The sequence below is a fragment of the Epinephelus lanceolatus genome, chromosome 4 (assembly GCF_041903045.1).
Source record: "Epinephelus lanceolatus isolate andai-2023 chromosome 4, ASM4190304v1, whole genome shotgun sequence".
NCBI classification, from domain to species: domain Eukaryota; kingdom Metazoa; phylum Chordata; class Actinopteri; order Perciformes; family Serranidae; genus Epinephelus; species Epinephelus lanceolatus.
The window spans coordinates 16,201,164-16,308,667 of NC_135737.1; the positions used below are offsets into that span (position 1 = coordinate 16,201,164).

Below are 107,504 nucleotides of genomic sequence, written 5' to 3' on the forward strand. Positions count from 1 at the left end.
ACTAACATCAAATGTTGCAAAAGTAAAAGTAAATAAAACACATTTTAGAGTCTTCTAACACTAAAAGAAAAACACCAAAACTTAAGAGAAATTAAGAAAATTCTCCCGAGATTTTTTCCTCTCCAATTAAGGCCTCTGAAACAACTGGTACATACTTTTTTCTTTCTTTTTTTTTTTCCTTTTTTTTTTTTGCTGAGATAGATCAGCTGTTTCAGTGACACATTATGTGGTACTACAACTTTTAAAACAGCCAAAACACAAGTAGGGTTGCACAATCTCAAAGTGTGTTCTATAAAATGCATCACAAGACCAAGACGCAATCAGTCAAGGTTTTCTTTCACTAAGGTGCAAAATCAATTACTGGGGAAAAACAAAAACAAAATAAAACAGAACTTACAGGTAAGCATACATTTTTTGTGCTGAACAACAATATCTTGGAGTAAAGCAGCAGTATAACTATATGATAGTAAAAATAATTAGAATTCACTGTTAGTTTGGTTTTTGTTTGTTTTCTAACTTTATACTGAGCATTTTTTTTTCTCAAACTTACAGGTCCTTGTGTCTTCACTGTACAAAAATATACTAACATTTCTCCAGTCATTTTTGCATCCTTAAACATTCTGAACATCAAAAAGATTGGAAAGTGCTAAATGAACGCTCTAAAGTGTGAACAAGATTTTTCATTTCCGTTTCTTCTCTCAAAAGACCCCTTAAACTCCAGCAGGGGGTTAAGTCCCTTCATCTGGCCCTGAAGCCCTCCCAGCCGTGTACCTCTGTGGCACTAACTACATACAGTATACACATCTGGACACACACCCCACTGTGCAAACACTGGCCCACCAGGTCCCAGGATCAAATAGCACATAGGCTAATGACACACCTACATACTATTTTTGGAACACATCTATCAAAAAACAGTTTCATACTGGACACATAAATGGAAATATAAATAATGACTATTTCTATACACATATATATATCTATATATACTGTAATCAACAAGTACATGAGTCAAAGCGCCCCTCCCCCCTACTTACCCCCTTCCAAAATAAACCATATCCCTGCTCTTTCTGAGTTCCCTTTGCGCAGGAAGCTGATCATGATGAAAAAGAAATCTGAACTGAACAACAGATACCAAAAAGTTGGGACTGGGTGACGAAGGCAGGAGAGTCAGGAGGGTATCACAGGTGCCAAATAAGGTGTTACATCCTCAATTTTAATCGCTATTCAGCTGTCACTCACCAGCCTTCACTCCCGCTGCAACCCATGCGGCTAATGTGATTACTCTGTTGACAGCGAAAAACAATAAGTACAAAACGAAGAATACAAAACAACAGAGAGAGGGTGAAAGAATAAAGCTATAACCCTGCAGCTGGGTGGCGCAAACTGCTTATTTAATGACAAAGTACTGGATGACAAAAGCGATGAGGATGGCAATGACGGCAAAAACCATGAGGAGGAGGAAAGCGCACTGCTCGTCCGTCAAGCTTCGTCTGGTGCGGCTGGACTCTGTGCCGGCCCTGGACCCCGAGCCGGTCGCACCGCCGCCCACCGCCACATCGTTCCGCTGGGGGGAGAGGGTTACTGTGGGGCTGTAGGGGCCGCTGAGTTCAGGGGCATCCTGGCACTGCCTGATAGCACACACCCGGAAACGGTAGTCGCTGTTGGTTTGCAGATTCTGGACGTGGAAGGATGTGGCAGAGCCTTTGTAGGCCTGTGAATAGGAGGGAGGAGGAGAAAAACTGTGATTAAAAGCTGAAAATAAGACAGTGAGAGAGTGAAATATATGTTTGTTTTTTTATTTGTTTAGAAGTGAGATACTGAGGATTTTTTTTCAAATGGATGGGACAGAAAAGTGGCAGCAGGTTCCTGGGGAGGACTTTATCCCAATGCTTCACATATAAAGTGCTCCCAGAACTACACATAGGTTTCTGTTTCTTTGACAAGAATATCTTTAGCTAAGTGGCTAACACTTACAGTAATAACACCACAACACTCACCAGCAGCATTCAGCCAACATTCGGCTGACCTGCTCCCACAAATAAGCTTTTCTGTCTTTGTTGCGATAGCTTCTGACTGACATATCATACAGCTTGGGACAGACAGTAAAGCTGCAGTGATGACACCAGTGCCTTTGTGTAAGTACCTTCAACTAGAAGCACTCAGAGCAGCTGCAAAAAAAGCTTGAGTGCTCTGAAAATAAGAGGCTGGGTGCAAAGCCACATATGCTCTGTCCTCATTGGGACCAACTTTAAAAAGACACTGGTGCTAAGAAAAAAACGCTATGTGAACACAGGCCCTAACTTTTCCTTTATATTGTGACAGTGAGTCTAAAATTCTATTCAACAAAATCACAGTTTGCACTGGCTATAAACTGGGAATGCAATAAAAAAAATATTGAAGACAAAACAGAGGAGCAGTTTTTATACTGGGTTTCACATATACTGGCCAGAAGAAGTATAAAAAAATATTAAACCGTCCATTATACACCAGACAAACTAAACTAGCCTGGTTGGTGCAAAGATTGAAGCAAACTGCCTCAATCAACTCAGCAAATGAATAATTCCTCTTTCTTTAAACATGGGCTTTCAAATCTAGGCCACTGTGACCGACAATAAGGATGGAAATGAAATCATGCAGGATGGCAAACACATAATTCAACTCCCTGATTCAATTGCCATGTACGATGTGGTGAGATTAGCATAAGTCTGCAGTGGCCATTACTCCACGTTAACATGGCTGGAGGCCACTGAGAAGGATGAATGTACTGGCAGGTGCTAGACACCCAGGATACCCTCATGGATCAATGACCTTTGCATAATGGGCAATTTAAAGCCAGCAGTGTCTAATACGTCACAGTGAGAATATTATGGGCCTGGATCCATCTGTATCCTGATCTGAATAGAAAGGCCACTGTGATGAATGGCAGGTCAGCCGCAGGTAAGGACACAAAACACGAAAAGGAATAACAAAACCTTCACACTACAACATCAGTACCTGTTTAAACTCGGAGTTCCCCATCATGCACTGCAAGGTGTAGATAATCGGGTCCCCCTTCATGGGAGGCAAGGCCTCCCATGTGACTTCACAGGAGTTGTCATCCAGACGCTCCACTTTAGGGACTGGAGAGTGGAGGAAGAAAGTGCAGATGTAATGAAAAGTACACTGAAGGTGGGCGACAGAAAGTGCTGTACCACATTACTGCCACTGAAAGACTACCTTGGGAAAAAATACCCACAACACTATATGGTTTGAACTCATACAGTATGATCAACAAAACCTCAGGGTTAGAACTGAGAACCAGCCACATTTGCAAAAGCTGGCAGCAGCTTTTAATTCTTTAATACTAAAAAGGAAAAAACATAAGACAAAATAAGGCACCAAGCTGTGAACTTTTTGTTTAAATCAGAGCTCTGGGGGATATTTCAAAGTGGGGTTGCTACATAAATTATCTGCTTTAATACAAGAGAACTTGCTTTAATATGTGTGGTGGCTCAGCTGATAAACTAAGAGCAAATTCTAGACAGCTACATGTAACTTTTCCCCATTAGCAAAGTGCCATAACTATGAGTCATGCTCTTCTTTAGGTAGGTGGCATTTTGAGCAAAAACAACAAAAACAAGTGGTTGTTTTGAACTGGTTAAGTGCCCTGGTAATCATGACAAAACAGTAGCAGGGAGGATTTGAATCCTTTTTGGCAGTGTGATAACATGCTTTAGACTTAACACTGAAACGGTTAGTCTGAATTCAAACAGTTAATGGTTGAGAGTCCACTTCACTGTGTGGGGAGACAAACATTGTTGAGTAACACTGACAAACTGGCACATGACCGCTTGAATCAAAAGCGGTGCCACATTGAGAATAAAACCCACGTCCTCATTACTGACTTCAACGTGTGGGATCAAAAGAGGCTTTGCAGGGGCTGGCTGAGACCAGACCACTGTGCTGAACAACCCGACTCATGATGACAGCCGACAAGTGAATCTCAGGCTGCTAGGTCTTAATCAAATGCAAGTCAAACTTGGGTCAACTGAGGTTGAAAGCTGAGCACACTAGCTGTCTGTATGTCAGCAGTGAGTGTTTATAAAGATAATAAGAGCTGATCTGCATTGGGTAGCTAGAGATAAAAAAAGAGATAGAGCCAGGGAGAGAGATTGAAAGAGACATATTAAAAGAGCCTTTTATATAGAGAGACAGAAACTAAGAAAGAAAGGTAGGACGAAAGAAAAGGCTTTCACTGTACCTTTCACAGGGGCTGGAGGGGAGCGTGGGGTGGTGAATGTGTAAACATTGGAGAAGGGCCCTTCGCCCGCCTCATTAAAGGCCTGGATGCGGAACGTATAAGAGGTAGACTCATTAAGCCTCTGGACTTTGTGTGTGTGGCATGGTCCTTTATACAAGGATATAAATCTGCAATGACAGGAACATGAAAAAGAGAAAGAAAGAGAAAGGATTTAATGAGCAAAAGATGACAAAAAGCAACCGAGACAATTGACTCATCTGTCAGGAAATATACAGTGGCATAAAGCACATCTTCAGTTCCTGTCTCCTTACACTGTGAAGACACTCCATCTGATGCATTACTTCCCATGTACCCCGCCTGCCTCGATACAGTTATCTGCAGCTTTTGCTCACCAGTCTCCTCTCTTATCAGTTTCTCTCTCGCCAGGTCACTTCCCCTCATCTGACTAATGGGCCACTGACCTGCCGCTCTTGTCCCCCATCTGCAGCTGATATTGGAGGGCGTCTGAGGTGGTGGCTTTGGCTGGGCCATCGCCCCACTTGAGCCTGAGGGTCTGGTGGCTGAAGGCGGTGCACTCCAGACGGGGTGGTTGTGGAGGCAGGGGCTTCGTCTTCAGCTTAAAGGTGTGACTAAAGGGGCCTGCTCCCAGGCTGTTCAGGGCTTGGATGCGGATCCTGAGGAAGAAAAAGAAGAGAGATGTTGACAGAGTCCTCAAACACGCTTTTATTATAGACAATACAACAAAATGAAAGATCAGAATTAAGGTTTTGGTGATGTGGCTGACATGGAGCAGAAGGGAGATGGTATGGACAAACAACTCTGAAGTTGTGGACTTGGGTGGAGGGGGTAATGATGGAGCTGTCAATATTGTGTTAGATATCCTGGGTGGGACGGGTAAGGGAGTTTGGGCCAATGATTTAGATTTCCGATTTATTGCAGTTGAGTTCTACAGAGATGCTTTGCATTCATGTTTTAATGTCTGTGGTGAGTGTCAGCAGTGATGGTCTTGGAGGAGAGGTAGAGTTGAGTGTCATCTGCATAACAGTGAAACTGAAGCTGAGGTGGCAGAGGATCTGTCCAAGTGGGAGCATGTTGAGGACGAAAAAGGGGCACCAAGCTCCAAACCCTGGGTGACACTGTGGGTGACAGGGACTATGGACGATGTGCATCATTGATAGCGATGAATTGATGTCTGACGGTGAGACAGGACTGGAACCAGGAGAGGGCAGTGCCAGTAATATCGCCTGAGGCAGGTGACGAGTGTGGAATGGTTAATGGTGTCAAAAGCAGCGCTGAGGTCGAGGAGGATGAGGATGTTGATGGAACCAGAGCCCGAGGAAGACAGTAGGTCGTTAGTGACTTTAATCAGGGCAGTCTCAGTGCTGTGTTTTGAGCGGAAGCCAGACTGAAAAGGCTCATAGAGGTCACTGAAGTCAAAGTGGTATTTGAGTTGAGTGGTAACGACTCTCTCTAGAACTTTGGACAGTAAGGGAAGATTGGAAATGGGCCAGTAGTTCTTGGGGGAGAGAGGGTCAAGTCCAGGTTTTTTTGAGTATTGGGGTGACTACTGCAAGTTTTAAGGTGGAAGGGGTGAAGCCATAAGACAGGGAGGAGTTTCCTGTTTTGGTCATAAGTGGGCAGAGTGTGGGGAGACAGGCCTTCACAAGGGTGAATGGAAATGGGTCCAAGGTACTAGCAGCTACCACATAGGATAAGTCAGATGGAGAGATTTCAGTAAACGATGAGAGGGTGTGTTCTGTCCACAGTGGGGGTTCATGTACGGGTCCATAGGGTGTGGATGAGGCCAGCTGGTTGTGAATAGTGACAATTTTATTTTCAAGGAAACTAAAGGAAGTTTCATCTGTCAATGGTGAAGGATTGAGAGGTTGTCCATGGGTTAAAGGAGTTTATTGATGGTGGAGAATAGTGTCCAATGGTCTTGACAGGGGATCGTGATAAAATTTAAAACAGCTGATCATGCAGCAGAAATAAACGCAACAACCGCCAGTAAGTGTGCTGCCTCTGCTGTCTGTGTTGCTGCCTTTATGCAGGGGGGTGGGTCTATGCTCCACACACAGAGTAGACAGCAGTGTAACTTTAGAGCAGAGCCCACAGCAGAAGGGGTGAAACAGACTTCAGGATATATATTAGTAAGGTCACCGATGATAATGCTCATTATCCATCAGTGCGACAAAAGGGAGACAGTATGATCAAGTTATCAAACACATGTTGGACAAGCAGAACACGAACTGGCAGAAATGTGACGACTTTGGCCATTCTGCCTGCTATAATTGGTTGCCTCCTCTTAAGCTGATCTGATTTGTTTTATACATGGAGCTCGTTATGTTAAAGTGCTGAAAGTAAACTTGTGTTATCATCCAAAGCTGAGGAAATTGTTGACAAAAAATTAACACAACATAAATGATATGGCGATGGTTTTGATATCTCAAAAGCAACAAAGCCCAGATTAAGATGGTTCGCAAAATATGGTGTCAGTCGTTGCCAACCAAGACATAAAACAACCAATATTTTACATCACCTGAAAAGGTACTATCCTAGCGACCACACTATTATTTCAATGAGTTACAACGCAAGCTGACTAGTATTGTTTTGTTAAGGCAGATGAAGCATGTTCCCAAAGTTATACCTTTATATTTAGATGTTATTCAATATATTATTTTATCTCAAACTACATTCAGAACCAAGCCATGTTTACACACTACTGCTTATGCTAGTCTATTTTGTATGTAATAAATTATACTAATGAACCTTGGTTTATTCAGACTTCAGTCATTATCAGAATACTCTTCTAACTAGCAGCATTGTCAAATTATATCTCATAATACATATCAATATTGATCAATATGGAAAAAATTATCATGATCATAGTTTTTGCCACATTGCCCAGCCCTAACACGGACTGTCAAGTGACATTAACAGTACTTTCTTTTCATCTCATCAGAAGATGTTGATATTCAGCCTTGGTAAGCAGCAGAACAGTGACTTATTTAGTGTTGTTCTGAATAGGGCTGCACAATTATGTGAAATATTATGGAAATCGCAACGCAATGCCCAAATAGCAGGAGCTAGAATTTTTTATACAACATACCGTTATAAATGAAGCACTGTGGTGCTACAAAATGCCCTGGCAAACCACATTTCAGACATAAGGCAACATATTTATTTGGTACAGAGCCCCGCAAAAATCCAATTATTATTATTATTTATTTATTTATTTATTTATTTTTTCAGTTAAAGCAAAATGCAAAAATTACCATTCTCACTAAAACCATGCCTCATATTACCATAACAATATCTGTCAAAATAATCACAATATGTTTATTGTTGCACATGGTGCAGCCCCTGATTCTGAACACAATCACATTGGCTACAAGCTGAAAGTCAGTACTTTAATCTAACCTCAGTCTTTGTTCGATTACAGGTACAATGTGTAAAGCCAAACAATGAAAAAAATATATCACTGTCCTACAGCTTCCTGACTGAACTGTGTGACTGCCACAGTTCTGTGTGGGCTTAAAATATAAACCACATCTAATTAAAGTTGTATAAAACACATCCCTATGTGGATAATCATAGGACTCTTAAAATGATAATCCACAAGGGACTTTTTATTCAATTTAACTCTGCATAACTTAAACTCAAGAACTAATACTTATACTTGTCGAGCAAGTATCCGAGTGTGCAATGAGATCCAACGGTTTCACAACTGTTAGCTCTTGTTGACATGTGAAAGATACAAAATTGTGTAATACAACATTATAATGCAACATTTTTGAGTTCACGAGGAGGAAGCACGAACCTGTAGCTGGTGTCAGGCTGCAGATGCTGGATGATGTGTTTGGTGACGGGACCAACAACAATGGGCTGGCGCTCTCCGAGGTCAATCAGGTAGGACGTGATCTCAGAGCCATGATCACATGGGGAGTCCCAGCTAATGCCCAGGCAGGTGGACGGAGAGTAGAGTGGTTGCGGTCGCAAAGCGTCATCCTCATCTTCCTCGTCTTCATCTGCGTCTGCTGGAGTCTCGTACCTTTGAAGCTCAGACTCCTTCAGTGCGTAGATGTTGCTGACGGCTGCAGGCACAGAACAGGGTGTATGGCACAACACCGCCTCGCTGAAGGGCCCCACGCCAGCCACATTCACAGCCTGCACAATAGCAAGACAAAAAGAGTCAGCTCATCAAGTCAACGTCAACTCTCACTTGTGACGTGAAAAGATACGTGTAGTATCCATGTTTGACCACAAGGTGGCATTCCAATGTAAACATAACTGGTGAGTGTTTCAACAAGTCCTAACAAGTGCATTGTTTTCATTTTCTAGCAAAGTCATTAAGTGAAAAAAAGACATATTTGAAAAACTAGGACCATATGGGTTTGGTTTTTTATCAACTACTATGATGACATTCTCGTTTTATAGCCTGACCAGAGTGTAATATTTTGGGGATGGTTTGGGTATGAATACTGTGGACCAATAGAGGCAATGAGGAAAATAATCACACTGCATGTGTGATAACCCATGAGCAACCAGTGTCCCTCCATTCTTCCTTTGCTGGATCACAAAAGAGGCTGAAAGAGAACAGCGCGGCCTGAGAATTCAGCCTGAACCAGACCCAAAGGACAGGGCCAATGTTTTAATGCCAGAATCCATCTCTTCTTTTCCTGGCTTAATTGGTCACAGTCTCAAAATGCATTCAGTGAAACAGCACAAGACGTAGTCTACATGGACAGCATGAGACATGATCTAACTTGCTGCCCATTCATCATGATGAAGTAAGTTGTCAACCAACTGTGGTTGAGACATAAACATGGTAATGTAGCTCTTAGCACACAGTAATTAGCAAATTATAACAGTCAAGTGCACAAAATCAAACCCACCAGCAAATCCTAAAACATAACCATCTTCTGCTTTGCAGGTGCTTCATGAAGTGAAACTGACACCACTTTGCACTGATGTAAAAAGAACATCACATCAAAAATCAAGTCCAAAAATACTGTCTACATCATCGACAACCAACTAGGCTCACAAGGAAGGAATCTTCAAAACCTGACAATCTGGGGACCCACTGTAGTTATTTTCTTATATTCTGCATAATTATCATCCAAAGCACAGTTCCAACCTATTGGGATGATGCCATTTACATCTGCAATCACAATTATAAGTGGTGAGGTGTTTCATATAGATTTAAGTAGTTATAGTAGATGTAATTTCCTTTCCAGCTGAGGCATGACTCCTACACATTTTATCTTTCCTACTCAGCATAGGACTAGAGACAATCCATATAGATTAAATGAGGGTTTCTAACACCTCAATGCCTTAATGGAATTAGACCTAACATGAAACCCTGACAGTGTTATTATCACGTTTTACCTATTGAGCCACAGACAAAGAAAGAAATGGTGGGACTTCTCTCTTTGTTCCCAAAAAACAAAAAGGGATTTTTTTAAAAGAAAAATACAGTTATGCATTCATCTTCATCAAATGATGGTGAGAAGAGGCTGGGACAGATTTGCTGACTTACCACAAACCCCTTCATTTGACCAGATTTATTCTTATAGATCTGCACTGAAAATGTGATGTTGTTTCACTGATCTTCGCTGCTCTTAGCCTGCACAATCTAGTTGCGATAACTTGTCCTAATCAAATTATCACGAAATTTAACTATTCTTTATGTTACTGGGAGCCCCCTAAACTCTAGTCTTCACAAATGTACTCATGATGAAATTATTCACGCAGGGTTAGTATGGTGAGATGTGATTCTATTTTGAAGATGTCTTTTTAAAAGTCTGAAAAAATGAAAAATAGCCTTCAGAAATAAAGTGTTTTTTGGTGCTCACCTGTACCCGGCAGAAATAGTTGGTTGCAGGCAGCAGCCCCTTCATTTCATGGCTGAGTGCTGGTCCGCTGTAACACACCTGCATGCTGCCCTCAGCAGCTCCCCACTCGAGACGAAACTCTGTCACCTGAGCTCCATTGCAGGGAGGGGCCTGGAAGACAAACACCAATGAGCATGCCCACCAGCACTTAGTTTAATCGTAATGCAGCTGCACATCCCCAGAACGATGCATGTGATGTAATGGTCCGTGTATGTCAGTGGAGGAATGGAAGTGGAGTGACTCTTACCTCCCAGCTCACAACAACACAGCTGGGGGATTTGCAGGTGGTGGATGGAGCCTTGCACTGCTCAGGAGCCCCGGGGCCAGTTGTAACCTCACAGCGCTCTGAAAGAGGTCCAAACTATCCACACAAAAGAACAACAACAATTTTAACAAAAAAAAAAAAAAAAAAAAAAAATCATATTAAAGCTGGGTGTAGTGAGAGAGGATTCAAAGCATGCAGCGAAAAAACACAAACAATCCCCTTCTGTTATTGATAGATCAGACTTGACATTCTTTCTCACCCCAGCCTTGTTCGCTGCCTTGAGCCGGAAGCTGTAGGTTTTGCCAGGCATTAAGCCTCCCACAGAGCAGTCCAGCTCTGGACCCTGGTAAACCTCCCTGCTCTCCTCAGACTGCGGCCCACTCACTTCTACACTGTAGCAGGACACTGGGCTGCCTCCGTCCACCTGAGGGGGACCTAGGAAATGTGTGCAGCCAGTGTTTATAAATCAATATACTTAAAAAGGGTTTTCCGAGAAAAAGTAATATAGTACATACACAAAGACAAATGTACAAACAGCAAAATAATACAGACTGCATCATCAAAGCTTTGAGGTAGTTTGCTAGACAAACAAATGCATCAACAGAAGCTAGAATACATCCCACACAGATCTGAGTTGGAGAGGAATGACTCACCCCAACGCAGTTGCACCTCCCTGGCTTTAGGCTTGCCCACCAGCCGAGGGGGCTGGCAGGGCCCTGGGGGCACTGCGGGAGTCTGGACCTGCAGGGTCTCCGACAGCTTGCAAGGGAAGACAACACACCAATTAAGACCCAGAGAAAATAAAAAATTGACTATCTCATCCCCCTGCTCTCTTTTTCTTTAACACAACACAAACACAGTGGATACAAACTGTCATTTTCATCAGGTTATCAGACTGATTCAGGCTACAAAGGCTAAAAAGGACATAAATGTAAATGCATCATTCAACCAGCACACAGAGAAATATGCTGTAGTCCTAACAAAGCTGTGGATTGAGTTAGACAGATTGTCTGGTGAGAGAAAAAATAGGTTTCCATTTTTCAGACTCTCAACTTCTGTGACAAAAGGCAAACATGTGAGTGTTATGTCACATTGTGCTGCACCAAAAGCAGGATCTCGCCACCGTGAGTCAAGTTTCTTTACAAGCCCCATCATGAATGAATGCATGCACTAACAGCTGATGAAGAAATTAATGAAGAGTGTCTGTGAACTGAACTAATTAAGAAAAACATCCACTGACACATGCAGGGAGGGTTAATCGATTAGTGGGCTTTGTCTTGTTCTTACACACCAGGAAGCGTAGTCTAATCTCCCAACATAGGACACTGGCTGAATGACAATTTCCTATTAAAACTCACCATAAATAGAGTGCACATCTAGAATTATTCATGTAAAATTTATCAGATCAAACCATGGGATGTAGTGAGATTCATGACTGCCTGCCCTAACAATTACAATATATGTAACAGCCAAGAAATGAAATAATAATACCACAGCCAACAGAAAAACACTGCACTCAATGACAGTAATTTTAAGTTAAGTTAGAATACACATGTATGTAATTTCAACAGGAATCTTGGAACCTGCCTTTGTAGACTATATCTATTAAAAGGCAAGAGCAGGTGCATAAAATTGTAACTGATCAGCAAACTGTTAGAATTCCTGTGGCAAAACACAAGGCCGTGTGCGCGACAGCGTGTGCATGTGTGCTGATGCTGAATGACTCACCGGGCTCTGCCCCCCTTCGCTAATGCAGTACACTCGCGTTTGGTAGGAGCAGCCGGGCTTCAAGCCTTCACACACGTGCTCCGTCGCAGGCCCAGAGTACACCTGCTCCCATGACAAGCCTAAATACAAACATGTTGCAAATAATTAAAATTATTTCAATAAATGAATGTGTTCTATGTCCAAAACATTTGTTTTCACTTGAACCTAAACAATTAAACATTTGCAACGTACCGCTTAAGCCCTCGGACAGCTCCACAACATACTTTGTGACTTCTGCACCACCATTATCTTTTGGAGGCTCTAAATTGCAAAACAAACACACCCAAGAAAAATCATTATCAAACTGCACTAACCAAATTTTTAAATTAGGCAGCCTGACAATGCCAGCAAGCAGTTTTCACTAATGCTATGTCTGGAAATCTACTTGAGAATTAATTCACTGCAGTAAGATGTGTACTGAAGCAAATCAGCAAACTGTGAAATTTGGGGAAATAATACAGGAACCTGCTGCCTCTCAAATCTCTAAAAACTCATTAATCAGTATTATAACTAAGAAATGTAAAATGCAGATGAAGCATAACTTGCCAACACCATGGCCTTTTTCACCTCTGAAATTTCTTCAGTAATTCATTTTGGTGGAAACAGAGAAATCTGACAATATTTTTAGAGCTGCTGACATGTTTGTTTTTTTCTTTATGAAAACTGGAAGCAGAGACTAAGTACAGCTGTGAGTGATGTGTTTGTCCAGTGAGGTATAGGAAGGATTCATGCTGATGTCTGAATGAAGGAGAGAACTGCCAGTCATCTACTGTACAGACTACTTGGAATTGGAATGCCATCTGTCTCACGCAGATGTATATATGTGGTCAGGCAGAGCTCAGTGAGACAAGGGAAATTGTAAACTGGCCTTGCCAGGCTATTAACTACACGTAAGACTGAGGAGGGACTGATAGACAAGGCTGATATGGCAAAGGGTAATCGGTATGAAATGCTCACCCCAGGCCATCTTGAAGCTGTTGGGCAGCACTCTACCTCTGACGACAGGCCTGCAGGGACTGCCGGGCCTGTCAGGGTTCGTGATGAACTCTACCACCTGGCTGGGGTTACTCTTCCCCTCTGAGTTGTATGCTGCCACCTGGAGGAAATGCATGAATACAGGCAGTGAGGAGTCATATTATTCCTTAGCAAGAATAGTGGCCACTGTTTGCACAAAAGGTCAATGAGGGCCTGTGTATAAAGGTCAGTATGTTTCCTGATGCCGAGCACTAACTAGACTTGGAGGTAATGGAGGGATCTGTGAGCGTGAGTACAACACTCTCTACTTGCAACTAGCATGGCCACAAGATAAATACCATAATATGAAAGGATCCCTAAGTCTACAAATACACTTCAACAAAACTTTTTAGACGCCACAAGCATTGCAATCAGAAAACGAGACAATGAGCTTTAGTTCCATTTGCATTTCAGTATCGCCAATCTGCGATAATATGAAAATCTCAGTGAGCCTGCAGAGTACAGCGCACCCACATACTGTACCAGCCTCCCCTCACACTGCACAGCTAGATAATTGGAAATGAGGGAGGGAGCAAGCCTTGAGTGACTAATGAACATTTCTATGAATTCGCCATTTGGTGGTTTGTTTGGGTAATACAATACCTTTCTGTCAGTATTATGCTTATGACTGCTGCGGTGCTGCTTTTTACAACAACAGAGATCTAAGGCACAGAGGCAACACATTGCCAGAATACAACCAGCCTTATTCTTTAAAAGCCAATAATGTCTAATCTTTATTTTCTCATTTGCAACACATAATAAGTATATTACAGGCCCAAGCTCTAGTATGAACAAATATTAAACTCAGTCTGAATATGTCAATGCCCTCCAGGAGTTTCAATCAGCACGGTACTTTTATCTTAAGTGTAAAGTATTAAGACTGCATATGTATTTAGCATAAATGGCCGCAATTAGAACTAAACTGCTAAGCCCAGCGGTGTTAAAATCAAAATTCTGAGAGTACAGTATGTATTTATGTGGGTACGGTCTTCTTCATTTGCAAGCTTTGAAAAACTGATCCTTGGGAAGAAATTTTGTGCTTTTTTCTCCCCTTAATTCAAACTGAGTCGAGCTCAATTTGCACACATAACACAAAGGCTATCTGCAGCCTTCACAAAGCCAATTTTAAGACATTCAACACCTTTACAAATCTACCTGGAGCGGATCCCATGACTGATTTAAAAACCAAATTAAGGAGTGAAGCTGTCAGAACCAGTTGATTTTTGTTTGAGCATTGCTAATCAAAGCCCTGCAGCAGAACAAAATAAAATAAAAGATCATTTTTTTTAAGAAAATGAAGAACAAATATATTGAATTAATCTATCTCCAAAAAAAGGGATAGTAATGACCTCTGTCTATAACAGGTGAAGGATGGTCACCTGTCATTTATTAGACCTATTTAGTGCATAGTAAAACTGCCAGGAGAGCAACAATTTAGAAGAAACCATTAGAATGAGAGATGGGGAAATGAAGGAGAGGGTGAGAGACAAAGAGAGAAAGACACTTGTCAGTCCATGAACTCAGTCACATTACTGGGCTGGCCAAAAAGCCACTATGGCTCCAATGCTTTACTTGACTAGTTTCTCACTAGGGTCCCACATGTGACGAGCAGTGGAGTCCTCCTGTTTATGCTGTCAGTTGCCCTCCGCCCTGCTGGCAGAATTCTGCAAATGGATGAGTCATAGGGCCACTGTGGGCCTCAACACCCTCCCTGCCTGAAGCCTGTCCCCTCCACACATTCACACTCCACTGCAACCTAAATTAAACCTGTGGATCACTAGCTATGACTGCAAACATTACAGGACTCCCTTACCCTAAACTTGTACTTCGTACTCCTGTGGAGATTCCTGGCTGTGCAGGAGAGCTCATCGCCGTCGTAGCTTGGCTGAAAGCCATATCCCTGAGACAAAGACAAATGACAAAGGGAGAAAGAAAACAACCAGGTGAGCAATGACTTACAAGACAACCATTGTAGCACAGAAAATAAAGTGGTCTGCAGGAGACAAACAGCTACAGGGGAAAGGGGAACTTTTTTGTGTTTTCCCTGGCAGGCACTATGTCTGCAGGTAGCTGCTTGAGGCAGTGCAGGCAGAGGTGACAGGAGCTATAAATGTCACATAACTTTTGGAGCAAACTGTTGAAGTGTAGCAAAACAAAGATGTGAATTTGATTTTTCCTTTTGGCTAGGTTAATATGAAGAGTACCTGAATGCACTAAGTAGCTGCAGTGTACTTTGTTAATAGCAAACATATTTCATGCGGCCTGAAGATGAACGCAAATCAAAATGATGCACTTGGCCATACTGCCCTCTAAGAAGTATCTGCAGCACCTCAGAAGGGAAACTAAGGTCTAATAGTTTACAGAAAACCTTCTGTCTCATTTATGTGATTTGATCTCAAATGACCAGCTGATTTTTAAAATAAGACTCTGAGAGACATACCGAGCCTTCCTCCTCCATCTCCAAAACATAGTAGATGTCATCCTCCTTTGGAGAGCTAGTGGGCCTCTGCCACTTCATACACAGCCAGGTCACCCCCGCCATCTCCAGCTCTGGAGGGAAGGGTGGCAATGGCACACTGCATGAGGTGAGCAGGTCCACCACTTCACTGAACTCGCTGGGGAGGGCAGAGAGATACAGAGGATGGGAGAGAATGGGAGAAAGAGACAGGAGAGACAGAGTGAGAGACACACATGCACACACAGATGGAGACAGTAAATGGAAGAAACAGTAACATAAAAATGGACAAAAGGGAGGGTACTATCCAGGAAATAATCGAGCAAAATCTTGCCAGCCTACCTTACACCCATGTCATTTTTGGCTGCAAGGCGAAAGGAGTATCTTGAAGCTGGTGAGAGCTTGGTCACTCTGTACTGCTTCTGAGGTCCATAGTAGCACTGTTCAAAAATCCCAGTGCCCTTCCCCTTCAGAGAACAACATTTTTAGTTTTAAAAACAAGAGATCTCAGTTCCACATAAAACATGTGAGTGTGGTGCAGTGTTCAACATCTCTTTATGTTAGATGTTAGATTACCTCATCCCACTGAAGAATGTAGTTTTGGATTTTGGAACCATTGTCACATGGAGCCTATAAATAACCATAATGTTTTTGTTATATCTCAATCAGATAAATACATAAAACACACATGGCTTGAAGGAGCAGAGTGTAGGATTTAGTGGCATCTAGTAGTGAGGACTGCAGATTGCACCCAGCTATAACTTCGCTCATGAACCATGAATAAACTCCTGGTTAGGATTCCTTCAGTGTTCATTGTTCAGGAGGTTTTTACCGGGAGCTGAATTATCCACAAAGGTCTCTTCCTCTCCTAAACAAACAGACACACTGAATAAAGTAGTTTCACTATTTGGCTTATCTTGAAGGGGCTGCTAATTCTGGCGGCCAATGTGCAAACATAGATAACCTTTATCTAGAGCCAAATTTGGTTTGTCTGTTCTAGGCTACTGTAGAAACATGGAGGTGCAACAAGGCAGACTGTACACAAGGACTAGCTCCCTAAGTAGATACGAACTGCTCATTCTGAGGCAACAAAAACACAACAATTCTTATTTTGAGGTGACTATACACTCACGAAAACATATATATTATATTATATTCTGCTAATATATCCCCCTTAATCCTACACACTGGACCTTTAAGCCCCACCACCCTTCATTCAAAATCTTGTGCTAAACATTTCTTATTACTGCCACTAATTACAAAGAGGCAATCTCAAGCCTTACTAATGACAAATAAGGTGCAACCAGGTGTGCACACTCTTCTATGGTTTAATTAATTCTGTGAAGTTTGCTGAGCATGCAGGGTTGTTATAAAAGTGCCTTGCTACACTCTAACACATTTACACTCGCACCTGGGAGGTGATGTGTGCTACCACTACCTTTTACTGCTAGCAACTGAGCAACTTTAATGAAGCCACAGAAAGTAAAGTACCACACTGAAGGGGATCTTAGCAACGATTGTGGAGGAAGGGGAGACTGTTTCTGAATAACTTTTTGCTTTTTCTCCTTGCCAGGTTGGGTATTTTGTCATTAACCCATATCACCCACCATATAGCTACTTAAGAGGACAAGTATGTGTGCGATAGGTATCACGCACAAAGCCTGTAATGAAAGGTGTTATGGCTACCAATTAAACAAAATGTCTTGTAACATCCAGAAATGATTACTCTAAACAAAAGAGATAATGGTCTAAATGTTTCTTGCTTTCTGTCACATAGATGCAGTTGCCTATTTTCCTCCACCCCTTAAACTGTCTATTTAAAACCTAACTCCATCAATCATCCAACTGCTTTTACCTTCCACTGGAGTACAAGTGTGTTCTTGGTCCCACTGGCCTTCCTGGGAGCATTGGGAGGATCTGGCTCACAGCTTAAAGTGGTGAAGCTCACAGCCTCCGATGGGCTTCCCTGTAAACAGTTACACATGGCCTGGACCCTGAGGAATGAAGAACAAAGTGGTTACCAAATGTTTCTCCAAGAATTAACACTGTTTCCCAAACAAAAGCAGGCAGGGAGTTACGCCAACCTGACGTGATAGTCTGTTGCTGGTCGAAGGTCTTCTAAAGTAGCACTTAGTTCTTCCCCGCTGCAACAAAAAAAAAACAAAACAAAACAAAAAAAAACATTCATTAATGTTGTTTCAAATTACTGTCTATGTAAAATCTCTAACAACAGTTGGTGTTCAATCTTGTAGTGTCTTGTTGATAGTGCTCACCAATACATGCTCTTGTACTTCCCGTCTTTGCCGCTAAATGAGACCGAGACTTCATAGCTAAAGGGTTCCAGGGGGCTGCTGTCGTCCTCCACATTGCCATTCTCACTCTCTGGCCTGGTGGGCGCAACCCAGCTCACTACTGCTCCTCTGGCCTGGATGTCAGATACCTGTCAGATCAAAGTTTCATGGGTCACAATCAAGTCTACATAAAACCATCAGACATGGAAAAAAAAAGCTTTTACTACTCTGACCATGGCACTGGCCACATTTCAAAATACACTCACTTTTCTAAATTTAAAACCAAAAAAGTATCTGGTAATCAGTCCTGCATCAATTTTAAATTTCCGACACAAAAATCACACTGCTTGAGAGAGGAAAAACAGACAGGGATCAAAACATTCAAGCTGATGCCACTTGGGAAAAGGTTTTCAGTGCTTGGCAGGGATGTGCTGTGCAACCTTAAGATTTTTCATTCTGTTTTGAGGAGGCTTAAAAATAGCCTCAGCTACACTGCAGGGGGGATTCATATGTGGAAGAACTCAATCAGGTCAAGTCTGTGCCTCCTCCTCCCCTCTGCCCTGGGGGCCCACCTTACTCCTTCACTTCCCACAGTTCGATTCTCAGTCCTTTAACAAAACCGTGTGGCAGCAAAGATGGAAAAAAATCGCTTTCCATTGAAGCTGAGCCTTCCCTGTATTAGACATCCTCCCTTAACTTTATCCATCATCTTTTCAGTGGACGTGTTTTGCTATTTTAACAAGATCAGACCTTAGCGACAGTATACGACAAAGTATATTTATAAGGGGTCAAGGAAAATCTATATCTAATTCTACTGATTCTCATTCAGCTGGTATTAAAACAGCTATTTTTTTAATTTACCCACATTGCTGCTGTGAGCCCGGCACCACTGAACTAAGGCCTTTATCAAAGAATAAACATGACTTTTGCATACATGTATATTTCTAGCACATTACTTTTCCAAGTCTAATATGTAGTTTAAAGCGTCGTCTATGAGCCACTTAGCTCCACAATGATGTGAAAGCTTGGTAACTGTTTAGTTAAAAATCAGCACTTCTTTCAAAACAACGCTCAAACCTTTCAGTTGCTGCTAGCGTAGTTATTTGGTGGCACATTTGGGAATAGCAATCCCCACATGGATGCCAGTCAGCAGGTTTGACTCCATTAGCGGGATGTCAGCAATAATTTATCATGGATGTTTATAGAATGTTTAATGACGCAACGCATTTGGATCATTACTGGTTTTCATGAACTCAGTGCTAATAGAGTCACATAACATCGTGCAAACTGTATTAATAAGATAAAGAAAAAAGTACGACAGCAGAAGTGAATACTAACCTCTGGTGTACTGATGGTGCTCAGGAGTGCTTGCAGGGCCTGAGCTTCCGCATCCAGCTCTGAGGAGAGAGATACAGGTAAATGTTTATAGAGAACTGATACTCACTGTCTTTATGCTATAAAGATTCATTTGAGAAGAAATAACTAAGGCAGGTGATATATAATAGAGTAATAATAATTTCTGCAAGTCTGTGTGCTTCTTGGACAGTGTAGTGATAGGTGTAACTTTGTACCATCTACCCAGTATGTTATCTGGTGGTATAACTACCTCATGCATGCTAAACACAGAATGTTTCAATGCCTCTACAATAACTTGTTGCTAAAATTAAAGTAAAAATTACCTATCAAAAAGAATTTCTTTACAGATTCAACATTGCAGATCAACATTTAGAATCAGCAGGTAAACAGAGGGTTTTAATTGTGGAAAAAGTAAAGGCAAGAATTTCATGACAGAAGCTTCACGAGATCTAAAAAAAAAAAAAAAAGATGCAGTCATAAGAGGGTTGCTGCCAGAGTCAATGTAATTTTCAAGTTCACAAAGTAGTTTGCTAATTGCGTATATTTGTATGCCCATGTCTAAAAACAGAATGCAAACACTTATTCACCCTCTCTAGGACTTTTCAAAGGTAAAATAAAAAATTAAAATTCAAACATTCCATGACATTTTAGCAGTATCGCTCAAATTAGTGTTCCTACATTTCAGCAACCTTCATGAGGCCATGAGGTGAAATCATTTTTTTTCTCCACTTTCAAAATTGACAGTAATTCCTTAATTATGCACTGTTGTCGCCAAGTAGCAATGTTAAACTCCATGATTAATGAGCAGTCAGAGTTCATGTAATCAAGAATAATGTTGGCCATGCTGCTGATCCCTCACTGCCACCAGCTGCAGCCGCTAATGAGGCACTATTCTAAGCGCCAAACACAGCACACTCCTAACATCCGGAAAAGGCTGTGAATGCTGTGTGTCAGCCCTGACTGTAAACCTTTGACGAACCTCTACCCTTCAACCTCCTTACCTCCTGTCTCTCCATTTTTCCCCCTGCCTGTCTGCTTGTCAGGGCCGGCCACTGCATGGCTGAGCTGCCCCTGCTCCGCCTCAAGCCCTTTCCCTCCTACGCCGTTGTGAATGTCCACTGTTGGGGGGCTGCTGCATGTCTTCTGTGGCGACGGGGGAGGGCTGTCCTTCACCTGCCCTCCCCCTCCACCTCCCTGTCGCTCCTTCAGTTTCTTCTGCAGACGCTCATACGTTTTGCTAGTTCTGTCGTCTCTGTGAACAAACGGTGGGCGTCCATGTTGGGAGTGAGAATCTGCAGAGACTGAAGGAAAAAGACAATACCTGTGAGGTTGTACAGACACAGACAGAAGTACAAAAAACAGACCTGCCTGGCAGCCAGAGAAGCAGGTCAAAAAATGGCTAACTCACAGGTTATTATAAGAAGGCATACAAATAAACAGGGCGGTAGTGAGGTAAGCCCCCTAAGATTAAGAAAATGAAAGACTTAACAGTGTAACTCAGGCCTTGATTGTATAACTCGACTGTGCAAATGAAGTGCTTGGGACAAATAAATAACATCTTAATATAACAATACAGCCCAGAGACTGCTGGCTCCAACTCACCCTGCTCTGAGTAGATATGAGCTGGATGGTACTGGGAGATGTACTGAGAGCTCATGTCGCCCACGCCCCCTGCCATGCCCGTGTACAGGTGGGGTGGCGGGGGCATCATGGCAGGGTGTGGGATGAAGGCAGGCAGGTGGGCATGGGGTGGAGGGTGGTGGAGAGGGGAGTGCCCCCCTGGGTGGAACTCTGGTTGCTGAGGTAAAACCAGAACCCGCCGCACTCCGTTCTCCTCTATGATCTACGAGGAAACACACAAGAGCGCAGAAAGCAGATATCAAAGCTGCTCCGAGTTTGACCAGATGCCAACCAGAAACATTGCACTGGAAATCGTATAGACTGGGTACCTGTGAAACGTATCCAGGAGGCACATAGATTGGAGGCACTGAACCATTTGGAGACATCATGGGAACCTGAGCAGGACCTGTGAAGAAGGCAGGAGCAAGATCAAACACTTTCCCTCGGGGCAAACAGCTGTTTCATCTGTGGTAAATGCCTTGAGAGGAATAGAGTAGTACACAGGGTTGAAATTTCAGCCAGAGTCTGACCTGATTCATTCAAGCTTTAGCCTTTTCCAAACAGCTAACAAATGTTTTCATACCAAACCCAATGTTTTTGTTTTTTCCAGAAAATGTCTCTCTCTCACACACACACGCTCGAATGCATAAACATTGCTGAATTTGAAGCTCAAACCAAGTTTTGTTTGAATGATAACCACGATGTGGCTCAACATAATAGCTGCCTGAGTAATAACTTTTACTCTATTTCAAATATTTAATTTTTCTTCTCTTATCAAATTAGTACAGCAGTTGACTCTAATTACTTCAGTACCCAGGAGTCTCAGTGGCCGTTGCTATGAAGATGCCAGCTTCCAGAAGCACAAAACAGTGGTAGTCAACGCAGCACACAACAAAACACCTCACAATAGTTGATGAGATGACAATATTTTTGACTTTGTAATCAAAGAGATTTATTTCATTGCAGTTGGTCATCTTTTGTATCGTTGTATTGTCCATCAAAGCCTTGAAGTGATCCAGCTGCCAGTCACTCTAAACCTTCAGCGGACATAAGAATTTGACATATTTCCATAACCCTGGACAACCATAATAACTCCTTCCATCTTGCCACCTATGGCATACGACACTTAGCAGTCAACCTCAAATGTTACCTCTGTAGGGGGACAATCCCTACAGTCAATTCACTCCTCTGAACCAGCTGCATTTTCAATGACTATTTCATTTTTCAAAAACCTATGAGAAAGAAAAGGCAGAGGAATGCATTTTTTTAAATACTGGCAAATGCAAGAAGACCACTTTATAAAAGTGCTGAGAAACAACAAAGTTTCCTGCGTGGCTTTGTTGTAGGGGCCAGTGCAGCGGCTTAGCTCAGCTCAGAGAAGTGACAGCTCAGCAGAAAGCCTGGGAGAGAGAAAGAGAGAAGGACCTCTGTGCCAAGTTTGCACATTCGCACATTTCTCTTCTTACAAACCTAAGACATAAACACTACGGTCCCAACGCCAGATGTCATGCAGAAGAGCAAAAAGATCCTCAACACACACTGACCTCCCAGCAGCCTGCTTGAGGAGGAGTTCTCCGTCATTTCTTCAAAGCTAGCGTAAGCAGAGAAGGCACTTCTAAATGAGCGGCCATAATGGGCCCTAACTACAGAGGCTGGCTCTGTGCTGATACATTGAACCCTCCCATTTCTAGCCTCTAGTGCTACGTCCCCAGGTGCTGAAGTCCAGGCTCCACCTCTCAGGAGAGAGTAACACAGCTAGCGAGTGTTGATATATGGACAGCTACCAGTTTGTTAGGTAAACCTAATTAAAGCTAATACAGTCTAACCCAACAGCTCTGCAATAAATCCTACCTTTATGAAGATTATAAAGTTCAGTCATTGTTGAAACTGTTTTAAACAGGCGTTGAATCAACTTTATGGTCTTTGTTGAGGTTGAAGTTTGTGGTGCTGTTTGATAATATTGAGTTATACTGAGAAGTGTGTCTAATATTTCGTCCACCCCATTTATATCAAGGGTAGATCAACAATTAAAAGACCTCTCAGTATAACATAGTGCTGTTCAGTAGCTCTATAAACTACAACCTTCAAATGATCATGTTGATCTGTTGCATCAGCTAATAAACTGGGTATGCACTATAACTCAGAATGAGTCAGGTCAAGAGTTCACTGTTACACTTAACAGCTCAATACAAAGACAGGTTATGGTTGCAAGGCAAGCTAGTTGGTTTTGTATCACAGCTGCTCACCTTGTGGCTAAACACAATTATACCAACCATACGATCAATGCCTGCCATCAATGCACATAATTTGTTTAATAACTACAAGATTCATGTTACTGTGGTCGGCACTGGTCAAGTGTGAATAAGGCTGGCAGAGCTGAGCTGAAGTAAACAGAGATGAAATGCTCAACCTGAGGTTGTGCCGATAACTGTACTGTCTTTGTAAGCAGCAGTTTTATTATATCCACTATTTTAGTTCTTATAAAGATATCATTAATCTAATAACATGACATAACTCAAAAAGACAAAAAAATAGCAGGGTTCAAGTTGGCGCAGGCCTGCTTTAGATTCTTGGACTGATTAAAACTGGATTTCATTTTAAAATAAATTAGCCAATAGACACTTCCCAAAACTGTCATTGGAGCGCTCGAGTGACTTTGGACTGTGGGCTGAAAGATGCTCTCTTCTTACTTCACTGTTACCATTTAATGCCAGACAATTTCACAGATTATTCCTTTCTGTTCTGTACAAAATCATTAGAATTATACTTCATTTGTCTACCTGTTATAATCTTCACTAGACAAGACAGATAGCAGTAGGCCTCTTATACCGGTATCAAAAGGGCAAAGAGCTTTGAAGCCCCTCTCAGTACACTGAGCCAGCAGACTGATAGGCAGTGAGTCACTTCCCTACCTAAGAACACAAGGTGTGCGAGGACAAAAATCTCAATTCAGGGAGCCTGGGAGAGCTCAGCCTGAATGAAGGCAGTCACACAGGCTCAGCCCTCATTGATTTCAGATTACAATATCATTTGAGTGGGAGTTGAAAGTGTTTACTGTTAACTCCACTCACTTTTAAGACTAATAAATTATGTTGTGCTTATGCCAGGTGCCATGGTGCACCTGTGTGATGACTGATTAAGGCAACTCCAGTTAGCGCTGCCAATGCTGACTAACAGGAAATCTGATGAATCACATCAGCATTCAATATGCCACTGTTTGTCCGTTTAGAATGAAAGACTCTGTGTGCACCAACTTGGAGAGTGAAGGAAGAGGAGGACCAGCAGAAAGCATACGGTGAGGGAGGTAAAATGAGGGAGCCACACACATCTGACATAGAGAGAAAGAGAAAGAAGAGAGGTAGGGTGGAGAATGGGGGGGGTGGGGGGGAACACCCACTCTTTTACATCAGACTGACGCACGAGTGCTGACAGAGATCAGATAGAAAAGGCCACATCCCCCTCCCCCTCCCCTCTCCTCCCCTTGAGTCAACTGGAGCACTGGTTGTGCTGACGTGGCCATGGAGTGCCAGCCTTCCAGAGGAAGCAGCCACGGGAAAAACATCAGCCCTCCTCCACAAAACGGCAGGCTGCCACTGAGCCAAGAATAGCCACAAACAAGCCGCCCGTTCTGGTAGTGTAAACAGAGGCTAGGCAACACTTTGGGAGGACCATCATCTCCCATCCACATCACATAACCCGTCATCACCTCTCCGCCTCCTGGAAGAGGCCAACAGGATCAACTGGAGCAGCGTGTCTGAGTCGAGAGGGGGCTGGAGGTTAGGGCAGGGAGATGGGGATAATTGTTCAGGTTGGGCGAAAAAGCCAAGGGAAAGACTTATCAAAGGCTAGACATATGTCCACTAGGGTTGGGTACCGTTCATAATTGAACCGATACGGTACCGGTACCGGTATCTGGAATTCGGTACCAGTACCAACCGGTACCTTATTTCGGTACTTTTTAACCCTATGGGCTATTGGCCTTTTTGGGGTATTTTTACTGCCTTTACGTTTAAGCTCATATCACAGTCATTATAAAGGCTACACACACGCTATATCTTGTTTTTTCAGGACAATCTGGGCTATCCAGATTTGCCATCATTCCATATCCTTCTATGTGCCTGTATTTTATATTAATTTTTATATCAATGAAAAAAACAAATCTGTGTGCCTAAATTCTTACATTTTTACATATATCTCATTGTAGCAAGTTGGAAAATGACATATTCTGCCATATATGAAGAGGGGAGACTCTCTGGAATCTGGCAATATAAGAACCATGATGGTGGGACATTCACAGTTGTCCAAAACATGTGGTTTGTGCCAGGCGGACATAATTCCCAGTATTTTTTCATTATTGCAAGAAATTCCATTGACTCATTCACAAGTCAAAAATGTGTTTTATCTGAAAGAAACATGCAATATTTACATCTAAGATCATAAAAAAATAGTCAACCAAGTGCAATGATGTCCTCCAAGATAATATTTGCCACTTTGCTTGCAGTAAACAAAGTCTGTTGTTGTTTTTCAGTTTCAGTTATATACTGGGGAGACATTTTGGGCATTGGTGGGGGGGCATGTGTTTCCCTCAATGTATATGGTGACTACGGCCCTGTCAGCATGCATAATTAGGCTGCAGTTGTCTGGGTGCGCAAAGGTGAAGTGCGCTTGTCTTGTCATACAAAGTTTGATGGAGTGTCAACTGGACAATATGGAGATATTTGCATCTTGAGAGCCTACAAATGTGGATAGACAGGGAGAAACACACGCAAGCCTAAGACATGGTAAGATACGATATTCCTCACTATATGAAGTGACTGATAACAAGATCTGTATAATGGATTGTAAAGAAATTAGTTAGGTTTTTATTTTGTAGACAATTGATCTGTATTTACAGCGTGATGGGATGACAGCACAATGATGTGTGTGGTCCTGCGCTTTCATGTGATATGCGTGGCATTTCTGTGCGAGCCTGCATTCGCGAGTAATCCATCCAACAGTCATGTGTGTGCAAAGCTGTATGAAAGCTCTGTTATACATCATTTTATTGTAACTTCATCAATTTCTTTCGCTGTGAAAACATTGGATTACTGACAAGTGCTACAGTTCTGCTGTTTCACGTGATATGCGTGGCTTCTCGCTATGACGCACGGTCGCGGAGAAAATCCACAGAGAAGAACGGGTGTGAATTTGGACGCACTATGCGTCATTCGGGCCCATAGTCTAAAGTTCTCAGTTTCAGCATTTTATTGAGAACATTTAGGAACAGTGCTGCACATTAACTTTTGTCTGCACATTTTTTTGTCGCCATTGTTGCTGAGTCTGAGGTGCGAGTCATGCGCTCTCGCTCCGCCTCCACCTCAGGTACCGAAATTTGGCACCGACTCATTTTAAGTGAATCGGTACTCGGTAGTACCGATGTGAATTGGTACCAAGTACAAAAAGTACCGAGTTTCGGTACCCAACCCTAATGTCCACACACATACACAGATGCGCAAGTAGTGGTAAGGCTACTTTAAGCACCCACCTGCTTCCTCTTGTCTGAAAATGAATATACAGATCCTAACAAACAAACTCAAGTGGAACTTAACGCAGGTCTTTTAAGGCATATTGCAAACCGAAGAAACTTGGCAGATGTGGCTCTGAAATAACGGGAACAATCGAAGCAAACTGTCAGGAATCGGATGTACAAATGAATCCTCAATTAGATATGGAGAATAAAAAGAAGAGGAGAAAACAAGCTAGACAGAAGCTGGCTGGGTTAACAGAAGGGTGTAAAAATCGGCAAAGGCACACAGACGGAGAATACAAGAGACAGGTAGAGAGACAGAGCAGAGAGACAGAATGGTTTCATATGGGATTTCTCAATAATCTCTCAATGGTAACATGATGAACTGTGAGCCTATAAAGATGGAGCGGGCTTGATTATTAATTAGAGCTAATAAATTGTCTCCATCCATAAATAAAGAGGAGAGAGAGGACAGGCAAGGGAAGGCGAGCAGACTAACTGACAGAGGTTAATAATTACAGCCAAGCAGGAGAGAGAGGCTAAGTACTGAACTGTCAATAAAACAAAAAAGTACTAATTGCAAGTTAAAACCCTAACCGTGATTTTTTTTGGGTGATGACACTGTGGCAAATGGTTCTCTTTTTGCATGGCACTTTTTTCTTGCAGGCAGGAAAGATCTTCCATCAATTAAGAGGGTAGTAATTTGCAATAAGCGGAACATTCTATTAGCAGATTACGAAGCCATGAATGTGTGTGCTCATCCTCGGCCAGGCTTTTTCTCCACAACATGCCCTTTAGCATCAAACCACCACCAATCCAGGCTCATAGAGGAGGGGAGATATTGGAAAAAAAGGAAAAGGGCATTCTGTGTTGATCTGTGTGCAAACCAGAGCCTGTGGGAGGAAGCTGTACAGTAAACAATAGAACAATTTAATAAGAATAGCATGTCTTCTCAGGTGTTAGTAAACACTGTCTGAATTCCTGATATTTTAAGCATCCGCATGGCTCTTTCATCCCCACCGGCATGAATGACGTTTACAGGAGGGGAGGGAATCAGTAACCTTCATGCTTGCGCTTATTACAGAACATCACAGTGCGGCTGCTGCTCTCAGCCAGAAAAACCCAGAACAAGAGAAGGGCCGTGACTACAGGGGCCAGATTTTTTTTAAATAATGAATTATTTGGTCTGGTTCCGATATGAAGAGTCCACCCTAAAACCACTGTCTCCTCCTGTAACCAGAAGTGAACCTCACAAACCCAGTGAAACCAAAACAGCTAAGTGGACACTGAATCGCATTGTTCCTCAAGACATCCCGTTCCTGACGAAACTTAGAAAAAAAAAAAATTTTTTTAAACACCCCTCCCTCTCACCATCTTCTATCATTCTATCATCCTCTTTACCTTTTGTCCCTCCCCCTTGGTATCAATGCAGCAATGGGAGAATGAGTCACAAGCCCAGTCATTTTTAGAGCTACTCACTGCAGAAGCTGTGAATGAACCTCGTCTGTGTGTGCGGCCGCACGCACGTTTGTGTACATGTACTTGGAATTAGATGGGGGAGGTGGTGAGTATAAAAATAATGTACTAATGTGGCAGATGTGGCTGATGTTTGTGGTCCAATTATATGAACCATATGTGACGAGTTTTGTTTGGGAGAGGGTGCTGAGGGTGAGGAAACATGCAACCACCCCAAAAGTGTGCGCATGAGTTTAACCTTAATGGATACAATCATGCAAGCCTGTGTAATTTCATATGGTGTGTATTCCCAGTTAAAATAAGCATAACAACTGTGCCACTAGCCGCCCAGAGCAAGTCCACTGTTTCATGACGTATACGCGTCCTTGCTGCCCACTCAACGACCACAATGTAAACTCAGTGGAAGGCTTTGAATAAATAAGGGTGGAAAATGACAAGAGAGAGGAGGGGAGACAGTGTGTCAAAGCACAAAATGAGAGATAGGATGAATAGAGAAGGGCCATGATTTATAAAGTTGAAACAGATTTTTTTCTTGTGAAGCTGCAAATTTTTCTGCTGATATTCACCAACTTTAAATCTGACTATTCAGTTAAACATAAGATGGAAATAATAATTCCTGCCCAGATTTTTGTTCCTGTAGCAAAATACCATCTTTTTTTAGGATTCAATTTACAGAAACATTTTTAAAGGCCTTTTTTTTGCTTCAGTCATGTGTAATAACCTGTAAACCCTGAAATGTAAGGCTCTTTATATGAAGCACTTACAGATCAAATTAATGATCCTAAAGACAATGTGATAAATACATTCTGGTACGGCATGTCAAGATGATGATTTTGCGTCTTTAAGTCCCAGTTGAGTCCCAGATTTAGTGGCATTAGCGGTAAGGTTAATGTAACTGAATCTGTGTGCAGAGCGTGTAAGAGAACTACAATAGCTGACGTGAAAATGCCAGTGTTTGACATGATTGTACTGGGCTGCTGTGGAAACAACATGGCAGACTCCATGGAAGAGGATCTGCTCTGTATGTAGATACAAAGAGGTCACTCTAAGGTAACGAAAACACAATAATTTCCGCTTTCAGGTGATTTTAAACTACTGAAAACATAATTAGAAATCTTATATACAGTTTTTGCCAACAGATGCCCCTTAATCCTACACACTAGACCTTTAAATGCATTGTTGAATCTTTGTCATTAGTAAAAATTAGGACTCCTCATACAACAGTCTGTTCCGACCCAGCAATTTGATTGGACAAGTGGGATTTTATGAGTGCTGATATATAGTATACAGCAATGGAACTTTCCCTTTATTATGTTAATCATTAATTAGCCACAAAATGAAACATATTACCATAACTAACATTTGAGTTCAATAAAGAATTGTCAAAAAAGGAAGAAGGGACAGAAAGAAGCCTGAATACTTCACTGCAAATCTTAAAGTATGCGCATATGACAACAGAAGACGATGCAATGAATGGATTAAACTGTAAACTCATCGGTATCTCCAGATTTCCACCTAAGCGACTGTCAACAGACTTCTTTCACTGGTTGCAAAAGAAATGGAAACAGTACAGTCCCGGTCCAGTTGCTGAACTACTGGTGTTGGCAAAACCAAATAAATCATTATTTAAAACAAACAAATCATAACCTGTTGCCACCTTTTGCGGTTGATAAACGGCGCTTGTAGAACTGTTGTATACAAGCAAAATCAAATACAGATCGAGCTGTTGTACTGAATATCTGCACGGCTGTGATTATCTTCAGCACTCGGCCTTCTGCCTCGAGCCTGTGACACAGCAGTGCGGATATAGAGTAAAACAACACTCCCTCTTGTGTGATATTGCTCAATTCATTTCCACTAATTACAAACACTGTCATCCAGATTTTAGTCACTTGACTATGCCTATTGAGAATTGTGAAGAAAATGTTTCTACAGGCTTCAGTATAGTCCACTGAAGGTATGTGTCGGACAGTCGAAAAGCTTCAGAACCCACAACACTTTTCCAATGTCCAACTGGGGGGGGGGGGCTGTGTCCAAACATTTCTGCATCTTTATAAAACCTACAATCCCACATTCATGTCTTGATTTGCCAGCTGTGTATAGGTGAGAATGCAAACTGGCATTTCAATGTAATGACACCACTTGGACTGATTTCACTCAATCCTAAAAAATCAAAACTTGAAACAGAAACAGAAACCTGAACAGACACATGATGAAAAATGTCTATTGCTGTAGCAGTATAGCTTTTTAGGAAGTCAATTCCAGTGGAATTGCTCTCAAGAGAGACTTGTGTATTGACAGTATGGATACCCCCTCACCACACAGTGTCAGATGTTCAACAGTGCACGCCCAGGCTGTTCAGTTTGAGGTACAGAGGACATGACAGCCTTAAGTCCCTCTGATAAAAAAGAGACTAGCACCATCAGGAATGAGATGAGGTGTTTCACAGCTATGGCATCAGAGATAAGGGACAAGTAGGCAGATGGGCTGACTGACCAACCGGTATCCAACAGAGAGAAATGGCAGAGGACACTGGGAAAATGGCTAGAAACTGAGCCAGGTGTATGCACGCGCATGCTAACACGCAGGCACGCACACACACACACACACACACACACACTCTTTCTGTCTCTCTCTCTTTAGCTCCCTGTCGAGATGCCAGAATGGCTGTCTTGGCTTTTGTGGGAGAAGGCACATCTCAATCAGGCTCAATAAGCCCAGTGGAACTAGATGGTACTCTCAGCCATCAACCAGAGACTGAATCATCCAAAGTGATGTGAATCACAGACAGACTAAGTCAGATAAAGAAGTGGATCTAATCAGCCCAATGGTCCTGACGCTGACTTGCCTCATCAGTCACCAAGCTTATCAGGTGGTCTATCACTTGGTGCTGGTGATACAGCCTTCCGATCTACAGTGGTTGACACTGAGAGAGAATGACCCAGGAAGCGCTGGGTTTCACGAGGGCATGTCCAGTCACATACAGAACTCCCCTTATGGCAAAGAGGACAGCTAGCAGGAGCAGCAAGATATTAAATGGCCACTCTAATTAGCCTTTCTCACTAATGGCCCCTCCTCCAAGGCAGATATCAAAAAGGCAAAATGCCCTCCATAAACTGCATTTACAAGATTGTCTGTTCATATCACACAGGCTGTCATGCGCTAACACGTGGCAATTACATGGATCCAGCTGCTGAAAATACATATTTGAATACACAAATTGGTGTGGGATGGAGCAAATCCATAAAAAAAACATGCAAAAATACATGTTTTTGTGTCACGCTGTCCCTGTCGGTACATACTAGGGTAAAAGGTGAAAGCATGCATATGCACAAGATACTTAAGTGAACAAGGCTAATCTGTTGTTGTGATCACACAACAAACTAAACCAACCAACCGCATGCGCATACATGCATACATGCCCGCACGCACACACTCTTCTTCCTCCCTCCTTGCACCGCAAGCGGTGAGTCATCCCTCTATTCACGTCACCGAGAGATGAGTGCACCCTGTGACAGGCCAGTTAGTAGCAGTCACACTGATCTATGTGGCACCTCTCTCCCTTTGTTTCTCCTCTGATGGAGAGACGATGTATGCTCGCTCCCTATTAGGAAGGTTTACTCAGCCCATAATGGGGGGCCAGTGTGGGAGCTCAGTCAGACAGGAGTAGGGCGAAGTGTCCCCATGTGAGGAAACTGTATTATGGCTTTACTCCCTGGGCAGGATCACTCTACATCACTGCTTGTGCTCCTTTGTCTACTAAATCTGGATGCCTGCGGCCTGTTCCACAGGCGTATGTCTCATTGTTATTCATATATGTCACATGGCATGGTCAGAGGCTACCGACAAGACATAACCTATGTCTTTCAATGGTGAGATATTAAGCACTGGTCTATACGTGGGTCATTAAATTTATGCTAAAATGTTGAGCACCTGCCTGCTGTGGGCACAAAGGGTAGCAATCATTATTCACTCAAAAACCTTTATTATGCCGACATCCTTTATTTTTCTTTATTAACTCAAATGGAACATTTAACAGAAAAAAAGAGTGGCGGTGAACTCACAGAAATGTCAATACACAGAGGGATGTCCGTGGAGCATAACAAACAAAGCAAATCATTTTCAGATCTATGTTTTCTTGGGCAACTACATTTTATCATAATCGTTTACAATTACGGCCCCACAGCTCTACCTCCTACTACTCCAGCTGTCTTCCGTTCACAATGTCAGCGACGTGTTGGAGCCAGACTTCATTGTTGCTGTCACAAAGCCAGCGCAATCACCAACAATTGAGGAAAAGGAAATGACTGCCATCAGGACAAATAAGAATGTGTAACAAATCTTACGCAAACACCGCCTTTTCTGCCCTAACTCCTCTACCAACACACTGTAATCATACCATATGCTTATTTTAACATCATGATAGTATATCGGAGCACAGTTCATTTTATCATCTGTCATATTAAACAGGAAGAGCAGCCAAATGACATTCGGACATTTGGGTAGCAAAGCCAATAAGGGGGATTTTTTTTCCTTTGAGGCATTAGAATATGACAGTCAGGAGGTGGGGTGGGAAGGGAGGGGAGGGGGTGCAGGGCTGTACAGTAAGTGTTGTAAAAGGAACATCAATAAAAATCAAAGCAAATGCATTTAAGTGCACACAATATGACAGTTACTGAACTGAAGAATGAAGATGATGGTACATTTCCTGGGGTCAAGACGCATTTTGTATCTGTTTTTGATCTGTTATCCTCGACACTCATTACCTATTATTTGTCATGTTGGGATACATTCTGTTTAGTAACCATGCATATTAAGCAAGTGAAACGTGAATCAGTGTGATCAAGCTTGATCAGCTCAGTGTCTCTTAAATAACACCTAATTTCATTAAAACATATTGATGGGCTTACATAACACATTTCTTCAAGCTGTCCTACTCTCTGCATTGGCTGGAACCATAAGATGTAATTATGTCATTGAGCAGCCTGAGAGCTGTGAGACGTGGCTGTCATCCTGTTGTCATTCCTGTAAAAATACGTCAATGCTTCCAGGCCAATCCCCTCCCCTTTTCACTGCACACGCTGCTAAAAGCTGAATGAATCTGGGTGAAGTTGATTGCTGGAAATAAAGAGGTTCAGCAAAAAAAAAATCTGGCTCTGTTAATGAGATTATGCTTACACCTATCATGATCTCACACTTGTTAAGATGATCAGACTTAAGCACCTACATGAAATTGCTGTTAGCTGCAAGAACCTGAGGCAATCTCATGATTAGATGAAAATTTTTGGACTGTCAACACTGGATTTTAGAAAGCCTCCTGATTCGTCGTAATTATCTACACGTACAGGCTCAGAGATTCTAAACTCTCATTTTATCTTTTTTTTTTTTTTTTTTTTTTTTACCTCTTACAGGCAAGCACATTTCAAAAGGGAAAAAAAATCAAACATTTTCAAGTACATTTTATCAGTCAGCCAACCACCAATGTACAGTAAAATCCTCTTCTCTAGATTTTAGTTTTAGCATTTGCACTCTTGAAAAAGTGCAAATCTATCGATTCTTTTTTTAAACACTGTCTCTTTGCATGGGTGTGCATTTTTACAGATGATCAAATTAAAGACTCCAAGCAAATTTGCGGTTAAGAAAATAACAAAATGAGTTATTCAAGCTTTTGGTTTGCACTTGTGAAGAGTTGTCTGAGGTTATACTTAACAGAAGAACAATTTATTGCACTGAACATCAGTTTGATTTCCATGTGACACTGCACATTTGCTTATTGCATATAACTTAATATGAGAATTTTCTTATTAATACTGAGATATTCACTTAAACTACATCATTCAGCCCTAGGTATTTTCCATATTTGCTGTATTAATTCATTTTGACAAGACTCAGGACGGATTTTAAATGAGCCATACATTTTCAGGAGCTTCGTTGGCCCTGTGTGAACTATAGCCAAGACAGCATTTGTCTGTCTTGTGCTCACAATGCCCTAAAACTCACATTCAATATGTTGTCTGCTCTCATTGGAGCACTCTCTGCTGTGGCAGTAGTGCTTTGTCCACTGAATATACACTATACCTCTCTCAGCATTTTGCAGCAAAAGCTTCAACCATTACTGGTACTGTTAAATGCAATAGGCATGTGCACATGTTGCATGTCTTCATAAGAACGTAATACTAAAACTTAAATCGAAAAGCTTTATTCATTGTTTTGCTTTTGGGTGCTGGATAAAAATATACGGTCAAATCGTATTAAAATTTCATACCTTTAAGATGTTGTGGAAAGGGGGTGCTCTGAAAATTAACTAATAGATGCCATTATATAAACTTTTTTTTCAAGGCTATAAACATGGTGAACCAGGAGGGAGATATTTATCTAAAATCTTTTTTTTTTTTTACTTTTACAAAAGGGGTTAATTAATGAACATGGGTCCAAATAAATCCATACGTATTATGCGCATTACACAATTAATATTCTGTAATTACCTTTCACATTTTTCACAACTGGATTATACAACAACATGCATTCAAATCTGGAATTACAACAAAAAGATAATGTGGTAACAGAACAGCTTTCTTACCTGTGATACACTGAAACTGACCATCCTCTCGTCGAATAGTGAAGGCCTCACCTGGGTTTACCTGCACCAGGATTACCTGTGGAGAAACAAAGTAAAATTTCATTTGACTAAGTTAGTTTTCACACACATTCTACAGGGACTAGTCAAAAGCAGTTTTTGTGCATGGACAACTTTACATGTCAACATATGTTAACGCACACAGCCAATTTTCTGGTAGATCTGTGGGAATGTTCCTCCACAGCTCGGGTGAGAACTAAAGCACAAAGAAAAGTATGCAACAGACTTAACACCAACCGTGTTTGGTGTTACACTGACAATACGGTAAGCTGAAGATCATAATGAGGAAAATGCAAATCCTTTCTCTCTATTGAGAGGATTTGTGTGTAGGTAACACTGGCAAAGGCAGGTACGAGCAACAGAAATAACACACCATCAACAAGAACCAAAACACTTAAAGCTGCCTGCTATGGGACAAGCGCTCCAGCCTGCTTAAAACAGGTGCAGTAGACAAAAACCACTTTAAACAGGTTCCCTTTCAGTTCACATAGCACCACTTGTTTGGGGGTCAAAAATACACTGAAATAGGTATTGCAACAACATCAACAGGAGAATTAACTAACAGACTGCGGGGGTTAAAATGAGCACAATGGACCCAATTCAATTAGGAGAGATAAATAATCATTAAACTAAGGGGGAAAAAAGCAATTTCTTATATGGAGACTAAAGTGTGAACACCAACAGCCACTGCCATACCTGGACAACTGAATCTATTGATGGTACAATTTATGTGTGTAAAAGGGGGGTGTTAAATGTAACACACACAATCAATACACAAGATCATGTTCTACTCAATCAACTTTCACTGTCAATATGAGCGATGATCCCCATAGAATCAGGGACTGCTTGTAAGAGGCAGCACAGAATAATAAATACAGCTTTGATTTTACATCAAATGTGTATTTTCAGTTTATTTTGGTTGTACAAACAAAACAAAAACAGAAATTCATAAAAACAAAAAAGGATAATTATATTAATGACTGAGGGAGAGGGAAACATAAAATCGTGAAATTATTGTTTGGGTGTCTTTCGTAAGCATCATTTATTTAAAAAGCTGCTCATTCTGTAAATCAGTGAGATTAAATGGTTGAATTTTAATCATGCTTGACAACTTTCAGAGTATGTGTTAAAAACTGTTATTACTTCTATCTTTTACAGGTTACGGTTATTTATTTATTTATTTTATCATTATTTCTTTTATTTATTTAGCTCAGGGTGATTTTCCCTACTGTACATATGAGATAAAAATAGCAACCACCTGTACACTTCAGGAACATTCAACAGATGTTGCAAACAGATGAAAACATAGGAAGTAAAGGAAGTGATTATTTTTAATCCACTTTTAACATGAGGGAAAAAACAACTAACATCTACGTCTAAAAATACTGATTGTGTCAATATTTTCTACAAGAAATCATCACAGGATCCATGATGTGCAACTGAACTGTTTTCTCCCCATACCTAGTTGGATTAGATAAAAATAGCCACCACCTAATGTGCCGAAAAACAGCTTTTTTCTTCTTGAGTTTTCAGGCTTTAAATGCATTTTTACAGCTTTAACCATAAACCTAACAGACTCTAAACTGTTAATATCTCCATCTCCCATTCATGGAGTTCATAATGACTGCTGGAAATATCAGGTACACATTGCTACCCTACACTGAGTCATGCTGCTTCTGTCATTACAAAAGACTTGAGCACTAGAACTGAACAAGAAAAAGCCTCATTTAAAAGGTGCATTTTGTACAAAGGGAACAAACTTTTAAACCATTCAACATCCCCATCAATGTCTCCTTCTCTTGACAACCGCCAAATTAAACTATATTTAACAGAACTTATGACAAATGTTCTTTTCTTTTCCATTTGCTTAATCAACAGGCCAGATTATGTTAAGAAAATCAAGATACTCTGGAACTTCTCAAATCCCAAATTCATCATTCTTACAACTTTTCTTCTGAACTTCAAAAGAACACACATAATTAGGTTTTTGTTGCCCGGCACTGTGTGTGGGCGCTAGTTACCTCACTCTTGTGGAAGTCGCTGTCATAGAATCTACACTCCCCTGGCAAAGGGCTTTGCCTATGGTTCTCTTCAAGCACAGAAATCATCAGCACCTCCATCTCAGACACTGCTCCCATTCATGTGCTCAGCAGGGAGAGGAAAGAGCCTTTTGACTGCCACACACAGAAGCTCATATGTTCATACACACCCACACAGGCAGCGTCAGCAGCAAGTGTAGATGGTGGTGAAGGGGGAGGGTGGGGGATGCGGGGCAATGGAGGTCTAATTGAATCAAAGTCTAAACACTTCACAGTTGGGTGCATGTGCATGTTTGTTGTCCACCCCGTTCTGTGTGAAGCAAACACCCCTCCTAGGATGATGACTCCCTTTTTCAATTTAATCTTAACATTGGAAGTTACACTGAAATCAACACTGAGACATTCATTGCATGTTCACAGCAATCTCACGGAAGGAAATTCTGCTTGCAAAAGACCTGACTGATACTTACTGTTGCCCGCATTGCTTTTTCTCATTCAGGCGTCGCTTTTCACGCTGTCACAGAGAAAAAGAAAAAGATGCTCCAGGGTCTACCAGACCCTCCACCACTTCACCCAGCCCTCATGAGAAATCACATGATCTGCGATGCTAACAGATCTGGCTGGGCTGATCCTTTACACCCTCCACTTCCATCAACTCCTGCACAAAATCCAGAAAGAAACTGGCGAGAGGCGAGGAGTGCAGCAGAAGCTATGTAGGCGGATGGGGCTTAGTCTCTTGCGCTGGATGGAGAATTCACAGCAAGTGTGGCGTAAATCTCATGTTTGCTTAGCCTGGTTCAGCCTCATCTGCTCCATAGCGGCACTCTCTGCAGCAGGCGGCTTGTTCACTCTTGCCTCTGGCTTCAGTGCAACCTCCCTACCGTCAGTATCCACAGCAACCCCTTCAACAAATAAGCCACAGCAATGTCCGCACCAAACCTTCAGAGAAGGGATTGAAACCTTATCAGCAGTGGCCACTCTCTAGAAAAGGAGGTGGATGAACCCGAGAAAACCGGACCAAATATGAGGAGGATGATGCCTCAGTTTGCTATTCAGTTCCCTTGTTGCCTCTGTCACTGATTGTGTGCCAGCTCAGTTAACGCCTGCTGTGCTCCTTAATATGGTTAATTTCAATAGCATTCCATCAGGGCGTGATCATAACACAGCTAAGCCGGCAAACGTATAAGGGTTCCATAGCGTGGGGAGTCCTTTGTTCTGCCTTTTTTCACAACAACAACAATGGCGTGAGGGAGCTAAGCGACCCACGCAGCTTCTGAGGCTGACATATACGACTATGCTACAGTCCGTCTCCCTACCCCCGCTTCTCTCCCTCCCCCTCATACTCTCCCTGGCTCTCTCTCCCATTCACAGAGCGACATGCCATACACCCTCTCTTAATACTCCGATCGATGTGAGAGGAGATGAGGTGGTGGGAGTTCAATTGCAGAGCTCCAGCGCTGGCGACAATTGCACCCTCGAGTTCTCTACTGTCTTCAAAGATCACAAAGCAGCCCACTGACAGTCAAAACAGAGACACTATTTGTACGGCGACACAATAAACAGAGCTTGCAAGTATTCACGGCTTCTGTAACATCTGTCCTCATTCATTCTGAATGGATCATTCCTTAAAGCGACAGCGCTGATCACTTGATCAGCATGTGCCAAGTTAACAGATTCTCTGCGTCACTGATACTGCTGCGCAAGGGGTACACCTAAGGCACATCCTCCACAAAATGAAATCCTACGCTTCTCTTTACTCCGCCTAAAATTAAAAAAAAAAAAAAGATGGATTTGAAGAATGAGGTACATATAGCCACTAGCAGCAGTGATCAGTGTTCACAGGATTATAAAGTAGGATGACTTTAGGGAAATATGAACAGTCTACACAGCATAAACAATCCAAATGATTTAAAATTTTGCAGTGATTAAATAAATGATCTGTTATGGTCACTATGCTTAAAGTGTTTTTCCCCAACTATAATCTTGACAAATTCACAGTGAAATCAGGATGGGTGATTTATTTCTTGTTTCTATACAGCTAAAATACATGAAACCATAAACCAAATATGCAATTTTGAGATGTGCCACTTTTCTTTGAAATCTGCAGGTGAAAACAGGGAAACACAAAATAATCATGGGCGAATGCTATTTAATTTGATAGTGTTTAACATCCACAGTAAAGTAAATCAGCTACAGAGATTTTATTTCTTGAACTGTAGACAGACAGGAACACTGTCAGCAGCCTCAGCAGCTAAATAAACTAAATAAAATAAACCTTTAACTCCGCACCAAAACAATCCTTGCGCCACTCTCCAAATATTTACTGATAAAATTGAGGCTGATGTTACAGAACAATTTCTATTAGCAGTCTGGAATTGGACTGACATGTTGGCCTAAATTGTGTTAGGATTTTGTTTTTCTTTCAGAGTTACAATGGCATAACATTGTGGTGTATTGTGTGATGAAATGAGTGTTTGGGGCTTAGAATATAGACAGGTTACTAATGTTTTCTTGACTATTTTGCATTGGATTTCAAAGGATTGCTTCATAATATAACATCAATGTCTAATGTTCAACAGAGACCAAACCTCTGGTTTTCCTGGTAGCGCTGTCTTAAGCATATTTAGTACAACAAATGATTGTTTTGCAACACACAAAAAAGACCACAGTAAAAGATTAATACATTTTTTAGATCAGACAAGCTTCTCCTCTGATAACTCCAACTGCTTTAGGCAACTGCCAGTCAAAGTTACCCACACAACCAGCTCTCGTATCCCCCTAAAGCTCAGCTCTAATAAACGTGGAAATTCTGAATTCACAGTGCTATTGTGAAATACTTTCAAACCAACTGTGTGATGACTTAATACTAAAGTATATGGACTCAGAAATAGTGCTAGGAAACTGCAAACTTTACTTATTACACAGATGACTAAGCACTCTAATGTGAAATGGTTTCCTAGTCACATTCACAACAGGGATAATCTTTATATTAGAGCGCCGCATCGGAAAAAAAAAACATGTATTAGGAGAAGAGGAACAATATAAAAGCACATGCACTGCCACAAAATCATAGAACAGTATGTCCAAGTAATATCTCTTGTTCCCACCGCTGTAAAGATTTACGTCCATGTATGAACCCTATGCAAAGAGACTGTGGATCAATTAGCACACACTGTCACACAGGTGGCCACTGCTGAGTTTTATTACCCGGGAGAATGGGCCGGCTCTGTGCGTTCATGGCTGTTAGCTCTGACGTTTCTGAGCTGCTGGTGACTCAGAGTTCAGGTTTCTCACTATTTGTTCCTCTTAATTGTTTACTGTCGTTGATGTGAACAAGCAGCTGGGTGGACAGGAAACAGGAGCTGAATGACACAGGGAAAATCCTGCCACTGGCGGAACTAGCCCGGAACTAATGCAGTCTCCCTGCTGCTGATGGCATCTATGTGCAATTGTAATTCAAGGCAATTTCATGACGCTCAACCCTCCAGGATCCTTGGACACAAATAACAGGAATAGGACACAAATAGATAGGAAAAAAATCTTCCCAAGGGCTGTTCAAGCTGTAGCAAGTCCTTGTAAATATTAATTCTCTTCTTAGCAATATTAAGTCACAGAGGAGATAATCTGTTAAATGTATTTATGGGAGGAACCACAAATTGTTATCACAGCATACAGTCAACCATAAACAGTACATCCATTCTAACACTCCATTTATGAAACTTGAGCCACACAATATTTTCCACAAGCTTTCTGTTTAGTATGTTAATAATTGGCTTTCATGTCTCTATTCAACATCTATATTATTTCTATAAGCTCATGAATAATCAACAAACACTACTGACTGATGATGACTTTGAACTTTGCATTATGTGCATAGTGGATATTATGTTTTAAAGGGGACACATTATGTTGAAATTCAAATGTCCCTGCTCTGGGACTGATAAAGGATTATCTTATCTTAGCCAGACATATGTTTGTAAGGCTGGGCGATATAAAGAAAATTAAATATTACAATATTTTTTAGACAAAAACCTAGATATCAATATTGCAACGATACTGGGTTTACTGCTGGTATTTTCTAAGACAATATCTAGTCTCATATCATAGTATTGATATAATATCCATATATTGCCTGGCCCTAGATGGTGATGTCCATTTCAGGTACCGAATTAATGATACTTAAGTACAAAAGAAGAAGAAATTGCCATATCTTTCAAGTAACTGTTCAACCACTGACAAGTCTTTAGAGGCACCTACATCTACATTAGTTTCCCACACCTGGACTATGCCATGTCTCCACATCTTTCTAAATTTGGTGGGACTTCATTCAACACAATTTAAATAGGATTTATTATATAATCAATCAAGGAATGAAGCCACCTGAGTACTGATCTGGGTGCATGGTTAGGATCATTGTCCTGCTAAATAAGGATGCTACTGTGAAGAAGATCTTACTTGTGTCTTTGTCTGTATTAAGCTCTGGTCTTTTCTCCCTTTAGCATTTCTAATAAAAAAGTACTGCTGCCACCACCATGCTTCACTATGGAGCTGGTGTTAGATAGGCGATAGGCTGTGGTAGTCCTGATACTGTGCTCTCCACTTCAGCTGAACTATTCAGTTTAGTTAAGTAAGAGCACATTATCTTTTGGCTCCTGCGCTCTAAAAATTTTCACATGGATTTCTACAAACTCCAGGCATGCTGTCGTGTGCTTTTTTTCCTCCCATCTGGCTTCTCTACCACATAGTCCAGACTTGTGAAGTCCTGTATCAAGTGTAGTCCTTCCAGAGGAATCTCTCATCATAGCTAAGGCACTTTGAACTAATGTCAGAGTAGTCCTAGGCTTCCAGGTCAGCCTCCTGGCTAAGGTCCTTCAAGCTTGGTCACTCTTTTGGTCAGTCAAGCTGCTTGAGGGAAAGTCTGGAAGGTTTCACATTTTGGCCATTTTTAACGAAGCCTTATGTCCATCTCCTGAATTTCCAACACATTAAAATTGATGTTTTACTATTTTCTAAAGACCTGTTGTCCCCTACATTGATCTCCCTTCATTGGCCATAAACATCCAGAACACAAAAAATAAGGCAAAGCCTCTCTTCCTTTCATGCAGGTGCGTCCATCTAACTCAAGCTCACCCTGGGTCTGGGTCTGCAGCTGCCTACACCTGAGAGATTGAGTGCTCAATCTGCAGCTAAATCTGCGGACCGAAATGTCCCCAGAAGAACAGCCACTGACAGAAAAAAAGGCGGCCAGACTTGAAAAATCTCAGTCGACTGAGGTGCCTCTGACTGGCGATTTAAATCTTCGACTTTCAGGGGGCAACCCTAATTCATTTTCCTAATATGTTAGGGACCATGTGCTACACAATTAAACACAAATGTTGCCATCTGATGTATTAGACCACAGTTAGCTTAAAGCTAAACTGCAGTTCTTGCACTTGAATGGCAATTGAGTGGAGCCCAGATCAATATTTGCGTCGTTGATTTAAATATTCAGTACTTGGATCAATTTGAATATTGGCGCAGTAACAGTGGTATGGTTTGTCTCACTGGCTTAGAAGAAAGTGTCCTAAACACTGCTGAGTCACGCTCTGTCCACCTCCTCACAGTAGTCGACAAATAGTGGGCTCACCCTCATCTTCGCAGATGATTCAGTGGCTGACCAGGAGACAAACAGAGTGGGCTGCGTTTGTGTCACAACATCTTGAGCCCTCTGGCAACTTGTGAGGGGCACATGTCCAAGGCCCTGTCTCCTGTGTCTAGCTATAGCATACAAGGCCAGCACTAAAGAGGGCTGAGTCGGGAGTGAGGTCTCACTATCCCACAGTAACATTAGCCCACGCATGGCACGAAGCCACAAGCAGACCACACACTCATGGCTGTGTGCTCCCTGTTCAATTTGTGTAGTTACTATTTAATGCTGAGTGTTCTCTCACATAGCCGGGGCAAACAGGACTTTTTTATTTTTTTTTTTTAAATCTCAGCTCATGTCACGGAAGATTTAAAAACAACATGATTATGTTTGAACAAAATCAGAAAAGAAACGAAATTCAAATCAACTGAACAGCATAACAGTTACTCCTCCATACACAGTTTTTTCTAAGCTACCTGTCAAAAGTCCATTGTACATTGCCTTGAAAGATCTTGTAATATATTAATATATCCTGAAGGGTTAGATGAAGCTCTGAGGACATTTATCACATTTTTCTAAAATATGTTTTTATCACATTCAGTCTGTCAGGTCACAAGCACAGACCTTAAATCCATCAAACCAGAAGAATATAAAAACACAAGCACAAAGAACATGAAAACATTAAATGGCACGTCTACTGAAAAAGTATGATGAACAAAATGGAAAAAAATATACATAACCATTAGCACATACAACAACTAAGTAAATAAGCCATTAGCTGGGCTGAAACATTGAGAGCAACAGACTGATTCATCCATTACCAATTTAGCTATGAACCAAATGGCAAGAGCAGGGAAATCTTGGAGGGGAGGGGGGCTTAAATGGATGGAGGCAGTGAATCATACTGTAGCCAAAGTCATCTCAAAAAAGGAATCATCTCAGGTAATGACCCCGAGACAACAGCTTCCTCTCTGACTCAGAATAATTGGTCCAACAGAGCGTTAATACCAAGCCAAGACTGGGATAAAGAAACCAAGAACAAAGAATGAGGTGTCCTTGCAGCTTCTCCAACTAAAGGTCAGAAGTGAAGGGGTCAGCCATCGCTGTGAATCCTCTTCACTGTCACCGCAGTCCTGCCTCGCTCTGTCGGGGCCCAGACCCCTCCAGTGGTTCCTGCCCCTCACTCTGCAGCTGTCATGATATTTACACACCTCCTCAGACACACAGCAGACATACGCTACATCTTATTCACAGCGACGGTCAAACAACAGTCCTTGAAAAGCCCTACATCGAATAATACAAAATGGATGTCTTTTTTACATCAGAATCAGGAGTCAGACACCATGAAGTCAGTCACATCATCTCCTAATGTGCAATGTGTGCTTTCACAAGGTAGTAAAAAGAACAATAAAAGAAGCACTGTACCTAGGACCAATTTACAGTAAGTAAACTAACATAGCTGAAATGTTAATGCAATAAAAGCCCTTATACAATCAAAATCACAGACAATGTGACCACAGATGTGCAAAAAGATATCCACATGTATGAGGAGAAGAAGAAGAAGAAGAAGAAGAAGAAGAACAAGAACAAGAAGAAAGAAAATAAGGCAAAGGAGAAGAAGAAGTGTGTGTGACCCATCACTCCTCTGCAAAAAAACCCCTGTCATGCAAATTAAAATAACAGCTAGCTGTAGGCACCACGTTTTAAAGAAACAAAAATAGAGCCATGCAAAAGGAGAAATGACCATGAAATGCTTTAAAAATATACTGGTACACACATCACCGATTTAAGTGTTACCTGCAGGAGAAGTAAGTCTGAGGCGAGCTGCACATGCTAGCATTAGCAACTGCACACTCATACTCAACTCCTCATGGTCAAAGATAATGGCTGAAGTAATACGCCATTATATTTGCAAGGACATGTGCTCATACAGCATTGTCGAAAATGATGGCTACAGATGGATGACACTGACCCTGAAACCACAATACATAATATCCAGTTCTTGCCGTATTTCAGTGAAAAATGCACATGTAATGGGAGCCGCCCAAAAGGTTTGGCCTTGTGCATAGCTGCCAATTGTTCTATTGTTGATGTAGCAGTAAGCACAATTTCTTTCGACGATGGGTCTATAATACACAATACAAATTATTCTTTGCTACAGATTTTTGCCATTTTGTCATTGATAATGGTTTTTCGTGACTGTCATCCAAACCTCATATAGTTTATTGACTGTAAATGGTCTCTGTATATAATTGTATATCATGTATCTGAGTATTCATATGTCTGAGAGGGATACACGAAGACCTCTGGTGCAAAAACAAAGTCATCATGCTGTAGTTCGAAAAAACACAGTAACTGCTCTTTGTTATCCGATACTTGTTATTCCTCCCCATAGCACATTTCAGCGATCATGAACATGCAGTGTCTCAAATTGGTCTGAACAGCAGGGTGGTAATGATGTAAACCAGGAAGGAACAGCCGCATTTTTTTCCTCTAGCTCTCATAAAACACTGTAAACACTGACAGGAGACGAGGACAGGTAATCAGGTAACCTTTGTGGGAGGTGGTAAGGTAACTGAATTCCATGAGAACAACACCCTCACAGCCCAACACAACGGCAAAATTTGATCTCTACGTGAACAAAGCCTGGTTCAGGCGAGGGTTTTTCCACTGTGGAAAATGACAAGATGGCTGGAGAAAGGCATGTTTATAGGGCAGCACTAATATTAGCAAGTCTTATCTAGACAAACTGCATAAGACTGAGGAAATGACGGAAAAGATATCGCTGTGGGTTACACGCTGTCCCCCAGGAAGTCACGGAAACTTAAGCAAATCGAACTGATGACCATCAAAATGACAGGGAAATCACCCAGGCTTGTCAGGGCCACTCAATCTCACTCTGATACTGAAAAGAGATGACGGGGGATATCACCCCATATCCTGTACCCATACAGCCAAGGCTGCTATCAAAACTGAGAGAGATGTGGTTTATAACTAACAAGCACCTGTTGCCTGTTAAATATGTTCTATGAAAAGTTTAACTGAGGACATCAAATCCGTTTGGGTTGTTTCAATACACATCTGAGTGAGTGCCATGTGTGCATATTTTGTTAAGCATCTGAAACAAGCCACCGAATGCAGCAGGTTTCACAAGAAGTATAGATTACAGTGACAACCCTAAATCAGATTGAGTTTATAGCAACACAACAGTAAAACATTTTTTGTACAGTTGGGTCTGAGATATTGCCATCTTGATCATTCCACTGCTATAGTAAGTTAAGGCAAAAGGTAAATATAAAATAAATTAATCAAACAGTATTAAATTAAAACAACTCACACGCAGCCTTTATATTGAACAACTTGACATGTAGGGCTTTAGACACCTTTTGAATTTTTTATTGCCTGACACACACACACAGCCCTGGCTCTAGCCTCCACTGGACTACATTTCAGGCCAAATACCACATTAGTGTTTCCCTACTGTGCTGGTCAGACCATACACTTTGTCACTGCCTCTAGTGTTAATACTTAAGTAAGTGCTCAAGTGTTTTAAGTGCACTTGCTAAAATTTCTCAATTGTACTGATTCAGTCCATGTATGTGGTGCATTTTAAACAATCAATATTCCTGTGATTTGCATGAAATTACACAAATATTTCTGACAAACACAAAAAAAGCAAGCACAACCTATTATGGCGTCATTTTCAGTTCAACAACTAAAGACTTGAGGCCAAAATAAGCCAGAGGCACCACTTCTAACAAATCCCTTCAACTGTAATTACAAGGCAGATTGCTAGAAGTCAATTTAGGCATAACAGACTTGATGCAGCAACTGTGACTAATAGAAGAGAGACATGAGGGCAGAGGGGTCTGAGTGTACCTGCTGGGGGCCCTCCCCGTTGACCATGGCTGGGGGTGGTGGTGAGGCCAGAATTGGGAGTTCAGGGCTGAGAAGCTGGCCGGACTCCAGAGGTGGGGTGTGGTCTGCCATGTCTCCCTCATTCACACCACTGAAGAGGTACTTCTGCAACAAAAGGCACTGCGATCAATCCAAATGTACAAAGTATACCACAAAGCTTTGTGGTGTCATCGTGTTGAGTCTTCCAGCCAGTCATTAGACCTGTGCTGAGAACTACATTTACCCAGAATGTCCACAGGATGTGGCTTCTCTTTCCACTCTCTAAGTATACAGAGTATAAGCACATCATCACCTAAATGTGTACAATTTAAGGATGTGACTTATGTATGTATGTTAAATGTATGATGAACTATATTTACTATATTTACCATATAAGTATGATATCTTCAAGTTTTCTGCAGGTATTTTGTACAATACAACAAAGAAACTGTAACATTCTGGGAACTTTTTATTATTATGTGTGGCTTTAAGTATTAATGAAAATGGAGAATGGATAGATAAAAGGATAAATGAAGGGATATTTGTACTCATCAATACAAACTGAGAGGACTACGATGATCACCATGAAATATCTTTAGCAACTTACTGCAATGTTACAATTGTTTTTCATTTATTTTACAAACACTATAACATTGTAACAATTACTGAATTTAAAATACTGGAAACCTTATTTGGATGCAAGTGTTTTGCAATGGCACATAAATCTGCCATCCTCCAGTACTGGTGATTTTTTACACAGTTTTATGATGTATAAAGTTTTTTATATTTAGTGTTTTAAAATGCTGTCTGCTCCAGTATACGAGGCATCAGGCATGAGGCAAATAACCTCCAAATGCATAACTGTTTCCAGTAAAGACGTTGTGACAAGCTGAATCACACTGAGTGGGAATTTAACGCACATCATAATTAATTTGAAAACACATCCATTGTTTCCACTGCCAGTCATGCACTGGGAGCATTATCTGGTACAGCAACCCAGCTGCTGACTCTGAAAGATATTTTCTGATGCCATAAATGAGCAGCCAGGTTAAACCAGCTGTTGTACACACACTAAATAGGCCTGATCACAAACCAAAAAGCTGGTTCATCAGATGCGTTTCTATTACTAGATATTAACTTGGAAACTCCCATTTGTGCCATTGTGCAGTCTATGTTGTATATTGCTCCTGGTACTTGTCTCTCCTACATGTTGCATGCTCAGCTTACATGGCATCTCATTTTTGTTGAGGTGATGCAAACTACAAATAAATCACAGCAATATCAGAAAAAAAAGGTTGTTAAGATGCCACTGTTCAGTCAAAAAAAAGGAAAGATCTCCCTTCCTCAAAGTTAAAGACAGTGTTTGTTTGTTTGTTTGGTTGGTTGGTTGGTTTTATGACACTCCAATACACAAGCAAACCTGTCTTGGTATGAAGGAAAAAACAACAGAAAAGAAGAACAAATATTTAAAAAATAACACTACCACCAACTATCCTATCAATGGATTAAAACAAACGCTACGTTTATGTCACGATGTGGGAGCCAGAGACAAACACTGCTGTCCAGTGTGTGCTCACATCCTTCACATTAACATTAATATCCAAACACTAACCGTGGAGGCATATAGCCTAATGTCTACTAAATTCAAACAATCAAATAGCAAATTAACCAAAAGGGACTAAACATATAAGCTCATATGAGAGTTTCCAGGGGAGATACAGTGCCTTTTAAGACACTGCAGTGATATAAGACTTAAAAAGTCCAAAGGGGCCACACTGAGGACTGACCATTTGTGATAAAACATACATGATAAACATGGCTAGCAAAAAATCAGTCTAAAAAACCCAACAGAACACCATGAGGGAAATGTAACATGTGTCCTTGAACCTAATTACAATCTCGCACATGCGCCTCTAAACCTCACAGTGATCTGGCTTATCTGTTGGCTTTCGTCCCTCCCCTCCTTAAGCTTAAACAAGCAAGTCAGTTTACAGTGTGATGGTCAATGAACTGGGTTTGAGGGACTACTGCTGCAGTAGAGGGCCGAGATGTGATTAGCCTAGTATTACTAGTGGGCACTAAATGATGGCAGGCCCCTTGTGTGGTCATTAGGCCTCTGAGTCCATCACTGCAATCACTCTAGAACAGAAGAAAATTCATGTTCGAGTTAACATGTATTTGCCAGGAGCAAGAAGTAACAAAGGGGGTCCTTGATCACAGGCACGATCATCTTAACATCTGCTCCTGAGTCCTGACCACCTTCATTCTATTTGACGAAGCCCCAAATGGCTTTCTATTGTCATTCTGGAAATGTAGATTTGAGAGTTAATCATTCATTTTCTAAACATGATGCCATTTGATTGGTGTGAATGTGTTATTTTTAAGTGTTTTGTATACTCCAGTTATTACATACTTGGACTTATTTGTGGAGGCTGAATGAATGGCACATTACTGGCACTAAAATATGAACACACACTCTTGACTCCTGTATCTTCTGTAGGAAAATATGTTACTGTAAATGTAAAATTATCAACAACAATAATATCAGAAATCACCACGCTCTGTTAAAAAAGGCTGTGGTTGCATTATAATAAAGGCAGTGCACAGCCTTTCCTGTTGAAGCACAATAAAAGTTACTTCTATATCGAAATTGTGGTAACATCTGTTGTTGACTGTACATATTTGACTGTGGCTAAGGGAGCAGTCAGTAAGGACACACCAGCTGTTTTTCAGTTACAGTTTTGGTGAGAAGGGAGAAAAGACCCTGAGTGGGTAGGATAATAGGACATTGTGTCTAAACAACAATTCTGTTTATTCCTCATGGTTAGTGTTAGATAAAAGCATTGACAGATGGATAATTATGATTAACAAAAAGAACAGGCTTCACGTGGATAAATGATATAAAAACTTTGGCTGTCAGTTTCTAATACCAGCTAAAATGAATGCAGGTTTTATCTAACACTGTAATGTGGCTTAGCTGGAACACCTGGGGAAATGTTTTTCTATGCTAGCCAGCTCCACACGGGCCAACAGCTGGTTATTCATTTAGTGCGTGTATTTGCTCTAGCCTTACCGTTACCCACTTAGCTAACCCTGTCTCTGCCTCACTTTGCAACTACAAACATGAGCTCAGTTATATTTAACATGTCACACTAACAACACTGAAGTCAATGCTCAGAGGTAATGTTCCTTATTTGCCATAGCTAAGTTAACTAGGTTAGCTACCTTGCAGCCACGACAATTGTTTACTCTCGCTACAGGTGTGTGTGCTTAGCGTTATGTCATAACGTTAGCTGTTGGTTATCTAACCGCAACATAACATCGTAGTCAGCTAATTCACTAACGATAACCTTTGGAGTTTATTTCGAGTCCCCCTAAGACACAGCTAATACACCATAGACTGTGAGCAACATAAGTGGGTTATTACCAATAGCACAGCTAATGTTACTCACTCAGTCAGTCGGCACAGCAGCAGCAGTCTTGACTGACAAGCCGATGCACAGCGATGGTTCCTCTGCAGCTCTTCCCGAAATGTTTCACGTCAGCGAGCTCCGGTGACCTGCTACTTTCTGCAACACCTGAGACGGATACCTTGCTAGCTACCTAGATAAACACAAGACAAGGCAAAATGTGACATGCTAGTAATAGCTACCTAATGCTACCTAGCTAATAGTTAGCAAGATGAAGATGTGCTTTTCTCGTAGTATGAACGACTGTCGCTCGTATTGACTGCACCTAAAACTGATCCGAGTGACTAGCGAGCGACGGTGACGATGCTAAGTATCGATAATGACAACCTAATTGCCAGTTTTATCGAGATAAATTTCCATCTAACCCTGCTCCTCGCATAAAAGTCAGGAATTTCGCCATCGCTCACAGGGCTCTGTGCGCATGCGTGTCACAGCAAATCATGACGAATCCCAAATTCCAAGATAACAAAGAGAAACATTTATAATATTGTCACGTTGTTTTAATTTCGCTTGTAGTCTGCAGGTGGTCTGTGCTCCGTACAGTTACAATTTACTTCATCTATCTGCTTACATTTTCATACTTTTAAGGAGGACCTTAAGGTTGACGTGTCTGTGATCGGTTTGCTCACTCAGTCAGATGCAAAGAAACATGTCTATGTGGTGAAACGAGAGAAACACATTTGGTTGACGTGTATGTGACCTTGCCAGGTTCAGTACTGCCCTGCTGAGCCACAGTGGTCTCCAGACGACACAGCACCTTGACCAGCTCCTTACTGGAAATTTCCGGTCCACCTTAACAGCGTCATATCACCTTTAAAGGGTATTCTTGGCTGCTGTTCATTCATCTCTATCATGTTTCTTGCACGGAAATTGTAATTAATTCAAATGAGTAAGTAAACTACTTTATTGGAAATAAATTAAGTCAAAATATATTTGCAACCCTGCATTTCTAATTGAATAAAATATTCCCATATCACTCCCACTAAATTCTCCAAGTCTCAAGAATTTGACTTTATAATATGTCTGTAATTGTCAAAACTGTATGACAGACATTGACATTTGAGTATGTCCTGAATTTCACTCGGAATACAGTGATACACAGTGATAATACTAGTTTCATATAGCATAAAATATTGTCTGTTGAGTGCACCATTAATGGTGCCGAACACTTAATTTTCCTTCCTATGTGTCTATGTATCTAAATGTATGTATGTATATGTATGTATGTATGTAAGTCTATCTATCTATCTATCTATACATACATATCTATATGTCTATCTTGTTATCTAGTATCTAGCAATTCTTTGTTGTGGGACACCCTGTATATTTCATGATATGCTGCAGTGACAAACTCTAACTTACACTTACAGATCCAAATCGTTGTCACTTTATGTGCCCTTACTACCTTTTATATTTGCCTTCTTACTTTTCCCTTTACTTTATTGTATATATTTGTATTGTTTACATGGGCTATACCAGACCTGAGAATCGAAATTTCATTCCACTGCATGTAAATGTGATGTGAATGACAATGAAAGATCCTTGAATCCTTGAGATTTACAGAACAATTGTTAAACTACATCCAAGCCCGAAACAGGTTAAGGGACAGCATTTAAATTAGTAGCTTTAAACTGATTTATATCAATAATATGCTTTATTTTATCCAAGAAATAAAAACATGCATACATTTCTTATATGTCTGATATAGACTGACTGGGCCACTGTTTATTCATCAAAAGGCATACATGGAAAAGTACATATTTTAAAAGTTATCTCTCAGCTTATTTTTTAAGTCACAATTTATAGTTACTGACACATATGAATTTATCTTCAAATAAAATATGAGCATGTCAGTGGTCTGTTCAGCTTTGGCAAAAAACAGTGCAATGTGTTGTGCACTAAGACTATCCTATCCATGGCTCCACCTGCTGGTTGCAGTGTATTACATTCCTGACACAGTTACACTGATGCAGTTTTACAGTTCAGTTCCAACTATTATAGCAGGTTCTTCCTCCCTGTATTGTTTCCTACATTGTTTTGTATTGTTTCTATATTGCCACGTAGGTGACAACCTAGTTTCATGAGTAATGTGTAACAACTAAACATTTCAGTGTCATAGTTACACTCAGTCATTATCCAAAAACATTCATTATTCTGTGAAGTCATGCATACTTTAATCCTATTCAGGTTGTTAAACGCCTTCTTGCTTATGCTTAATTGTGGTTTTAAATTCCCACAAGGAGCATTCAAGGGTTTGTTGAACACAATACTCCAGACAGGATGCTGATGATGACAGTGCAAGTTTGCACAGAGAGAGAGGGTGCTTTTCAAACAAAGTGGCATGTTTGTTTACTTAGTCCACTTAAGTCCTTTGTAGGCACAGAGTTACTTAAAAGCTATATTTTTTAAAAGAAGAGATGAGTTTTGTTGGTGGGAAAAGGCTAAAACTAAAATGTCATTATTTTGTGTACAATAATGCATCTCTCATGATACAGATTGGTTCAGATCTTTGGTTTCATGTTTAAAGAATCCAAGGCAGGAAAGTTATACCACTGTAATAGTGTAAGTACTTGGATCAGATTTGTAACCTGAAACATCAGTGGATTTTGTGGTTAATCCTTCACAATCAAAGGGCTTGTAGTGCCAGTGCTGTGACAAACATGCATCACAGAGAACTGGAAGTGAGATCAGGGTAGTGGAACTGGGTTGTGTAATACAGGCTAACATTTAAGACTACCTTATTATATGCTGCACACTGAATATAAATGTATTGATGCTGACATGCTGCTACCAGCAAATTACCAACCCATCATTAACATGCTAACTGTATGCATGTTAAAATGCAAATGAACATCAGCATTCAGTTCTGAGCACAGATGAAGGTCGAGCCAAACCTGAGGATAAAGCTGAAACTGATGTTCCAAAAATAATAAACACTTTTTTACAGCATTTACAGCATGACCTTTTCTCTGGCATCACCCACCATTAGAGCTGCATAAGCTGTGTCACTTCTGGTCCTGTTTGTTTGTTTTAAATACTTTTTTTTCCTGATTAATGAGACTCTTAGTCATTTGGGCGTTTTCTGCATTCACCTAATCAGACAATATGACCACATTAAGGTTGAGATAAGAACAAAAACCTTTCTCCACGCCTACTCTGTAAGAAATGAAACCAGAGTGGTAAGTGAAACATGACCGATCTATTACATCTCAAACACACCAGTAGAACAGAAAAAAAGACAGCATAACGACTTTTACAAAATGTATATTTATATATGAATTAAAAGCAGTATTTTCAAATGACGATCCCCAAAAATGTCTGTCAGGATGTTGCTTAGTCCAGCACTAAACCCTGAACTGGCTCCAATCCCTTTGGGCTGGACTTTGTCTGCTTTAGATAATGCAACCAAGGTGAGAAGAGTACCAACTGGAGGTTGAAGAGGACTGACATGGAGGAAGATGCACAGAGACATCTAGTCAGAGAAATAGCTATGAAAGCCTAGAAAACTTGTGCTGAAAGCAGCCACCTGCATCAGATGCATCTGAGGACATGTAAACAGGACCCACTGTAAATATTGTTAATTTTTACATGATATCAATTTCCCCAAATAAACAGTGTAGTTTAGTCTCAGGTTTTAAATGTTATGCTTTTTAAATCAATGTAAGTGGGACAATATACAACTTATAAACGCTGCACAAAATGTGTCCAATCTACTATCACCCTAAAGGTTTCAAATTTATATTTAATCAAGAATGAATATAGGGTTACTTCCTTCCTTTTTTTTTTTTTACAATACAATCAATCAATAATGTGACTTTACAGATGAAAATACATTAACCTCATTTATTTGTAAGTGCTGATTTTTGTTTTATGACTTTCACCCATATTAATATTCAAGATAAACTGATACATTTTTGGAGATTTAATGTTAACAAATTGCTCCGCATTGTTATGCAGATAGCTGCCTTACAAAAACACGATTAAAATGTTAAAAAGTACTAATAATTACCTAGTAGTAATGATTATTTTTGCCCATCACAGACATCAGAAGCTCCCACCTCCGACTGTCAGTAAACGCACCACGGGAGTACAGGAAGTACACTGGTGCTGTGTTTCTTCTTCTCAGTCGGCGGTGTAGCGACCAAAGCTAACTATTACAAGGTGCAACCACAGCAACTGATATGAAGCTAGCTCCAAACCAGACTCCAGAGATGACCCCATCAGCAGCTTGATTCGCCAATATGTTGGCAGACAACTTTTCAATGTTTCAGTGTTCAGTGATTAGAAAACGATACCGAGGACGAAACACTAGCTAGAACAACAGCAAGGTAACGTCAACAGTTTGAACCGTCAGCGGCTCTCAGCGGCAACAACACTCCTTATGATAATTAGCTTAATAGTTTTGTGTTGGACAGTTTCGTTTGATAGTTAGACTACCGGCAATGTATGTAACTACCGGTACATTAGCAACTTTTATGTTGCTAGCTTGTAAACCCAGGCTGCAAGTCTTAGCAACGCAACATGCCGTGTTTGTTTTGAGTTGTTTATGTGGTTCCTCTTCATAGGTTGGGTTGATATGTTGGACATCTCAGTAAAGAGGTAGAGGAGGGGTGATGTTCAAGAGGTTTGGGTTCAGGCTAAACGCAACTTTATGTTATTGGTCACCGTGAGACAACTGTGGTTTTGTAAGATATGGCAGTTATCATTGTAAGTGCGTTTTGACATTTTGAAGTTTGTTAATTACGTTATAGAGTCAAATGTTTACACGCCTGGTGTTTACAATTCAGCTGAGAGTTGCTACGTAATGTTTAGTCATATTCAACACGTCACTCCCTTTCTATTTCTTTCACCTAGTCTAATGTGAGTTTGGAGGAAGGCACCTTTACACAAGGAGCATGTATTGATCTAGAAAAAAACAGAGTCAAGATGATTAATGTGATCCATTAACTACAGAGGCCTGAGCATCCCATTTCAGATTTGTGTGGGCTGGTTTTGCCACCATGATGTAGCTAAAACAGAAGAGTGCATACAAGAAATACTGTACTAGGCTTTACATATGAAAGAGCAAAGACATGTTGAGGTGACATGACCTGGACTTCACTCATTCTGTCAGTACACATGTAAATGGGTTTTACCTCAGGCAGCACACATACTGTGCATGTCTACAAACCTGGGCTCAGTGCTGGGTACTTTTGAAGCACAGAAAACCTTGTAGATAATTTATCCTCTCAGTTTTTACTTTAAGTGTTTGTTGTTACAGACTGGAGAATATTTGATTTTCAGTTTAGTGTAGTTTCCTTTTGGCATAATATAACAGTCTAGTTTTGCTTTCTTTTGTCTGATTTTTGCTGTTGACATTTTTTGATAACTGTGCTATGAAAAACGTGAATTTATTAACCAGAGCAGGAATGATTTTAAAAAGACAACTTCACCTTATTGTTGCTTGTCTGTGACTCAGCATTTTGCTCTCAAATAATGCTCAAAATGCAATGCTTAGATAAAGAAACATGTACATGTTAATGAGCTATTTTTGATTCCTATCATTCCATTCAGGCCTTTTCCCACATTTTTATTTTTTGTATGCACTTTTTTAAAATCAGTCTCCAGGGAACTCATATTCATATCTGTATAATGGTGTTTTCTCCTCTTTTAACAGCTGAGAAGTATGTTGGACGTGGGGAAGTGGCCAGTCTTTGCGCTCCTTCCACCTGAGGAACTGCGGCTCATTCGGCAGGCTTGTGTCTTTGGCAGCGCTGCAAATGAAGCTCTCTATGTCACAGTTAATGACGAGGTAACACTTTGAGCATGGGTGCTTTAATCCTCCTGTTGACGTGGAGATGTGTTGCGAGACTTGATAGACTTAATCTTCTTTCAAAATATTTGTTTGATTATTGTCTATTTTGAAGAGAATAGAAAAAGGCTGCAGGCTTCTCACTCTGTGGTTGATTCGGGGTGCAGTTCCAGGCAGAGGGATAAGCAGATAGAGTGAGGCTATCTTTAGCCACACAGGCCTAATACCCAAGCAAGCTCCATTTTTATCCTGTGGAAAGGTGTAGGGCATGCCTCATCTTGCTACTCTCGCTGGTTTGTTTGTCCCTGTGGCCCAAACAGTTTGTGTTTCAGAGCAGTCAGTTGTGGAGTAAAAAATATCTATTCTTTGGTGGATTCCACCTAAAATGGTGGGCTGCATTACAGTATGACTAACCTGTGTTCACACTGAAGTTGACGTAATTTCATATAGCTCACAAACATTTTTGGAAATCAGATGAAGAAGTATCTCTGAAAACAGTTTTTATAGTTTTATATGTCATCTCACCAAATATTTTGTGTTTACTGGAGTGTCCATATTTATCAGTAAACAACAGGGTGTACCATTTATGCATCTTTTATGAATATCAGTGCCATTTTAGCAGTGATGTTTGGTCTCTCTGCAGGTCTTTGCTCTAGGCACCAACTGCAGCGGCTGTTTAGGGCTCGGAGACCTTCAAAGCACTATTGAGCCGCGCCGGATTGATGTCTTGTGTGGAAAGAAGATTGTGTCCCTAAGCTATGGAACAGGACCGCATGTGGTTATCGCTACTGCAGGTAATCCAGTCCAGAAAGCTTTTATTTGTCCCTGAGGGGACACATCCTCAGGATGCATAGGAATGACACCACAAACAACAAGATGATGCATGCAAATGTCTAGGGTCAAGTTTCATGATGATGCTGTGTCATTGCTGCTCACACACTAGAAAATATCACCTAATTTATCACAAAACAGTGCAAAAACATAAGAAGTTATTCGAGTCTAAGCGCTTGTATTCAGATGAGTAGGAGCTGAATGTTCTGTTAATTAGTAAGACTTTCAGCTCAAGGCAGCTTGTCTGTTATAAGTGACAGGATAGTATGCTGACATTTACTGGACAGTGTGTCTTGGTACAAAAGTGAAACATTATAATCAATGATTTGCTCGTTGTCAAGTGCCAGTTCTTTTATTAAAAGATCCTTTAGTTGATTTCAGAATGAGCAGGTTTTTGCCCTTTATCCAGAAGTCTTTGCTCTGCTTTATATCATGCGAACTTGACTGCTTCTAATCTGTTAATAAAATATTAACCACTGAAACAACACTAATGAAAGTTAACCTGCTGTTACGTAGATGGAGAGGTCTTTGCTTGGGGCCACAATGGCTACAGCCAGCTGGGCAATGGGACCACCAACCACGGACTGACCCCCGCCCTGGTGTCCACCAACCTCCTTAGCAAGAGAGTGACGGAGGTGGCCTGTGGCTCCCACCACACGATCGCCCTCACAACTGATGGAGAGGTAACCTGTGGTCAGTTGTGCCCCTCTGTGAGTTTCTTTCTGCCTAATCTGTGTGTTTCTTTGGACAGTGAACTTTTATCTCTGTGCTTAGGTGTACGCCTGGGGTTACAACAATTCCGGCCAAGTAGGCTCAGGGTCTACTGCCAACCAGCCGACGCCACGCCGGGTTAGCAGCTGCCTGCAGAACAAAGTTGTGGTAAACATAGCCTGTGGGCAGCTCTGCTCTATGGCTGTGCTGGACAATGGAGAGGTAATGGGTCACACCAATCTGCAGATGTTAAGCATTAAACAAGTGATGTAGTGCTCTCAGTAGGTCAACTTTTTGGCAGTTGGCGGTCCGTAATTTTTTCTTTTGAAGGGGGTTGGCTCATGCAAATATACAAACATAAGATTGCATGGTTTATTATTTTATGTTCTTGCAGATATTTCAGAAATATGCATGCATGCAGTTGCTGTTTTCTCCAAGAAGACTTTGTTTATCACAGTTTATAGTAAATGTGTCTCTTAAAATTTGGACGTCGCAGAATATACATACTTGCACCAAAAGAATGCGAAGAAGAAATTGAGAGAACATGCAAATAAACTGCTGATATGTCAGTTTTTTTACCATATTTAAAATGCATGCAGGTAAAAGCTAAAGCTAAGGTTAGCCAACCAATGCCTTCATATAGTGTGTGCATGGTCTGAATTTGTCCCCTGTTTGTAGATCTATGGCTGGGGCTACAATTGCAATGGACAGCTAGGTTTGGGCAACAATGGAAATCAGCAGACCCCATGCAGAATAGCTGCTCTCCAAGGTGTCAACATAGTCCAGGTAAGCGCCCAGAGAGAGATGAATCTCACAAAGCTCTGATTTTAATAATTTACTTAATTAACATGCAGCTTAATTAACACTCTTCCTTCCATATACAGGTTGCCTGTGGATATGCACACACATTGGCACTTACAGATGAAGGAATGGTTTACGCCTGGGGAGCCAACTCATATGGGCAGTTGGGAACAGGCAATAAGAGCAACCAAGCTGTCCCCACCCTAATAAACATAGACAAGGAGAGGTCAGTACTTTGTTTTTACCATAGCCTCATTTAGCAGCGACACCTCTCTGCCACCACAACAGGTCACTAAGATCACAAGTCACAAGAGGCTGAGAAATTTAGTCGCTAAATGCCTCAAAGGCACAAATAGTTTAACATCATAAAGTAATAATAGATTGGTTTTTGTTTTTATTAGAGAAGTAGTGCTCACTGTGGAAATCTGCTTATATTTATTTGTGATAGAATGTCATCTTTGCCTCCTAATTAGCCATATTAGGTATATATCTTAGTCTGTATAAGAAGGCTATGTATTTGACTTTAAGGTCTGCATTCTGTTTGTGTCACTAGGATGGTGGAGGTGGCAGCGTGTCACACCAGCCACACATCAGCTGCCAAGACCCAGAGCGGGCAGGTTCTGATGTGGGGTCAGTGTCGAGGTCAGGCTGTTGCCAGCCCTCACCTCACTCATTTCAGCAGCACAGACGATGTGTTTGCCTGCTTCGCTACGCCAGCAGTCACGTGGCACCTCCTGTCAGTAGGTAAGGGTATGGTAGAAATTCTTCGGCTCTTCTTCAGTTTAAAAAAAATATTTATCTTCCAATAACAACCTCAATAATAAAGGATTTTTTTGTTAACCATTTGACATTGTCCCATGTACCCCATGACTGGTCAGAGGTAGGTGGACACACATGTGTCATGGTACAAATTCCTGGAAGTGGACTGAGAAATAAACAGGAAAGTCTTTGTTTCCTGTTCCACATCAGGCAATCATATGTACACCGATTGATCTTGTTTGAATTCAAACTGAGGAGCATGAACATGTTACTTTGAGACTGTTATTTTTTTGTTCACACTCCATTTTGTAAAGTTAATCCCTCTGAAAATCTGTTTCACTAACAAGCCAAATTTATGTCTGTTGTTACTTTTTCAACTGTAGCGCTTGAGGAACTAATAGTGACTCCAATTAAATGTGTGATTCTCTAGAATTTCCTTCTTACAAAATGCACCAGAGAGAGTCATATCTGCAGCGTCTGAAGACAAAGCAAGTTAATTTATAAAGCACATTTTATCATCAGGTGATTCAAAGTGCATTACTTACTAAGTGCAAAAGAAACACATCAAATAGGCATAGTTTTTAATTGTAATTTATGGGATTTAATCAAATAATGTATTTGCATACTTTATACAGTACACAGATGTGCTCTTATCTTTACAGTGAAATATGGCAGTTGCTTCAGGAATGTAAAATAGATATAACACATAATTTAGCACTTGCTTAAAAGGCCGGCCTCATTCAGCATAAAACATTTTAGTATTTATTCCTTCTTTTAAAAAAAAAACTATTGTCCCTTTTTTCTCCTTTTTTTGTCAGATGGCGATGACTACCTGACTGTTGCTCAGTCTCTGAAGAAGGAATTCGACAGTCCAGAGATTTCCGATCTGAAGTTCTTGGTTGATGGGAAGTGTATCCATGTTCACAAAGCTCTGCTGAAAATCAGGTACGCAGAACAAGGGCGCTCACAATCCAAAGTGAAAATGTGAACTAGTGTTACTTGGTTATTGCGATTATTTTGTGATTCGCTGATTATCCTCACACATTTTAGTTTTTACAGCTTAAGATTTACTTTTTGCTTTTTGATTAAAAAAAAAAAAATCAGTGCAATATAGATTCCTTGAAAATTCAATGGAAGTCTTGAAAAGTGAATCAAAACAACACATTTTCCATCCAATCACATGACATTTTGAGTAGGAGGTGTGTGCAAACACTTTGTGCTGTATTTCTCACACACAGTATTTAATTTTGTTTACAATCTCTTCTTATTGTGATTCCTCTTAACCCAATCCCACGTGCAATTAACCTTTTATATAGGAACTGAAACATCGTCTCCAGGTTTTCCTCTCGGATGTCTGGCTGTTGCACTCTTGTCTTCTTTGCCTGACTCCTTTTTCAAGAGATTCTTTTCTTTTCTTCCTCACCAGAGCAGCCTACTTCTCCATCCTGACTTTCATTTGGTCACATGAGTCTATTTTTCACATTCAGAAGTAATGCTTGGTCATGAGTAATGAAGGCGCCTGGAGTACCGCAGTCAGGTTTTCTGGGGGAACAGAAACACACTTTGATTTTGCAGAATTGTTAATTATAGAAACTTAAAATGATGTAGCTAATTGTGCAGCCATCATGATGGCAAACACACTGATGTTTCTATGACCGTGAATTCAACATATACCTGCTGAGTGCTTTGTCGCCTATGTTTAAACTCCATCTGCTAGACAGCATTTCCTCGTCTTTCCTGTTAATGTCACAGGGAAGCAAAGACAGACCTTTTGTTTCCTGCTTTTCTTTTTATAACCACACTTGGACACAAAGTATCTGCATTCCAGTCCCTTGCTCTTTTGCACTGTCAGTAGGAAGGAGCCAGACTGTCTGCGATGTCAACCTTAGGGCACACTCTCACACGACTATGCACTAGAGCGAAACGTGTGCTTTGGCAAGATCACAAGCAAATGACACGTTTGAGATGCACCCCGAGAATGAAGACTCAGTTGTTTGTTCAACCGTGTCCTGAGAAGAAATGATAAGGAGGCAGTGTTTTGAGCCAGTAGAGATAAACAGTGAGGGAAAACGGTAATCAGTATTTATAATGGAGAGGACCAGAAGGAACAAATAAGGAAAAATACTGAGGGCTATAGTTGTTGGCAAGGTGCCTTTGCTTTGCCTCGGGAAGTGTATTGTGGCGTTAAGAGTGAATTTAAAGTTAGATCAAAAGAACATATCAGGCCTTACGTGCCACGTGGCACAAAGAAGATAGATAACAGATAACAGTGTATGAATATTTCCCCTTTTTTACTTTGATGCAGGAACAATTGCAGCATAAGTGTAGATTTCAGGGAGGACGCAGAGGACACATCCCCCTCAGTATATAGAACATGTGTACACACACCCCCCAAATAAAAAAGGACATTGACAAATGACAAAGTTAAAGACATTAACACCATAAATTGGTGCATAAAAATTTACCAGAATGCAACAATTAAGTGTTTGATGCTCAAAATTTTCTTGGAGAAGGACTCCCAAACCCTACATTTCATATTTATCCCTTTCAATGTTGAGACAAACCCTGCACCCTTGGATTGCAGTATATTTAAAAGGCCCCATCTCTGTTCTATATACTAGGTTAGAATTATAAACTATTTGGGAAAATTACATAGCGGTAGGATTCAGATAAAACTGTATTGGAGAGGAAGCATGATTTACATCCAAGTCAGTCAGATATTAAACACAATGATTACAAACATGAATACAAATGAAGAAATGTTTCTGAGTGCACCTGTTTGCATTTTATAAGAGCATAGCAGTGATTAAGCAAATTCCACGTCCTTCATTATGTGCACTTAATGTTACTGTTTAATGTTTTATAAATGACACTGTAGTGCTTCAGATATTGTTCCTTCCATGTAAGCAGCCGCCGTTTCCATTGACTTCCATACAGTATGATAATTAATTAGCAGGCTGTTGCTTGAGTTGCTTAATCAATCACAATGAACCCCATTTTATTTCTGCAAATTTCATTTTCACTGGGCGATAATGTAATTTTATAATGCATTTGCAGAATGCACTGCGTTACCTCACAATGATTGTATAAGTCTGACAACACATGAATGCAAACCTTGGCTTGAGTTAGAGCTGGCATGATATCAGATTTTCACTACATGATTATTGTGGCCAAAAAAAAATCACAGTAATGTTATTGTTGCCATATCTATAGAGAGTTTGAAAAAAATTCTTCCAGTCGAATTCATCTTTAACTTTGTTTATAGTGTGTTTTGTGTCTTTCTGGTAAATGAATTACACTCAAAATGTGAGTGTAGGGTGATGGAGAGGAAGACAATATGAAGAAGACAATATGAGAACAGAAAGAAACAAACAAATGATTTAGGAGGATCATGATTATTTACACAATCATATGTGTATTATTTGCATGATTTCAGCTTACTTTTTTAAATATCATGGTTATTGTCAACACCGGTACGTCGTGACACCCCAAGTTTGAGTGCTTGTATTGTTTTTGAATCACTACAGCATGATTTTTGCAAAATAGCAGAAGCGTTAGTATACATTTGTGATAAATAGGCTGACACATGCTAAATCTCTGGTGTGTTGTCTTTTACTGTGTCACTCATGTAGTCTGCTCCTTTTCTTCCCTCTCCAGATGTGAGCATTTTCGTGCACTGCTTAATGAAACAGATGAGGATGCCATAGAAATCCACCAGTTCTCATACCTGGTGTACCGAGCCTTTCTGGAATACCTCTATACAGATACTATTAACCTGCCACCAGAGGACGCTATTGGTAAGCCCAGACGTCGACCAGAGTCCCTTGCACACTGAAAGTCAGTGTAGAAGCCGTAAACACGCTCATCTGTGTGTCGCTCTTGTGTGTGCAGGGCTGCTAGACTTGGCCACATTCTACCGGGAGACGAGGCTGAAGAGATTGTGCCAGGAAACAATCAAGAGAGGCATTTCTGAGGAGAACGCCATCACTCTACTCTCTGCTGCTGTCAAGTATGAGGCGCGGGTAAGCTTATAGCCCCTGATACACAGTCAAGCACCATGGTGGCAGGGGCCTTCTCAGTAGCTAGTCAGTTATTCTCCTCAGCACTGACCAGACAGCCCTCTTCATTTTTAGGACCTGGAGGAGTTCTGCTTCAAGTTTTGTGTCAACCACCTAACAGCTGTCACGCAGACCCAGGCCTTTGCAGACATGGACCACGACCTGCTCAAGAACTTCATTAGTAAAGCCAGCCGATACGGGGCCTTCAAAAACTGACTAGAGCGCCCCTGTAGTGATGGATCCAACACGATGAGGTCTCTCTTCGTTGAGATCCTGAATGTCGACCCGACACCAAAGTAAACAAACGGCTGAGCAGCACTTCAAAGCTTTGTTGGTGGGGATGTTAACACTGGAGAGGTGAATGGTTTAAGGTTTCACCCTCTAACTGATGCCTCTGTGTTAACGCTCTAAACCAAGCCCAAACACAGTAGTTGCTTGGGGCATAAATATTGGGTTACACTACACGGGTCAGCCACGAGCAGACAGTGTAGGGGCTGAATAGAAAGATGTGCCACAGTGGTCGTCCTTCTGTCATCTCTGTCTTAGTGACAATAAGCTTGGCTAATTCAGTGGGGAACCTCACAGTGACAAGAAGCTCAGACAGGATACCTGGGAATGCTGTATGCTAAACATAATTCATTGCAATATAAGGCGCTGGGATGTTAGTCTTTTTTTATCACACTGCTCTTTATCAGTTAGTAAAATAAATTATCAATGCATATATCGTACTGTAGCGAGGAATTGACCCTTCATGTTGTGCTGCTTTTCATTGAAGCCTTGATTCTCAAACTTTCTGGAATGAGAAGTAGTATTTAATGCGGAAAAATGTTCTTAGTTCTTCTGTTTGTCACCTTTTTTTCTGTACAACTATAGTTTGTGTCTGATCAATGTTGATGTCTGTTCTCTTGCATAAGTCAACGTTAAATTTTGCCACTTTATTTTATACTGTAGCTATTCATCTTTGCCATCCAAACTTATGGTTACTGATTGATATTTGTGTTGACACTCATTTGCACTGTTTTGTCGTAGACAGTTACTTTGGCCACCGTCAGCAGGCTGATATAAAAATGTGCAGACGGTTATGAGAGATAAGGACATCCTATTGCATGTTTACTTGTCCTCAGATTAACGCTTTCTGTGCAGCTGGGAGCAGTGTCTGACTTGAACAAGCATATTGATTCCTGTGCAGCCTGTCGGTGATATTACACTGTAGGCGCAGCTGATGTTACAGTTGTGTTTCATTGCAATTTGGTATGTTTACAAAAGTTGGGTTGTTTATTGTTCTGTTTATTTTTAATTGTTTGTAAGTTGGCAGCAAACTTCTGGATCTTTTTACAAGTCTTTTTTTATATCTCTCCTGTGGTAGCACCTTGTGGCAACGAAATAGTGCTGGCTTTGTGTAATTGCCAACTGACTGTTAAATATAGCCCCTTATAGTCTTATATAGGACCACAAGGTCTTTAAATGTAGTTACCAGATAATTCCACATTAAATCTCTAGATCCATCTGAATAGAATGTAACACAATGCTTTTACTTTAACAAGCCAATTGTTGACTTTTTTTTTTTTTTTTGGAAACATTTTGATAAAAAAATGCCTGTGTGTTCTCATTTTGTATGGAAAATGCTGTAAGCTGCTGACAGCAGCTCTTATGGTAACATTTGATAATCTAAAATGTATTAAAATGAGTAACTACGTAATTTCATGAACATGTTGTTGCTATGACTGGCGGGGCTGTCGTAAAATTATTTACAGCCTTGATGCATATGCATACACAATGTAAAACGCTGAAGTAAATATTCAAGCAAATGCTACAGACATTAACTGTGATATCTCTGTTTTACCAGTAGCAGCTCTAAGCCTTTGGGGGGGCAGCGTGTTGCACTTGAATATCTTGCAGGCATTTCTATGCTCACAGCCTGCTGAGTACCCATAGTGCATGTTGAGGTTTTCACATCTGCCTCAACCTGCAATCACGTGCTTTAACCAAACATATTTACTGACCTTTCATTTACCTTTGCAGTTGCTCTAACTTTAAACTTTGGGGTAAAGTGCATCCCTGTGTGGTGCACACAAATAAAACTTGCTGCATTACTTGTTAAACAAACATGCTTGATACACAACTTTTACTTTTTACTAGTGCTGTGTAATCAATACAGGAAGTGGAGGCAATGATTTCAACGTGTAGGATGTAATACAATCTGACTCATGTTTGCACACTGAGATGTAACACACACTTGCAAAGCCTTCCTGCGAAAGGAAGCTCCTGTCATACTTCACATATGCCCGTTTATTTCATGATGTGCAACTTTACAGTGTCATGTCAAACAGTCAGGCTTTTTCCAGAATTTAGATACCTACCAGGAAGATCAATGATGTGGTCAGAATAACAGGAACACCTCTCAATATAAGGCAATCCAATATAATTGGTCTGTAGTGATATTTAAAACTGTTTTTTGAGACTCTACTTTCATACAGTCTCAGCTAAGACATTATAAGCTTTGTAGAATGCTGAGCCGTAACAGACAGTTTGGCCACATGGTGATGAAAGCCAGATCAGCAGCTTACAGACAATAATTCAGTTACGTGGTTCCAGCTAATGGCTACTCCTCAAACAAATGATGTTAAATTTATGTGCATATGGCTTCGAGGGTAACTCCCACTCTGTAACAGAGCACAGAAGACTATTGTGTAAGGTTCTCTGGTGATTTTGGCTTTTTAAACCCTTTCATTTTACATTACAGTTGCCAGAAAACACATAGATTTCACTTTGTTTTCATATGTCTCTTATTAAACAAGGGACCTTGTAGTAGTAAAGTATGCAGTCAGGCAGTCAGTCAAGTTAATATGTTATTATATGTATGTTAGTAATAAAGCCTCAGACTAAACATATGTACATTGTCACACATTACTCAACATAGCTGACACACAAGTTAAACAGTTTTAACATGGAAAATGAGGAAGTGGCCACAGCTGCCAACGGTAACTGGCAATCTGCCACAAACAACCCCCCCTACACTGTGACAAAAGCATTATGAATTAATTTGATCCCAGCTGATCTCGTTAATTAATTAAAATAGCAGTATGACAATTAAATATAATTCAAATTTTAACTTATGTAAAAGTTAAGAAGTATTCAGAGCAAGAGACGTAAAAGTATAGAGTAACATAAAATTGAGATGATCGTACAAGTACTGTAAAATTGTACTTAAGCATAGACATGATGAGTAAGTGCTTTGTATGCTCTCCATCAACTTATCTGTGATTCAAGACAAAGAATCACCCACAGTGTTTCTGTTAAAAGAACATGAAGCACCAGTCTCTGTGTTGACAGGAAGAGCTGCACTCCATCAGCTTTACAGTCTTGCTGTTGCTGCTTTGGTTTTTCTTAACATCAACTTGTGTCTCACGTGTTGTTGGCTCCCCTACTCACTGCTCTTACATCAGTGCAGAGCGCTAAAACCACATCCAAAATTTTTAGTCACCCTTTTTTGACTTTCATGCTCCAGTATCTGAGCATGAAACCTGTAAACAAACATCAGCTGGCTTTTCTTTCCCTCATATAATGACTTAAACGCCACACATGCGTGACTATTCAAGCACGCAGTGTAGCTTGTTTTACCCTCGAGCCAAATTTAAAATCAGTGGTCTAACAGTCAGCTCACTTAGAATGACAATGTGTGAAGGACTGGTGAAGCGGGAAAATGAAACCATCTTCACGGCTATTTCTGGTCAGCAAAAATGAAAACAACAACCAAGGTCTTTAGATTCCATACATGATGTTTTCGGACATCATGTTGGTTTTCAGTGAAGCAGAGCTTAACTTAAGACTGTGGGTTTAAGGCACATACCTTTACTTACATGCAACACATGACACAAAGTCTGTAGATAATACCTTACAATAAGCTACAGTGGATCTAATATCTTTAGTTTCTGGTTCATAAACAAACTGGTCTCAAGTGGTTGAGTTCTCAGAGTTGTTCACATTTGTTCACTCGTCTGTTTTGTATGATGTGTTTCTTGTGCTGAGTTGCCGAAACACACTTGAGAGACTTGTCAAAAAAAAAAAAAAAAAAAAAGTTAAGTTGATACTAAGTCAGTAAGACATGCCGTAAAAGAGCTTTTTATACTACTGTACATGCAGACAGTGGTTGCACTGGGGGAGGGTGAAATATTTGTGGGTGGGGAGTATTTTATACAAAGCAGTCAAGAGTTTGAAGTTGATAAGGCGGTGTGGGGGAGCACAGCCCTGCAACAACCAGCAGCAGCAGACTCCTTTCTTGTGTTTTCTCAAATGTCACGTTTCTAAATTTAGTTTTTCTTTTGTAATGCATTGAATAGAAGGTGCTGCTAACCACTTTTTCTGAGACAAGATGAAGGTAAAGAAAATCTGAAGGAGGATAATACAGCCTCACTGACTGAACAGTCTCTTCCATTTTGTGCCTTCTCTGGACATTTTTTTGCCTTAAAGTTTTTAGTCTCTTTGGTGAAACATATATTTTCATTTTTTTATTCTTACAAAAAGAAGTATGAGATATATGCCAGGGCTCTGGTCTATACTGAGATGTGTTGCTGTGGCAGTGCTGGAACTTCTTTGGCCTCAGTGGTTTGTGTATGGACTGCAGTTCTGTTGGTTTGTGCCGCTCACCCATGTCATTTGTTTATTTGTGGACGCCAGCACAACATTTGTGCAGTCTCTGTTTCCAAGGTGAACATGAGTGAATGAGCCGAAAGCCCTTTGAGTCGCAGTGAAGCTGTCTGTGGTCCAGAATGTCTTTTTTTTGCCAAGTTAGACATTTGTTCAGCACTTTTCATGTGAGCTGCTCATTTTTCATGTGGCAGAGATCAAACACAATGAGTTTTACTGTGTTGTTGTAGATATTTCTTCAAAAGAAGGGGTGAAGTCATTGCTTTGAAAGTCACATGGGAGTCCCAGGTCTTGACCCTCAAGTCCAAAGTCATGTCCCAAGTCTAAGCTTTGTCAGGTCATAAACAAGTCATTATGCTTCATCAAATTTAATGACACTTTAAAATGTGATACTCGCATTACTTAGGTAACAGGAATATTATGATTATTTACTGTTTTATATGTCATACAGTACAGGCCAAAAGTTTGGACACACCTTCTCATTCAATGCGTTTTCTTTATTTTCATGACTATTTACATTGTAGATTCTCACTGAAGGCATCAAAACTATGAATGAACACATGTGGAGTTATGTACTTAACAAAAAAAGGTGAAATAACTGAAAACATGTTTTATATTCTAGTTTCTTCAAAATAGCCACCCTTTGCTCTGATTACTGCTTTGCACACTCTTGGCATTCTCTCCATGAGCTTCAAGAGGTAGTCACCTGAAATGGTTTCCACTTCACAGGTGTGCCTTATCAGGGTTAATTAGTGGAATTTCTTGCTTTATCAATGGGGTTGGGACCATCAGTTGTGTTGTGCAGAAGTCAGGTTAATACACATCCGACAGCCCTATTGGACAACTGTTAAAATTCATATTATGGCAAGAACCAATCAGCTAACTAAAGAAAAACCAGTGGCCATCATTACTTTAAGAAATGAAGGTCAGTCAGTCCGGAAAATTGCAAAAACTTTAAATGTGTCCCCAAGTGGAGTCACAAAAACCATCAAGCGCTACAACGAAACTGGCACACATGAGGACCGACCCAGGAAAGGAAGACCAAGAGTCACCTCTGCTTCTGAGGATAAGTTCATCCGAGTCACCAGCCTCAGAAATCGCAAGTTAACAGCAGCTCAGATCAGAGACCAGATGAATGCCACACAGAGTTCTAGCAGCAGACCCATCTCTAGAACAACTGTTAAGAGGAGACTGCGCGAATCAGACCTTCATGGTCAAATAGCTGCTAGGAAACCACTGCTAAGGAGAGGCAACAAGCAGAAGAGATTTGTTTGGGCCAAGAAACACAAGGAATGGACATTAGACCAGTGGAAATCTGTGCTTTGGTCTGATGAGTCCAAATTTGAGATCTTTGGTTCCAACCGCCGTGTCTTTGTGAGACGCAGAAAAGGTGAACGGATGGATTCCACATGCCTGGTTCCCACTGTGAAGCATGGAGGAGGAGGTGTGATGGTGTGGGGGTGTTTTGCTGGTGACACTGTTGGGGATTTATTCAAAATTGAAGGCACACTGAACCAGCATGGCTACCACAGCATCCTGCAGCGACATGCCATCCCATCCGGTTTGCATTTAGTTGGATGATCATTTATTTTTCAACAGGACAATGACCCCAAACACACCTCCAGGCTGTGTAAGGGCTATTTGACCAAGAAGGAGAGTGATGGAGTGCTGCGGCAGATGACCTGGCCTCCACAGTCACCGGACCTGAACCCAATCGAGATGGTTTGGGGTGAGCTGGACCGCAGAGTGAAGGCAAAGGGGCCAACAAGTGCTAAACACCTCTGGGAACTCCTTCAAGACTGTTGGAAAACCATTTCAGGTGACTACCTCTTGAAGCTCATCGAGAGAATGCCAAGAGTGTGCAAAGCAGTAATCAGAGCAAAGGGTGGCTATTTTGAAGAAACTAGAATATAAAACATGTTTTCAGTTATTTCACCTTTTTTTGTTAAGTACATAACTCCACATGTGTTCATTCAGTTTTGATGCCTTCAGTGAGAATCTACAATGTAAATAGTCATGAAAATAAAGAAAACGCATTGAATGAGAAGGTGTGTCCAAACTTTTGGCCTGTACTGTATGTCAATACGTTATGCTGCTGTTGTGTGACCATTAAAGAGTAAGTAAGGTAACTACTTGCTTTCTGTTTAATTTAACACTTAAACATTTTGGGAAACATTATCCCTTTCTTGCTGAGAGTTAGGCGACATAATAGACACCACTGTCATGTCTGTGCAGTGGTCTAAATATGATGCTATCACTCATGCCCAGTTAGCTTAGCACAGTGACTAGAAACAGGGGGAAACTGTTAGCCTGGCTCTGTGCAAAATAACAAAATCCACCCACCAGCAAAACAACATCAAATGACTGTGTAATATTTAAGTGGTTAATGTCAAACCCAGAAAGAGCAAAACTCTGGAGCTGATTTCTGGTCTACGGCAGGTTTTCCAGCTGTATTGGTTTCATGACTAAACTGTGCTCCCAGCTGGATGGATGTGTCACTCAATGTGTTCAGTGTAACCAATTCGCGAAGTGTAGTTTGCCTCGTGTGTCTCTAACACTTTAAAGTGTGTATCAAAAATAAAAATAAGTAAGTTTAAAGTTACAATCCCACAGTTCTCTGTTTTGTGCTCTCTAGTGGCACCTATGGCGATATGCAGTAACTACAGTATGTTTGTCAGCAAAAACCATAGACTGTAGTGAGTTTATTTATATCAGCTCATTATATGAGCCCTACAGCATAGACCAGTGATATTCAGTTTATGGGCCAGATTTGGCACACAACAGGGTGCCAGGTGGCCCATCGAACATTTTCTTATTCACAATGAAAACGAACTATTCGTAGTGGAATTTTCTTTTTCCTTTTTATACTTTGAATATAAATAAGGTGCCAGAGTACATAAAAAGCCTCAAAATAGAGCTTGTTGATAAAAAAAGATCTCCTGGATCTCCCAACAATTGGTCCAGGCTAATTATTTATAAATTAATTAATATTGTTTGTTCATTAAGTGGCCCCTGGCCTACTGTCATTTTTCAAAAGAGGCTCCTGGGCAAAGCAAGTTAAATATCCCTGGCATAGACGGTGTGTGTGTCTGTGTGTCTATGTGCATGTATGTACGTGTCAATGTGCATGAGAGCAGATTATTAATGGCTGCGTGTGCTTGTGATTTTTCCTGGGAATGTTGTGCCAAAAACACCAAGGTGGTAATACTGCAAATGCAGTAAGGGCTTTCATCAGAGGGCCATAGGCTCATGCACCATTGTCTTACCTCATTTAGTGATAGGTAGTGGCTTAATAGACATATATTTAATTGAACATCTTCAAGATTATTACTTTAAGTCTATGTTGAGACCCAGAAGTGTAAAGTTAAAAATATATGTTATGGTTGAAATAATCATTCAATTTCTGACCTGTGTCTGACTATGCTCCTGACTGTCACTGATGATCGTTACACAACAGTATTATGTCACCTGCTGTCTTTCTCATGCATTTTTCTTTTCTATTTGAAAGCCTTCAGTCTTGGCCTTGGGGGTACCAGACAGTTTCCTGGCATTGTGAGAAATTTAACAGTCCAGGGATTTCAGGCACATGTTTTTGTTTAGCAACCACATACTTGCATGTGAAGAGCTTGTTTTTATGTGCTGGATGGAACTATTTTGCTAGTCAAAGACAATAGTACAGGTTTTTCTGCTTTCTTGAACACTTCACTCTCGCCTTGATGGTGTTTATTTTGTGGTGGACTGACAAAGAGAGGCACAGTGGCCGTAAAACACCCACTGTCTCGTTGATTTTTTGCAAGATTTTCCCTTCATTTGTTTGGCTATTGCTGGTAACTCTGTGAAGTCAGAATAACCTATCGTTGGATTAGTCATGTAACTAAACTAGCACACACGTGTTTGTATCACTGGAGTCAGTTCCAAATGGGAAAATATTATTGTAACCAATAGAAAAACAGCTGAACGGTCTTCCTATCTTTGCATGTTTTACTCAGATGTGAAGGACAAGGCGTGGATGCGGCAGACCTACATCTGCACTAGTTTACCGATGGGTAAACCCAAGTAGGTAGTTTACTTCCTATTGACACAGTTACAGTCAAGCAACACAAATACACTCAAACAATTTATAGTGTTCCCTAACCACACTGCTGATCAAGAAGCTGAGAGCACTTTCAAGTTGTGTGAGACTAATTATTTATAAACTTCACATTCCTCCCTGCTAAGCTACTTCACTCACAACAAAGGCCTCGATGTTTTTACTGACTGCCAACTGGGGAGTTTCTACTACAGAAGGACTTGAATGCTATTTCACAAAGAAGAGAAAGTTGTGGGCATGGACTGACATGGGCAACTGAAAAAACACTGAATAGAGAGAGCTTTCTGTTCTGTCTCATTCCCAATGTCCCTTACAGAATAAAACAGTTCTTTAGCAGAGCTGCCGCCCACACAAGCTGTCAAACACAACAGTTTAATATTTGTTTACCTCCGGTCAGACCTGTGGAGGCAGTCACCTCAGGCTCTTGCAGGGTTTGAGTGAATTTCTCAGGAACTTTTGACCTCCTGTCTTTATTACCAGGTTGACTGACAAAGAAAAAACAAAGCAAACTGTAATCTATTCATAGAACTATATTATCTATTTTTGTATCTCAATCAATGGTGGAAGAGTCTTTACTGATGTAGCAATATCACAATTCACTCCAGTATAAAAGTATGTTTCTTTAGTGTATAATCACCCAATAATAAGAATTGTCATTCATTACCTTAGAATGAGCCATTTATATCTACATATAGAGCAGGTCCCAGTCCACAGAGTCCACCATGTCACACCGCCATGTTCCTACAGTTGCCCAGAATGGACAAACCAAACACTGGTTCTAGTTAAAGCCATTTTGTGTTATCATGTTTTTGCATTGGCCACTGTAGTTAGCAGCTTCTCCCCAACGAGCAGTGACAGAAAAACACAAATCTTTAAATGTGAAACTGCTTTATGCAGTGTTTTGACTGGTTAAAATCACCCGGTCTGTATGTTTCAGAGAGGAAGAGACCTCTGTGGATAATGCCGCCATGGTAAAAATTTCCTGAACAATGGACGATGAAGGAATCCTAAAAAGGAGGCATTTCAGCTGGTTGCAATCTACAGACCTTACCACTAGATGCCACTTATTCCCCTTAAATCTTACACACTGCTCCTTTAAAGTGTCGACATAAAAGTACTTATTATGCAGAGGACTGGTTACTGTCAGTCTAATATTATTACTAAGTACCGTATTAGTGGACTATTATTACTCATGCATAAATATGTAAGCAGTATTTTATGATGAGATGGTTGAGATGGAGCTAATGTTAACTCCATCCATCCATGTTAATATAAAATGTTAATGTATACCATGTTGGGCAAATTAGCCTATAGCTATATATTACACAGTATAAACTCATCATAGGTTTTGTATATAAAAACTTAATTGGTAAACTAACTAATAACTAGAGCTGCTAAATAGATGAAATATATTTTTTAAAAGTACAATATTTCCCACATGAGTAGAAATATAAAATGGCATTGGTACAGTATTTGTGTAAATGTACTTTGTTACATTCCACCACTGATGCTGTAAAAGGTTGTACAGTGTTTCAAAGTCAAGTGTGTAGGATTTAGTGGCATCGAGTGGTGAGGTTGCGATGGTAGACTAAATAAAATAATGGACGTCGCTACCGTGAAGTCACCCATTGGTTTGTGGATTCCTGTTTTGAAGCTTTCGAGTTCGGTACTTCAGCCATCGCCATCTTGGTTTTCTGGTGCCAGATGTGACCATATTTTTACGAGAGGCTGGCGCTGCGAGGAATGAGGGGTGGATCTGATTGAGGAGCCAAGGACACTATGAACAGACAGCCTGTCATTCAAAGCCGCCACCTTTAATTATGCGTAACTTTAAACCTTAATAAAATGTAAGCATTATAAAAAAAAAAAATGACACAAAAATGCGAAAACGCAAATGGCCCTATATAAAGCCAGTGTTTGGTTTGTCCCTTCTGGGCCACTGTAGAAACAATATGGCGGACTCCGTTGAAGAGGACCCGCTTCATTTGTAGTTATAAACGGCTGAATTTAAGGTAAAGAAAACACAGCAATCTTGGTGCCAGGTGTTTATACAATAATGAAAACATAGATATGAATATTATATTCAGTTTCTGCCAATAAATCCCCCTAAATCCTACACACTGGACTTTTAAGAAATCACAAAAAACAGAAAAGCATTTAGAGGCCTTTGACCTTCTCTCCTCTTTTTACAGTTATGCCAAAAAATCCCTGAATAGGCTGGCTTTTTCTAATTATCATAAAGTGATGTTTCAACTCATACTGAACCTTAAAGCACTTATTATGCACATTTTACAGAAAATTGCTTCACAGTAAGCTCAAGATTAATGGCATTACACTTAATGTTGCATTTGTAACCTTTACTCTCTCACTGTTTAAGTGAAAATAGCTCAAAACATTAATTTTAAATATGTATCCAATCCATGCACCAATATATGTTCATAAAATAGTGGCATTATTCCAGCCAATTATAGACACGTATTGTAAACTACAGAAGAATTCCGTCACAATACAGAGTTGTTTTGGTTGATCCCCACTTAAACTGTAGAGCAGACAAAGGAGTAGGAGGAGTTAGATGGGGGGCATTGGGAGGAGTTACCACAGCTGCTCTCCCTTGCAAAGTACAAAAACTGCCTGTGAAACCGGCACAAAGGAGAAGTAGAGCGCTGTCTGAGTGTGGTGCGTGCGGAGCAAAAGACTGTGAGGCTGACAGAGAGGGAGACTAACTGAGGAAAGAGAGAGAAGTAGACACAGTGATTCAGTCAGTTAGTAAGAGAAAAGGAAAGACAGAGGAGGGGGGACAGGAAACAGTTTGCCCTGAGGACAAACACTGAAGCACTCACATTGTGACACACAGACAGAGATCGGGAGCTCAGCTCAAGCTTCAGTGCTCTTGGGAATCTGGTTTGTGGTGAGGACCTTGTGAGACGTGGAAAGCGAGTGACAACTTTGCTGCTTCAGAACTGAGAAAGGACAAACACACAGGATTGAGTTTTGACAGACAGAAAGGATTTCTGCCATGAGGACATCTCTCAAATGGACCTGAATGTGGATATGCCATTGTTCCTTTTGTGGACTCAGCAGCTTGTGATGCTTGAGGACTTACTTGAAAGGGGGACACATTTTGTGACTGATTCATCTGAGTAAGTAAAGCTCAGCCTGCAACTTGTGGGGAGGCAGCGTGGTGGAGAGACAGGGCAGGGGGAGGGGAGGACGCTCCAGTCTGATGCCCCAAGATAACTACATCAAGACGGTGAAGGGAACCATGTTGACCATGTGCAGCAGTCTTCTCAAACATGGACAGCTGTGTTGGAAAGAAACCTTTGTACCAGTGGCCTGAATTATCAAATGACAGAGTGTCTTTCAGTGTATCCTGGTTTTGAACTGTTCTGTGCTTTACTCTCCATTCATGTGGATCCATTGTGCAGGGCAGCCCTTTCATTATATAGCTATTACATAACAGACACCCCTCATCCCTCCACTCTTTGTCTCTCAGAATGTACAACAGTACCAGCCCGACTGACAATTTCACCCAGGGATGGGCTGAAAATAACTCAACTAACAACTCTACCTGCAACAAGAATGATGGTTTCAAATACCCACTGTACAGCACTGTCTTCAGCATTGTGTTTGTGGTGGGACTGATCACCAATGTTGTGGCGATGTACATATTCACCTGCTCTCTGAAGCTGAGGAACGAGACCACGACCTACATGATGAACTTGGTCGTGTCTGACCTGCTGTTTGTCTTCACGCTTCCTCTGAGGGTCTTCTACTTCATCAACCAGAACTGGCCTTTTGGAGGCATGCTCTGCAAGGTCTCCGTCTCGCTGTTCTACACCAACATGTACGGCAGCATATTCTTTCTCACCTGCATTAGCGTGGATCGCTTCCTAGCCATTGTGCACCCATTTCGCTCAAGGACGCTCAGGACCAAGCGCAATGCTAAGATAGTGTGCATTGCTGTATGGGTGCTGGTGCTGTCAGGGAGTCTCCCCACAGGGTTCATGTTGGAGACCACCTCACCTGAGAAAAACAAGAACAATGCAATTTTCTGCTTTGAGAACTTCTCCTCCAAACAGTGGAAAGCTCACCTGTCTAAGGTGGTGATCTTCATAGAGACAGTGGGTTTCCTTATCCCGCTTCTACTCAACGTGTTTTGCTCTATCATGGTGCTGCAGACCCTGCGTCGCCCCCAAACTATCAGTCGTGGTGGGGCGAAGCTGAACAAAAAAAAGATCCTGCGTATGATAATTGTGCACCTCTTTATTTTTTGTTTTTGCTTCATCCCCTACAATGTAAACTTGGTTTTCTACTCTCTGGTCCGCACCAAGACATTAAAAGGCTGCTTTGTGGAGTCGGTGGTTCGAACGATCTACCCAATAGCCCTTTGCATTGCTGTGTCCAACTGCTGCTTTGACCCCATTGTTTACTATTTCACATCAGAGACCATCCAGAACTCCATCAAAAGGAAGTCTCAGACCAACCGTTCATATGACGCCAAGTTCTCCGAGGCCCTGCAGTCAGAAAGCAGCTCGAACTTGCAGTGCAGTCTGAGAAACCTCAAAGCTAAAGTCTTCCACAATGAGTCTTCAGTGTGATAGTGAGGTCGCTACACTCAACATGAAAGGTATTACATCATTCCATCAAAAAACAAACCTCCTTGAGACTATGACGATGGATTTTTTGGAGTGCTTCATGAGACACCTGCCAAAGAGGTATTATATCTTAATCTCAGGGCAAATGTTTGGACTTATCATTGACAGACTCTGCTCTGCAGTATTACTGCTGTGTGACCTTTTGTTCACAACTGCAGATTTGTTATTACTACTTACTAATTCCCCATTTCCAGTGGAATATTTTGTAATCGTGTCAAGCAGAATTTCTCTGCAAGTGACGTGGAAGACTTACTCAATAATCAGACAGTTGTGATATTGATTGCTATATGTGCCTGTATATTTGTACATTTCCATTGTAAAGTGTAGTGCTAACTTTAGAATAGTATCTATTAAATTAACATAAAGTTATATCAAGCTCCAGATTGTACTGTACATAGGCTTTTTGAAATTGTGAATTACAAATCGGTCATAGAGGTGCCTTTTTTGTTCTAGCATCATTTCATTGTAGATGTTATGTCTTTATTGACCATTAAATGCACTGACAAAGAATTTCACATACTGCACTCATGCCACAGTGATGAATAAAAGTCATGTACTGTCTAAAACAAACTACTGCACCTGGAACTTTTTGTCATTTAAATTAATGAATTGCTATCTTTTGACACTGGATTATGAATGATTTTAAACTCGACCAAAACTTATAGACTCAACATTGCATGTCAGTACAATACCTTTTAATCTATAACATTAAGTCAGGTGAAGACTGTAGCATCGCACAGTAAGCACAATTTAGCAAACAGGCTTCCCCATGTAGCTGCTAAACCGCCTCTTCGATGTTTGTCCTGCATGAAGATAAGAAGTGGAAGTCGAAAGTCTGAAAGATGTGTGACTCCCACTGGGGGGTGTCAGCTTCCTGTGTGGCAACCAGTGGTAAAGAAGAGGAAGTCTTTATTAATGGCAGCTAACTATTTACATTTTCTGGGAAACCTTAAATTTATAAGAATAATTTGCCTGATTTGCCACAGTGATGTCTGCTTAAACATAGTAAGCGGATCAGTTGGTACTAAAAATGAGTGAAAGCAGTGCAGTGTCTCTCATGTTTAACTTAACCTAGATAGGAATTCCATTTTATCATCCTGTAACATTTTGTTTTCTTCCTCCACAAGGACATGGTGTTTTTAGTATCTCCACTGACGAGGCTGGTCCTCCGTGTCGGAACAGTCAGTTCAGCTACACAGTAAATCAGGATGTCTTTAATCAACAGATAATTCCAATTCAGTCATATGGTATAATTAAAACATAATTGCTCACAACCTTATGTGTATAAAAACACATCAAAGTCACATTTAACTAAAAAAGGTAAGTGCAGTGTGATAGAAAAACAGATGTATCAAATATTTATCCTGCTGTGGACAAATTTACAAGTGATATGGCATCAGTGAGGAGTCAACGCAGCATGAGAGTGAATAACAGAAAGCACATGGCGCTCTAACTTTATTGACATAGCTTGAAGGTCAGTCAGCGGCACTTTATACATGCCCCACCTATAACTCTGGCGCTGAAGCCATGTGAGTAAGTCACGGATGGGGTTAAAGACCTGGGCTGCTATGAAAACAAACAAGTACAATTTGACTCTGAGGCAGGTCACGACATCTTAAAGCGGCATCCTCATGTGAGTAGCTGCAACGTGGCCACTTGCTCACTGAGCATCAGCACGCAACAAACAAGAAGTTGTCCAGTGCCCCTAGAACATCTTGATGACTCATTTTAATAAGACATTATTGTTTAACTCTATGTTTAACTGCATTAGTGAGTCAGCCAATGCGTATTCAGCACATACAGCTCTTATCTGGCCACCAGGTGTTCATGGCTGATCTGGGTCAAAGGTCATGGCAGGGACAGAGAGAATCAAAGGAAATCACAGATCAAATGCAGTTAAGATATGTAAATACAGTGATTATCTACACTAAATAAAGGAAGTAAATATAGCTCTTAGTGAATATTATTACATCACATTAGAAAATGAAGTACTTTCCTCTTTAACAATCACTGATGTAACTTCAAAGAGTTTCATAATGGTTCCCATTTTACAAAAAAATCTTGGTGCTTAACGTCGAGAACATGACATTGTGCATTCTCTAAAGTCTTATGGTTGTATAAGCTCTCTGTATCAGGGATCGGACCCCCTCACGTGAGCACAGCAGGCTCCTCTGCATACACACCAGTTATCTAATCAGCCTGACCTCTTCTTCCCAGCAGGCTGCGGGATGAGAAAACACAGACGCCACGCTGCTTGTCATCACATACACTTTGTTCTGCGTTGCTCTGGTAATTTCAGATGGGAGCATGCATCAAAGTGCTCTTGTACAGTGCAAGATGGTCGAGGACGTGAAATATTGCATGAGTGATGCATAGAAAATATGTATATAAAAACACATCAGTAAACATCTATACCTCTAAGATTATGACATTCAAAGAAAGGTTGCAATCCAATAGTTTTATGCACTTAATAAAATTTTCGTACAGATTAGCCTTTAGGGAAACAATATAGAAATAAGTAAGTAATGGCTGGAATCCTCCAAAGTCACAAAACAAAAACGATGTTGGCTGAGTAGCTTTATTCATCACAGTTTTCCAGGTCTAAGTGGGGACAAAAACAAGTCTGGATCCAGCCTTTAACTTATAGCTTTAGGATCCTATTCCCCTGTGGTGAATCCAGCATGTTTCCTCCAATGAACCCCTTAATGGCTGCTTTGAAGTTCTGTCAGTCCTAATTGGCTGAAGATCCTCTGGCGTGTTGAGAACTCGTGTCAGGAGTAATTTCTGCCGAGGCATTAAGGGGACCACAGTATGTGTGTGCTTTCGGGGAAAACGAGGTTGGGCTGGGCAGGGGGTGAGATCGGGGTGAAGTCTTCGTCCTCAGATTCACTCCACAGCTCTGGATCACATGACAAGGGAAGAGCTTGTCACACTAAATGGATTTGGGGAGAAGGGGGTCTCTGCAAAAGATAATGAACCGTTTTCCCTGTATGCTGCACAGGATAAATTTGCAAGGAAATGGCTGTTATTACCGTGATATCTAAATGGCCAGTGCCCATTTAGATATCTGCAACATTTTCCCACAGTTACACTAGAATCACATTCCACATCTCTGGTATTTACCGTCCCACATTGGTTTTGGGGGTAAACAGGTATTATTATTGTTCTATAAAAAGTTTGTCATCCTCTAGGGGGACAGATTACTTGCTTGCAAGACAACTTTGCAGACTGGGAAGGAGAGGCCAATAAAACACACAATGTGGGAGACAGAACATTGCATTAAGTAACCATTAGTCAGGATGTGGTTTGACAAAAAAAGCAGATTGTTGTGCTTGTGCTAGCACAACATCCTCACTTATTCTAAAATCAGAGGCAGCACTGAACCAATAACCAGTGGTGGAATGGGTTCAGTGTCTGCAAGGAGGGAGGTAGGCTAAATAAGTGCACCAACCAGTCACATGTAATCCTCCTTAACTCCCTGTCGCCTCGGACCATAAACAGGCCTTATCAATGCCTGGGGGAGTTATTTGACCAGCTCAGCTCTTTGTTGCATAACATCTTAGGAATGAAACAGAAAGCATAAGCAGAATGTTGATAAAACACTCCCTTCATCGGGGCACCGGGGTGTTTACAGAAAACATGTATGCAGCAGGCAAGTGCCAGGCCTGTTAAAAACAGTATAGATCATGCTGGTCTTACATATATGTTTCAGCAATGCAGACAGGAAATGACATTGGGACATTTCAACTACATATGACAGAGTGTGTGTACAATGCCCATCATTGTTCTTCTTTTCATGGACCGGATGAGTCTTTACCTTGAGGCAAGAATCCAGAGCCTGTTTGTGCCTGAAAATGGAGCGTGTGCAACAATATCATAGGGGCCAAGAACTTCATGTAAAATTGCGAAGATCTGACAGGAGGTGATTCATGGAAAATGACGGCTCGGTGGCTCAAAATGAGAAAAGTCATGCCTGGAGAATTTTGATTTTAATCACTGACAAATAAAGGTCAGATTTGGTAATAACCTTGTTTGTGTGTGTGTGTGTGTGTGTGTGTGGCATGCATGTGTGTCTGTGGTGTGTGTGTATGGGCATGAGGACGTCATTACAAATGTTGAAATTCCTCTGAACTGTACCTACTACCTTTTACGAAGAAAGCCAAGAAGCCTCAAGCCCCAACATGAACTTGAGTCTTTGTTTGTGTTCTGCATCATTGAAAATGAGGGTCTCCCTTAATTGACTCCCCAAATGTTAAAGGTCCAGTGTGTAGGATTTAGGGATGTCTATCGGCACAAATGGAATATACTTTTCATTAGTTTAAAATCACCTGAAAATAAGAATCACTGTATTATCTTTACCTTAGAATGAGCTGTTTCTATTCCCCCTTTTGTTTGCCATGTTGTTCTACAGTAGTCTAGAATGGACAAATCAAACACTGGCTCAAGACAGGGCCATTCACATTTTCAAGTCGGCCACCATAGTTCTCCAATATACTTGGCATAAGAAAGAATTTTCCGTTCCACAACCTCACCTTTAGATTTCACTAAATCCTACACACTAGAAGTTTAAATAAAGGTGTGAATGAATGAATGAATGAAATGGGACTTCTAACAGTTTTTACTCAATCCATTCTGGGAATCCAGTTGGAGATTCCCATAAACACTCTTGCTCACACTTAGTATAAATGCTGTGGCACTCAATCCACATTTCCTGGAAACACCCCTATCTCTCACAGCGCTGTACACTGTAGGTTGTGTCTATCCCAGATACATACAGATACAGCAGCACATCCAATATTCTGCCTTTGTTTCAGTTTCAGTCTGAGGGAATATGGTATAACAGTGTGTTAGAGGAAAACAAAACCTGTCATTAGGTATGTTTTACTCGATGGGACAATTTGGGACTCCTTTAGCTGGAAGTTCTTTCTCCGGAAACTCCTGGGGATTTAAACAATGTCTGACTAGCCAATGAAGACATGTTAATCCTTTCCCAGTAGCAGCAGCGTCAAACCAGAGAGGACAGCCCACTGGTGTGACATGAGAGAAAGGAAAGGTCACTGGGTCAAACCCCACAGCAGCCATATGTCCTATATGTCCTGTCAAAGCACCCTTGTAGCAAATGATAATATAAATACTGATGAAAATGTACTTTTAGAGACCATCACAATGATAATTTCAAGTGTTTGTAGTTTCATTATAAAGAAATCTGTATTGTGTGTTAAAAATGTAAAATGATATTATCTAGAAACTGTGTGTGTTCACTGTACAGCTGTGGATAGGTGTAAAAGAAATATTTCAAATTTAAACTGAACCAGAATGTAGCTAAACAGCTGATCAGCAGAACTTGTACTGAAACTCCACTAAGTACATGGCAGGATTAGCAATGCCCGGGCTCCGCTAACACTGCAGCACAGACTCATAAACAAATGCCCATAGCACAGTCCACGGCACAGCCACACATAAAAGCTAACGCTTACAGGTCATCTTTGAGGTCAGCATGTTCCCCATGAGGAATTTCCACAGAGCCTCTCAGACCGAACAATACTTCTCCTCTCTTCCTCAGCAGAATTCTGTCTCCTTTAGTCACAGAAAATCACTGATGAGGTGATGTCCTCATCTGCTCAACCCATTGTTTGTCTGAAAGCCACAGCGCTTATGAAATTTCAGTCATGTTTACTGTTAATGCTACAAGTTCCTGCTTTTAAATAACAATTCCCCAAAAGAGGAAGAAAGTTACGAGACAAACTTAAAAACTACATGCTTAAAATATGACCTTTACATCCTTTTGAACCAGGCTCCTGCAGAGACACCTAATTTATGGACACTGTGGCCTTAGGGTGGGAAGGACATGGCTCAGTGATACCCCTGAGGTTATCTCAATCACTCCAAAGAAACACACAATTAGTCCCATGTAACGGACAGATAAGACCAAAATAATTCCAATGGTAGCATCAACCACGAGTGGCAAGTGATTTCTTTATCATCATATACTGATTGTACTATTTCACTTGTTTTCCATTAATACCACATTAAAGGTTATGGGATAAGATTTTACTCTTTTACAAAAAAAAAAAAATTATCACCATGACCTTTCATCCGTTTCTTTTCATTTCTGTATGTTATAAAAATCTGCCTCTTGATCCATCACAGTGAACATTTAGACTACACTGTGTTTTTTTTCTTTAGGTCATTTATAGTTACCTCACAATGATGATGTAATATCAAAAGCACTGCAGGCGTGATGCTCACTGTGATGGATTACAGAACTTTTTATGTGTAAAGACTCTATAAAATGATTTTCATGCCACATGGAAATGAATGATAGCTGATGGCTGCCCTGACAAAATTCATTCGAAGACACTTGAGCATTGTTTGCAAAATTGCTGACAATAATAATATAAAGTACAGTATATGTGATTAAGTAAATGGGCTAAAATGTGAAACATCATTAGTATGATACAGCACATATACTGGTATGAGCAGATACCCAATGTCAAGAATCGGAATCAGTAATGGGAAGGAAAAAATTTTATTGGGACATTTTTGATCTCAAACATCCGATGTTATCAGCACCCACCAACACAAAACAGTATACTCTCTGATCATCACTGTGTGAAAAATTTCCAGTGATGCAAATTGGTGAGGTCGGAAAGTCCAGGTGACAAAACTGATAAAGACATTAACCATTATCTTGTCATTCTTTCCTGTTTGAACCTGTGCAGTGCGGATATGTTGTTTTAGATCAATGAGATAAAAGCAAACTGTGCCTCTACACAATCGGAATTACAAGCCTGAAAGATTTGATTCAAGTGAGGTGCTGGGCCGCTGCTGTTCCCTTTTTCATGTGTTGCATATGCAGCACTTTGAATGAATGTGTGTTAAACTCGATCTTGTAAAAATCGATAAACAAACATAACATAGCGGGCTAGGTATAAAAAAAACATCAGGTATTCTTTTTTAACTGAACAGCAAAGCTACACTGTAGATCTCTTCACTGTGGACGTGTTCACACCTTTCTCTGCATCAAATTTGTGCAGTCAGTCCGACAAATTACACTCATTTCACAACCCTGATGCAAATTGTTGCTTTTTCAAAGGATGTAAACAGAGATAAAATGGAGGGGGTGAGATGCATCACTCATAGTGAAGTCGAGGAGTGGTTGAAGGGGGGAATGCCCGTGTGTGAAATAACATTCATGTTTAGACCAGTGTGTAGATCAGTGAAGTGATAAGGAAGCAACAGCTCAAATTCAGAGTTTATTCTGTCACAAAAAAAAAAGTAACACAATTTGTGGAAGCTACTAAGAAAAAATATCAGGTTTTTACAGCCTTTCTTAGATTAGTGCTACCAAAATGAGATTAAAAACAAAAATATACAGCCGCATATCACATTTTAAATACGCTTAAAAGATTCAGTTTGTAGGATTTAGGGGGGTTTATTGTCAGAAATGGAATATAACTTAATAAGTATGTTTTCTTTATTGAATTCACCTGAAAATAAGAATTGCTGTGTTTTTACTACCTTAGAATAAGTCATTTATATCTGCAGAGGGAGTGGGTCCTCTTCCACAGAGTCCCCCACATTGCACTGTGTTTCTACAGTAGCCCAGGGTGGACAAACCAAACACTGGCTCATTCAAATCTTTGCTTTGCCCACTGTATTTAGCAGCCCCTCCGTGATGAGCCCAACAACGTCACAAAAGCGCTGATTTGCAACATGAATCTGCTTTATTCAGTGTTGTTACCGGTTTGTTTTGAAGAGGAAGAGCCCTCTGAGGAGAATTCAGCTCCAGGTAAAACCCTCCTGAACATCTGGATAGTAAATTAACAGAGAAAGAAGGTGAACATTCATTAGCAAGTGCTGGGTTAGTGTCTGTTCTGTGATGAGCTGAACAGCATCAGAGAAATGTGCAATGCTTGGCACATGGTAAAAGTTTCAGCTGGTTGCAATCTGCAATCCTCACCACTAGATGCCACTAAATCCCACACACTGCTCCTTTAATGGAACAATGTACTTCTTACTTAATTCAAAACATTATAAAGCAGCTGATTTCAGTACACTACATGCAAGCTACAAGAGGATAGTTTCCAAAGATTCTGTCAAAGGTCTGTTATCGATCTGTTACTGGCTCAGAGGAAGGATGGCAATGGGACAGGCCAGCAGAGCCTGTGACCTTGCCTAAAAGTGGACAAGCCCATCAGGAGTCAACAGGCATGTGAGCTACAAACAATAGCAGCATTTAAAACTGCAAATGGCCTCCGATAATCTCCACAGAGCCAGCACTGTCCCACTTCACATAACATTGGATCCAAATTTAACTGTTCCTGACCTTTTTACTCTGAGCGGCTGATGAACTGTGGAGCTCCACGGCAGACCTTGCTTGTCTATTGTCTGAAACGGGACAACAAAACACTGGCTGGGGACAATGGAGGGTCACTGCAGAGGGCTTGAAATAATCACAACAATGACAGCTCCCATATTTAAAGCTGCAAAGAGACTTCCAACTGCAGCGCTTAAGTGCTTTGTTATTAACAGGAAACACTGCTCCCCATGAAGAATAAACAGCACTTCTCTTTACTGGGTGAGTCATGGTAGCAGGTTTCATTGTTTCCTTCACTGTGTGATTGATACCACTGAGCCTATAAATGTCTTCTAAAAACTCAGATACAGTACAGAAACTAATGCAGTAAAAGATGTGAACACTAAGAGTCCATCAGTTTGCTCTGAATAAGAAAAGTGAAAGAGGACTTTGGTAGAAAATGCCTTTCTAAGCATTGGTAGCCAGACAGAGATCACTGGGTCATCATGCATCTGCAGCACTCTTCCTGTGTGAAGCTGATGGTGCTCAAAGCAGGCCACGAAAACAGGTTCTCTGACCGGCAGACAAAAGGGGAACAGAGATTGACGTTTGATTACAAGCGTCAATATCTCATCAAGGGTGATGACAGAAGCTGCAGGTCGAAGTGTGCAGACAATATCCCAGAAAGACGAAATGAAAGGTCTTTTGGGCATCATTTGATAAGAGGGGAAGCTACTCGATTGTACGTTATCAGGTCAGCAGGATGAGCAGGGGAAAAAAAAAAAAATCAATGAAGCACTTCAGATTAGATGTCAGACCAGTAGCCAGAGATTCAACCTCACTGTGTGACTTGGAGTAGATGCTGAAATACAGGATGCAGAATGTTTGAAATGAGTCAGACTTCGAAGTAAGTTGAACAGAGAAAGAGGGAGAGGAAATGCTGTCACCACGCATGCCCTTCATTCCACTGATTTGTCACATGCGAACTGCTCAACTTCCACGTGTGGCTTAAAAGCAGGGCATTCTGGTTTTGCTTAGTACTTGTCAACAAAAACACTGCAGTGACTTCATAGAGGAACATTATTATTCAACTTTCACCCCCACTCGTAACACTCATTGCAGCAGTGCTGCACAGATGAGCAATTCATTCAAACAGAAATGTCTTTTTTGACCCAGTGATAGCCATTGAGATACAACAGCCACGACTTCACATCCTTCCTGCAAGAAGAAGCTCCTGTTCATCTGCTTGTTTTGCTCTATATTCTCTGAAGTACAACTTCATAAAAATGTTCAGTCAGGATATTTTTTTTTGGCACCCTTGACACCACAGTTAAAGGTGTTAAATAACAAGAACACCTGCACAATTGCATGCAAACCAATAATACACTATAATGTTTAGTTTGTTTTTGGTTGAGACTATATTAGAGTGGCTCATTTCTTAGACTTTATGGTGTTGTTTTAAACTGCAACATAGTGTGAGATGCTGTTTTGTTTTTTTTTTTTAGGATATTTTTTGGGGCTTTTTAGCCTTTAATTTATAGGACAGACAAGCGTGAAGGGGGGAGAGAGAGAGGGAGTGACATGGAGCAAAGGGCCACAGGCTGGAGTCAAACCCGGGCAGCTGCGGCAACAGCCTTGTACATGGGGCGCCTGCTCTACCACTAAGCCACTGACGCCCAGAGATGCTGTTTTTTTAATATGTGCTATTGTGAAAAACTATGCCCATTTAAGCGGTGTCCAAAAAAGAAAAAAAAAGGAATTTAGGTCCACAGAGAACCTATGACTCAGGGCTCAAGGTGGCCCAATCAATTTTAATGCAACAGAAAACCTGCCACCCACACCTGGAATTGAAAAAAAGTTAGCATCAGTGTCAAATAAAGACATTTACATAAATAAAATATAGTCTAAAGATCAGAAAACACATATGGCAGCTAACACTTTCAGTAATATTTTATTGGAAGAACATTAGGTGTACAAAAACATACAGATACAATGCTAAGGGAAATGACTGGCCATTCATATTTTGTTTTTTTTTCCCCTTCAGTCACCTCCGACCTAACCGTTACCCACTGATGGTGCAAAAGATAAAACACAAGATAAACACAAGATAAATACAAAATACCCCCCAAAAATGCTTAGAGAACATAACATCAAATATTCAGTGCTCCAAAAAAGATGCATTTAGTCAGCACCAAGCTCAGGGACATCCAATACAAAGCACCTTAATACAAAAAAATACAAGTGGTCTTAATCATAGTGGAAGTACTGTTTGCCAGGCCAAATAAAATAAGAGCATGGGTGGATCATGAGACAATGGGCCCCTGGGCACAAATATGCAAAAGGCCCAACCACTTTTGTTGTTGCTGTTTTGCATCTTTTTGTTGCCATTTTTGAGGTAATTTTGTGTCTCTTTTGGTTGCTTTGTCTCACTGTAGTTAAGTTGTTTCTCTGCTGTTCCTTTACATCTCTTTGTGGTGTTTTTGTGTCTCTTTGGGGTCAATATGTGTTAATTAGAGCAACATTTTGCAGGTGAAGGCCAGATGGGCCCCTGAAACTTTTGGGCCCCATGGGCCTGTGCCCACTTGGGCATGGATAAGAGAGGTTGCAAGGTTCAGTAAAATTTCTGGGCTGATCTGCAAAGGGCAAATGTGATTTTTTTTTCCAGTTTAAGAAACAACATTGAGTCCCTCTTTAGGGGAAGCGAATGCAAATGCACACCTTTTATACTCAAAGTTATATCCAGATTTTAGTTAAAACAAAAAGTACTGAGGTTCAATAAATAACACAGTCCTCCTTGTATCATTGTACCATTTAAGCATCCCAGACTCCTCACTTTGAGCTGTGTACATGCTTCCTAGCTCATCGTAGACACAGATGGGAGACCCTCCTATCTGCAGGACACACAGCATGGTGGTGTTGTAGCTCAGCTATGCTCCAGCACTTTATCTGTATCCTTGCTACACATGGACATCTTTGGAGGTACAGAGGGGAAATACAGTATATAGGACAAAAAACCAGGGGGGCTGGAGTATGAGCCCTGGAGGGGGATTCAGTGTGACTTCAAGATAAGGGGCGAGCTGCAGCCCCGGGCTTCCTCAGTGAAACACATCGTGGGCAGATATCTGGAAAAAAGGCTCTCATATAGCTCCTGTCAGCCAATGGGAGGCTCCAGCCACTGGAGTAACTTTGGCAGCAGGATAATCCATCCCTGGTGTGACTGTTGGTGAATCAGCACCATTATGGTTTTGTTGACTCAATGGTCTGTAGTATCTATATCCTGTTGAGCCCAAACTGTCATGGGTGAGGCTTGGTTTTTGTTTGACTGCTGCCAAGCATGTGGTTAAGCTGTTGTCTGTTTTTACTCCATGTTGCAGAGCTTGTAATTTGGCAAAACAAAAAGAGTAACAGGCTCCACTTGTTCCCTCATATTAAATATATTTATGCTCTTCAGGGTGCTAATAGTTAAGACGTAGTCCATTAAAAACATCTGATTCTTTATACCAAAAGGATTTAAACAAAGGTGTAATTATATCTAAGCCAGTGACTTCTCTCACTCCTTCCCACCACAGAGGGTTCACATCAGTGATTTTAACTCCACCTAGTGGTCCATGATTAACACTTACTGTCGAAAAGCACCAGTAGTCATCTCCCTGTGTCTGCCCCATTGTGGTTGCAGCAAATTAAAAATAACACGACAGCTCAAGGATCCAGATGTATGGGCTGTTTGTGCCTTGCTGTGAGAATAAAAGACAAAGAACACCGATGACTGAATATGTTTAGTCTACTTTTGATATTGCAGAGGAAACTGACATCAAAAGGTGCGGGCGGGCTCAAAATGGCGTGACCCCATGGAGACCCAGCTGCTCTGAGTCTAATATTTCCTGCTTTCCCGACAAGCCAAACAGAAGCTTCCAGACGGCCTCAGACTACTGGGAATGTTATCAGTGGTAACGTGAACAGTACACAGCAGATGTTCAAATCAAATGAGAGACAGAACACACACACACATCTCAAACATCCTTGTGTAAAAAAGCTTTTATGGCAACAAGTTGAACAACATTTAATTCAGATGTTAGTGTTTTGTTGAAGTTATGTGATCAAAGTCACAAAAATACTGTTACTGTCTGAGCTTATCTGTGTTCTGTAAACTTGAATATAACCTGGTACAAAAAATTGTACTCATTTATAAGATCAAGACCTGGTTGTCTTCACATAAAGTGAAAACATTTTGGCAAACAATTATTGTCTTTAGTAAATGTAAACATCAGCGACCACCTTGTGATTAAGGCTCAGAGGAAATGAGGCTTTAGTGGTCCGATAACATTTTCTCAACTTCATCCATCCAGTCACTTGGAGATTCTTCCTCAAAGTCTCTGTGAAGAGAGGACAAACAGTACAATACATTTAACCTTTGTTTTCATATTAGATGTTATACAAAAACAGTACATTCCATGCATTCAACAGGGATTCATTCAACCCTGTCTTTATACATTAATATTTGATGTGAATTTTATTGTGATTATGTTTATTTTTCCAAGTGCTTTGATTTTTTTTATAATTTACTTTACATATACTCTCTGCTTTGGAAGTTCAAAAAAGTGAGTCCTCCTTGTTAACACTATAAATCATGATAACTTACGTGTCCTCATCATCAGAGCGAGGCTGCATACGCTCCTCATCTACGGTCACTTCAGGCTCAGGGCCGTCAGTGTCATCACCCTGCGGCTGGGAGAGGGGTCCCACCAGAGGGTCCTCGTCTGAAAATAGAAACAACAGGAGACTGTTTCTATCGCCTACTACACTGACATATGACATACACCTATCAGAAGTGGAATGAGTCTGAAATGTAATCATAACATTCACATTTGGGTTAATTGTGTGCGACAGCAAAGTCACTCAAAATATCGTATTCAGATTTCAACAGACCTCCTGTGTGTATTATAAAGGTGCTGAAGGCTCTGTTCAGCCGGGCCTTCTCCAACAGACTCAGAAGCCTCTCAGGAGGATCCCTGTCCCATCGTCTCCTCGGCCTGCTGTCCTCTGGCTCCTCTGACACACCTGGAAAAACCAGGGACCCAGCTTTTACACCTTGATACTGTACTTCATCCTCCAAACTTGAATTTTTTAAAAAATAAGGAAGAGAAAACACTGCTTATGCTGTCATACTTCCATGCGTAGATCCGATGAGGGTCTGGTTGGTTGATGCCATGCTGTTTGATGAGATGAGGCTGGCATCGGCCAGCACCTGCAGTACAGTGTCTGATGGCTCAGCAGTCCACTGCTTTCGAGGGACCGGCTCTCTGCTCTCACAGTGAACTTCAGGTAACTCCATGCCTGAGATGAAGGTTAACTTAGAATTGTTTTGTTGTTGTTGTACTCAAGAGGATCCTAATATGAAAGGGCATTTCTATTCTGCTGACAGTGCATACACAAAATCACAAAGAGCAAGGAGAGAATAATAAGCACACAATATAATCAAAAACAGAGGAACATGTAAAAGAGTCAGGAACCTCTCTTGCTTCAAGCGATGTTCTAGCAGAAAGTAAGGATATTATAAAAAACTTTTATAGTTTCCTCGGCAGAAAGCAATGAGGAGGCACCTGTCATCACTTTAACTTTTGCTTTTAGTGCTAATTCCTGCTTCCTTAACCTTTCCCAGAAAGCATTACAGAAAGACTAAGGTCCCTGTGTTTTGGGTAGGGCTGTGTTGAGGTAGTATAGGAATAGGATAAAATCATGAAACACAAAAATATGATAGTGCTGTTTCTAATTAACAACCCTATGTATGCTCCTGCCAGTCTTCAGGATGTTCTTTTTCCATGATAACATTAACTTTGACTTGGACTCTACCTTCATTTGTTGATGATTTCATTAAACTCTTTTCTCCCAGAAGATGAGCCACCTTCTCTCCCTCTTCTCTATTCCATCGACCCTTACGCCTCCCCTGTTCCTGCGTCTCCAGCGCCTGTAAAGGATTCAAAGCACTGCAGTAAATCAAACACATAACATGAGCTCAGTGGCCATCTGAACTAACAGCAGCTTGTCAAAGGTCAGATTCCACATAGGGTCAACACAGATGGGGAAATTGTGTGAGAGTTTAAATTCTCACGTTGACACATGTTGTGACAATATGTCGTAGTGATGGATGAGCAGTGAAATGTCAACATGCAGGAAGTTCAACTGCAGTGAATGGCACTTTTATCAGCACAGGTAGTGACTGCGTCTGTACCTGGGAGGGTAGATGTCTACGCAGGAGCCTGGAAACCCGATGAGAGGTCAGGATGCTGTGCAGGGACGGCCTGTCTTTTGGGTTTGTCTTAAACATCTGCTTGACCAGATACTGCAGCTCGTAGGGCAGGTGATTAGGAAGGGCAGGGTACACACCCCGACACACCTTAAGAATCAGGCTCTTCCAGCTGGATGCCTGGAACTGGACAAAAGAATGAGGTGTGAGAATCGCCAGAACAACAAACCACGCCTCAAAATCTGAGCCATGAAAAATACATAACACATAATCTGTCTCAGCTGAACATAGTAGGCCTCTGTCATTCTATAACAATGCTTTGTAGCATCTCACTGTGCAGTAAGTACTTTATACAATGATTCACTGACAGCAGTTGGAGAGAGGGCCCACAGTCAAACCCGAAAAACATGCAGAGGAGGGAAGGGAAGTACCGGGTGTCGCAGGGTGCAGAGCTCGTACAGAACGCAGCCCAGAGACCACACATCACTGCAGAACACATAAACACAGAGATGGTTATTCATTTACACCAGACATTCATCACGTACTGGCACAGTCAGAAAGATACAAGACTGGTTAACCCACACATGAGTTACATAATCACTGCTGAGCTGAGAACACAGACTGTTTTGAAAACTCCTCATTGTTGGTGTGTTTATTGACACTCCAACATCCAAGACTGGATAATGGAAAGTATTGTAATCACAAGCTATGTTAATGGGGAACTCTAAGTAAACATGGGAACTGAGGAAAGATTGTGGGATTTTTCTGCAGTTAAAACGTCTGTCTGATGTTTGTTTGGCCAATAGTCTATAAAGTGTCAGATATTAGAGCAGGGGTGTCATACTCATTTTAGTTCATGAGCCACATACATATATATACAGTACAGGCCAAAAGTTTGGACACACCTTCTCATTCAATGCGTTTTCTTTATTTTCATGACTATTTACATTGTAGATTCTCACTGAAGGCATCAAAACTATGAATGAACACATGTGGAGTTATGTACTTAACAAAAAAAGGTGAAATAACTGAAAACATGTTTTATATTCTAGTTTCTTCAAAATAGCCACCCTTTGCTCTGATTACTGCTTTGCACACTCTTGGCATTCTCTCCATGAGCTTCAAGAGGTAGTCACCTGAAATGGTTTCCACTTCACAGGTGTGCCTTATCAGGGTTAATTAGTGGAATTTCTTGCTTTATTAATGGGGTTGGGACCATCAGTTGTGTTGTGCAGAAGTCAGGTTAATACACAGCCGACAGCCCTATTGGACAACTGTTAAAATTCATATTATGGCAAGAACCAATCAGCTAACTAAAGAAAAACCAGTGGCCATCATTACTTTAAGAAATGAAGGTCAGTCAGTCCGGAAAATTGCAAAAACTTTAAATGTGTCCCCAAGTGGAGTCGCAAAAACCATCAAGCGCTACAATGAAACTGGCACACATGAGGACCGACCCAGGAAAGGAAGACCAAGAGTCACCTCTGCTTCTGAGGATAAGTTCATCCGAGTCACCAGCCTCAGAAATCACAAGTTAACAGCAGCTCAGATCAGAGACCAGATGAATGCCACACAGAGTTCTAGCAGCAGACCCATCTCTAGAACAACTGTTAAGAGGAGACTGCGTGAATCAGGCCTTCATGGTCAAATAGCTGCTAGGAAACCACTGCTAAGGAGAGGCAACAAGCAGAAGAGATTTGTTTGGGCCAAGAAACACAAGGAATGGACATTAGACCAGTGGAAATCTGTGCTTTGGTCTGATGAGTCCAAATTTGAGATCTTTGGTTCCAACCGCCGTGTCTTTGTGAGACGCAGAAAAGGTGAACGGATGGATTCCACATGCCTGGTTCCCACTGTGAAGCATGGAGGAGGTGTGATGGTGTGGGGGTGTTTTGCTGGTTACACTGTTGGGGATTTATTCAAAATTGAAGGCACACTGAACCAGCATGGCTACCACAGCATTCTGCAGCGACATGCCATCCCATCCGGTTTGCGTTTAGTTGGACGATCATTTATTTTTCAACAGGACAATGACCCCAAACACACCTCCAGGCTGTGTAAGGGCTATTTGACCAAGAAGGAGAGTGATGGAGTGCTGCGGCAGATGACCTGGCCTCCACAGTCACCGGACCTGAACCCAGTCGAGATGGTTTGGGGTGAGCTGGACCGCAGAGTGAAGGCAAAGGGGCCAACAAGTGCTAAACACCTCTGGGAACTCCTTCAAGACTGTTGGAAAACCATTTCAGGTGACTACCTCTTGAAGCTCATGGAGAGAATGCCAAGAGTGTGCAAAGCAGTAATCAGAGCAAAGGGTGGCTATTTTGAAGAAACTAGAATATAAAACATGTTTTCAGTTATTTCACCTTTTTTTGTTAAGTACATAACTCCACATGTGTTCATTCATAGTTTTGATGCCTTCAGTGAGAATCTACAATGTAAATAGTCATGAAAATAAAGAAAACGCATTGAATGAGAAGGTGTGTCCAAACTTTTGGCCTGTACTGTATATTTAATCTTTTTGTGTTAAGATATACAAGTACATTCTGTAGATGTTCATCCTGTTACAAAACAGATAATCAGCCTGAGAAGTCTTAAGAAAAACATGTGCAATTTCAACAGTATGTCTCAGTTTTTCCACATTCAGTCAGTCTGCTTCTCGCTGTCATTACATGTGCATTTATCCAGACATTTACTGATACAGATTCTTATGAACTGAAGCTGCTGATTGACAGTATTTTGCACAATGTTCAGTGTCTTTTTATAAGTATTTATTGTCATAACAGAGGACTCTATTCTGGTCAGGGTGGAAACTTGCTCCTGGAACCTGGCACCTCTTAGTCTAGTCATCTAGTGGGCCGGATTGGACATTTTGGTGGGCCGGTTCTGGGCTGTATGTTTGACACCCCTGCATTAGAGTCTCTTTAAAGTACCAATGACAAGAGTTATGAAAACGGTTTGTGCTCATAAATATACAAAAATATTGGATAACACTTGATTAATGACAAGTTGCCATTGTTTGGGTTGTCTTGATTATGACAACTTGACATTAATCAAAGTGACATTAGCAGAAGGTGTCTTTGTCATGACACGTTGACATTAAATTTGTTTGGGATGTCCTTATAATGACAACTTGACATTAACCAGGATGACATTACCAGAAGATGTCTTTGTCATAACAATAATAATCATTATGTCAACTTGTCATAAACACAAAAAAAGGTGCATTTCTTGTTAATGTCAACTTGTCATGACAAAGACATCTTCTGGTAATGTCATCCTGGTTAATGTCAAGTTGCCATATTAGGACATCCCAATGTCAAGTTGTCATAATCAAGACAACCCAAACAATGTCAACTTGTCATTACAAACACCGAATGACACTTAATGAAAGCAGTTACAGTATAAACGTTTATGACATGTACATAATGTTCATGACAGGTTCATGACCATGTCATGCCATAGTTATGGCAGCGTCATGTCACTCTTATGTAGATTCCTTCAAGTAAAGTGTTACCAAAAATATTGTAAAGAAGACAAAGCACATACAGTGCTATATGTTATATGTATTTGAGTAATGTGGTACATGGTGTACATGTGCTCTGCCTCCAAAGTACTATTCAGAATAGATACACTACATACACTGAAATATAAAAGGGCAGTGGTGATTTTGTACAAACATTACACAGGGTAACATACTATATACCGACGCTTACTTTGATTCATGTCATTTGTATTGATTTTTTCTAATTATTTGTATCTTGTGTACCTTTTATCTGTTTTCCTGTCCTGCTGTAAGTATATTTTTTTTCTGCATATATAGTCAGTCCAACCAAGAGTTTATGTAAATAACATTACATGCACATTCTGTATCTATCTTATAGACATGAGCATAGTAACTATATTGATGCGTATAGACTTCCTCAAAAGACCATTATAAGCCCATGCACTCTCTGTAAATGTACGTTGGCCTCTAGCGCATTTTACAAATTGTATGTATTCATATATCAGTTATTTTCATGATCTCTGATGTTGTTCTTCTATATTAATTGGGTATACATTATTTGCTTTACCTATTAATACTTAATGTATACTCATCTATCATACAAAAAGTCATTGGAATATATAGGAGGGTGTACCTGCTCACCCTCCTGGGTAACCTACCCATCTACCCAGTAGCACTCCCACTACACCACTGATCTAGAGTCATTAAGCTTTCATTTTAACCTGTGCCATATAAAATGTAGGGACCAGCCAAACAATCACAGCAACATACCTTTTATTGTTGTATGGCTTGTTGTCCCAGATTTCTGGAGCCACATAATATGGCGTCCCGACATATGTTTGAGCGTACGCCTTTGAGCTGCAACACAATAACAAAAAAAAGGTTCAAATGTAACAGCAGCAAATCAAGCACTGAGAATTGATTTTGAAAAAGGCAAACTATAAAGTGCCACCTGCCTCTTTCCTGTACCTGTTCAGAATACACGCCGAGCCAAAGTCTCCAAGCTTGATTGTCCCATTATCTGTCAGGAAAATGTTCTGGGTAAGGAAATGAAAGAGAAGTGATGACTTAACATGAAGCAAAAATAAGAGCAGCCAGCCGTGGTAAAATGATGATATTATGCAGAAGTGGGAGATAATGTTGTGATCTTATCTCGATCAGCAATTTCATCATTGTTCATTTCACTCCACAGCGCTCACAATGATGAGATTTTATCAACATGCTCCCAACCAATAAACTAAATTATCAACTTCTAGTTCTGCTTCAGAGAACAAACACACAGAAAATCTTGTGAAAACATTCTTCATGAGTTCATAATGTCTGGTCTATGTATCTATGTGCATTTACATAAAATAAAATCTGTTAAGATGCATAGTGAGTATAAACTATAATGTCCAGAGATTACTTCACCTTGGACTTCAGATCTCTGTGCAAAACCCGTTTGTCATGGATATGGTGTGTGGCAGCACACATTTGGGCAAACCACCTCAAAATCTGGAAATATAATATTTCAATGAAACAACATTCAAAAAGCAAAGCATTAAAATAAAATAATAAAACGAATTGTTACATATAACCAGTAGAACAGTTTTTAGAAGTGGAGGCCTACATCATCAACACAGAACAGCGTAGTTTTCTGTAGCCGGATCTTCTGGAGCAGGTCTCCTCCACTGCAGTACTCCATCACAATACACAGGAGGTCATCAGCTAAACAAACACAATCACACTGCATATTCCACAGCCCAAACAACAATAACTGTATGTCTTGTAATAATAGAGTTAGGTTTGTGAATATACCTTCAAATGCCTCCCTGAAGGCCACAATGTTAGGATGTTTCATTCTGGACAGCAGGATGGCTTCTCTCCTACAACTCTCCAATTTGGACTGATTCTATAAAAGTGCAAATACAAGCATAGATGCATTCTCCATTATGCAAAACAAACAGGCTCCACGCCTCCGTGTAGGCAACAATCCGGTAGGTTATCAGCACAGAGCAAATAACATTACCATATCCGACCCCAGGCAATAACGTTACAGTCTGAATACAAATATTCTGCAGCTGCGTAGTTTAGAGGGTGGTGCAAATCCAACATCTATTCATCTTTAATTCATACCTTATTACAAATATGAGGGATCCAGTTACACAGCCCTGTTACCTGTTCCACCACACAGGTGAGGGGGAAGCAACAGTATGCACAGAGCAACACCATCTTTGTTTGCACATACCTTTGGCAGCTGGATTTCTTTGACCACATACTCCTCTTGACTGCTTTTACACTGGACCAAAAAAGCTCGACCGAAAGACCCTTCCCCGATGACTTTCTGAAGTGAGTATCTCTCCATGGAGATCCTACACAAACAACAAAGAGAAAGGATAAAAACAACTAATCTCCCTATAACAGTCTGGGCCTGTGGAGGCGAGAAGACGTCCTTGTTCTGGTCGTCAGTGCTCACATTAATACATTTACAACATAAAAGACTAATGCACAAACACTACCCGGGCTCGAGCTGTTTGTTTGGCCGCTACTTCCGTATTATTGTATGACGGAGCGCGAGAGTCACCTGTACTACGCGGCGTGGCCGCTAGATAGCGGTAGATTATAATCTCTAAATCAGATTGAGCCTCGTAGGAGGTTCCGTGACGGTCATAATAATGTTGTAATAATTTATCCGAGTAGTCTGCTGGTTTTAAATTAGGGTAAACTGTTTTTCAAATGCTTACATAATGCATTTTAATGTTTACGCTTTTATTACTAACATTTGTTTTCGGTCAGTTACGTAATGGTATTGTCTGTATTGTTGGCTCTGTTCATGGTGTTCCTGCTTTTTTCTACGATGTTTGCTGTTCTTCGTTGACTAAAGGATTCAAAAAACTAAAGTATGACTGTGGCACGAAACACATGGAAGAAAATTCTTAAAGATGTTATATCACACTTTTGACAGAGCCCGGATAGCTCAGTCGGTAGAGCATCAGACTTTTAATCTGAGGGTCCAGGGTTCAAGTCCCTGTTCGGGCGGATAAACTTTTGAAACAATTGAGGGCGATGCGGGTGTAATGTGACTTGGTATAGCTCGTAGCTGGAACATCTTACCACACACACATAGGCAAAGCTGATTGAGTAACAGGGAGCATTCAGACTGGTAAAAGCCTATCCGACACAAGTCCGTTCATATCCATAGAATGTGAAAAGTAGCATTGTGAGAAAATGCTGTACTCACAGTATCACAGTGCTGCCATAATGTAAAACTGGCAACATAAATAAATAAATAAATAAATAAAAATGCAGACTTGACATTCACTTTGACAAATTTCACAGTTTAAGCAACTTTCAAGAATCTGCTAATAGATTTCTATATCACACAGCAATGAGTGGAGACCACCGAAACACACGCAATGCATAGTAAACGGTCAGCAAAAATGTAAAGTCTAAGTGTTTGTAGTAAAGAGCTGAAACTCGGAAACACACTGGTATAGCCCTTTAATATTCAGCAGAATTCCCCTAACATCTTGTGCAGCATAAACTAAGTGCTTTATGGCCAAATGATTGCATAGCGGCTCCAAATGTGTAATGTTTGCCTCATTACCTCCTGTGTTTTGCTCTCTGGCAGTGCTCTGGTCCCATCAGCCAATAATCTTGCATAGGAGGAAAATAACGGCAATAATGAGGTAAATATTGGGCATGGTGCAACAGTTTGTCTACAGCTCCAGGATTATGCTGCACAAGCTGTTTGGGGAAATGTGATGGACTTTTTTGCTTTTCTTGGAGCTGAAAAAGATCCATCCATTATCTATAACTGCTAAAGGGTCGCGAGGGGTTGCAGCCGATCCCAGCTGACATTGGGCGAGAGTCGGGCAGCTCGCCAGTCAATCACAGGGTTGATACATAGAGAGAGACAGACAACTATTCATGGCAATTTAGCGCTGCCAGTTAACCTACCCTGCATATCACTGGATTGTAAAAGAAAGCCGAAGGACCTGGTAAAAACCAACGCTGAGATGAGGAGAGCATGCAAACTCCACCCAGAAAGTAAAGGCATGTTCTGTGTCTCACACCCATTGTATCTAAACTATAACACCACTTTTTAAATAACCAATAATCTTCTGTGAAATGCAATAAGACACTGTTTGTATACCTGGCTAGAAAACAATACTGTCTGGCTGTTTATTTCTGCTCTGCTCAGATCATAAGTGAGGACCTTTCACATGGCCAACCCTCTAATGATTCATTACTGCTTATTAAAGATGGAAACCAAAGTACCAAGCTGTGCAAGTGTGTGTGTGTGTGTGTGTGAGAGAGAGAGAGAGAGAGAGAGAAAGAGAGAGAGAGAGAGGCTTTTACCACAAATTTGAAAAATATTTAATTTGTGAGGTGATACCTGTGAGATTAAGATTGTGTTTCTCCAGTAACAGGCATTATCTCTGTGGCTGTTTGTGGTGCTGAGAGAACATTAAAATGCAAAATCATAACATATGGTGTTTGTCAGACGCCGTGACACGTCTCTTCTAGTTTGTGCTGACAGATGACTGACGTGAAGCAGCTGTGGGGCGATAAAAATTAAAACTGAATGACATTAAGAACCTCTAGTGTAAAGGTTTCTCAGTCCTGGGGTTGAGGCCCCCATGTGAGCCTCCTTACGTGCAGACTTATTGATATTTGTTTGATTTAAGCCATTTAGATATTATCACTTGTATATAATACATTCAGCAGTTGATTAATATTCTTGAAAGAGAATATAATAGTATGCATTATTCACAGGGCAGCTTGATAACACTCAAACTCCTGCAGCCATGGCAAGTTTGGGACCGGAAAAATGAGTCAGGGGCCAAAAAGGGCAGATAAACCCTGCAGGAATGACTTTCTGTCATGTAAAAATGTTTTCAGAGAAAGCTGGCATAAAATCTGTCATTTCAACTTTCAGTTTCATTTTTATGTTTGAGGTTATCTGTGAAATACACCTCTTCTAGCATAAAAAAGTCTTGATGTCTTGCCAATCTAATTTTTAAGAGAATCTTAAATTATATTGAAAGCCATCAAATGGTCCTTCACGGGGACAGTTGGATATCCTCTGCATGAAAAGGTGCATACTTAAGTCCATCAGAGGCCCATTAAAAACCAGAGAACGTCATAATATTTAGTGGTTAAACATTTAAAAAGAAATATGTAGGATACTGTTCCAGTATACTGTTACAATGTCTCGTTGCCCAGCTGACACATTATAGTGTATAAGGCAAATTAAGACAGCAGTGTTAAATGTTCAAATGTATGCCCTGTGAGAAATTAGATAATGAAAACAGAAAATTAAAAAGAGTGAGAATTTATATTCAGAGTTGAAATATTAAATCAGCTCATAGAGGAAACATTAAAGATGTAGCCTGTTTCCAAACCACTGGATCTTTAAATTGTTCAGCGATTCAAACAGAACCATTGAATGAACTGAAACTAAATGGCACTTCAGTTTGATTATCAGGCTATTACAGATGGACATCACAGAAACAAAACTATAATCTGTTGTGCCGTGTCAGTGAAGCTGCTTTGTGAATGGTGAAGATCACTTTGTGGGACCATCCAATGTTTATCTGAACTTTAAGGTCCATTTGAGCATCACATATTAGAGGGTTTATCACCATCCTTAACCTGAGAGTATATGTTGATCCCCAGATCATTATCATGGATACTGTCACCTTGTCCCTCTTTTTCAGATCACTGTCTTCAGTGCTGTTTATCGGTTTATCCTTCACAGACTGTGGGGCTGCATCAGGCTGCCCTTTCTCCCCTTTTTTTTTTTTTTTTTTTTAGAGACAACGATTACAGTTTATTAATACAAATTATGTGCTCACAAATGCAATGACATCGCGATGCTAGATGTTAGTGGGTTGACACTTCTACAGCAGTTCCAAAGTGTTTAAAAGCACAGACAGGAAGTAGGAAAAGTGCTAACAATATGGTTATCAGTTTTCTAATAATATTCTAGTTAAACAGCTTTAATCCCTACTGGAATGCATCAAAGTCTGGGCTTGTGTGTGGTTGGATATTAGACTACTCTTCAAGAAGGAAAGCCTCTGATTATTTGAGGGATGATGAGGTGAAATGTAATATGTACTGCCTCTCTAAAAGTTTAGACATAAGAATGTAAGAATAAGTATAAGGTGAACAAATCCTAAGTAAAGACAGGATCATTTCTGACAATGTGTACAAGAGTTACAACATTCGCTGTGATAAAAAAATTATATGCTGGTATGTACCACAATACCTAAAGTATTTTCTGTGTTTATGTGATGTTTTTGTCAGGCATACTATTCCAGTACTCAGGAGTCTGAGGTATTTTGATACATTTACCACAGGACTGTACCACGTGCAGAACATGTGCCAAATTACCGCAGAACCTGTGCTACATTCCTGTGGCAGATGTCTCAAAATACACAAAGTGCAGAAACACCAAAGCAAAATGTCACAAAATGTACCAGAAAGTTGCCTCAAAAACCTGGGGTACCAAATGGTATTTTACCACTGGAAATTTTTGACACATTGTGTCCACATTGGTCTCCACTTGGTCTGGAGTAAAAAGAAAATCTATCTCTTTAAATGCTTGAACTCCTTTCACCAGCTTGTTAACTTTGTTATTTAGTGTTGATCAGGTAGCGTGCAGTGGGTGTATCAGAGCTTGTTTGCAGAGTTAGTAGATAATTCTCTGTGAGTTTCTCATTATGAGCAATCTTTCCAGCATTGCACATTTGATTCATTGTTATTCTGGAACACATTGTGGCTTTAAACTCTTCAATTACAAATACAAATTATGTTGCGGAGTGATCATCATCCGCAGTGCAACAAAGGCTAACTTACTCTGTGATGGGCTGTCTTACTTAAATAAGTAGATAGAATTTCTTAATCTCAATATCAGTCGGCTCCAAGTAACTTGACAATAACAGCAGTTTAAAGTTAGGTCTATAGTTACTGAGGATTAAAGGTTCAAGGCTTGATTCTTTAATAGGAGCTGAACTACTGTTTGCTTAGATAAACACTAGTGGCCGTAGAGCTGTTTATGACTGATAAAATGCTGGGATTAACTTTATCAAAGGCCTCCTGGAAGAGCTCAGGTGGGACAACTTTTTGGGGACAGGTGATGTTCTTCATATGATAACACCTCTCTAAAAACATGACAGGGAAATAAGTTTAAAATGGCATTAAAACAGCAGCAGATTTGGAATCCATTGCTCACAAGCCTTTGGTGAAGGATAAAAGAATCAGCATGTTTCTCCTGGGAGGATTCTGTACGACAGAGGGCTGATAGCAGAGTTGATTACGCTGAACAGTACCTCAGTGTTTTGACAATTATTAGATAGGGGCACAGAGAATGCTGCTCTTGCATCTTCTCTGCATATATCTCACACTACAGTAGGTCTTCCATAGGGTCCAGAAATATTTGCACTCTGTTGTCTGCTATGTTCAGTCTCCATAGGGGTTTGTGTATCCTGAGTAAAGAAGAGGCTGTGAAGCTGGATTTTCTTTAACTTTAAATGGTGCAACAGAACTTCATTCAGGGACTCCATTCGGCACTGAATGGAAACTGTGCCATCGCTTCAAGCTTTGATGAGCTCACAGTGTTTTTTTCTTTTTGAGACTGTGCCCAGAGGTATGATTTCAGTTCTCTGAAAATTTCTGGAGCATTACTTTTGGTCTTTAGGAAGTATAATGTTGTTGTAGCCAGGTCTCACCCAGGCTTGGAAATAATGCTGCTGCCTGAGCTTGAACTTTAACTGAAGTAGCTTGAAAGGCGATGCCAACCTGCATCCTACAGGTTTTCATTGATGCGAGCTGCACACAGGGAAGACATCTGTGGGAGGATACCAAAGCTTTTTCACCCCCGCTTCTTTCCTCCCATCCCTCAGTGCCACTCTTTTCTTACTAGGAAATAACTGGAGGAGGGTGGAGGGCATTTGGGATTTGGATATTTACTGCTTCTCTATCATGAAAAATTGACATCTTTTATTGATGAAGTGGTCCAGACATATAGCCCATAGGTTTCTCTTATAACTGGTGCATGAGAGGGTAGATCAGGTTTGCTTTTCTTTTTTAGTCATTAGAAAACAGCTACCCAGACATTTAATTGTGTGCAACATGAGTCACAAAGCTAGAGGGGAACACAGAAGTAATCTTCTGTCCTGTGTGCTTTTGCCTCCATTTTGAATTAATAGATAAACAATAATAGAATAGATATCAGTGAGGAGATATTTTACTGCAAGCAGATGACTCATAACTGTGTGCTACATCCTCAAATGTCTGCTAATTTTTCCAATCTTTGAATATGACATTTTACTTTTAAGGCTCTGCACACCCATGTTAAACCTACAAAGATGACTGTAATAACTGTGGCTGATTAGACGTCCTCACAGATCTGCATGAGCATGACTGACATCTCTCAGACTCTTTTGTAAGCTTTATTGTGCATGCTTGAGTGGAACAAACCTGTCTGTTTTCTACAGAAGATATTTTGACATTTTGCACTACGAAAAGCACAGGTGCAAATAATGAAAAATGAAAGACGGCTGCATTCCATTTGGTTTCAGGGTGCTGGTACTGTGCATGCTGACTACCTGTCACAACAGCCCTTTCTACACAGAGATCTTGCTATGGAGCTAATAAAAAGTCCCTTCTTTAAGCCTCCTTTGCATTTTTGCACAGAGCCAAACAACAACGGCATGACTCTGCTCCAGTGTGTGATTATACACTCCATCGCAGCTTTGCGGAATCAAAAGAGACGTGACGGGTGTGACATGTGACACATCAGCATCAGCCTCTCATGTGGCATAACATACATGTTAGCAGCGCTTTCTAAACAACAACAATCAGTAACAATCATTTACCATCCCTATTATATGGCAGCTGATCGCATCCCCTGCTTGGAGAGGAAGGTGCTCCTGGACTTCATTGTTTTCACATTTTGCAGACATTTATGCTTAATTGAGTTAGCCGCTAATTGCTAACAGCTACTATTTAAATCTTCCATGGTGGGTCGCATGCACAGCACATTGTCAAAACACAACACCCATGCTGCCCATGATCCTGTCCCACTGACTATCCTGTCTATATAGACACTGTTTCAGTGCCGTTACTATCTCCCGTGGCAGATAAAAGGCGAGACCACTTTGTCCCCCCATTCCGTGATTGTAGCCTACATGCAGAAAGGCGTAACAGTGCCTGTGCCAGTTGCACTTGAACAGCAAAGACTACAGCCCACATCCTACTAGCAGGTATGTTCTGTGCCTATGTGAGAGGAAGTAGCTCTCCGCACCAGCAGGCAGCAGTGGTCTGTATTTGACATTCAAAAAGGAAAACAAAAGACCAACAGGATGGAATCAAGACAGCAGTTAGCCAGTTAGCACATTAACAACACAACCTGATGTTGAAAGGATATTTACCGTGAGCTACCAAACAAGAATACAAACAGTTACGAACCGTTTCTCCCAAAGAGCTCAATGGCTATAAAAACTATCTTACCTCGTATAATAAGTTTGTTTTGATCTCACACCCTCCTGACTTTAGTTGTTGTTTTGCTTTCCTTACTTCTGTGTCTCTTCTTGTGCACTGACTGATGGGCTCCGCAGTCTCCAATGTCGATACACAAGCTGAATCAGCCAAAAAAGCCCACAAGGGCCACCAGGGCCGACTAGTGCCAATGATGTGAGACACACCGTAAGAACTAGGGTGGGAGACGCTGACCGATGGCCCAGCATTGACTGACATCTGATTGTCTCCTTAGTGTGTCAGGGCCCTTACTGGGACAATTAAACAAAATTGAGCCCTAGTTAATATTACTATCATCACCTATGCTTTTCCCGCTTTGACAAATCAAAATGACTGCCATTAGCCAGTTCTGGAGCCCAGTGTCCTCATGTCATTTCAAGCAGAGCTTGACTTTTCTGAACCTAAACAGGGGTGCAATCACCCAGAATTGAAAACACCTGTGTGCATGGCCTTTAAAAGGTAAACAGTGGCACTATTAATATTGAGGAGACTGACATTTTGTCTTATTAAAATACACCCTCCCAGTATGGGGATTACCTTTCCTGAGTGCAAACAAACTGCTAATTTAGAAACCCTGCTAACCGCAGCTGCTCTGTATCCCTATAGGTGAACCAGTGAACCCTGAGCTGTAATCCGTATATCCTTCTCTGTGAGCTCTGAGTAACAGCCTCTGATCCTCTGTGCTGATGCAGTTTGTCTGGTTTATGTTATCATGAATTCCCTTTATTTCCCTGACCATAGAAACATGATACTTGACATATACCACTAATTGGCAGTCCCTTTAAGTACAGTGGGGACTTGTAGAGCACAGTAGGAAACAAAGAACAGAATGTGTGGGTGGAGTTTTATTTTAAATCAATACAATTGAGTGACTTCAAAGATTTTGGCCTAAACCACCCCACTGTCTGGACACATGATTGTTTGCATTCTAGTTAATGTGAAACACCTGTGTAACTGTCTTTGTGCTGCAGATACTGTAGTACACATAGTTCTTTATAGGTATTTACTCCACTGAGAGTAAATTCACTTTACATAACAACATAACCGCTGCTGAGGGGTGACGAGGGTGACAGACCACATTTTTGGTATGTGATTGCAGTCACATCTCACTATCTTGCTATCCTGCAGCACTATCAATTATGCAATATCTTTGTGGAGATTGGTGTTATAGTAGCACAAAACCTTTTTTAAGCAGAGTTGCTCTTAAGGGCAGTAATTATCTCGCTGGGGTACTGTGGGGGAAAGAAATTAATTAGAAAGAATTAATTGATGTGAAAGTATCTAACTGGCTGCCAAGGTTGAACTCTCTAAAGGTGATTCAGTGCGTTCTGGCTTAAATAATTCCTGCTCCAACTATATTTAAAAAGACGCTGCACAATTTAGGTGTTATCAGCTGACGCCATACGACGGTGTTGCCTGTAACTTCAGCAGCATTCACTTAGTGGTATGATTGTCTTTGATGACTGATTTCTCCTTAAGTTTTCTTCCTCTTGTGGCTTTTTCTTTCAAGGTTAAAGAAAATTAATTAGGAAGTAAAAAAAAAAAAAAGATGATTTTTATGTTGGGTACTTTTTGGATCCAGCTTCTTATTTGCTAACCTGTGTGACATAGCCTGATTGTAGCTGATCCTACTGGTCTATCAAAATCATACATTTTATGGCCATGAATCAAAAAAAAAATTAATTTTGAGAAGCCTATTTTGTGTTTTTGACTATGGAGTTCAAGTTTTCCCCAATTTGCATTTGTTTCTCAACCAAGATGTATCATTGTATCACTTAAGAAACCATGGACGCCCACCACAAACTTATGTTTGTATGTCAGTTCTCTGAGCTTCAAAGGCATGTTCAGAGGACTTACATCAATTACCAAAGTGTCATTAGCCAAGAGAAATGACAAAAAAAAAAAGATAAACCGTCTTGCTCATCTTTGCTCATTACGTACAACAGCTCAAAATTGTATAAATGGGTGCTGAACAAAATAATCTGAGTAACAGCCAATAGCTTGAAGATGTAGAACATATTTGCATTGTTTTTTGCTGCTACAGCACGTTTCACTACACAAACACTACATAAAATACTACACAAAGTAAAAATTGAAGAAAATGCTCAGTTCACTGTGTGTTCAGACATGTTGCTGTGAAAGGTTTGTCTGGGCTTGGTGGATCGTGCAGTTTCTGACTCTAAATTCTAACTTGAATGACCATTGCAATGCACTTTTAAGTGTCTGAGGTAGTTCTTCCCGATTCCAAGTACAATATATTGCAGGGTTAACACTTCACCCACCTCATCATAAAATGGTCAACTTATAGAGCATTAGTGCGCTGTCACCAAAAAGTGCCACCAAGTCCTGCGTTGATGACAATCTGTGTGATCCAATACGGATACTACTATATAGTATACCAGAAAAGATTTAGTATGTCCCAATACATAGTATGTTAAATGCAGTACGCCAAAAATATCTGGATGTTCTTCTACATCAGCTCTGATTTTGCAGTATGCAAGCCAGCATGCCCTTCTGGCTATTCTGACCCATAATCCTCTGCACAGTGAACAATATGTCACATTGACTGAGCCGCAAACAGATGACAGCTTGACAGGTCATTGACAGCTGTCAGAAGTCGCAAAGACGGATGACAGCTCATTCAAGTAAGTGATGACCAGTCGTAGTATTATCGATTGTTTAAGTGAACAAAATAATCATAAATATCACAATCAACAATAGGAAATAACTCTTAAAACAACGACAGAGAACTGCAGATGTAATTTCACTGTTGCAGATATAATATGTTAGAATCTACAATCCATGCAGTTATAACTTTAAAGTTTATATACATACATTACAAAGTAACAACAGCAGAGCTCTCCGGGTTGATCTCCGTCTCTGGTGAACTCAGTTAGTTGTGTTTGTTTTATCTCCAAGGTCCAAGGTGGATATATAAGTGAGAGGGTCAAAGGTCAGAGAAAGTAGTGTGTCGCGACTGTGTGCATACTGCATGCTACAGTACGTATTTTTAAGGGCAGCTGCAGTGCCTACTAAAGGTAAAAAGAAAAAGTATGTGTCTCAGAACGCACCCATAGTCCTTGTTGGGGACCCATCAGGAAACATTAACTTTTACACTACAAATGATGTATGGTCAAATGCATCACAGACCACCTTGGCCAGTGGTTAAAGTGATCGCATCAATCTTAGTGATTGTTTACACTTGAATTTAGCTCTGTCCACTTGTGATTGGATCACCCAAGACACATGTATAAACAAGGTCAAAAAGGTGCTCTTAAAGGGCCAGTTCTCCCAAATGAACATGCAGATAGCTTTGGTTTTATTTGTAATGTGTTTGACATATTGGTCAGAGATTTCTGCTTTTTCCCCTATACAGTGGTGGGAAGTATAAATCAGTGTGTGGTCCTCAAAGTATTAAAATGTGCTTACAGCGAACAGCACTTTTGGTCATCTTAAATTCACATCAGTTACAGTAGTTGTAATATCCTCCCTTTTACTCGGCAGCTGATGAGAGCAGCTGTACTTCCCCGCTTACCACACATTTTGCATGTTTTAAGACAATTGGCCACCTACGAGTAACAAGCCCTGAAATTGCATCGTACACCCTGTCAGTCTGAGGTACGGGTACTGATATAAAGGAGGGAACGCTCTAACTTGACCCCAATGTGTCAGCCTCTGCTGATGAGGCATCTGGTTGACACTCTGTAACAATCGTTGGTGATATCAGTCAGCACGGCAGATCAGAGAGAGAGCAGAATGCAGAGGAGCCATGCTAACATATTAAACAGAGCAAGTACTGAGAGTGAGATTTCTCAAGTGAGGATGGAGAGGAGGGGGTGGGCGTCAGGGTGGGGTGGAGGGTGGAGGGTGGAGGGTGGGGGTGTTGCAATCATCTGGGGGATGCCGAGCATTGTGAGAAAATGGGCATGCTAATGAGGGCCAAATACTTGGAGAACAGCTGCATTGTAAATGAGCTGACTTTGTACACTTGAGCTTGGTTGAATCCCTGAAGTGTTGTTTGTTAATCAAAGGAGT

The 107,504-nt window shown here is 40.8% G+C and overlaps 4 protein-coding genes and 1 non-coding gene across 7 annotated transcripts; 3 read left to right on the plus strand and 2 right to left on the minus strand.

Annotated features, from left to right (window-relative positions):
- Positions 1–498: 498 nt before the first annotated feature.
- Positions 499–49,986, minus strand: fndc3a (fibronectin type III domain containing 3A). 2 transcript variants are annotated; one of them, XM_033631209.2, is made up of 26 exons: positions 49,539–49,986; positions 46,069–46,212; positions 34,468–34,543; positions 21,235–21,311; positions 20,888–21,128; positions 20,287–20,586; positions 19,268–19,326; positions 17,912–18,078; positions 17,723–17,782; positions 17,494–17,632; positions 16,215–16,268; positions 15,981–16,105; positions 15,624–15,798; positions 14,997–15,083; positions 13,127–13,265; positions 12,362–12,430; positions 12,131–12,249; positions 11,056–11,161; positions 10,662–10,837; positions 10,385–10,498; positions 10,099–10,248; positions 8,064–8,410; positions 4,705–4,917; positions 4,244–4,410; positions 2,998–3,122; positions 499–1,714 (listed from the first exon to the last, which is right to left on the minus strand). In XM_033631209.2, exons 2-26 carry the CDS (start codon positions 46,177–46,179, stop codon positions 1,391–1,393), a joined length of 3,720 nt encoding a protein of 1,239 aa, XP_033487100.1. In that variant the 5' UTR covers positions 46,180–46,212; positions 49,539–49,986; the 3' UTR covers positions 499–1,390. The 2 variants fall into 2 exon arrangements, with proteins under 2 accessions (XP_033487100.1, XP_078023072.1); XM_078166946.1 differs by lacking the exons at positions 34,468–34,543; positions 46,069–46,212; positions 49,539–49,986 and adding an exon at positions 22,450–22,524.
- A 3,688-nt stretch (positions 49,987–53,674) lies between these two features.
- rcbtb2 (regulator of chromosome condensation (RCC1) and BTB (POZ) domain containing protein 2) lies at positions 53,675–64,206 on the plus strand. The gene is made up of 12 exons (XM_033632239.2): positions 53,675–53,884; positions 55,213–55,347; positions 55,991–56,141; positions 56,695–56,861; positions 56,953–57,111; positions 57,568–57,675; positions 57,774–57,916; positions 58,244–58,434; positions 59,268–59,394; positions 62,107–62,246; positions 62,341–62,471; positions 62,583–64,206. The coding sequence occupies exons 2-12, from the start codon at positions 55,222–55,224 to the stop codon at positions 62,721–62,723; spliced, it is 1,584 nt and encodes a 527-aa protein (XP_033488130.1). The 5' UTR covers positions 53,675–53,884; positions 55,213–55,221; the 3' UTR covers positions 62,724–64,206.
- A 9,661-nt stretch (positions 64,207–73,867) lies between these two features.
- lpar6a (lysophosphatidic acid receptor 6a) lies at positions 73,868–76,469 on the plus strand. The gene has a single exon (XM_033630535.2). It carries the CDS (start codon positions 74,739–74,741, stop codon positions 75,840–75,842), a length of 1,104 nt encoding a protein of 367 aa, XP_033486426.1. The 5' UTR covers positions 73,868–74,738; the 3' UTR covers positions 75,843–76,469.
- Positions 76,470–88,215: 11,746 nt separating this feature from the next.
- nek3 (NIMA related kinase 3) lies at positions 88,216–96,480 on the minus strand. 2 transcript variants are annotated; one of them, XM_078166948.1, is made up of 13 exons: positions 96,172–96,480; positions 95,742–95,835; positions 95,554–95,651; positions 95,355–95,438; positions 94,914–94,981; positions 94,716–94,802; positions 90,874–90,928; positions 90,428–90,628; positions 90,049–90,163; positions 89,365–89,532; positions 89,125–89,256; positions 88,838–88,955; positions 88,216–88,571 (listed from the first exon to the last, which is right to left on the minus strand). In XM_078166948.1, the coding sequence occupies exons 1-13, from the start codon at positions 96,286–96,288 to the stop codon at positions 88,505–88,507; spliced, it is 1,404 nt and encodes a 467-aa protein (XP_078023074.1). In that variant the 5' UTR covers positions 96,289–96,480; the 3' UTR covers positions 88,216–88,504. The 2 variants fall into 2 exon arrangements, with proteins under 2 accessions (XP_078023074.1, XP_078023073.1); XM_078166947.1 differs by having other exon boundaries at positions 95,554–95,835; positions 96,172–96,295; positions 96,443–96,475.
- A 409-nt stretch (positions 96,481–96,889) lies between these two features.
- Positions 96,890–96,962, plus strand: trnak-uuu (transfer RNA lysine (anticodon UUU)). The gene has a single exon. It is a non-coding gene; the product is annotated as a tRNA-Lys (tRNA).
- Positions 96,963–107,504: the final 10,542 nt, after the last annotated feature.

Coding starts and splice junctions, on each gene's coding strand:
- fndc3a (XM_033631209.2), bottom strand. CDS start 46,179: ATGGCAGACCACACCCCACCTCTGGAGTCCGGCCAGCTTCTCAGCCCT. Junction 17,783..17,911: donor AAGTACAAGAGCATGTATTG/GTGAGCACTATC, acceptor TTTTTGTTGCAG/CGGGGAAGAACTAAGTGCTA. Junction 17,633..17,722: donor GCAACAGACTATCACGTCAG/GTTGGCGTAACT, acceptor TTCATTCCTCAG/GGTCCAGGCCATGTGTAACT.
- rcbtb2 (XM_033632239.2), top strand. CDS start 55,222: ATGTTGGACGTGGGGAAGTGGCCAGTCTTTGCGCTCCTTCCACCTGAG. Junction 62,247..62,340: donor GCCACCAGAGGACGCTATTG/GTAAGCCCAGAC, acceptor TTGTGTGTGCAG/GGCTGCTAGACTTGGCCACA. Junction 62,472..62,582: donor CTGTCAAGTATGAGGCGCGG/GTAAGCTTATAG, acceptor CTTCATTTTTAG/GACCTGGAGGAGTTCTGCTT.
- lpar6a (XM_033630535.2), top strand. CDS start 74,739: ATGTACAACAGTACCAGCCCGACTGACAATTTCACCCAGGGATGGGCT.
- nek3 (XM_078166947.1), bottom strand. CDS start 96,288: ATGGAGAGATACTCACTTCAGAAAGTCATCGGGGAAGGGTCTTTCGGT. Junction 90,929..94,715: donor AAGCCATACAACAATAAAAG/GTATGTTGCTGT, acceptor TGTGTTCTGCAG/TGATGTGTGGTCTCTGGGCT. Junction 89,257..89,364: donor CATCGGATCTACGCATGGAA/GTATGACAGCAT, acceptor TGGTTTTTCCAG/GTGTGTCAGAGGAGCCAGAG.